The sequence below is a fragment of the Hirundo rustica genome, chromosome 2 (assembly GCF_015227805.2).
Source record: "Hirundo rustica isolate bHirRus1 chromosome 2, bHirRus1.pri.v3, whole genome shotgun sequence".
Taxonomy (NCBI): domain Eukaryota; kingdom Metazoa; phylum Chordata; class Aves; order Passeriformes; family Hirundinidae; genus Hirundo; species Hirundo rustica.
In genome coordinates, this window is record NC_053451.1 from 114,345,725 (window position 1) to 114,448,906 (window position 103,182).

General features: G+C 45.7%; 3 protein-coding genes across 8 annotated transcripts in view; 1 reads left to right on the forward strand and 2 right to left on the reverse strand.

Moving 5' to 3' along the window:
- Window positions 1–34,876, reverse strand: part of PDE9A (phosphodiesterase 9A) — a 48,262-nt gene extending 13,386 nt beyond the window's left edge. The window contains exons 1-8 of the mRNA XM_040055280.2: window positions 34,496–34,876; window positions 20,595–20,665; window positions 18,346–18,423; window positions 17,435–17,478; window positions 10,784–10,838; window positions 9,871–9,941; window positions 5,322–5,406; window positions 1,195–1,276 (exon numbers count right to left, since the gene is read on the reverse strand). Coding sequence (XP_039911214.1) covers window positions 1,195–1,276; window positions 5,322–5,406; window positions 9,871–9,941; window positions 10,784–10,838; window positions 17,435–17,478; window positions 18,346–18,423; window positions 20,595–20,665; window positions 34,496–34,564 — 555 coding nt within the window. The 5' untranslated portion in view covers window positions 34,565–34,876. The remainder of the gene's footprint in view (window positions 1–1,194; window positions 1,277–5,321; window positions 5,407–9,870; window positions 9,942–10,783; window positions 10,839–17,434; window positions 17,479–18,345; window positions 18,424–20,594; window positions 20,666–34,495) is intronic.
- Window positions 34,877–46,677: 11,801 nt separating this feature from the next.
- On the reverse strand, window positions 46,678–82,253 carry SLC37A1 (solute carrier family 37 member 1). Of its 6 annotated transcripts, none has more exons than XM_058419223.1 (22): window positions 81,823–81,980; window positions 81,200–81,296; window positions 77,823–77,868; window positions 77,593–77,746; window positions 75,864–75,945; window positions 74,943–75,048; window positions 73,087–73,165; window positions 72,134–72,269; window positions 70,610–70,686; window positions 68,693–68,859; window positions 67,690–67,727; window positions 63,242–63,325; window positions 59,288–59,419; window positions 57,654–57,744; window positions 56,664–56,726; window positions 55,722–55,807; window positions 55,047–55,095; window positions 54,162–54,235; window positions 53,215–53,293; window positions 51,917–52,014; window positions 49,937–49,989; window positions 46,678–49,275 (listed from the first exon to the last, which is right to left on the reverse strand). In XM_058419223.1, exons 4-22 carry the CDS (start codon window positions 77,646–77,648, stop codon window positions 49,260–49,262), a joined length of 1,566 nt encoding a protein of 521 aa, XP_058275206.1. In that variant the 5' UTR covers window positions 77,649–77,746; window positions 77,823–77,868; window positions 81,200–81,296; window positions 81,823–81,980; the 3' UTR covers window positions 46,678–49,259. The 6 variants fall into 6 exon arrangements, with proteins under 6 accessions (XP_058275206.1, XP_039912158.1, XP_039912155.1 ...); XM_040056224.2 differs by having other exon boundaries at window positions 77,823–77,873; XM_040056221.2 differs by lacking the exon at window positions 81,823–81,980 and adding an exon at window positions 82,126–82,253 and having other exon boundaries at window positions 77,593–77,868.
- Window positions 82,254–91,667: 9,414 nt separating this feature from the next.
- On the forward strand, window positions 91,668–98,566 carry RSPH1 (radial spoke head component 1). Its single transcript, XM_040056095.2, has 9 exons — window positions 91,668–91,790; window positions 92,156–92,269; window positions 92,383–92,488; window positions 93,520–93,610; window positions 93,846–93,981; window positions 94,285–94,356; window positions 95,893–96,031; window positions 96,479–96,598; window positions 98,361–98,566. The coding sequence occupies exons 1-9, from the start codon at window positions 91,731–91,733 to the stop codon at window positions 98,381–98,383; spliced, it is 861 nt and encodes a 286-aa protein (XP_039912029.1). The 5' UTR covers window positions 91,668–91,730; the 3' UTR covers window positions 98,384–98,566.
- Window positions 98,567–103,182: the final 4,616 nt, after the last annotated feature.

Here is a 103,182-nt window from a genome sequence, read left to right on the forward strand (position 1 = left end):
CAACTGACAATAAATTTTGCAAGTCTCCAAAACTCCAGACTCCCCTGACTTTTGGCCAAGGAATAATGCAGAAATACAAACTACCAGTTTACTCTGCAGTGGGTCAGTGCAACTCTTCGTAGCCTTTATTCTTAATTCAAGATCCTAATGCAGCGGTCCATCAAAGTTTAACCTGACATATATATTTATCAAGGGGGAAAAAAGGCTTAGAACTGATGTGTTCTGTGAAATCATGTGTTAGAGTCAGGAGCAAAAGCCTCCTGGGCAAAAGTTAATTAAAAGAAATGGAAGCCCCACAGCCTCTGCTTCAGGGGAGATCACTTTTACCAGGCAGAGCAGAACAAACAGAATTTACTGCTCTGCTGGGCTCTGAAGACAAACGTGCACAGAGCCACATCCACCTGCATCACACAGGACCGTGAGGATTCAGGGTGGCTGAGCCAGCTCTGGTGTGTGCAAGGAGACGCCCATGGTTAAACCACGATTTGCAAATGTGTGAGCTGGTGTTTTGTCAAGGTCTGAGCTGGGCACTGGGCAGGCATAACCAGGCAGCTTTTAATAATTCTTGTGGGCGAAGACTGCCAGTTCTGGGACCACAGACCCTGTGCTCCTCATGGTTTCAGCCTCATTCATCACTGTGGATTTGTGCTTGTACTTGCCCGGGAGATATTTTTCTTCCAGCATTACTGTTTTCTCTAGCAAATACACTAACTCATTTTCACAGGGACAATGAATCATTTTGGAGAGAATCCAATGTCGCATTTTCTCCTTGTTTCCCTAGGTGAAGCATCCCCGTAAATTACTTTTTAAATTAAAAAAAAATAATCTATTAGGAGGAAACAGGCAGCAGCACTACTTTCAATCAGAACCCAGCATTACAGAGTGGTTTTGATTGTTGCTAGGAGCATGGAGAATAAACAAATATAACTCGACAAAAGAGCGTTAAATGTTGATGAATGCACAACGTTCATTAACATTTCAAACACTAATGAGCTTTCAAGCATTAAAGACTACTGAGAATTAAACTTTAAGTCACTGTGGGCAACCGATAGCTTTTCTCCATTGGCTTGCAGGAGTTTTGGATCAGACTTTGGGTTTGGAATAACTAGGAATTAATGGCTAAGGAGTCGCACTGTAAAGCAGCACTGCAGCCACGCAGTAGGAATATGGGAGCAGCAAGGATTTGTGTGGTACCTTTGGGTAGGATGGTACATCCCGCCGGGGAGCTGGCCTCTTGTTTTCATCCAAAAAGCTGTACTTGCAGGGACAGTTAGTCCTGAAATGAAATATTCATCTCTTAGCATTGAGGGAACAGAGGCGCAGTGCCTCAAAAAGTGCCAGAAGTGCTCTGGTCTCCCAGCAGCCACCCCTCAGAGAACCACCCCACTGCACAACCTCTCCCTTTCCAATGCTGTGTTGTTCAAAATGCTTTGAAAGTGTGACCCCCTCCACCCACCCCTTGGGATTTTCTCCCCTTGTGCAACAGCCCTGTTGCCCTTTCTCTTTCTATTTGCATTCAAGAGAGAAGCATCTGAGTTCAGGCATGTATCCATGGATACCCAACCAGTTCTCCTTAAACCAAGTAACGTCCAGCGAGCAGACATCCCTCTCCAGGGCTGCCAGGGACCACGCTGGCTATGGGCACAGCACTCCTGTGCTCATTTACTGCTGAAGGCACCCTCTGAGCCTTGCTGCAGCCCATAAGAACTTCCACGTTGATGGTTTGACCTCCTGCCCCTCTTGTGGGACAACAGCAGAGAGGCACGGACTTGGCAGACACCTCTGCTTGGCTCCCTGATCCTGGAGAAAGGGAGCCACTGCCAGCAATTACAGGTAATTAACACTTGCCTGGTTATTAACAATGTCAGTTATCTACTCTTCTTTCCTCTGCATGTGGAAAAGCCAAGCTGATGCTTTCTTTTCTGAGCAGAGGTCCAGGGGGGACCTTACCACTCTCTACAATTCCCTGATGAGGCTGCAGGCACAGACTGTGCCAGGGCAGGGACAGGCTGGACATCAGGGAGAAGTCCTTCACTGAAAGGGTGGTCAAGCATTGGAAGGGGCTGCCCAGGGAGGTGGTGGAGTCCCAATCCCTGGAGGTGTTTAAGGAAAGCCTGGATGTGGGGCTCCGTGTCCTCGGGCTGGGTGACGATGTGGGGATCAGGTTGGACTCGATGTCCTTGCAGGGCTTTTCCCAGGTAGTTGGCCACATGGAGTTTATTAACTCTCTTGTGAGGCTGATCTCCCTGCATTTTGCATTAATTGAGTCTTGGAATGGGTTGGGTTGGAAGGGACCTTCAAAGTCGTCCATCTCCACCCACCCTGCCGTGGGCAGGGGTGCTGCTCACCAGGTCAGGTTGCTCAGGGCCCCATCCAATCTGGCCTTGAGCACTTCCAGGGATTTATCCCTGGAGTCCTAACATTTGGATTACCCTCTCTCGGTTTTCAAGCCCCCTGCCAAAGGAAGCAAAAGAAACCTCCCAAAAGAAGCCAAGCAAAGCATTCCATTAACTCGCTTTGTGCGTTTTTGATTATTCCATTTTGCATTGTATCTCTTTTGAGTGATTCTCTTCTCTCTTGGGAATAAGGCCTCTTTTCTCCTCTTATCATTGATGTCTGCTGTCATTTCTGGTGGCAGCATCTGAATCCTGTCATTTTACAGCTCATGGTGGCCAGCTGATTTCAACCAGCTGCTTTTTCCTGCCCTGTTTAAGGAGATTCTCAGTTGATGAAAAGCTGTCTTAATAGTTTCTAAAGCTGTTTCCTCAAAACTCCACTGTGTGGGGTATTAGTAGGATAAAAATAGTGAGATTGGGGCATTCCTTGCCCTAATTGGAGCTGACTGCCAGGGTTAGCTGAGGGTCAGCCAGCTATCTCTAATTCCCAGCTGCAATAGGATATTGAAGCCCTCATCCCAGCACGCTGGGGAACACACCAGAGCCAGGATGCATCAGACCTTCACAAATGTAAAATTGTATCTGCAAATGATCACGATTTTAAATGCTATTAGCATCTGCCAGTGGTGAGTGCAGAAAGCAGACAAGCAAAAAAAAAAAAATAAAAATAAAAAGCAATTTGAGGAGGATGCAAATGGAGCTGCTTTGCTCTTCTGAACAGAGATGCACAATTCACTATGCTTTTATAAACCTGGCTGCCCAGCCTTACTCTCCCATTTGGTAATGTAACAGCAAATATAAGAATAGGTAAACACCCACCCAGCTGTGTACACTATGACCTTATTGAAGGAATACAGGCACTCACACATATTCATGTACATTAATTACATTTAGGTGGGATCCCTAATTGCAGCCACGATGCATTATCTAGCAAATGACACTGCACAACGGATGGCAGGTCTAAATGAGAGCAAATACATTTCCACTTCCCTGGGATGCCTCTGTGCCAGCACTTATCTCGTGCCAGCAGGAGAGGGCTTGCTCAGCCTCCCTGGAGTGAAGCATCCCCAGGCTGGGGTCACTTCAGGCTGGTGACCTGGCTGCTGTTGGGCTGTGGTGGCTTGGGAATGAGGAACCTCAGCCCATTCCTCAGCAGCTCCTGATGGGAGCCACGGAGGAGCATCCTCTCCTCAGTCTTGTACCCGCATCTAGCTTTGGGTCCCAAACCCACAGGGTGCAGAGAATCCTGGGCAGAATTCTGCAAACAAGAGGAGCTTTTGAGCAGCTGGAAGGAGGGAGATGTAGCTCAAGGTAACCAAGAGGAGCTGTGACAGAGCCATACGGACGCAGCACCAAAGTGACGCTGAGCAGAGCGGGTCCTGCTCCAGCAAGAGCAGCTGTGAGTGTGAGCTCAGAGCAAGGCAGGGTGGCTGTCTTGAGCCCCACACCCATCTTTACACACAGCTTTCCAGTCCCTGGCTTTTGGAGCCTGTCACATCTCACCACGGGCCCTCGGTGAAGGTGACACCCCAGCTGGAGCTGGCTGCACTGAGCAGATGGAACACCCCGCACTCCGGCTTTTCTCGTTAACAGGTTGCTGTTTAGACCACAAAATATAGACTGGAAGGTGGCAGGATCTGGGATGGGAGTTAGTCATGGCTGCTGGGATGGTCTTGTGCTTCCTGATGTGGTGTGGTGGCAACGGAGCGAACACGAACTTGCCACAGCTTCTTTTTTTGGAGCTAATTCCCTGTCCACCTGTGCACCACTGTTCAGCTCTGCCAGCTCCCTACCACAGCTGAAGGAAGCACACATGGGCACACACGCTCCTCACAGCACACCCAGCACAAACCAGCACACATGCTCCTGCATTTGCTGCCAGCCAGGGCTTGGATTTTTCTAATGAGATTTCTCCCCACACCCCAACAAGAAATGATGCAAGTCACAGGGCGAACGGCATTCCACCCCGCTGGGATAAATCTGAGGCACACATCTGAGGTTAATAATGTTACTCTGTGTTTATGCTAATATGACAGCTGAATTTGGCCTTGGACTTCGTGGGAATGAATTATCTTTGTGCCTCCTGTCGTATCTGGATGGCAACATTTATAAAAGAGAGTGGTTATAAAGCCTGAATCTTTTAGCACATCTCCCATTGCCCTCAGTGGGAAAGAGTTTTGATTAAAGGTCAGACAATTTGACCCCGAGACTGGCAAGACAGCATAGTTACATTTGCTGAGAAAAATCCCCTTCGCCCACATTTTGAGCAGCATGCTATGTTCCTCTCCAGCAACCTTCCCAGAAGTATTCCCAACCTCTCAGTGATGATTTGTTTGTCCTAGTGGGGCACTTCAGTGACACAGGGAACATTTTCCAGCTGAGGCCACGCACTGTACCAAATGCAATTTTTTTCTGATGGTGTTTTAATTACAGCAAAAGTGAGCTCCACCGTCACAATGAGCCCTTGCATTGGGAAGTAAATTCCCAATTTCTCGTTGAATTTGAAACGGATGATTTATAATAGCATGAGATCATAATTAGAGGCGCTGCTACATATTTATTTGGTAATTTCCCAGAATATATTGGAGCTGATTCGAGTGCTAACTTGTTCCCAACCAAAGGCTGCACTGTGCAGAAGTTCTTTCCTCATTGTCTCTCTCTCCCAGTAAATCTGGATGAAGAATTCCCATTCTGTGTGGTGACAAACAGCTCCCAAGACCTTCTTCTCTATTCCCATGGCCCAAGATAATTTAACTGGCGAATGGCTATAAATCTTCAAATGGTAAATTAAAGCCACTGCCCTTGATGGTTATTGGTTTCCTTGCTGTTTTACTTCTCATCCCAGGAGATAATTCTGTGGAAATGTTGCATTAGGGTTTGAAACCAGACACTTACTCCTGTGGTTAGGTCCCAAGCAGAACTTACCTGCTGCTTCTGGCTGCCATCTCCTCCCTCATCTTTTTAATGTCGCGCTTGCATTTCTCAATCTCCACCACTTTCAGGCCTTCCACTGCCAACAAAGGGAAACAACAGGGGCGTTACCATGGCGAAAAGTCGCAGGATCTCATTTCACAACGGCGCAAAATTTCAGGGAGCTGTCGCCAGTGGGGTTATCCGGCGAGGCAGCCAGCTCTCACAGGCGGCCTCGGCTCTCCCGCGTGCAGGTGCTGCCAAAGCGAGAGATCTTGGAAACCCACGGGAATTCTCTGCTGCCAATGCAGATGACAGCCACTTCAATTCACTGCATGGCTACAGCACCTCGGCTTTTCCACAGCAGCAGGGCAGCTCTTCACTCCTTGGCCACGTAGAGCACGAATCGGAGGAAATCCTGAGCAGGAAAAAAAACCCCCCAGTGCCGTGATGGGATGATAAGCGCGGCCGTGCAAACACGTCCCAGTAGGATTAGAATTCCCATTAAGATAAAAGGTTTTAATTTGGAAGTTCCCGCAGAGCGTTAAGGAGCTCTGAGAGGCATTGCTGGATACAGAAAAAAAACAAAATGAGAATGCAGGAGGGAGGGGAAAATGTTGAGAATTCGGGTCTAAATGATAGTTCTTTTTTTTTTTAAACTATCGAAATCCTGTCACTTCTTTCTGCCGATCAATTCTGTAATCCAAAGTTATTTCTCCATGCAGCACAGAAAATCCTATATTTCCCTTCCGCGTGTAATTGTGAGAGCCACCAGGCAAAAAGTTTGATTGCCTTTTTATGCAGCAGGGCACTTTATTCCCCATAGCCAGGAGCGCCCAATGCAGTGAGGGTGTGAGAATAATTCTCCCTTTTCTTTCCCCCTCGTTGAACTGTCAGCCTGATCAAGCTGACACTGCACCATTTATTACCTCCATGTCATTCACATGCAATGATTTCACAGCTCATTTGTTTACCAGACTCGTTGTTTGCGTGGATGAGCCGCGGCTCAAGGGAAGGTGCGATGGGAAAAATCAGCATTCAGCAACTTTCTTGGAAAATCAGTCTGGATCGCACTTATCTGGAGAGCAGCATGTAAGTGATAAAACCCTGCCTCGAAGGGCACAGCCCTGGAGATAAGCAGAGACCTGGGTTTTGTTTTCCTTTATGAGAGTAACAACAAAGATTGCAGCTGGAACTGGGGAAAGGGAAAGAGATGCGTATGAGCCGTGCCCAGAATGCCACGTATTAGGAGAGGAAAGCGAAAGGGGGCTGGTTTATGTTTGTTTACAGGGATGCCCTCCTCTCAAAAATCCCGTTTAAACGTTTATATTATTTTGTCTGTCACTGTTACAGGCAGTTTCTTTGGGTGTTCGCAACGTGGTGACGCAGGCAAGCTGCTGTCCTGCTTACTGGATATCTTTCATTCTGCACACCTGCCTGCACTTTTTTGGCTGCTTTGTTCGACTGCTGATGATCAGCTGTGGCTGACCTGCCGGCCCTGTGCTGCTGTGTACCACCCCGTGCATTCCCCTGGGAGAAATCCCTGGCTAGCCCATTTCCCAGGATGTCTAATTGCTGGCCAGTGCCTATTTGAAGCAGTGGGAGCCAAGCAGAGTTATCAGAGCCACAGGGAAGTGAGGAGGGCAGCTGCAGGGGCAAGAAGAGTTCTGGTACAAAATGGCAGCCCTGAGCTTTGCTTTGTGTTTCCATCCCAAATATCTCTGGGGGAGCAGAGAATTGACGCAATTATTTTCTTAAGGTAGATGCGAAGTGCTTACGAATTGCAAAGGGCATTTTTTTTTTTGCCAGCTTCCTTATTCTTGTGTGGGCTGCTGTGCAGAGTAAGTCAATCCACGGGACAAAGCATTCCCAGGGTTTGCTCTGCATGGACTCATTTTCCAAAGGGAAGTGACAAGCTTTAGCTGGGATTTAAAAATCAGCTAAAAGATTTGGCTCCCTGCAAACACATCTCTGGTGAGGTCTCTAGGCAGGAATGGGAAGGAAGCTGAGAACATTTCATGTGAGGTGCAGATGTAGTGCTGTCACAGGCACTTATCCCCACACACACACGTCCCCTCTGGGGAAGAAATCCTGGAGAGCACATGTGAAAGCGGTGGAAAAGGGATCTCTGAAGGAGGCAGGAGAAAAGGCAAAATAAAAGCACAGTTCTTTCCAGATTTGGCTTGCAAATGATAAATGGCCATGTCATGTGCACTGATTAAGGGCCCATTACATTATTTCTCAGCGAGAAATACCTTCTGAAAAGACCCTGTGCTGTCTAAAGAAATCCTTGGGCTGAATCCAGCAGTGAAACATGGCTCTTAGAGCAACCTCGGGGAGCCCAGCTCGAGCAGGGAGGTTGGACACTCCCTCTCTCCCACGGTTTTGCTTCTGAAACGTGACAGCCCGTGGGGAATTATTTCAGCATGCTGCAGACTGGGCTCTGTTGCAAACTCTGGAACTCCGATTTCCAGCAGTTGGGTGCACAGGCGGCCCAGGGAGCCCCTTCCCACAGATTGCTCCATCAGCTGCTGGGACCCACTCAGGGAGAGGACCCTCCTTTGGGGAGCAGGGAATTCAGCCCACCTGCACGGCACAGCAGCTCTGGGCAGGCTGCCTTCCCCAAATCAGCAATAAAATATTGGAGTGGGCAGGTGCTCAATTTTTTTTCCTGACGGGAATGGCACGGATGCCTTGGTTATCTCCCTCCTGTGCCGTGAGCTGCCAGTGTTGAGAGGCAGAGTGTGTGCCAGGGATGCCAGGGGTTCGCCAGGGGCCAAAAGCAGCCCCTGGCTGGCTGGGATGGTTGCTTGCTTGGGCTGCCAAGGGGATACAACGATCCACAGCTTACCTCATTTGCTCTAATCCACGGCATTTAGCCCTGAGGAGTGGAGTTGGTCAGAAGTTTCACTGAAAATGCAAAGTGACTGAGCTCACTTTTTCTTTTCTCTCTCTCTTTTTGGGGGGTCAAAGAATAAACCGGCAGAGCTCTGGGAGAAGCAGCAGCCAAACAGACAGGGAGGAATTCATACCTGGGTTCCTTTCTGGGGGGTTAGGCAAGCTGCAGGTCACCCCCTCCATGGACATCCCTCAGCACCAGCAGCCTGAGGCTGGGGTGGCCACAGGGAGAGGTTTCCCTGCAGCTGCTCTTCAAATAAAGACATTTCTTCCTCTCCCTGCTGACAAAAGGATCAGTCTCCCCGAGCAGCTGCAGGGTCAAGGTAGCTTCTGGTCAGGGGAAGTTTCAGGGAAACAACTTCTACCATGAACCATGAACCTCTATTCTTTTTTTTCCCAGCCAGCCCTAGTGGGAAAGTTCTTTGTGCGGCTGTAGTGCTGGGAAAGGCTCTCCCTGCTCCTGACTTCAGCGCCGAGCACCCTCAAGGATGTGGCCTTTGGAGTCACAACTGGGTGGCAGCGCCTTGTTCTTGCCCCTTCCCTGCCTCTCTGGGACCTGTGTTCTGCATAATGTACTGGAACAACTCAGAAGCTCCACAAGGGGAAAAAAAACAACCCCAAAAAAAACAGAAAAGGAGCCCATTGACCGGGTGAATTTAAATTGGCTATTGCACTGTAACAATGTCGTTGTGTTATGGTGCAAGGAACGACTGAGGGAGCTGGGGTTGTTTAACCTGGAGGAAAGAAGACTCAGAGGTGACCTTATCACTCTCTACAACCTCCTGAAGGGTGGCTGTGGTCAGGTGGGGTTGGTCTCTTTCTCCAGGCACCACTGACAGAGAGGATACTGTCTGAACCTGAGCCAAGGGGAATACAGGTTGGATATTAGGAGAAAGGGTTTTCTTTATAGGAAGAATAATAAAGTACTGGAATGATCTGCCCAGGGAGGTGGTGGAGTCACCATCCCTGGATGTGTTTAAAGAAAGCCTGGATGTGGCACTCGGTGCCATGGTTTAGTTGAGGTGTTAGGGCTGGGTCAGACTCGATGATCCTGGAGGTCTCATCCAGCCCAGTGATTCTGTGAAATCCTGTGATTCTGTGAATTCTATGATTGTTTCTATGAATTCTATGATTCTGTGATTGATTCTGTGATTGTGTCAAGGATTGCACTGACAGCAGCAGGAGGGGGTCACCCCTGGAATTACAGACCAAACACCCCAGTGAGAGTGGGATCAGGTTCCCCAGTGTTAGAGGATCAGGGAGCTCAGAGGGATGGGGAGGCCACTGCTGGGTGCAGGGAGGTGACAGACACCTGGGCCATGGGCCGGGAGATGGAAAAGGGGAGGTGGGTGCTGGAGACACCCTGCCACATGGGAACAGCAGAACGTGGCCCCAGGCCCCAGAGCTCAGTGGAGCTCCTCAAAGGGAGGACAGGAGGAGCTCTGGATGCTGGCAGCACCAGCCAGCCCTCCCTGGTCCCCACACCAGTGCCACCACAGGCTCCCACCATCCCCACGCCTCACCACGGGCTGACATGTGGCCTTTGGGGCTCAAAGTTGGCCAAATTACAGAGGATTAGAGAAAGTGGAGGGGCTGTGAGGAGCAGGACAGGGCAGAGGTCACAAGGCACCGGTTCCCACTGTGATAGGAATAAATGGACACTCACATTCAACCTTTTTCTCCAGCATTGCCAAGTGATTAGCTACTTCCGTTTTCAGTTCATTGATTTTAAAAACCCTGGAAAGAAAACCCTCATGTATTAATGTTATACATTTCATGCTCTACCTACCCCTAGGTGCTAAGAACAACTGCTAGAAGTGTCCACATTTGTGTCCCTGTGATTTGATCTGCCCAGCTTTTCCGTGGAAAAGCAGATTTTCCACGGAAAAGCTAACACGGGGGCAGAAAATACACCCGGGTTTAATTTTCAGCAAAATTAACAAGTGACATTTTATTTTATGGCCCTGGGAATGTACTATGGCTCTACAACACTTCATCTCCCCCTCTCTCAGCAGTGACTTGCTACTGTACCACCCCCCCCAGGGCAGCAAAGTTAAACTGATAATTGTTAAATAGATAATTCATAATTGTCCAAGAGCAGCGTCTGGGTGTCTGCACGCTCTGAAACCTCCTCCCCTCCTGTCGAGTTTCGCTGGTGATTTGCTGGGCTGTGGTGGGACTGATCTGTCTTATTGAAACCAGCTGGGATTAAATAAGCAGCTACACAGATGTTGAGAAATCCTCTCGGAGGAGAGACGTTTTTGGGTGATAAAGGGGAAAATGAAACAAATCTGATGATTTGACCGTTCAACGAAGAAGCATTTCTTTTGCTTCCTAAGAGGGAAGGAGCGTTTACTACTTGATCTCCTTTTTAGATCAAAGATAATCACTGAAATTGCTTTTGGTTTAAGCTACTGTATTGCTGTCAGCAGGAAAAAAACGTGTCCCGGACCTAAATTTGGCAGACAGAGTGGGATTTGAAAGATGTCTTAAATGCCCCTCTGCCTCCTGTGAAAATTTCACTTCAGGCTGATAAAAGAAATGGCATTTTAAATTAATAATGCTGCGCAGTTTCTTACCTCGAGAACTGCTCAGCAATCTGTCCCAATAAATTCTGGAACAATTCTTCTTTCTCTGGAAAAAAAAAAAAAAAAAAAGATAGAAGGGAGGCATGACAGGAAAAAAAAAAAAAAAAAAAAAAAAAAAGAAAGGAAAGAAGACACCCTCATCCCTTCTGCAAAACTGACTCCCCAGGCTTCCAGTTCTGATAGTGAGGCCAAAAAATTGCATTGAAGACACAATTTGAAGAATGACAGGATTTGGGAATGACTCCTTGCCTTACCTGCCTTCCTCTTCCTGCAGATTACAAGTCAGGGTTTCTCAGAAGTTTTATTTTTGGGAGGCTGGGTCTCTGAGAGGTGGCTTGTTTTAAGGCAGCACTTTCAGGAGAGGACACCCCTTTCGCAGATCTTGGGACACCCAGAATCCCAGCTGGCTTTTGGAAGTTCCTGCTTACCCTCAGTGTCTCTACACCACCAGCACACCGTGACAGAGCGCCCACGAACGACGACCGCAGCTCATGAGCACAGAACAAAACCCAGCTTGCCTTTCAGTTTTATCCTGGACACCAGTTTTCCTGGTGCAATTGCCTAAGGATTGTGCTGCCTGGCACAAACTCCGGGCAAACGTGAGGTGAGGAAGTGCTGTCCCTGCAGAACGAGAGGTCTGCCCTCCCTGGTCTGTGGCATGGACGCAGCAGGGTACAAGTTTCCCAGCCCCTTTTCCTTGGAGAACTCAGCTTGGATGGAGCTGCCACAGGGATCCTGTCAAGACCCCATTGTTCCCTGAGTTCCTGCAGCAGTGGCCACACTGGGAGCCCTCGTGGCGGCAGCTGCCCAGCCCTGGCTCTCGGGATCTTTTCTCAGGAAAGTCAGCCTGATGAAACCCCAGCCTCTTCCCAAGGTAATCACAGGATTGCAATCACCAGCACGGGGAAAAGCAAACAATCCCTCACAACAGGACCATGGCACACTTTGGGAAGGAGGAAGCATGATAGCAATGTTTTCCCGTCTTTTAGCGTGTCCACACAGAAAGGGGAAGCACAAATCACCTTTGCTGACACCGAGATGCTGTTTTGGGATTGTCCCCTCTTTCCCCCACCAGCTAATGCAAACTGCCCCAAAGTGCTGCAGTGATTCCTGCACTGGGGATGTGCTCAAAGGAAAGGAAACATGGAGTGCACTCATAAACACACTGCAGATCACAGAACACCCATTTATACCCCACACGGAAACACCCCGCTGGCATTTTTGCAGATCCTCCTTGTCCTTCCCCCGGAGGAACACGATGCCTCACAAGTGCAATCACCCAGGCAAAACACACCAGATAAGATCCAGCCCAGCATTTACCATTTACTTCTAAATAATAGCTCTTGTACCTGTGGAAAGGATTTGCAATTCCTCGGGTATTAGAGACCTCAGCAATACTTGTCAAGAGAGCATTCACATCGCTGGTCAAAACAATTTGGCTGTTCCCCCCTGTGCCTGAAAACTGGAGCAAGCATTCTGTGCTCTGAAAGTCTCAGATCTAATTCTCTTTTTTCCCCCTTTTTTTTTTTTCCCTACCCGAGCTCCCAGCGGAGCGGCTGGCAGAGAAAACAGATTTGTTCTTCTCACAGAGACCCATTTTCCAGTTTTCTCACAAAACCCAAGCGCCGAAACAAAGCAAAGGCTGCGTCCTATTTAAGAGAGGAGGAAAACTTACCCTGGGCAGCACCTGGGGTGGCACCGAGTCCGACAGTGAAAATAAGCAGAGAAAGCAGAGAAGCCCGTGTCCTCTCCCTTCAGTGCTGCTCAGCCCTCTGACAGTGGCTGGAGCATGCCAGAGCCTGACAAGTTCCCTATAAACACTCTTCCAGTAAAAAAAAAAAAGCAACCCAACAATCTTACTTTCACTCCCTCCCCCTGTCAAAACTCACTCGGAGTACTAGGAAATTCTCATCCAGGGAACAGTCAGCTGCAATCTGATGTTTATGGATGTAATAAAAGACTTTCAAAATGAAGATGTATGTTTTTATAACCCTAGGGTGCAGTAAAGATATATGACTAAGAGTGGCAGCTCGCCTCATCTTAAAGAGACAAAGATCCATTTCTCTGCCCTGTTTCTTTCCAAGGGGAAGACCTCTGGTAACCCCTGTTTCTGAAGAAAATGAGACATTGCTCTGACATCATTCAGTCCTGCTTGTCCCCTCCTTTGTAGAACAAGAGGGTTGAGTGAGCTTTTGCTCCCTTCATTACCCTCTGCCCTATGGGGTTTTTTTATACCTCTGGGCAAGGCTGAAGCCCCAGATGCACACAGGCACCTTTTGCCTGGGATTGCTTCATTCGTTTTGCTGTGATTCCCTCTCTGCAAAGGAAATCCTGCTGCAAACAGCACTGGCAGCAGCTTCGGGCACTTTGCTGAGGGTCCTGTTGCAGCATCCCCTAAAAAAACCCCCTTTCTTCTCCCCTTACCTCCTTCCACCGCGAATGCGCAACGTTTACAAACGCCGGCGTTCAGCGAGTCGGGTTTTTGCACAACACTCTGGGTGTTTCACAGCTGGCAAATGACAATTAGAAGCCCACCCCTCTCCAGAAGACGCTGCAATGGTTAATGCTGGGCAGAGGACAGGCCAGCTCAGGCTTCCCCAGGCTCCCCACGGCTCATTCCCCTGCAGGCTGCGGGCACAGGGACTCCTGCTCTTTGCCCTATGGCCTCTGCCAAGCCCAGCAGGGAGCTTGGCCAGGACACCGTGGAGAAAGGAGCAGTTCTGCCTCATCCCCAGTGGGTTCTGGGAGGAAAGCAGGTGCGGGGGAACATGGCAGCAGCGTTTTTCCCTGCGGCTCCCGCCGCGGCCGGGTGGGAGGCTGGCAGGGAGAGCTCGCCTTCCGTGCCAGACTGGCACCAGGTGCGCGCTGGGCAGCTCAGGTGACCCTGCACTGGCACAGATGGTTTATTACCCGCTGGCAGGCACCCTCTGCCTTGCACCACCCTGCTCAGCAGTGCCTCTTCCTCCACCCTCTGACCCTCTGGGATCAGGGCCAGGGAGCCACCTCCATCCTCTCACTCTCCCTGGCTGCCTTTGCCACCCTGGCAGCCTCAACAGACTGGGAGTCTGTGGGCTTGGGAGGGTGGCTTGGTTTCCCCCTGTCTTTTCTGCTTTGGCCAAGCAAGGCTGGGAGGGCATGGGCATCTCCCCTTCCATGCCAGCATCAGCCTGGTGAATTCCTGCCCTGTTTTCTCACAAATGCTTCCGCCTCTAGCTCAAGCTTCTTGTCTGCATTTCCCTTTCTGTGGTTTGCCTGTATGAAGGCAGTCAGAGTAATTAAAAAAAAAACCCACAAGCAGCCAGGTGGACAAAAGCCTCAGGAAGGGAAGAATTTCAATCCCACGTCCATGAATCTGCCATATTGAGCCCCAGATCCTTGTACTTCACAGCTCAGGGTAATTCGGGTGCTGCATGCAAATTCCCCATCAGGTGAGCAATCCCAAAGTCACTGGCCACGTCCCAATGCACGCATCCATGTGGGATGCACGTAAGGAGCAGCACGTGGGAGGAGGATTTTTCTCTCCCAGCCTGTGCCTCCTCAGTCCTGCCTCAGCTGAGAGCATGAACAAGACCCCGAAAGGAGAAGAGGAAGACGCCAGAATAAGAAGATTTAGATGCAGTGACAAGCTTCTGTCGTTTTACCAACACCAAACCGCACAAGATCTCGGGTATTGAATCATCCAGGGGGAAAAAGCATCTCTGCAGATCTCTAGTGCAACCACTGCTGGGTTTTGCTGCCCTGGCTTTGGAGCAGTAGGAAAGTCCCTGGGAATGTTTTCCTGTCCTTTCAGGACCACAGTGGGTCAGGCTCACTTGACCTCCACAACAGATCCTTTCTCTGCGCTATCAGAAACGTAACAGACTTCAATTTTATCGCTCCAGAGGGTGCTGCTAATGGGGTTTGTTCATTTAATTGTCACCTCTGTCAAATCTATAAGTGCCTGAATCCTGCTAATTAGGGCAACAACAGAGCCATCAATTTGTGAGTTTTGAGCCAGTTTCACCAGGAGGAAACAGACCAGAGCCCTTCTCCTCTTGGGAGGGAGAGGATGCTCACTCAGTGGGCTCACAAATTTAAAAACCACAGAGAAAAGGGTTTGCCACAGGGGGTTTGATGCTCTGCATGGATAGCCATGTGTCTTCTGGTCCAGGGCCATAGGAGGAGGGACAGGCTGTGATCCAGCAGCTTCACAGGCTCAGAGCCAGCCAGCACAGACCTCCCTTAACCCTGACCCTAACCCTGACCCTAACCCTAACCCTAACCCTAACCCTAACCCTGACCCTAACCCACACCCTAATCCCACACTTGAAGAGAGCTGACCCCAACACATCGATTGCTGCTGCATCCAACACTCTCTGGAATAATAATTCTTATATTTCCAACCCTCTCCCCTGACTGTGGCCAGGAAATGAAGAACTGTTTCTTAGCAGGACTCCAGTGGATATCTCCTCTGCTGGATAGAAGCCACTGCTTATATTTTTCCTCCCGAAGGATTGTATTTCCCAGTCCCACCTTCTACAGCCTCTCTTCCCTGTGTCATTCTTCTGCAGCTGCCTGGGAGACTGCTGGAAAGAGGAGCATTACCTCCCAGCACTGTGAAAATTGGGGTGACCCCCTTTTTGGCACATATTTGGATGAGTTGCTTTGGGTAGCAGAATCAGGCAGGCAGAGTTGTCTGAGAAGTGAGGAGTAGAACAGAGCTGCTTTTTTGTTTTGTTTTGTTTTCTTTTCTTTTAATGAAGAGGAACAATTTCCCACTCTGTTTATTCTTCCTACTGTCAGCAAAATGTCAGGAATGCTTAAGATTAATGACAAGCCATGTGAAAGAGAAAAAGATACCAAGGAACATTAGTTCCATCACACCCAGCTCAACTTTCTTCCTCTTTCCATAGCAGACTCTGTCTTATGTTTTGACAATCTATGGCCAGAATTTTTCTTGCCCTTTTCAGCTCAGATCTTTGGAAATCCTTCTTTTATGAAATGCAGGGAGTGAAGAGAGATCTTGCTGACACAGTGAGCTGTGCTCTGCACAAAGCAGAGCCACGTGCTGTCAGCTGGGGATGAAAAATGAGGGCCTTGGGAGAGTGTGAAAAGTCATCCATGGTCCTGTAAAAATATACTGTTAACTTCACGTTAGGGGAATTAAAAAAATACAGTCCAAAAGGAGTATGTTTTCTAGAAAGCCCCTCAGTCAGCTTCCCAGCTGCTGTAACTCAGTGGCATTCCCTGGTGGAGTCACGCTGGTCCCATTTCTCTGTCGTGGGGCAGTTGGAGGCTGCTTACTCACAGCAGCTGGGACACAGAGGCTGGTGCTCCACCCCACCTTTTCTCAGGTGATAATGCAAACAGGGTACTCCCAGACCGGGAGAGTGATGCTGCTGCAGCAGGGTTTGCCACAATAAGGAAATAGCTTGGCAGACAGCTCCTTCCCCTTCGCAGTCACGTGTCCCTTGGCTCTGACTACCTCCTTCTGGAAACCACTGACATGGGACCTGTTTATGGCTTGTTACAAATCTTACTGTTCCCTCCCCTCTGTGTTCTCTTTGCTCCCTGCTCACCTTTGCTCCCTGCATGCACAATCTCCCTGCTGCTGCCTCTCTGTCTTCCCCACATCCTCCTTTCCAGATGTTTCTGCCAATGCAGATGCCTCAGAGAACAGCCTCAGTTCCCTCCTGGAGGAGGACACTGTCAGACACTCTGCTTTTATCCATAATTCAGGACCCTAAGCCAGAAGATGAGGTGGGACCACCAAAACATCATCTCTCCTATCCCAACACACTCACCCACTCCCACACGCTACTTTCTCCAGCCCCAGGCTTTGTGTCTCGCTCCTGCTGTGCCTGTGCACTCTGTGTTGCCTGGACAATCACAGCCTCTTGCCCTTTGTCTCTGCTATCTTCCCATCTGGCTGCTCCAAGGAGTGTCCCCAGCTGATGTCTCCTCTCCCTGTGGCTCCAGAGTGTTCAGGCTTCCCTGAGGTGAGTGGCAGGAGATGCTGCAGCTGCACAGATGAGAGAAACCATGAGCCAGGTGCTCACAGGAGTTGCCCCAAGGCAATGTTCTGCTCTGGTGTCTGAGAGCTAGGGGCCTGAGCATGAGCATGGGACTGGCAGGCAAAGAGGAGTGGGAGGAGTGGCACTCCAGCCCTGCCCGTGGCAGGGGAAAGTGCTCCAGATGTGTTCTCTCACCCAGGCCCTCTCTCACCTTGTCAGGTGAATTTAAATATTTATCACACTTAGAGCTGCCATGCCCACAGCAGAAATGACGTCCTCTCCTCAGCCGTTTGGAAATGACACGAGGCTCGGGCAGGTTTAACAAAACAGGACAGGCTTTCATTTGTCTTGCCTGGAAAACCCCCACTGCTCTGTGCAAGACTTTTCCCAGGGTATCAGGAGTGCTGAGTCGGAGCAGGGCACTGGGAATATCCCCTGGACTCAGCCATTCACCTGATCCTCAAATCCATTGGAATTCAGGCACATTCTTTAAGCTTTCCTACACACTTCTTCTGCTGCAGCTACAATTGGGACACCGACATCTTCGTGGTTTTGCGTCAGGGCCACATAATTTCCAGGTGCCAATGTTTGCAAATTCAGCTGTAGTTAATTCAGCTTTGTTAGGTTCAGTTCAGAAGGGTTGTTTTACCTGAGAGCTGCTCTGTCACAACCGGGATCACTTTGTATGGAGACCTGCAAGAGTCAGAGAGGGTTGATGTGAGCAACACTCCAAGTGCAGTTTGTATTTCACATCCGTACTTCCTGAGAAATTGGAAGAAATATCTGAATATTTTCTAAGCTCTCCTAAACCCTGTGAGTTTGAATAAGCAATGGGCACTTTTTATCAACACACAACCCTGTGATTTACTTAGAAACAGAATCCCAGAACCATAGAATGGTTTGGGTTGGAAAGGACTTTAAAAATCATCCAGTTTCAACCCCTTGCCATGGGTTGGGACAACTTCCACCATCCCAGGCTTCTCAGAGTCCCATCCAACCCAGCCCTGAACACTTCCAGGGATCCAGGGGCAGCCAAAACCTCTTTTTGCCCTGTGTTCATACATTGTCCTGAGCAGGAGCTCCCTCCCAGCCTCTGGGGCTCCACCACACAGCATCAATAAGAGCAATGACAGTGACAAATAATGAAATACAGACCAAAGCCAGTAGTGAAGAAACTTAAACTCATCACAGGCTTTGAGTTTGCTTTTTGAGTGATCTGCTGGTTGTGCCCTAGCAGGGCAATCAGGAGTGGGGGAACAACAGAGCTCAGAGCTTTGACAGCAAACAGGGAGGGATGGGAACAGATGTTCTACATTAAGCACCTAATAGCGGTATATATTTTTTCTTCTTCTCCTCAGAGAATGACACCTGCTTTAAACAAGTAAAAATCTTCCAAGCCAGCGCTGGTGTTCCAGGCCAGCACTCATTTCTTGCTGTCATCCCCCTCCCTCTGGGGAGCTGCTCACCTCCCACTGCACACAAAAGGCTTCTGCAGGCAATCACCTCCCTTGCCCTTGGCCCTGAGCCTGTTGTGGAGGAGCAGGTGGCAGCAGGGCTCACCTCTCTGTGTTTGCGGGCATCGTGGGATCAATGGACACCATGCAGTTGTCAGCTGTCAAAAGGGAGATGGTTGTGTTCCTGAAAAGCAAGTTCCAAAGAGGATTATTTGACCTAGAAATGCCAGCTGGAATTCTGTGCTGCGGCAGCAGAGCCATCTTCTCTCCTGCAGGTGAATCTTTTCTCCATGCTCCTGGCCTGGCACCTCTGTTACCTCAGAGCAGAGAGACAAAGCCCAGGACGGGGTAGGCTTGATGCTTCACTTATGTGAAATATGAAGTGTGATCATTTTTGATCTCAGAGCAGACCCTGCTCCTTGCTAATTAATTTATTCTCTTGACTCATTGAATAATAATTTCTGTTAAAAAGCTGTGTTTTCTGATACATTGACTCAGCAGCTACGTATTGACTCATAACATACAAATGGTTTTTGCTGCTATGAATGTCTTGAAATTATTTGGTTACTCATTTACCAAAACAAACAAAACAAATGTCTTGCTGAATATGGGCTAGGAAAGAAATTCTTCTTTAAATAATGTGATAAGGGCGATCTCATAGGCTCAGATGTAAACCTTGGAGGTTTACTTTGGCTCCAGGATCCTGGCTGAAATGCAATTTTCCTTTGAAAACCTTATGATGGAAATAAAATGCCAAATATGCAGTGAACGACCTGATTGTGCATGATTAAAACTACTAAGCAAAGTTTCCGGGGTGATGGAGTGGAAGTATTTGACATCATAGGAAAATGAGAGTTATTAACCTCTCTAATGTCAGAGGGGAGGAAATAGAACAAACAGCAAAGGGCATGAATTCTGTCCAGCAGCTTATGCAAATTCAGTTTGATTTTTCATTTCCCACAGCTGGTGTCATGCAATAAAACCATGATTAAAAGACTGGCTTTTTTTTTTCTCCTGCACTTCTCTTGTATTGTAAAGTTGTCTGTCCAGAGATAAAGACTTTGCCTGGTTGCATCCAACCTGTGCTGCTCAAGATCCTTATGCAGACAGCAGATTCCCCTTTCTAGAGGCGATTAAGGGTTCTAGAGATTATTTAGGGGCTTCTCTCCCCCTGCTCCACTGCCTGGAGATGTTGCAGAGGTGGATGGATGAATGGATGAAGGGATGGATGGAGGGATGGATGGATGGATGGATGGATGGATGGATGGATGGATGGATGGATGGATGCATGGAGGGGTGGAAGGAGGGATGGAGGGATGCATGGAGGGTGAGTGGATGGATGATGGATGGGTGGATGGAGGGATGGATGGATGATGGATGGATGGATGGATGGATGGGTGGGTGGATGATGGAGGGGTGGAAGGAGGGATGGATGGATGCATGGAGGGTGAGTGGATGGATGATGGATGGATGGATGGATGAAGGATGGGTGGAAGGAGGGATGGAGGGATGGATGGATGGATGGATGAATGGATGAAGGGATGGGTGAATGGATGGAAGGATGGATGGATGGATGATGGAGGGGTGGAAGGAGGGATGGATGGATGGATGTTATACCGTGCCACCCTGCACCACATCCCAGCCTCTCCCACACACCCACCCGTGACCCTGGACCCCTCTCAGCACTGAGATTTCAGCTGGATGCTGCTCTTGAGGTTGGAGGGAACAAATCCTATTTGGATTTCCCCCAAATGGAAAATTACAGCGGGAGGGATACATGGACTTTGCAAGACAACATAAATTAGGAAACACATGGCCTGGGCAACGCATTTGGAGATATTTATGCTCTGTAAAATGGTTCAGCTGGTGTGCTTTGTGTTTGGCTATCCCATACCTGGGATTAGATTTTAAAACACTATTACCTAGTGGCAATACTTCTTGCTGGCCATTTTTTCCCCTAAAAAACCCATTTTTTCCCCTAAAAAAACAAGTTCTAAACATGTGGCTGCATTTCACTCAATATGGGCAAAAGTGTCGTACTGAGATATAAGTGGGAGCTGTGCCCAACTTGTGTGTATTCAGGGTTGGACTTCTTCACTTGCTTTTATTTTAGTTTATTTCTCTTCTGTTCTACTCCATTCCACTCTGTTCCTCACATGCAGCCAACACCGAGGCGGCTCAGTTCCCTGCCTCCACACTTTTCCAGCTCTTGATTGCCCCAGTTTCTTCTTCCAGCAGCCTGCAATGAGAGACAAGCCTGAACAGCAGCTAAATAAATCATTTGGGGCCTGTCTTTAAACTGTCCCCAAAGGAAAGAAACAAAAGTGAAATGAATGTCACAAATGACAGACCTACCTTGGTAACCCTGTTGCGATGCAGAAAAGGTCCATAATATCTTTGGAATTGCAGTATTTACTGAAGATCACCTTCCAAAGGAAACAGCAGCAGCAGAGGGGAAAAAATGAAGGAAAAAAGAAAGGATGGTTAATTCCCAGTGAGATACGAATCCTGTTCAGGCATGCACTGGGCTAATTTTAAGGCACAGTCTGTGATTTCAATTATCTGATTTGATTTGTGAGGTGGAGTATTCCTCTGCTCCTGTGTAATACTTCTGTCTTTGTCGATAAAGCAAGCAAGCTCTGGAGACCTAAGTGCTGTTCAGAAGCAGAGCAAAAACGTGTGTGAGCTGAGAGCATGGGGTTTCTCAAAATGCAGCGTTGCTGCAGGATGATAACAACTGTAAATTTAAGAGTGTAAGAGCTTGGATTTAGGAAAAAAACTGCCTAGATTTGGGCAAGTCCTGGGATTGTATAAAAGGGCACTGCTTTTTGGACTATACCAGCTTATACTAGGTTTAAAGTGAGCAGAGCTTGTGCCGAAATTCCTACTGACTGTCAGATGTTCCTGTTGTTAGGTCAGAAGCCAGACTGAATTACAAACTTTACCACTGTTACCTTCCCATCTCCCCAAACATCTCTTCATTCCCCCACCCTTCCACACCTCACCAGGAATCCCCTGTGCAGAGAAGACTGAGCACCACATCCCCCAATCCCATTTTTCTGTTCCTGATACTCCTGTGCCTTCAGTGACACAATCCCATGCCACAGATTTCCCCAAGACTCCTCTGTCCATCTGGACTTGCAGGTCATGGTCCTCCCAGCTTCTTCTGCAGCTAAAAAACACTTTAATAAGACCATTATAGTACTTCCCATCAGTCTCACTACTCCCCTGTGCAATATTTAAACTCTGTAATCTGAAGATGGTTTGTGTTAAATTACTTGCCCTGTATCTTATCACGGGTGAGTGGCAGGGCAGAAACGGAACCCAGGAGTCCTGATTTGATGTCTTGTTGGATTCAGAGACAGCACACTGCCTCTGAAAGAAAAACACTCCAGAATTCAACAGCATCACCCTGCATGAGGAGTGTCCCATTTCAATAAATGCAGCATTTATGGGATGCCTGTCCTTGTGACTGAGGTCCCTGAGGTTGCTCCCAATCCAAACCCGTCTCCTCTGTTGGGTGAATGTTGCACTGAAAAATCTTCCGGTGCCCTAAATCAAAATCTTATTCCTGATGAACTTATGGGGAAAACACTGCCATTGAAAAGCATCTCCTCTGCCAGTGAAGAAAGCAAGAGTGGGTGGAATAAAAAGAAAGTGTAGGCATGAGAATAAAGGGTTGGGTTTGAATGCTTCTGGCAGTGTTGTGCCCCTTTTCTCAGAGCAACTCTGAGCTCCTTTGAGTGACTATGGTGGAGGCTTTGAGCCTGCTATAGGAATTAAGTGCCTCATTGCAGCCAGACTCTCCTCCTTAAAGCCAGGAGCAGCAACAAGCAGTGGGGATGGTTGGTGCAGAGGCTGCTGGTGTTGATGGGATGGCTGCAGGCTGCAGGGGTGGCACTGGGGGAGCAGTGGTGTGGAGAGGGGCAGCTTCCCAGCACTGCAGCTCTCTCCTCTCACATCCCACAGGGAAGAGCCACAGGGCCTCTGGGTTCAGGATGCAGCAGCGCACAGTCACTTGTGGTGATCAACCTAATGGTGAAACTCAGGAGGAACAAGAAATTGGCATTTTGCAGATGAACAGGGACATCAAGGTCAAAATGCTCTGCTCCTTGTGAGTGTTGGAAATGTGATTTTCCACCCACTACAACCACCCCATATCCTCAGGCAGGGTTTCTGTTGCCACCCATCACAGGCATGAGGGATGTGCATGTCTACAGATCAGCCTCGAGGCTGGTGACCCAGGAAACAAGGAATGTGTCACCTGGGATGACAGCTGGGAGGAGGCAGAGGGGCTGCAGCCTCCCTCCCCGGATTGAGCAGGCCCTGTGTGTTCAGTGAGGTGAGGACCACACTGGAGAAGAATAACAAGTCGCCATCTAATTAAAGTCTCCTATGAAAGGTGTAGGTGGTAGGAGGTAATTAAGCCTGCAGCCTCACTCTGTCAGCCTTGACTTCCAAGTGCTTTAATTCCTGAATTGTCATGGCACTGGTGTGACACCTCCACTGCTGTGACACCTCCATGGTGGCCTTGACTTCCAGGTGCTTTAATTCCTGAATTGTCATGGCACTGGTGTGACACCTCCACTGCTGTGACACCTCCATGGTGGCCTTGACTTCCAGGTGCTTTAATTCCTGAATTGTCATGGCACTGGTGTGACACCTCCACTGCTGTGACACCTCCATGGTGGCCTTTGGAGTGCAGGGGAAATCCCTCCTCACCTGGAGGTGTCACACGGTGCCAACCAGAGCTCTGCCACTGGAAATGGGGGAATCACGAGAGATCCCAGGGTGTGCTCTGCTGCTCCTGCCTGCTCAGAGGTCAGGGCAATGAAGGACCAGGAAGGTCTGGACAGCACAGCAAGGCCTGGCCAGGCTGGTTTGCCCTGGAGGTGCAAGGACTCTTCAGCCAAGCTCCAGCCTTCAGTTCCCACTGGTGGGGAGGAGCCTTCTTACTCTTGAGGGGTTTCGTGGCAGAGAAGAGGATGATGAAGGTCACTTCAGGAGGTGGGTGTGTGACCCACTCCTACACTCACGCCCACCTTCCCTGTGGTCTGCCCCAGTGAAATTACTCCAGGCAATGTCTTCACAAAACCCGATTGCCTCGGCAGGTAGCAACTGCTGCTGGGGAAATGGGTGTGCTTTGAAAGTCTCTGTTGCTCAGTCATTGACCCTTGGTTATTAAAGCACAGAAGCAATCAAAGCAATAAAACGTAGCCAATGGAGCTCAGATAGGGCTGAAATCCTGCTCCTAGCAGAGCCCAGCATCCTGACAGGCTGATAGCTGCTAAAATTGGCTGCCGGAATATTGGAGAGTACAACATGCAGTAATCTGGGCAGACGAGGTTAATTGTGGCTGAACAGAGGCCGAAGGCTTGTGATGTGCCAGAAGTGCTATTTCAGGTATTGAGGTTTCTTATTCTGGAAATCAATTGCTATTGACCAGGGCAGACAAGAGAGGAAAAGATAAAAAAATTATTAGCGAACATTAAAGGTAAGAAACTTGGCCTGACTCATGGAAAGCAGTAGGAGCTTTCAACGCACTGAGGATGAATTTTAATGTTTCCTTTTACTCCATGCAGTAGTGAAAGAGTGGGAAGCGAAACAAAGGCTGTGCTACTAGATCATGAGCCATCTCCATACATGCTTTTCAGTTTCCCATGCTTGGCATTTTTACTTAGGCTTGCTAAAACTGGACTTGTGAATCACCCGCTGCAGTTTCGTACTCAGGATGCTCGTCCTCAGCTGGTTGGGGTTTTTTTTTCATCAGAAAACACATGCTGTTAAAGTTTCCTTCTTTTGCAGCCCGCTGAGCTTTTCTGAGCATCTCCCTTCTGCTCTAAAACCCAGCAGCCAGGCTCAGATGTTCTGCAGCCTCGTGCAATTGTTCCCGTTATTGTCCGCAGGTTCGTGTTCCCAGCAAAGTCGATGCAGTTGTGCTGATGGAATACAATTGGAATGTGCTTTAGAGGATGGGAGGACAGCCCTGGGTACTATTGAAGGCTCCAGCACAGTATAGGAATCCTATTTGCCTGGAGTCCATTGTCCCTGGGGGGACATCAGCAGCAGGAAGGCAATGTGGGGACACTGGGCTTCGGCCGTGTGGGGCACGTGGGCTCTCCCGTGACCTGCAGAGGCTGACCCGCAGCTTTGAGGACAGCTCTGGCACTGGCTGCAGGACAGAACACCTCACCCAGCCCTGTGGAGATGTCCCTGCTTGGGCAGGTGTCCCAAAACCTTTGCTGCACAGCCTGAGTCTCCATGATCATACATTTCTGGCACTGTCTGGGGGTCTGATCCGCAAATTTCATCTCCCTTCAGACCTGTCTCGGCTGTATCTGACCCACAGTAATCTTGCTAAAGTCCCTGTGGGTGAGAAACCACTGCTGAGATGTGTCCCAGCACTTCATTCCCTGCATTAATGCCTGGTGCTGGAAGATATCCCTGCTTAGGAGAAGATCGAGATCTAACAGAGGCCAAAGTCAGGAGACCACAGCAGTTCTGACAGCTGGGGTTTGTGGGTTAAAATAATGCATATATAGGGTTTCCTGCAATGAAATTCCAGGTTTCCTCACAATACATATTTAAAAAGTGCATAGTCATGCAAGTTAGCAAAAAAAATCCAGGGATGAACCTCCAGGGATGAAGAAAAAGAGGATACAGGGACTCTGATATTGCCTGGTGGCACGAGAGTCTCCTGCAAGACCAGTCAACACCAGACAATTTCTGAAATCAGAGGCAGAACTGAAATCATATCTGAGCAGTCCCAGCAGTGAGAAACCACGTGAGAAAGGGAAACAGAGGCCTCTGCTCCAGCTGGCAGATTGATGACTAATTGCCAAGAAGAAAAATCAGCCACATGTGAACCCTGTTAACTGCATTTCCCTTGGATTCGTGCCAGGAGGAAAAGGCCGTATTCCTGAAAAGTCCTGCAGCATCTGCAAACAGGTTTTCTCTTCCTCCTGAGAACTGACTGATTTCCTCCTGAGAAGTGACGTGATTTCATATCTCTGCCCTCGCTGTTGTTATCAAAACCTCTGAGGTGATGGATGGCCCATCCCTGGGAACATCCAGGGCCAGGCTGGATGGGTCTCTGAGGAACCTGATCAATCTGAAAATGTCCCTGCTCATTGCAGGGGGTTCAACCAGACCTTTAAGGGTCCCTTCCAACCCAATTCTAAGATTCTACCACGTGTAGGAAAGAAGTGACAGGAAAAGCAGGTTTCTCTGAACGTTTAACTTGTTTGTGCCGAGGAGTGTCCGTCAGGATCAAGGAGCAGCCGTTCAATTTAAGAGGGCAATGTTCTGTCTGCCTTGGAAAGCAACGTGACGCAAATGGGGGAAAAGCAGAATGAATAATAACTGAGGTTTTTTGGAGTGGAAATAACATTTCGATGAGGCATGCAGGGACTGCAAAGTAGGACAGCGTGGCTCGATGGGGATGCCTGGTTCCTGGCTTGGCCCTCGATTCTGTGGGACTGTATACATAAAATGTATATAAATATATACACATTTCTTTCCTGGAAACAATTCTGCTCCTTTTTTTTTTTTTTTTTTTTTTTTTAATTTAAACATTTTCTTCTGAAATAAGGAGAATTGTCTCTTAATCCACAGTACCCACCTCTGGTCTAGGACAAGGATTTAAAAACCCCTTTTGGGAAGAGCAGGGATTAAGAGCCCTGGTGCCCAGGGCTGGCTTTCCCACTTGCAGAGGAGTTCAGATTAAAGACTGTGATGGAGATTTTACTAAAGGACCATTGTGCACAGGCTCTGCAGCCTATGAGTTTACAACTAATCACATTATATTTTGCTTTCAGATAGGACAGGTAAAAACACAGCTTACAAATCCAATTTCTGTTCTATATTTGATCCTCAGAACAGCTAATCCGCTCTGTAAACAGCAAACTCTGTCGAGAACATTATCCTGTTCTGATCTGCTCTCTGTAATTGGGTATTCTTCCAAGATTTTAACTTCTGTTTGATTATTTTTATTTTACCCTAGTAAAATTCCTAAATAAATAATGTAAAAACATTTTTGAAGCCAGGGTACCCTCAGTTCCCACTTCTACTTCTTTTCTTCTGGTTTCAACCTACCGTCTTCAATACTTTAGCACTTGGTCATGTCTTTCATTCAGCTCAGTGAGCAATGTTCAGAGTCAGGGATGAAACTGCAGAGTTTAAATAATCTAAATTACAATCTCTCACTAATGAGAATAGGGCATACCATGTTAGAAAAGATTCTAGTAAAACTCAGTTATGTATCTTGAATAGGCTGGTAAAAATTGCTGCTGTAAGAGCAGCTTTCATGGAGGATTTCTGAACTATTAAGGCAGAAGGTTCATGTGAAATTTTTCATTGTGATTTTCCCTGTCATTCCAGAGGTGTTTGTCATCCATAACAAAATGAAGAACGATCCAGAAATTTTAGGTATCCCTCTGTAGGAATCACTGGAGGGAATTCATATTTCTCAACACGCAAGCAAACAGGTATTCCTGAAAAAATATCCACAAATGTCCCCTCTGTCGTAGTCCCCAATATCCAAAAGAAGCTTTACTTAAAATCCCATATTTGAAAACATTCCAGCTTTCCCATTCTTTAAACTCAGATCCAAACATAGCATCAGCCCAACTACACCCAAACTCTCCGTCTCCTTTTTTATTTCTCGTACTAATTAACAGCTGATATTCAGAAAACCACTCATTTATCTGAGCTCCGAACGTTAGGCAGCATTAAAAATAGCCTGCCAGATTCGCCATCTGTTTGATACAGAGGGAGCTTCTCTAAGAGAAGAACAGAAAACCAGTGAGTGTGTGCATGTCCATGTGTGGGGGAGGAAACACGAGAGCCCTCAGCCGAGGGTCTGAGCAAAAATGAAAACTCCCCCGAGCTCTTCAAGCACTGGCTCTGATAAGAGGATGAGAAGCGTGGCAGATATTTTATCCCAAAAGCCACAGCTCTGCAATCCTGCTGATTCACAGAGTTTTGGGCAGGGACGTGGCTTGAGAATGTTCATTTCAACACGAAGCACGCGTGCCGGGTTTGTCTGACGTGATTTTAGCCAGCCACGGGCTCAGCATCTCTCGAGTGCGCCTGTGCCAGGTGCCCTCTGTAGCCAGCAGAAAAGGAGGACATTGTCCAAATGAGCCCACACATCTCCAAAACCCCCTTTAGGATGGGATGAATCAGCCCCTGGAGATGCCAGCCGCCTCCCCCGTGACTGCAGGGGAACCTGCATGGCTCTCCTGGAGCAGTCCTCACTCACTCTGGGATGCCTTTAGTCAACTGGGGTGAACCCCAATAATTTCCTGATCATATACATTGCTCTAAATTAAGAATCAGGAGCTGCCAGACAGAGCTGATGTACCAGGATCCTGAGGCATGTGGCATGTGGCAAGTCGCAATTCCCACCCCTGTAACATCCCTGGAAAGAGAGCTGTGGGGAAAAGAGATTTTTCCTATATTTAGGAAAGAAAAAATATCTACTATGTGCTCATGGATGTGTGAGCCCAGGACAGTCTTGCAGGTTGTCCACTGAGAGGGGCAGCATGACAGAGGTGACTCTTTCACTGTGAGCAAAGAAGGATCTCAGTAATTTTTAGAGTCATTAGGGGCTCCTAGAAAATGGGAGATTACACTCGAGAGAGACTAGTGCAACCTGCTGACTATACTAAGGGACATATTGCAAATAATCCAATTGTCAGTACCAATTATTAACGGCAGAACACAACCAGGAACCAGCAAGGCTGATTGTGAGGGACCAGGCTGAAAGTTTCCTATCTTCTTCAGCAGAAATAAAAACATTTCATAATAGTATTCCAACCTTTAACAAAAACCACAAATGTCTATATTCTGGCTTTTCTCAGCACAAGAAGGGCACACATTTGCTGCTAATGAAGTACTAAGTGCAATTAACCCTGCAGCACACGAATGCATGAGGCTTGAAATGTTTTGTAAACTGGATAATAGGGATGCTTTAGCACCAAATGTTCTCGGTAGTTGTGAGTGAAGCCTGTTTCCAGGCTGCTCACACAATTGAAGTCTGACATTGGAACTGCCTTGGTAATAGAAGACTGTTAGAAGGAAAATGTTAATTAATGGAGTGAGGAGAAGCAGGTTTGAGGAGACACCAGAGAAAGGCTGACTTGAATCTACATAAGCAAGTTCACGAGGAAGGTTCTGATGCCTTGAGAGGCTGCCTAGAACAGGGGCTAGACAGTGTTAAAGGAATAAAGTAGATATTTATTTAAAAAGGCCTCCAAAGGATGCACCTTGGGCAGTGCAAGAGCCCGGCCAAGGCTACACCCAAGATGGACAATGGGTCACGAGTTTTCACACTTTTATAGGTTTTGGTTCATTTACATATTGGGGTCAATTGTCCTATTTCAGCTTCAGGTTATGAAGTCCCACCCTCCCAGATTGCTCTCCTCAATTCGCTGTTTATGCTTTTTGGGTGTCCGTGGTTCTGGGGCTGGAAAAGGATTGTTTTGTCTGACTAAACTGTGAGGAGAACTGGCTAACACTTTGTATGAAGTTCAGAGTTACACGCCAATGCAGTACAGAATCTGGAAAATACGAAACCTGAAACTGAAGGCATCAGTTCTAGAAGCAGAATGATTTTGTCTTGTTTGTGAGCAGCCAGAAGAGTTGTATATGAGGAGAATAAGCTATATTTGGCTGGTCTGAACCCGAAGGTAACGCCAGAGTTACCTATGAGGAAAGTGTTAGGCTGAGAGCGTTAAACTTACACTTTGTCTGGACTAGTGTGAATGTAAACTGTAATAAATATAATGCACAGAGCATGACTTCACGAAGATAAACAGCAGTAAACAAGCCTTGCTGGGTGATGGGTATGGAAGAATTTTGGCTGGAATTACAGGGCTGTGCTGGGATTATGGTTTGGTCCCCTAAATGCTCTGAGGAGCCCCCGCTGGGGAGAAAGGAGAAAGGGGAGAGAGATGCCCATGTGTAACATTATCTTTCATGTTTTTAAAAGCATGGGTTTCAGCCATTTTTACTCCTTTAAAATGTTTATGTGCTGCACTGTGACAGAGTTCAAGGAACCTGTGCTGCTTTACAACAAGAACGAGCAGCCACCTCGAGTTCACCGGGGCCAGCTAAAGTGAGTTAGCCAAGGTTAGCCAAGACTCAGGCTGTGCCACCTTTTACCCTCCCACAGCCACAGAGTCTGCCAGCACTAAGAAAATGGCCTTGATCACACAAAAACATTCCTACGCCTCACCGTGCTAAAGCAGGATTTGGCACAGAGCAGCCCCCAGAGGTGTCCGTGTCCTGAGTGCCATGAATACCCGTGCTGTGCACCCCTTTGGTGTTTGGCAGCTGAAAGGGTGTTCCCCTAAATCCTCAGTCCAAACAGACACAGGATGGGGCCCGTGGGCTTGCCTTGCTGCGTTGGAAGAGTCATCGGGATGCAAAAATACTTCATCGCCTCGAAGGGAACATCACGCCATTACTTTTTTTCTGCTGTGTTTTGTTTTTCATCTGAATCCAGTTTTGCAGGTTAAAAATAGCCTGGTGAGCCTTGGAAAAATCTGTTGGCTTTGCTAGAATCAGGGCATTTATACTGCAGATGCTGCTGCTGAAGTTGAAAAGAAAAGCTCACGTGACAGAAGCGACTCCTGCGCGCTGATGTTTTGATGCAACAACCTTGGCACCAAAGCTCATTCTGAGCCTTGTCCTGTTTGTTGGGGACCTCAGGCCAAGGGGAACAATGGCTGTGGATGGCTCAGTGTCCTCCAACACAAGTCAGGTCAGTAGACACCCAGAAAGCTTCAACTCAATGGATTTTGTTGAAGGGAAAAAAAAAAAAATAATTTCTGCTTAACATCCAGAATGAGTCAATAAACAAGGAAAATTACTCAAAATTAATTGCTTTCTGAGGAAAATACCTCTGAGTGATTTCATAGAATCCTTGACAAAGGCAACAGTTCTCTTCTTTATTTCCAGTTATTACTTCAGGCTCTGTAGCTCTCTGATTTTCCATGCTTGCTACAAATATGATGTTGATTAAGACACTGGGAACAGAAATCCTCTTGAAACAAATTTTTTTCTCAGAGGAACTCCTTAAAACTCTGTAAGCAAAGCCACTACCCGGTGACATTTGAAAAGGAGAGCTGTGAAGCCATCCTGCTGGGAATAAGGCCACTGGCTGGTTCTGCTCTGCTACCATTTAAATCTCAAAGGTCAAAAGTAAATGTTCCCAGTAGTTTCTCCACGGGGAAAAAAAAAAAAAAAAAAACTTAGCCAAGAGCTGGGGAACATTTTTTGTTTTGTTTTGTGTTTTGTTTTGTTTTGTTTTGTTTTTTCCTGGTGGATTTTAAATTCAAAACAGACTCAATAGGATTTTTTTCTTCAAAACGCAGCCAAAGGGTTAATGAAAGAAAATGAAGGAAAATAGGACTCGGGATCTTAAGTCTGGCAGGTCTGCACTGATGTTGGGGGTTTGGGTGCTTGACCCCATCTAGTGGCACTCCAGGAACTAGGAGAAATCCCAGTCCATGCTGGTTTGTCGAGATCACCTTACCCTACATGAATCACAGAATCACAGAATCACAGAATCACAGAATGTCTAGGTTGGAAGAGACTTTCAAGACCATCGAGTCCAACCCATGCCCTAACACCTCAACTAGACCATGGCATCGAAACACATGGAACACATCCGGGCTCCTCCTTGCCCTGCTGTCTTCTCCTGTGCCTGGCAGCAGAGCAAGCCGTGGCAGGGCTGGCCCACCGAGGTGTTTCCCTCTGTGCTCAGCCCCAGGTGCTCCTGAGAAGCGCAGAGGGAGGTGTGTGTCCAAGCAAGTGGGTGTTGGGCTGCTGGCTGAGAAGATCCTTCAGAAATGAATAAACTGAGCAGGACTTCTTTCCCCTGGGTGTGCTGGGTAGGGATTTCGCTTTTCACTCAGCTCCAAGAACAAGTGACCTCTTGGAAGCTGGTTTGTGCAGAGCCCTGGATCTGGAAGGTGGCTGTAATCCCACAGCCTTTGATCTTTCCCTTCCCACAGCCCCTGCATGACCATATCTCTGCCAGCCCGGGGTCCCACGGGTGGAGTCTGCTGGTCCCTCAGGTCCCACCTAAAGCTGCCCCGGCTTGGAGAGGAGTTCAGCCAACTCTGCCCACTGGAGGAGAACCCAGCACTGTGGTCAGCTTTGGTGAAGACCATTTTGTGCCTGGCTGTGCATTTGGAAGGTCAGTTTACTTCAGTCCCGTCTTCTTCAGTCCAAATAGACCAAGGGACCTCAGCTGCTCCTCACACAGTTTTTCCTCAAGGCCTTTCACCATCCTCATGGCCCTCCTTGGGACACTCCCTAATAGTTTAATGATTTTTTTATATTTTGGTGTGCAAAGCTGCCCCCAGCACTGGAGGTGAGGCTGTCCCAGCCCAGAACAGAGCAGGACAATCCCCTCCCTTGCCTGGCTGGCCATGCTGGGCCTGATGTCCCTCAGGACAGGGATGCCCCTCCTGGCTGCCAGGGCACTGCTGATACATATTCAGATTTCTATCAACCCAGACTCCCAGGTCCTTTCCTGCATGCTGTTCTTCAGCATCTCTTTCTGCAGCCTATGCACACAGCCAGGGTTACCCCATCCCAGGTGCAGAATCCTTCATTTTCCCTGCTTGAACTTCATACAGTTGGTGATTGCCCGGCCCTCAAATTTGTCAAGGTCTCTCTGCAGGGCCCCTCTGGCCTTGAGGGAGCCAACAGCTCCTCCCAGTTTAGTGTGATCAGCAAACTTAGGTAGTATTCACCTGTGTCCAGGTTGTTGATGAGGGTGTTGAAAAGCACAGGAGCCCTCCAGAACCCCACCAGCGTCCGGCCTGATGTCACCCCAACCACTACAACCCTTTGTGCCCGACCTGTGAGCCAGCCGCTCATCCAGCACTCCACACTGCTGTGGGCTGGACACTTTGTCCAGAAGGAGATTCTGAGAGAGAGATATGGACCTCAGCCCTTCCTCTGGGGCGTGCTGGCACCGCCGTGGTCCCGCTTTCCACCGCGCTGATGGTGCCTCCTTTATTTTAATAACTCCCGGGAAGGATTTCAAAGCCAGCCAGCTCTTCTTTCGTAACCACCAGGTCCCTGTGCCCTCCCTGCTGTGCCCCTCTGGACCTGCCAACACACAAACCTACTTAGTTTAATTCCACTCTCCTGCCGCAGAGCGCTCTGCTCAGCTGCAGGGCGCAGGGTGCCCGGGCAGGGTTCGTCCCTTCCTTCACCCCGAGGTGAAACAACTTCTCCCAAAGTCAACAGCACACCCTGCGGCTGCACCGGTGGAAGCTCAGGATGAGGCCATGGAAACACACAAATTGCCTCGGAACAGCTGCAGCCACGAGGGGTAGAGGTAGGATGCCCCGTTCTCTTGCACGATGCCCAGCAGGGCCAGCTGGAGATGGAGCTGAGCCTTTCAAACTCAACAAGCGCTGGTATAATGAAGCTCTACCTCTTTACTGGCTGACAAGAAGCTTAGCGTTGATTTAATGAGTTCCCTTCTGAAGCCTCCACTGCTGCATTCTTTGAAAGATTAAAGGCTGCTGCTTTTTCCTCCCCCCCCTCCTTTCTGCTTCTTTCTAATGATGTTACTGAGAAAGCAGGAGAATCTGAGATATGCCCTGCTTACCGCTGGGTGAACCCCATTTACACGGCATTTTTTACTTCAGGAATCCTTTCCAAACGTTACACAGGCAGGATTTCACATCTGACAAAAGGAACAGATAACATTTACCGAGATTAAACCCCCTTAACGCTGCCCGAGTTTGCATTTGCTTGCTTATGTGACTGTGCCTCTCCCGTGCCTTTAGTGCTAAAAGTACTCTCCAGAGGCTGGCTGGAGAAACGCTGTATTTTTGTTTTTGATCCAGCACAGATGACAAACACTGTGCATCTTATGGAAACACACACCACCCCTTCGAAATGCCAAAATTTTTGCACTGAACTGTACGGCTACCAGGAGCCTCCATTCGATCCGTGCTTTGGGGGGGGCCACCAGCCAACCAACTTATTAAACCCTGGAAAGGGGAATCGGTGCCTTCATCCCAGCAGAGCCGGCAGGGACACCCTCACAGCAGCAGAGGGACCATCAGCACGACCGAGCTCCGTCTAAGGTGCTTTCTCTGGGGAACCCGGCACAGATCTGGATTCCCCGAGCTCCTGTTCGTGAGGACGCGACTCTGAGCAGGGCAGTGGTGGAGGGGGTTTGGAGGTGGGTGCGGTGGGATGGGACTGAGAGCACCGGCTCTCCCTTCACCCCTGGGCGGTCACTCACACCGCACAGGGCAAGGGACACGGCGTGGTTGCCGTTTCTTCACGAGGAAGCAACAGAAGGCGAGGCTGGGTGAACCCGAAATCGAGAGCTGGAAGACGGGGGAGAGCTGAATTTTCGCAAATCAGAGTTTACTCGCCCTGGAGCCTGGCGGCGGCTCTCTGTTACAGAAAAGGCGCTTGGTTTGCGGCCAAGGAACTGCTGACAAAGAAAAAGGAGGAAAAAAAAAAAAAAAAAAAAAAAAAAAAAAAAAAAAAAAAAAAAAAAAAAAAAGAGACTCGCAGAAAGGCGTCGGCATTGTTTCTGTGTTAAGAGCAGTGGGCTGTCTGCTCGACAGCGTGCGAGCTCTCCCTTTTAGCCAGGACACATCTCTCCCGCAGCTCTCCCTGCGCTGTGAACCGTGCTTAACCCAACAAGGCAGGCGAACGGCACGGGAAGTTTTAATTATCGGCGTTTGCGAGCAGCTTCGGCGGGGGCGGCGGGGTCCCCGCAGCCCCCCGGCGATGCAGCGGCATCGCTGGGAGAGCCGGGCACCTGCCTGACCTTCGGCTCGGCCGGAGGGAGATGCCCACGGCCAGGCAGCCTCCGAGGAGCTCGGCTGAGCTTCCCTGCTCCCTCTGCCCCGCGGGGGGAAACCTCGCCACGGGCTAAACTTTGTAAACACGGCGCGAAGCTGCTCCGGGAGAGGAAACCAAACACGGCTGCGAAACCGAGCATCTCCAAGCCGGCAGGGAGAGCTGGCGGAGACTCAGCGTTGGCAGCGCCCAGCCCTCCCCTCTGCCAGCCTCCCCTTCCCCTTTCCATAAACATCCGTGTACGAAGCAGAAGCACGCAGGATCCCCCCCCGTTTCCCCTCAAAAAGGGACTCGGAGCCCGCTGGATGCGCGTCTGCCGGGCGGTGCGGGGAGACGGCAAACAGCGCCCGCAGCCGCCGCCGCGTCCGGAGACGCCACTTGGCCAAAAACAGCGAAAGTACCTTTTGAATTCTTCCGTCAATGTCCAAATAAATACACTTGGGCCGGTAAGTCGAGGAGGCAGATCCCATCTTGCTACACGCTGGGCTCTCACCGGACTTGTTCCCGGTGTCAATCAGAGCAGAAAATCAGGTTTGTCCTACCCAGCCGAGCCACCGCTGGCTGGCAGTTTGGTGTCCCCGCTCTTCTGCATCCCACTGTACTCTCATTCTGGGAAGGTCCCTCCTCTAACATGCATGCATTTTGCTGTGCCTCTGTCTCTCTCTGCCACCTCCTTTTAGTTTTGCTTCCCTCCAAATCCAGCTGCCTCGGGCTGGGAAAGACACAGGCTCCAGATGCTGCCTGCGAGCCCCCTCTCCATCCCCATAGCAACAACCCCTCTCGGCTTTAAGGCTGAGAGCTGCTGGGCATCCGCATTCGGGCTCTGACCCCGGCGCTGACCAGCTCCCGCTAAGCACAAGATCAAGTGGCATTTGTCCCTCGGGGTGGGGGGGCTGCAGAGGAGAAAAAAACCTCCTTCATTGGGGTGGCGAGAGATATAATTTGATTTTTTTTTCTTTTTTTTTTCTGCTGAAATAGGACCGTAGTTATTAGTCAGTGCCTCTCCTGGTGAGCTGCTTGCACAGTGACAGGCTGGAGGTGCCTTGTGCTGGAAGTGTCCTCTCAGACACCCACTGCCAGCCAGGGCTTGGACCATCTCAATCCAAACTCAGCAGCTCCATCCCCACATCCCTCCCGTTATCATTACAAGAAGGAATAAGCAGAAGCTCTTTTTCCCCCCCCCTGTGAGCTCCAGCAGCACCAAGAAAGCACAAAGCCCACTGTCTCGCCCACCGCCAGCCGTGCCGCCCCCGGAGTGAAGGAATTTGTTATTTAGGGGAGCCAGAAGTCTCCTGGCAAAAGCGTATCCCATGAGGGAGGCAGGAGGGAGCGAAGCCCCGATGGTGTTCCCGGAGCAGATGCCGAATGCCATCGACCCTGCCCGGGCTGTGCCGTGCTCCGGTGCCCGGGCAGCCCAGGAGGAGGCTCGGGCACGGCGGGGATGGAGTTTGTGGGCAGCAGAGAGGCTGCACAGCCAGCACACTGCCCGTCCTGCCAGCGGGAACCCCCTGGGTTTTCTGGGGATTCGATGGACGAGCTGCAGAAGCGTGTCCTGCCCTCTTTGGTGCTGCAGGCTGGGAGAGCTTGGGGCAGCAGGGTCGGTGCTGCTCACCCTGCCCACCCCAAGCCCTCTCTGCAGCCAGAGCGCGACAAAACTGACCCCAGCAGAGGCCCCCGGGCTTGGCTGTGCCTTGTCCTTGGCTCTGGTTCATCCCTGGCTGTGGCTTGTCCTTGAATGTGGTTCGTCCATGGCTCTGGTTCGTGCCTGGCTGTGGTTTGTCCCCAGCTCTGGTTTGTCCCTGGCTGTGGCCTGTCCATGGCTCTGGTTTGTCCCTGGCTGTGTTTCGTCCCTGGCTGTGGTTCATCCCTGGCTCTGGTTTGTCCCTGGCGGTGTTTCGTCCCTGGCTGTGTTTCATCCCTGGCTGTGGTTTGTCCCCAGCTCTGGTTTGTCCCTGGCTGTGTTTCGTGGCTGTGGCTCTGCTGCTCTGCAAAAGGGATCTTTGTAGGAGGGCTGAGTGGGTCCCAGAGCTGCCTGGGGGTCAGAGCCGGGCTGACCTTTCAGGCTGAAGCCAGTGAAGCTTCTAAAGCTCTCAGAGCCAGCAGCAAGGAGGTTCTTTCGGGAAGTGCAAGCCTTTGCTTTACACCCTTCCTCTGCCAGCTTGGAGCAGGCACCGGAAGTGTTTCAGGAGAGCCCTTGGCACTGCAGGGGTATCCTGGGGGTTATCCTGTTATCCTACAGCCTATCCCATATCCCACTACACACCCCACTACCCTCCAGGCTGACTGTAGTCTGTCCCACAGACTATCCTGTAAACTATCCCAGAAGTTAATCCCTCAGATTACTCCACAGGGGATCCCCATGGCTATTCTGAGCTACAGCTTCTTCCCCTTCCACACCAACCCCACTGCTTCTGTACACCAGTCAGGACCTCTGTGACCCATCATTCCACACCCTGCTCTGCTAAGCACTGCCTCGACCCTGTTCTGCTGTGGTTCAGTCCTGAGTGACTTGATTGCCCCAGCAGGTTCCTGAGGAAGACGGCCATGACGACAAAAATGCAGCCATTTGGAAAGGGACAAGAAGAACATTCACTCTGGGGGATGCACATGGGACATTTGGATTGTAGAGGAGGATTCTGAGCTCTCCCAGTGTGATCACCCACTCTAGGAGTCATCAGACAACGTCGCTGGTGCATTTCAGGATTTGATCACACCTCACTGAGATATCTAATGATCAGAGTCTCACACTGATGAGAAACAACTTTTCGATTTTTTTAATGTGGCCAGCTTCTCCAGCCAGCAAAACAACAAGCTCTGAAATCCAGGTGATGATCCTAGTCCTGCCTCTCCGCTACCCTTGTCCTATCTACTCTCCCTGTGTATTTAAAATCGTGTTTCTTAAGCTCCAACACACATCCCCCTCTCCCTAATTACATTAATACTCGTTGGAAAAAACCACTGTGCTGTAAAACTGCTGACTGTTGCTCTTTTCAAGAACTTCATGTGGAAGTGAATCTTCAAAAGCTGAGCACTCAGAAATTACGACAAAAGCCTTGATGCAATCGAAGGCTCAGTTCAAGCCCATGCCTGAAAGGAGAAGAAAGATAACATTCATCAAAGAGAATGTGCAGCTCCAGCAGATCACTGCCTTGAGTTGGTTTAACCTTCCAGAATCTCCTTATTTCAGTATACACTGGGCAATGTGGGGCGAAAATTATTGGGAAGCATTATCCCATCTCATCAAATCCTTCAAATCCAAGACCAAATCCAAGCAGAACAGCACCAGACAATGATTTCTCCATCATTTACCTTAGAGGAATGCACCGGGCTCTCGTACCCCTGACCACAGGGAGAACACCAAGCGTTTCACAGCTCTGCTTTGCCTCCCCTGAGCTGTTCACTGAGCCCCACAGCCTTCACTCTGCACATCCAGACTTGGGATGTGCCTTTTGGAGAGCTCAGGGCTCAAGCCTTGGGCCCAGGGATCTGGCAGTGCCCCAGCCAGATGTCATTTGCCCAGGTTTTTCACTCCTTGCTCCCAAGGAGTGGCTCAGAGGCAGCTCTATTCGCGTTTCCAGGGTGGAACCGGAGGATGCTCGGATCTCACACCGCCCTGCACTGGCTGCTGTGGAGCCACAGCTCAGCCACGCTGGCTTTGCACGGGCTGAGGTCTCCCCCTGCTGCAAACCCTGCTCAGAGGGCCAGGGAAAACCTCCAAGGGTGAAAAGGGCTGCTCAAGTCACTCTCCATGCACGCCTGGGCTGGGGTGGCACCGTTCCGATATCCAGAGGGACTGAGATGGGGGCAAAACAGCCAGAAAATGTAAAACTTGCAGCGGAAGATTTTGTACTTTGGAAAAAGTTCGCCTAGAATTGAAAACAGAGAATAGTATTTCTTTGAAATCAACTTTTTTACCCCCCTTACCTATTCCAAATCTAAGCCTTCAAGTGCTTTCTTTGCCCATTAATCCCTTCTCTTGCAGGTCCCATCCTTCTGCAGCTCTGTCTCCGTGTCCCCACGGGGCCCTGACCTGCTGCTTTACCTCTGCGTGCTCCAACCTGCCAAAATGCCAGATAGCCCCTGGAGCTGGGAAGGTTTCCCTTTCCCTCCCACCGCTCCTCTTCTCCCTGCTTCACTCAGCCTCCTCTCCCTCTTTTCACCCTCTGTGGTGTTTTGCCATTTTTTGCTTCTCTGGGGTGTTTTTTTTCCCCACAGCCCTGAAGTCATGCAGGAATTAACTTTCTGATTTATGCTGTTGACAGCCAAATGATGGCTGTGGCAGCGGGAGCTCCTCCACGCAGAGCACGACTGACCTTTCCAGCCCAGCCCTCACTCCTCTCCACAAACCCACAGAAAGAGCGTGGCACGCTGCACATGGAAATTTTACCTCACTTCTTCCCATGTTTCTTTTACACCCTGCCAGATTTCCCCAGGTCCGGTCCTGGAAGCAATCATATTGAACGTTAGTTAGAGAACGGCTGATTATTAATATTGGAACCTCTATAGGATTTGCCCACACGGGCCTTGAAAACCCTGGAAACACCTGAAAGTGGTGTTTGGCCCCTCCCCACACAGCTCTCCACCTCACTCCTGGCTCCAGTCCTGGTTTTGGGTCCTGCTGCTCACCCCAGCCCCGTTCCCATTCCCAGTCCACGCAGCGCGGCCACGCTCGCTGTCATCCTGGTTTCCACGGCAAACCCCCAGGAACGTGGGCTGGGAGGGAGCTGTGACATCTGACGTGGCTGCTCCAGGGCACTGGGGTGCTCTGTGTGTGGGAGATGTGGGATTACTCACTGGGGAACCAGTTCTGCTCTCAAATCCAGCAGCCTTGGCCACCTCGCTGGTAATACTGCCTTCATTCTCTGGGGAAAATTCTGGTACTTTCCAGGAGTTCTCGCTGTGTCTCAACACTCAGAGCCAGTTAATAGGCTCAAATCTTGTGGAAGTGAAAACAGCCATCCCTGTTACTTCACAAATACCTGTGTCTGCAGTGCTGGCTTGGAGAAGAGCAGACTCAAGCCATGGGCAACCCTTCCATTTTACAAAGCATTTGTCCAATAGAGCATCTGGCACTTCTTGGCTTTTCTCTTTCGTCCATTGAGGAAAAAAATCCAAGAACCACACTTTTTTTTCTCCTGCTCTATGTTAGCAGTTTTTTCAGTGTTTTCTACGACACTTGCAACACCTGGCAGGTCCCAGGCTGGTTTCCTGAAGGACCCATTGCCTTTCCCTGCTGGGGGTGGAAAGAACTCACTCTCATTTCCTTTCACTATAACAGAGGCACCAGGTTCTTGGCACAGCCCTCCCTCCATCCTGATCCTGCTTTCCACCACCTCCAGGAGAGCCACAGGACCCCAGGAATCTCCATGCCCCGTGCCGTGGTGCTCCTACAGAGAGCCTTGGCTGTCCTCCTTTCCACTACAACCTCTCCGCTTGATTTTCAGCCTCCCTTCCCTCTCTGCTTTCCATTTCCTACCTCTTTGTTTCCCACTGCCATCCCCATAGCTGTCTGCTCCTAGGCTTTCATTTAAAGTAGGAGAGAGCCAAGAACCCTGTCCCAGGCATCTCTGGCTGCTAATGACCCTGCTGCATCCCTGGAACAGAGCTGCTGGGAAAGCCCAGCCCTCAGAGCTGTGTTTTCATGAGGTTATGGAAGGAATTAAGAGACCCAACTGGAACTTTCAAGAGCTGATGAAGGGGGGAAAAAAAAAAAAAAAAAAAAGAAATTAAGTGTGCCTGGAGTCACCCACTAGATCATTTAGAGGGGTGATGGCCAAGAAGTGGAAAGATCAATTCCCTCCACTGGGCAAGGCTGGCTCATGCTCTTGGCAGCCAAGTCTGAGCAGGGGCTGCAGCCCAAGATCCCAGACTGGAGGGAAGGGATACATGGCTCGACTTGAGGAAAGCTGCCTGGCATTTTATGTGGTGCAGGAAAAGTGACGTTTCTTCAGATGCCTGTTTTGGGAGGCTGCCATGTGAGCAGTGAGTGACTCACGGTAAATCAGCTCTCCCATCTCCCTGACAAGCAGACATCAGACACCCCGAAATCTTGGCAAACCAAAGATTAACCCGAAGACTGAGAGCTGCTGATCCTGGAGCCAGCTTGATGCAATCTGTCCCACAGTTCACAGAGTGGGGACAGGGGGTGTCTGGCCCAAAGACCCGGCATGGGCTGAGCAGGAGGTGATCATTGCTGCATCCCTGACTCATCCCTGGGAGCCTCCTTGTCTGCAAGCTGCTGATCACCCCCTCCAACAACATCGGGAGGAATATCTGCAAAGTGTTTCACTGCTTGGGGCTGCTTTTCAGTGGGTGGGGGATTGTCCCTCAGCTGCATCACTCCAGAGCGAGTCATGTGGAATTCCTTGGGGTGTCAAGCAGACTTTGCACAGCTCTTTGCAGTACGTTAAAAATTAGACTTTGTATGTCAACATTTAAAAATACCAAAGTCTTCATAAACATCTAGACAAGCTCTCAGGTATATGACATTTTTCCCTGTGATGGAGGTATTTTCTCATATTCGTTCTGTTTGTGCAGTTCTGTTTCCATTAACGGGCAGAAGAACATTTTCTCAATAGAAGAGATTGAAGAGCCTCAGCTTTTAGGGAGGGAGGCCAAAAAACCGCCAGAGAATCCATGTGAAAGCGATGACAAAAGCCTCCAGTAGCACTGAAAGTGTCTGATCTGCTCTGCCAGAACATTTGAAGCCAACATGAAATGGGAACAATTTTAACTAAGTTCCCAAAATTACGAGTTACTTGTGTGTCACTTTTCCTGGGAGTCACACGACTCTCCACAGCGTTCTTACCATCTCCAAAAGTCACAGGTCATAGCCAAAGGAACTCAAAAGACTGGATGACAAATCATTACTGTCTGCCTTCAAATAACACATTTGTGTCTCTCCTTTTTGGTTGTTTCCTCTTTACTGAGCCTGACTGTTCATCCATGTCAGGTACATAAGATTCCCTCTAGAACTTTGAGAGCTGGAAACCCTCGCTGATGAAAATTGAACTGAGATTTTCATGCAATAAGACAATCCAATTTCCTGAGGAAACAGTAAACATCATGGATTAATGGTATGGTTAGGAGAGAGGGCAGCACTGAAATAATGCAGAAAATGAAATGGAAGTCGCTTATGGGGGGAGGGAATGCCTCATACAGAGCTTGAATTTTATTTTAGGATTACTTTTGACTCTTTCTCCTGCCTCCAATTGATTGGACACAGCCCTGGTTTTCACCCCAGTGCTGGATTTCAGCCCCATGTCTCCCCTTCCCTCTTGCACCCTCCTTGTCTGAGAGGTGGCCGCAGGCAAACATTTTCTTGAGAAGCTTCTTCCAGAGGGGCTTTGTTAGAGGCTGGACCCTCTCCAGCCAGACTCCAACACAGCTGAAGCCATGTCTCCTTCTTGGTCCTTCATCCTCCTCTTTCTCCCTTTCCTTCATCTTTGAATGGATTTCACTGAATTCACATTATTACTATTTTTTCCCCCCATAAATCCTATCCTCTCGCCTTCGGCTGCTTCCCCACAACCTGGACACTGGATGTGAAGGCTTTCCTCTCCTTGGACCTTAGCCCCCGCCTAAAAGATTCCAGTAGGCAGGAAGGAGGTTTTCAGACAAGGAACTGAGATCAGGAACAAGAAACTGAGATCAAGGAACGGAGATCAAGGACGTACAGAAATAAACACACGGAAATAAAGTGAAAACCCAGGAGCCCTCCACTAAAAAAGGCACGACGTTGTGCCCAGCTCTTTTCTCCAACCCCACACCTTTTCCCTGCACTTTTACTCATTTGTTTTCCCCTGCTGCTGTTTCATCCTCACCACCATCTCCTCTGGCCAGTGCTCTGTTCCCCCCTCACCTGCCAGGGACGAAGGGGCTCCACACTCTTCCCCCTGCCCCACTTCATCCGAGGGGTGCGATCTCCCTTCAGTTTGCCATCCAGCCCTTCTGCCAGCAGAACCACCAGCTCTCTGCCTCCCTCTGCCCAAGGAATTGTGCCCAGGGGCAGCAGCAAAGCCCCAGAGCCAGAATCACTCAGCAGCCAAACAGGATTCCTGCAGAGGAACCCAAGCCCTGCTTACTTTGGAGCGTGCGAGCGCCTGATCCCGGCGCTAGGGAGGAAGCCAAAGGCAACACATCACTTTGTTTCTCTTAATAAAACGGTGCTTTTGGTCTGTTTTATTTCTCCACACTGCCCTCCCCTCCTCCCTCCTGAGCACATCACTTTCCCAGGGCGAGTGACTGAGGCTGGAGCTGTGTTTGAAGGAGAGGAGCTGCTGCTCAGCGGAATGCCTGGGTTGTGTGCAGGTCTGTGAGCACACCCGTGTCTGGGAGAGTCTCTGCAGAGCTTGAAGGCATAACCTGCACTATGAGCAGGCTTCCTCCTCCCCTCAAACACACACACCCCACGGGGACTGGTGGTGGCTCCGTGAATTAAATATTGCTGGCGTGTTACAGCATCACGTTGCAACAAACATCATCGTTAGCATCGCTGAGTATTAACTTCAGGAATTCCCATGGAGTCCTCTGCAAGGATACACAGACCTCCAACAAGATTACAATGTCCCAACACTACCCAGGAGGAGCCCCACACTCCCCTGCTGTTTTTGGAATCCAGTTTCTCCCCAGTGCTGCCTCTGCTCCTTTGGCCATGATCCCTTGGGAGCCTGCTGGCTTCAGAAAGCAGCTCTGCCTCTCAGTCCAAAGGTGAGGAGGTTTGAACTCGACCAAATCCTCCTGAGACACAAACCCCATCACTCAGGATCACTTTGTAAAAGCATGCTGCCCTTGGCACCCCAGCCCAGCCTCCAGCACAAGCAGGAGCTGCTGCAAGGCAGCTCAGATCCCTGCACAGGCACAGCACAGCAAAGGCTGCTCCAAAACAGCCCAGGATTTGACTCTGGGTGAATCAAACTCTAATTCACAAAGTAATTGCTTGGGCAAACTCGCTTGAAAACAGACTAACACCACAGAATACTAAACTTGCACAGGAGGCACGCAGCACTACTTTTTTTAATACATTTTTTTTCTCTAAAAAGTAAGACCAACAAGGCAGCTTATCATGGGGGTGCTTTTTTGCTGTTGTTCCAAGCAGAACCCCTTTATGTGGACAATTCCAACTGTGCTTGAAAAACAGAGACAGCAAAAACAATGCAGAAGGCAGCTCCTGATGTTTACAGAGATGCATAAGGTGAATGCACCAGAGCTGCTAATCATACCTTTCGACTGCTTTTATGGGTCTGGGAAGAAAACCCAGACACAAAACCCCTGATCTCCTGAAAAAAACCCTGTGCATGGGAACTAGTCTGTGTTTTGGAATAACATTTCCCTTCTGATGACACAGAGGAATGACATTTAGATGCTGCTTTGACAGATGCATTATTTCATTAGAGGATTTCAAAGAAGGAGGACAGGGGAGCTTTGTTTTCTCTGTTACTGTAAGGCTTACATCATCTGCAACCTTTCGAGCGGGAGGTCTCATTTCAAACGACAGTGAATATTGTTCTGAGAAATGCATGTGTTAGTTCTGCTTCAGCTGTTCACAGGATTTCATCCATTCTAGCTCCATTTCTAGGTGCTTTGCTGGTGATGGATTTCACCCTCCTCAAAGGATTATTTGCTGACACCTGGGGTAAGTTTAGAGCTTTGTGATATGCCTGACAGGGATTTGTATGGGAATTTAATCTATCTGATTTAGCTCTAGCACAGGGCTCAGTCCTAAACCAAACCTCCCTGGGCTTCTCTGCCTGCACTCCAGATTTGTCAGTCACCCTGGTTCTGCCTTTTTGGGCTGGTGACATCTATTTTGAGAACTGTCACTGTGAAAATCAGAGCAAGGAAGCCCAAAGGCTTCTATTTTTCTCTGCTTTCAGCAACTGTACAGATTCACAGGCAGATTCACACAAACCAGCTGTGATAGTGGATCTCCCTTGGTGGCAAGCGAGCGAGCAAAATTTGGAAGAAAGAGTATGCTCTTGAGACATTTTTTGACCTCTTTTGTTCTTTTTTATCATATTTTCTTCCCTCCATGTAACTGAAAAGCTGCAGCCAGAGGGAGAGGAGGAGGATTTCATAAAGACTTTTAACAGCAATGGCTAAACTGAATCCCATTATTACCTCTCAATATAAAACTAAACCTGCAGGTTCCGCCACAGAAGGGCACAACATTCAGCTGCTTCCAACCAGATGATGTGAGCAATTTAAGAATAAAATTCAGAACCTGCTGTACTTACTAAGCTGAAGCCTCATGTGGCCTGTGGTGAAATTGGGTGACTCAGACTCGAATATAATACCCTGTCCTTGCAGCAGAAATAACAGGAGTGTGTTTGGTGGGAGATTCAGAGGGAACTCACTCCTTGCAAAGGCTTTGCCTGTGCCATTCAGCTCTGATGGGCTGCCCACACCAACCACTCTTCACAGCACAGGGAAGAGAAGGTGAGAACTCAGAAATTATTGATCACTTTGTTTCACCGTAGGAACTCTGGCTGCTGCTTCCGGTTCTGGCCCCAACGCTGGAAGCAGCTGCTGGTTTGTGAATAACCCATGAAATTCAGACCCTGTTCAGGGTTTAGGTACCAGATAAAATAACTCCAGCCTTGTAACAACATTCCAAAGTTCATTCTTACATGGCAGTACATGTGAAGTCGTTCCAGTGTCCTCCTCTGCTGAAACAAACAACCGGACCAAAGGGAATATTGTGGGGTTTTGTCAGCTGCTTCGTAAGAGAAGGAGGGAGAGAAACCCTACCCCAGTATCATCACGAGGTGAAGAAAACATCCTTGAAATCCTCAGTGTTAAGTGCAGCATCAGGAGACTTGGCACACATTTTTGTAGCTGATCTGACGCAGGAGTCGAGCAGGATCCTGAAATATGCTGAAGAAAGTTTGGCTCTTGTATTCCCCGTGTCTACAGAGCAGTCAGTGTTTCACTGCAGCCAAAGGGTAACTGGTAGAGAGAGGAATTAAAGAGGGGAAAAAAACAAACAAAAAAACCCCCACCCCAGGCATCAACCAATTTTCTCCTTATTCCAAACTGGAAAATAACCAGAAGAAGGGAGACAAAGGAGGAAACAACTAACAAACACTTTCTAACAACCCAGTTTTTATTAAACTCTTAGGCAGTGAGACACATAACCCAGCACTTCAGGTCACTGGACATGAGGCTGAATTACACCAGCAGTTAAACCCTCCCCTTCCCTCTTCCCCAGCCATAAGGATGACAGTCACATTTTTAACTCGGCATGGCAGTAAATGTAGTTCAAGGTCCCCAGGGCAGCAGACACAGCCCCCAGGAGCGTCTGCAGCCCCTGCAGGCGGTGACAGCAGGGCAGGACGTGTCCCCACCATCCCCGGGCTGCTTCAGCAGAGAGCAAAACAAAACCAAACCAGCCTTGCTCCAAGGTGAAACGGCCACAGGTCAGCAATCAGAACATGCTGTCAGAGCTTGGGACAAACCATGGAATAATCTAATCTAATCTAATCTAATCTAATCTAACCACTTACATAATGCACAGGCCAGAAATTTAGTTGAGACCAGAGAAGGCCGCCATTACCCATCCTGGGCCTCATCGTTCGATGGAGTCGTAATCAGCCTTCCCCAAATTAATTCCGTATGAAAACCATCAGCCTCCAACAGCTCTAAACAGCCCCTGATTTAACTGATACCATTTTACACCTGCCTCATCCTGAGCAGCACTTTTTGCACAAACAACCCCGGGCATCAGTCGCTGTGGAAACCTTCCCGGGCCCGAACACGCCGGGTTCAGCCAGAGGCTGAGGCAGCACAGCACTGGCACAAACAGCCGTGGAGGACTCCCACTGTTATCCCAAGGATGTTGTGCCAGAAGCACACGCAATGATCTCCTCAAACAAATGGCAGAATCCCTTCTGGCGTCTCCCTTACCAGCAAAACACACAGCATTAAGTCTCGGTGCACAGGGTGGGTTCACAGAACTTACAGGAAAAAGGGGTCTCAAAGCCACTCGTGATCACCACACTGCTGTCCCTGCTACTTATTTACCTTCTTCCCACCCTAAAATCCCTCCTACACAGAGACAAATCCCCCCTGCAGCGTGTCCAGCAACACCGGGGCTTTCACAAAGATTTTCACAAGGGAAGCTCCTGCTCCCCATCAGGCAAAGCAGAAACTGGGATTTGAGCCTCCCTTCTTTTGTAAACCAGTCCAGCTATTATCTGCCCACTCTCAGGCACATTTTGATCAGAAATTCTGCAACCAGAAGTTGTTTTCCTTTCCAATCAGTTTCTCCCCAGAGCATCTGTGGTTTGGACACTGTATGTCAGGCAGAGGCACAAAAAAACCCCTCAAACATTTTAAAGCTAATCAAGTCAATAAATGTTGGAGATGATCAGAGCTAGAGAGAAAGGATGGCAGCTTTTCCATGCCAATTTCTTATACACTGAAGAGCAAGCAAAGCAGACAACAACAAAATCACCTTAAAAAACAACACAGGAGCCACACTCAGCCCCTGTCTCAGGCAAATGTCCCAGCAGGGTCCTTCCAACCAATAAATGGAGCATTTCTTCATGGAGATGTAAAAGATAAACTACTCAACACTTCTCTGTTTAGAATAAAATCTATTTTTATTCAACACAGGATGGTGAATGGATAAAATTCACAATAATCAGCATTAAAAAAAAAAACCAACAAACCAACCCTGAAGTCACATTTAAATTTGGCTGTACCTACTGGTCACTCACATTTTTACATCCAAAATTTTGGCAGTCTTGCCCATTTCCAGATTAATGGATATAGACACCTGATACTAACGAAACACACAGTTTATTCACTATTTGGGGGACCTTTGGGGTTTTTTTAAACAAAGGAAACCGAATCTTTATCTTTTTGTCTAACCAATTTGTAGCATGGAGGGACTGAAATGTAGTCTGTCATTACCCCGAGTCACTGCAGTGCAAAAACGATTCAAATAAATAAATAAATAGCAGCCCCAACAAGTAAAACCCAAAACACACTTAAATATCTTCAGAAATAAAACCAAAAGCTTTTAAACCTCAGGCTTCAGCCCACAGGGACCAGCTTCTCAAAATCTGAGCGCGGCAGACTTTGAACTGTTTCAGTAAACTAATATAAAGCTCCACATGTATTTTTGGGGAAAGGGATTGGAACCCCCACAGCTCAAGAGGTTCTCCAGCCATCTCTCCCTCCCCACACAGGCACTGAAGTTGTGCCAGGACAGCTGTTTCGGTGTTGCAATGTTATTTCTGCCCTGTCAGAGGCTGTGTCAGCAGTGCCCCAGGTTCAGCCTGGTTGAGTGAGGCGCAGTTTGACATCCCACGAGCAGTTTCCCACTGCAGGAGGATGGAAGTCCTTTCAAGTAACACTGCTGCACAATTCTGTCACATTTAACCACAGCCAAAGCATAGCACGGATTTTTGAGTTCACATGTTGATTATTCCCCCCCTGGTTTACCCAAAATGCACAAGGTCAGGATCCTCCAAGAGCTCCCTGCAAGGACTTGGCACCTTCCCTAAGTCCCTGTGGGTCTGAGGTCATCCCTGCACCTCTGCTCAGCAAAACAGTTAAAAATGAGCCCATTTCTGACACTGCTCAGGTCAAGCATGAAGCACCTGTGCTCCAAAAGTGCTGGATCAAACCAGGGTAGCAACTCAAAGACCGAGCAGGTACAAAACAGCCCTGGAAATTAAGTGTTACCAGCAGCTGATGGGACATTCCTGAATTTTTTGCAGGGCTTTTTGCTGATCAAGTGGAAAGACTCTTGCACTGTCTCACAAAACTTAAGAGCACAGAGCAAAACAAAGGCCTAGAGCTTTAATAAATACAGTTAAGGATAACACACAGTTTAAATTACCTAATCTTTGTGATCCAAGTATAAACATCCCATACAAAAAAAAAAAAAAAAAAAAAGATTTCTTTTCACAGGAAGATTTCATACCCAAAAAAACATTAAAAAAAAATAATCACTGAAACATTCTGTTTGCAAAGCAGACAGCTGTACAAAGAAATGATATGTACTGAAGACATCAAACCCTCTATTTACTGGGTAGCACTAGGTACTCAAATGTTCTCTTACAAACTACCACCCACGCAGGTAATTTTTCTTCCCTGGTATTTTGGCTCCAAATCTGAAACCCAGAGCCACTTGAGAGAGATTTCTGGCTATTAAGGCCCGGATCTGATGATGATTTCCACGTGCACACAGCAGCACTGAAACCCAACGGAGACCCCTGTGCCAGTGGGCACCAAAGCAGCTCCACCTGCCCAGCCCCGAGGTGCTGAGGCACAGGGCAGTTCACAGCTCTCTGCCACCCCAAAGAAACCCCTCTCCTGTCAGCCCAGCCTAGCAGAGCAGCACAACTCCAGTTTATAATGCCCTGAAAAATCATTAGAGCCCTCACTGGAAATTCTGACTCATAAACTGCTTTTTGTTGCTTAGGACTCTTGGTTTTTTGGGGGTTTTTTTTTGCATAATCCTAATAGAGGACTAACATCCATCCAGAGGATCTGTGAAAACTGCAAACTGCAGTACACAGCCAAGAGTAAATTCTGTTTTATAACCAACCAAAAGGCTGGATGCTGTCCTTGGGAAGTAGTACTGTAGCTAAAAACTAATAATACAGCGGGGTGATTATTGTCTGAGCAGCTTCACATACTAATAGCAGCACATCTTAATAACCAGCTGATACTGTCCTCTATGAAGTGATGCTCTCAGTGTACACAAGATGACATCAGAGACACGTACTTTGCTCACTGACACTGCGACAGTCACTCACAGACTGTTAAAAATCTCAACTTCCTCTAACTTTGCCTTGATTTTTGGCAAATACACAGTTCATTGTTTCAATTACAAACATCCTATCAAAAGAAATAAAAAAGGCACTTGGTATTTCTCTTTGGCTCAGTCGAGGCCCGCTGCTGAAACCTTCCCCAAGTCCCCACCTCTAAATCTGATGAACGGTTGCCATCCTGAGGTACTTATTCATGTGCAAAAACCAGAGCTTCAGGGATTCACCAGCTGCATCTCTCACACTGCTCCCAGCACACCTGCAAGGCTCTTCACCATGCAGAGACTCTTCAAATACAGAATAAGGTGTCCCAAGGAGTTTGGTTTTCAGGGAAGAGCCCCATCCACTGGCACATTCCTTATCCCAGCTCTGCTCTCGTAGCTCAGTGCTCTTTGAACCTGGGGAAGAAACAGCAACCAAGCAGGAAAAGCTGAGGTGTGAGGCAGAACAGACACCAGAAGGCAGGATCCAGCCCCTGCTGTGCATTTCTCTGTTCTCTCCATTTTTTACTTCTCCAAAATTCTACAATCAAAGGGCTCAATTTAGATTTCATGTATTGATTCGGTGGATTTTTTTGTTTTGTTCTCTCAATTCAAAATACTGTAAGTTCAGAGTCACCCTTTTCTTAAAGGAGAACTTTTGGGAAAAGTTACATTTCAAACTATCATTAAACACAGGGCAGGCAATTCTCCACCTGCACAATGAAAGCCATGAAGGATTAAATATTTGGGGAAAAAGCCCCCAGAAACAAGAGACTGTGACAGAGGCGTGTTTTCAGATATTTTTCAAAAGAAGATGTTCTAAAGGAAAATGTTCATGATTTGAAAACATCAAATTGAGGTTACTCTTTTGAAGCAGAATTACAACAGACAGAAGAAATGGATATACACAAACCTTAACATGTCCAGTCTATATTTAGGTATTATGACACAAAAATTAGGTATTATGGGACCTTGGAGGCCTTTTCCAACCTCAATAATTATTTATGACCATACAGGAAGGCTTAGAAATGTGTTTTCCCAGTGTCATTAAAGAGCAGCAGCCATACAAAACACTTACAGGGTGTGATCTGCATGACACTGAAGTTCTTTCTGGATAAGACGGAGTAAGAGCTGCAAAAACAATCACAAAGTCTCCTTTATTACCATCCAGATAAACACGAAGCAGAATTATTCATTGCTATTTGGAGAGCTTCTCATTGAAAACATTACCCTGTAATGCTGAACTTTAGAAAAAAAATAAAGATTTACAGGTGCTCAGTAATGTTTGGAAAAGGAGGTTTCACAATAAGCAGGCAAGAGGAAAATAATCTCCTTTTTGTATTTGAGAGGTCAATTTCTTCACAAAAACCACAATGGTTTTCTGGTTACTTTACCAGCAAATGGGTAAAGAAACCAGCAGAGGGACCCCGAGGCTTCAAGAAAACGTGTCAGAAAGAAATTTTGGAGCGTGGAAATATTCTAGCTGCTATTTGCAAAAACAACTCTGTGTGTGAAAAGCTTTAACCCCACAATTAGCCAAGGTGAGTACAGACAGTCACGTTTGCTTCTCTGCACAGCATCAGGGCTTTCAAGAGCACTTTTAAAAGATGATTGAGATAGTAGCAGGAAAGTGATTTTACAAATACAGTTTAGTGGTTCTCATGTACATTGAAGACAGAATTGGAACTTTCAGGGTTCCTCACTCTTTCAGGTTATCCTCAGAATCTCACTATTATAAATATAAGTTTGCTCAGTGTTGTAAGTATGAATGTTTTAAGAAGTTAAACATTTTCAGGGGCACAGAAGTGGCCAAGAGTGACAGAAGTGAACTCCACATAAGAGGCTAAATCCCCCTCCAGGATCCTTGGAGAAATAACATTTGAACACAGGTATCCATACACTGCACTGCAAAAACCAGGAAAAGCAGAACAGTTATGCAAACAAGGATTTATTACAATTGCAGAGTCAAGCCTCTCAAAACCAGAGCATTTTAATCGATTCTGCATTGAAATGTGGCTTTTTTTTTTTCATTTTAACCAATAACTGTAAGAGAAAAACAACGAGAGCTTTCTCTAGGAAAAATATGACAACCTCCCAAGCTTCACTCTGCAGCATGAAATAGCAAATACTGAAACCAGCACAAACCAGGATTTGCTGCTGTGGATAAAGCTGCTGACTACCAGTGGCAACACACTTCAACTATTAATTTATCCAATTTATTGATTGGATTTCTAGAGAATTACTCCTAAACATGAAAAAAAAAAAATTACTTTTAAAGTTGGGGTTTAATTTCAATTTAGAAAAAACCAAAAAACCAAACCAAACCAAAAAAAACCCCAAAACAAACAAACAAAAAAAACACAAACAAACAAAAAAAACCACAACAAAAAACCCCCCCTTAGTTGTAACTCAAAGGCTTTCTGATTTTCTTGTGTCCAGAAGGGAATGGTCTGACACTCTCAGTTCCTCTGCAGGAGCCCAGAGCTCAGTGCTTTGGACCAGACCACCACTTGTGTGCTCTTTTTTATTTTCCCCAACCATCTGCTCCTGGTTACTGTGCAAAGCCAGGATTGCCAGTTATCCATCTCACTTGGTACAGCTGTTTCAGGGCCCATCTGGAATATCTGATGCATTAATTTTCAACAGCTTCATTATCAGGGTGATTTTGGTGATATAGCAACGGAAGAAAACATTTTTTATGGCTTTGACAAACTGGTTTTAAAGACAACAGAAGTGATTCTTCCCTGAGTGGAACTGAGGCAACTTCTAGGTCTAAATATGAAGGTTTACTTGCAATTATGCCTGCCCTTAGCTGCTCAGCCAGCAATTAACAGCTGAGTATTTGCTGAGGAATTGAAGTGCATCAGAACTGCTCTGCACTTTTCATTAAAATTAGATGAGAATTTCAAAACGAGCAAATTTCCTGTTAGACTGAAAACCCCCTGCACCACTGGAAGTCTAATACAACACAGAATATTGAAATGGCAAAAGGGAAATTTGCATTTTTGGGACAGTTTAGCACAGAGGAAATACACATAATCTATATTTTTAGACTTACTAGCAAGGCACATGCATCTGCCACCATGAGCATGTAAAACACGTTGTTCCAACCAGAAGGGGAAATAAGGCCAGCCAGTAGAGGCCCCAAAGCTGCACCTAAAACAAAATATTTGCATTACATTTTGGTATTTTATATTATATACTGACAGCTCTCTGCAATGTAAGATTTACTGCACTGAAATGTAGTTATTCTGAATTAGAGTATCCATTTTTCCACCTAGTTAACTCAGTATCACCTGATGTATTAAAAAGTCCCAAGAAGTGCAAAACATTACTGGTACAGATGGGAAGATGGAAGACTTAGATGTGTGATAAACATCTGCCTGTGGCTCAACAAAATGCTCATCCAGTACTGAATTGAGTTTTACTGTTTTCCCTTCCACATAAAATATCCCTGACCCCAGGACAGCCCAGTGCCATCTCCTGCTGTCCATGCCCAGTGTCACTGATCCCCCTCTTCCCCCCACCCTCAGGTGTGGCATCACTGGAGGTTTCAGGTGAAGTTTGTGCTATTCCCCATTGTCTTGGGTTGCAATGCAAGATGTAACCAAAAGTGTGCATTCTATTGCCAGCTGTTAAACCAGGTGGGGCAGCGTTCTTTATCTCTTTCAGGACCCATCCTCCCTCCAGGGGATATCTGCTGTTAATGGGCCATCGAGGCTCACTGCATGGCTGATACAATTGCATCAACCCATTGGGAGATGCTCCACCCAGGGGGACCAGTCAAGCATTCCCACCTGGATAAAACCTGAGATTTGGAACACCAGGACAGCCTGTTTGCACTGGATTTCCAGAGAAACACCAGACCCATCTCACCACCACTGGACCTTCAGAGGAAAACTACACCCTTCTAACAGGGTCATCTCTGCTCCAACAGAACCACATCTGTGACTCCAGGACCAAATTGGACTGCTGCCAACACCCTGACCAGCATGGTGTCAGGTTGTGCTCTGACTCTGTCAGTGTTTTCCTTTTTGTTTGTTTCCTCTTTTTGTTCTTTTTGTACTACTACATTTTTATTTTTTAATTTTCCTAGTAAAGAACTGTTATTCCTATTCCCATATCTTTGCCTGAGAGCCCCTTAATTTCAAAATTATAGTAATTCAGAGGGAGGGTGTTTACATTCTCCTCTCCAAGGGAGGTTCCGGCTTTCCCTGGCAGACACCTGGCTTTCCAAACCAAGACACACATTTCCGAAACTGTTCTGAGCCCTGGAAAAATGTGACCTGAAGAGCCCAGTTTCTCAAAAAGGCTTTGCTTTAACCTGTTACAGCTGAGGTAGGTGCCTTGGCTTACCCACAGACCCCGTCCCGTCGATGATCGCCGTCACGGTGGACAAGGCTCTGGCATTCCCTTTCAGGCTTTTATGGGTACCCTGGAGGGACAGAGACGGCTCAGACCCATCCTGAGGTGAGCTTTGAGAAAGCCCTGGTAACATCACCCATTCCCCACCCCTCCACATGGCATCTGTGCTGTGGAGGTGCCTCCAGCACCTTGCAGTGTCAGCTCCCTTGCAGTGTGAGCAAGGCTAAGGATGAAATGGGCATTGCCTGGTGGTCACCACGGTCTTGCCAACACCTGCAGGCCAAGGACAGGGCTCCAGGGGATGCTTAGAGATTTCTGCCCTGCTCCTTTTCCTGTATTTAAAACATTCCTGCATCTAAGACAATAAGAGGTCTTTTGCCTCTTGCTTGGTGCCCTAAAGAACCAACACATTACAAAACAAATTTCCAAAGTCTCCCTACTGAGCACTGTTAATGTTTTCACATGGCGTTTGTGACTTGGCTGACCTGATCTTGCTGCAAGTACTGGCAGCTTAAGTACCTGGACTTCTTATTTTCACTTCTGTAAAGGTCTGTGCCAGATACAGCCTTCTGATGGGAATTAAATCACCAGTTCATGTCTCACACAGGCACAGCTCCTCCAATCATTTAAAAATGCAGAATATAAAAGGGGACAAGGCACTTGTACAGAAGCCTGGCTTTGCATGCAACCTTCAGATTTAATCTGGGCTGTCACCCACAGTCTTGTGAGTGGTCAAGAATAACTTAGAAGGCTCTCACAAGCACGGCACTCATTCACACTAGAACACAAACTCTAAAACAGATCTCAGTGGCTGAGTTCAGCACTGCCTTTCCAGCTCCTCACTCCTTTGCTTTGGGACAATCCAATTCCCTGGAGACCCTGCAGAAGTCAAAGGGCTCTCTCTGGAGGCCAAAGGTCACAGGAGAAGCCAAACTCACCAAGTCAGCAGAGACAGCAGTGGTGATCAGGGCATAAGGGCCATTCACCAGGGCACCGCTGATAAGCAGCATCACTGTTCCAAGTTTTTTTTTAAAAAAAGGAAAATATGAGTTGCATGAAAAACTGCTCACCATAACAACAGAAGACATCACAGCCTACGGTTCCCAAGTGGTTTAATCCTTCCTAGGCTCCCCTGACCCAATACAGAATTGGGAAAGGATGAAAACCAACCTCCATTCCTTTCTCTTTGCAATGCTCACTCCACAATGTGAATTCTCAAATGTACCAGAAGATGGGGCTGAGACAAAAAGCACTTCCCAGGGTCTTTACTGATCCTGGTAGGTCACAGAAAGGGGAATATTTGACCAAACTGATCATGAGGGCAGGGGTTGCTCACAAGATAAACCCGTAAGTCCCCTCTGTCCTTGTACAGCACCAGAGGACCCTAAAAGTGACCAGGCCTTCAGGTGAGACACCACTGCCAGCACTCGTGTTTTCATTTCTGGTTTGAGGTAACGGATAGAAAACCACAGGTGAATTCAGCCTATTCAAGTAAAGTTAATGCTGCTGTCAAAAGTACTACAGGCAATATTTAAACATCTCTGACATCTGACACAAGGAATATAAAAAAACCTGTGCTGACACAACAATCTCCAGACTAATGATATGAACTAAATCTGTTCTCTTGCAACCCCTTACTCATTTCCTACCTTCCCACTTCAACCTGTAAATAGCCTGCAAACCCAAATCTAAGGAATTTGATTCCATACTCCCTCCTCTAAGGGAAAGATAAAATAGAAAACAGAGGACAAAAGGAAAGAGCACCAAAGGTCACAAATGCAAAGGTCATAGAAAGCTAGGCAGAATAATTTAAGACTACTCACCTACAGTAGCCTCAAGGCCCATTTTACTGACTGCAGAGAACATGTACAGCTGTAAAGAGAATAAATAACCACTCAGAATACCAACATATGGACTAATACTGGGTTCCCCATCTGCCCAATGTTAATTACAAGATATCTCAGTTGGTATTACATGGAAGTTCCAGGTTTTATTAAGCCCTTTTGGGCCACAGAACAGTGATTGTTTGATTGGACACAGAAAGGAGATAAGGGGTAGAATCCTCTATGTCCTTTCAGAAGGAAGGGCTGTGCTATGAGATCACTCAATTAAAACTCTCCAACTGAAGCTTCAGCACAGCACAGAATACAACCCATGAAAAATCAAATCAAACTGTCTCTCTCACGTCCACCTGCTCATTTTCCAACAGTTACAGCTCAGAAATTTTAGCCTTGAGCAGCTAAAATTCTGCCTAACAACCGAACATCAAATTTTACAAAAGAGTGAAACTTTCCATACAGTCTGTAGCAAAAAAAAAAAATACATTACACTGGTTAGCTTGTTTAGCCCCAATATCTACACTTGCTCAACTTTTCATGTCATGTATTTAATCTGGCCTGGACTCTCTACGTCCAGGCTGGGAGATGCTGCCTGTAGAACTGTCCAGGGCACGGTGTCACAGCCTCAGCCACAGCTGTGAGAGGGGGACAGGCTCTTACTGTGGGTGCTGCAAGCAGCAACATCATTCCGCAGGTGGATGCCCTCTTCTCCAGCCTGTCTGAAATGAGACCTGCCAAAATCCCACCTGAAACAATACACAGGCATGAGGAAAACATTCAGTGTGTGCTTTGAACAAGAGACATCAGTTTCATTTAATGCAACAGAACCCAGGGGCTTTCACTGCATAGTTACACAATTCACTCAGCAACATCCCCATTAACCCAACCAGTTCTGACCTGAAGACAACAGAAGCAGACACTTGTTCCTCCTCATTTTTTATTCCAAATATCCAAGGCAAAAACTTTTTACCAGGTGCCACATGGAACTACTGCTGGAGTTCTGCTATCCACTCACTGATCTCTTAATTCCTCACATGCAACAGAAAACTTGGCTCTCTGTCCATGTCCCACTGCAACCAGGGAAACAAACTAAACTGTCTGCACAGGTGTGAAAATTTATTCAGTGGTCACCTTGAAAATTATAAAGGAACAGCCTAGTCCTTATTATCATTATGATTTCCCAATTTTACCTCATACAGTTATATAAGGCATAAAAAAAAACCCAAAACAAACCACACCACCTATGGCCGTTAACCTTTGTGCCCATGGAATCCACACCACTGAAAAAACAGGGACAGGTCTCTTAAGCTAGACTGACAAAAGGAAGTATTTTGATGGGTGGTGACCAGGACTCATGGGCCAGTGCTGAGAGAGATAAAAGATTCTATGATTTGACTATTCCAATCTGTACTGGACACTATCACTGGCTGTGAAGGTATTATACTAGACTTCCACTTTTCAACACAACTCTCAGCTCAGTGCCTTTACTACTACTCTCCTTCAGTAGAAATAATGCATATGAACTATAAAATACGTAGGCTGTGTCTATCAGAGCCTTTCCTGAACTGGTGTGATCATGAGTGAAGTAACATTAAAACTTACCAAAGATTCCACCCACATCAAAGAGTGTAGAAAGGTCTCCAGCTCTTTTGGCATCAAGATGCTCTGATGAGAGAAGCAAAACATTTGTCTCATTCCTGGGCTACAAAACATGGAAATCTCAGCAGTCTTGTAATGCCGGGGCAAAGGCATCTTAAGGCAGAATTCTTTATTCAGAATAAGCCACAATAAGGTGACGTTGTGTAAAAGAAATAAGAACAAAAGTAGGTATTCAGCAACACAGACTTTTGAATACAACTACTCTCCCTGGAAGAGACATTTTACCACTTTTATAACCACAAAATTACAGGATGGTCTGGGTTGGAAGGGATCTTTAAAGGTCACCCAATCCAACCCCTCTGCCACGAGCAGGGACACCTTTAACTAGATCAGGTTGCTCAGAGCTCCATCCAGCCTGAGCTTGAATGTTCCCAGGGACTGGGCACCAAAAAATTCTATGGGCAGCCTGCTGCAACATTTCACCACCCTCACTGCAAAAAATTTCTTCTTTCTACCTAGTCTAAATTGACCCTCTTTAGTCTAAAATCATTACACCTTCTCCTATCACAACAGACCTTGCTAAAAAGTTACTCGTGGTCCCTCTTGCACTCTACAAGTATAAAAACATCAAAACATCAGTACTGAACAGATAAATAAACTCATTTGTATTATTTTGTATATATTTTAATAGGACACTTCAATCCTGAAAAATATTGTTAAAAAGTAAAACTTTTTGATTTGTTTGCAAGAGCCAAAGACACAGCATTTATGCCTGGAATTACTGAAGACAAGCCAGCCACTTCTGTTTGTCTTGAAAACGCCCTCTCAAAACACTGAATTCATAAACCTGCTCGGTGACTTACAACTCCTCTGCTACTGCAGCAGAGAAAGCTTCTTTCAGAAGCAGTAATGTTTATTTTCTTCTTTATTCCAAGCTCATGTTTGCAGAGACTTTGTAGCCGTAATTCTGTACCCTTTTCCTGTAATACTCACCTACATTTGTGATGTAGAGGGGAAGCCAGAAGAGGAAAGTGTAGCTCACCAGCTTTGCAAACAGGAGACAAAGGGAGAACTCCACGACTCCCTGAGAGAATAATGAAAACAGAGAGTTAGCATCTTGACAGATATTTGCTTTCACAGACCATTGTGAAAATGGTTTCTAGGAAGCATTTAGGCTTTTCTTTTTTCTCTCATGAATTCCCAAGAAGCATTCTTCCCCTGAGAGCACAAAGCTTGCACTCTGAGCAGACTGTGGTGTTTTACTTATATGTTATACTTGTACTGAACTGCCTGAAGAGGGAACATTAAAATGGTACTGAAAAGCCTGAGCAGAGAATGCAGAAATGAACGTGAAGGATTTGATACTGTTTAGGACACCTGCACCACTTATTTCCCTTAAATAAAGTTGTTATACACCATTAGAGCAGGATTGGAGTGTGTTCCAGAGAAAATGGAATCTTTTTGTGCTCTTTTCCCTAATTGTTAAGCTCTATAAAAAGCCAGTGAACCAGTCTGACACGGTTCAGATCAGAATGTGGTAAGAGCACATCACAAACTGAGCAGTGACCTGCTTAAAGTTCTAACTTGCTCCATCCTCTTTCCTGCTGAGCACATAAAAGTGCATTTACTGCACAGAGCTGCAACTAAACTGCCAAATTAACCCATCTTTGTTCCCTTCACCATCTGATAACTTCTTATTTGAAACCAGATTTCTTAAATCTCTGGTATGGAGGGCTGCAGTTACCCTGAGGAACAGCACACACACTCCACATGGAGCTGTGACCCTTCCCAGCAACAGGCAGGACAAATATCATGGGGTTTCAGACCTTCCAGGTGGCAGCAGCAGCAATTTTTTCACCCACTATTTCCACTTTGCCACAGGAAAAACAGCTGAGGAGCAACTGAACATGACAAGAAGATGGAGGAAGATAGACGTTGGGTGCAGGATTTTCTTATTATATTCTACACGTGGTCCAAATCAATCTGCAAATAATTCTACTCCTGCATTCAGGATTCAGGTTGAGAAGACAATCAAAAATGACAGGTTCTGACCTCCAGGACACTTCCTTTCCTTTACCAGCAGTCCAGTTTGGGCTGCCTGAAAGTTCTCAGAAAAGAGGTATTAAGATTAAAGCTTTTTAAAACAATTAAAAAGGGGGAGCCATAGAAGGAAGTTCTGACACACAGAAGTGCTTATGGACTGTTTGCTATTCCACCTTTAACAAGTACATGCCATTAGGTTCAGTCAACTTTTAGAACAGACTTTAGGACAGAATAAACTATTTCAGCCAGAAGGGACCCACAGCAACCACTCTGTCCAACTGCTGAACCCCTTCAGGGCTGACACAAGTTGAAGCACGTTGATGAAGCCATTATCCAAATGCCTCTTGAACATAATCAGAGGGAGATCAGCAGCTCTCTCTGCATCTCTCTTCCTCAGGAAGCTGCAGGGAGCAATGAGGTCCCCTCTCAGCCTCCTTTCCTCCAAATAAGTCAAGCCCAAAGTCCCCCACATTTCAAGGCTGCAATGCAAAGTTAATATCTACTACTGCTCCACCCAGAACTTCAGGGAAATACAAATTCTGAGGCAAAACTGAATTCTTAAGAGGAGCAGCACAGGCACTCACAGGTATCCTCAGGGCACCTAGGAAGCTGATGGCTGATGTCCCATGCCTTCCTTCCCCAGGGGCCACAGAGCTGGAGCTCAGTGACACGCTGCAGTTCTCACTGTCAGTGAGTAAATGCTGCATCTCTGGATCCTGCAACAGATGAGAGAGGGAAAAGAACAAAGAAACAAAGTATGCATCAAGAAATCGAAGTCCCAAAATAATTTTTAAAAACAAAACACCTACTTTACCACAGAAAGTCACAGCTTCTAAAAACGTTTTGGTGTGGATGCCCAGAGAATACAGAGAGAACAGAGACTATACCGAGAATATCAGGTGGTAGCTGGCTGTTTCTGTCTGAGTGCACACAGTCCATAATAGAATCAAGTCCCTGTTCTATTGAAGAACAGTTTCAAGTTGCAAAACCCCCACATATTAACAGTACATTCAGTGGAACAAAAGTTTCCAATCTTCCCTCACTCCACATAAATGTGGTCGAATTAAAGCTGACAAGCTACTGAGTCCTACAACACTGTGTACAAGAAATTTCTACAAGGATACATTTCTCTAGAAAATCATGTATCATCTTCTTTCTGTACAAATACTGAGCCTGTTTTTCAGACTGTAACATCATCTTATTGACCGATCTAAGTACAGGCCATCTTTCCACATGAACTACAGACAGCGAGTGCTTCATGTTAAGCAATAATTTCTTTTTATTTTCGAATCTGTTCCATTTGAGCATTGCAATCCTCAAATTATAAAAGCCTGGAGTTCACCAGCATTGCCTAAGTTGTGAATTCTGAGCTCTTTTCTAGTACTAGGAAGGATTTTATTCCAAGAATTCCACTGGCTGCTAAGAATACTTGTGGAGCAAGCTACCACTCCACAAGAACAAGCCAGCCCAGTGTAGCCAGGAGGGTTCATATTATTTTTAATCCTCTACCAGACTGAAGTGAACTCTCAGAATAGAACTGGAAGTTTGCATCTTACAGATGTACACAGGAAAAAAAAAATAGGTATAAACAGACCTCAGCACTTCTTCTCCAACTTGGAAAAAGGATGGGATGTAGCTATCCTCACCTTCACCTGCTTGCTGAGAGAGGCTTTACCAAGCTGTGTACTCTTCCTAGTTATGTATTCTACACACTGTCTTCCCTCTCCTAATTCTTCAGCATCTGAACAAAGCCTCAGTGAAGAATTAAGCCTCAAATACATATTTGACTGTAGGCTAGAAAGGATATAACAGCAGGCTGTTCCATTTCCAGTGCTTATTGCAAAGAAGAAAACTTTGATTAATATTTGCTAAGCTGATGGGAGAAGGAAAAGAAGTAACTGCAGGAAAAATTCAATTCTGCTATTTTACACTCAATGATTCTAAATAAATTCAGTTTTTAAAGAACATCATTTAGGAGAGGGCGCCAGGGAACCATCTGGACACCTGAGCCCAGACACTCAGCATAGATTCAGAAGCAGCCATGCAGCATCCAGAATTCTAGATGTGATTGTTAGATGGGATGCAGGACTTACAAGAGTCCAGTGTGATAAAGCATTAATCAGAAGACAGAAAAAACATCTAGGGACCTCTGACACGGTCCTGCAAATCTGTGTCATAGCCCAGGAGTCTCTCCATCATCCTAAAAAATATCTTCTGAATAAATATCTTCTGAATAAAAATATCATCTTCTGAATTATTGCAGCAACTTCAAAACTTGAACAATTTTAACAGCACCACTTCAAACCATAAGCTATTAAAAAATTTTAAAAAACGAGAGAGGAGACAAAGAGGGAAAAGCAAAGGGTTCAAGCAGTGAAGCTCCCCACTGGATTCTAGAGGGTGTCTGAGTATCTCCTGCACAATCAGCACAGCAAACTCAGCCAGGACTGTCCAAGGCAATGCTGCTCATTTCTCAGACAAGCAGCTCTAAATCTGTTTTAGAAGAGTGGGTAAATATTGCAGCAGAGGTGACCCAAGTCCAAACAATTTATTTAAACTCATGCTGGAAACTTCTGTCGATGATTTGGGGGTTTTTGTGCTGCACATAGGTAAAGAATAAATAAACCCAGCAGTCTGTGCTTGGCAGAGGTGATGTTGCACAGCCTTGCCAGCTTGTGTCAGAGCATGATTAGGCATATGGCACACTCTTGATCTCTGGTGAAGGATTCATTATCCCACAATTTTATGTCATTTTTAAGAGGCCAACCTAACAGAAGCAGCAACCAAGGCACAGAGGTATTCAGGTCTCGCAGCCAAAAACACATTCTGCTTTCAATCACTGCAGATCCTGAGAATTTGCTTCCTTTCTACAGTAATTGCAGAGGTCAATGAAAACCCAGTAAAAGCTGCCACTCCAGTGTGCTTGGAGACCAACCCAGAAATGCAAAACATCTGCTGTCTGTAGAGGCTCAAAAGCTGACTGTGAAAACCAGCTCCAAATAACTGCAACACAACCCCTGTAAAAAGGGGAAGATGTTCTTCTGTCACTGGCAGAAAATCAGGAAGCCCCAAAGAGCGACAAAGAAAGGGTTTTAATGATTTTATTTGTTTCTTTTTAAACCTTGTTTAAGACTCTGTATTGCAAACATTCCCCAGCTGGCAGGGTGGGATATTCCCAGGACTGCCAGCAATTCCCCCAGGGTCACTGTCCGTGCTGTCCCTCTGTCCTGCTCCCAGGGGACACCAGCCAGTGGGACAGGGGTACATTTTCCTCACCCTTTGCCAGGCAGACCCTTTCAGAGGGTGGCAGCAGAGGCACCAGCAGAGTTAAACAGGAGATCTCTGGCTGCTGATTTGCTGAATCACGTGGCTTTTTTAGCTTTGTCATCATGATTTAGAATCACAGGTCGGTTGGGGTTGGAAAGGACTTGAAGATCATCCAATTCCAACCCCTTCCAGCATCCCAGGTTGCTCAGAGCCCCATCCAGCCTGGCCTTGGACACTTCCAGGGATGGGACAGCCACAGCTTCTCTGGGTCACTTGTTCCAGTGCCCCACCACCCTTTCCTCTGTAAATTTAAAAGTATTTCTTCCATAAATACCACCTTATCTAAAGGCACCTGCTGATATTCTTAAATGTCACCTTCCATCTGGTTGTGAAATAACACTGACAAATGATTTCTGGGCTGGAGACTGTTGTTGGGCAGCTCAAAACAAAAATATTAAACTCAGTACAGAGAGAGTTTAAGCTGTATTGAAGTGTTTCCTTAGCAAAAATTTCAAAACTTTTTTACCAGCACTGATTATTCCACCCTGTGAATGCTCATTATTATTCTATGGGCAAAGGATAAAGAGAACAGGAAGTTTCTATTTTCCTGGGAAAGTCTGAAAGAAGTTAAAAAAAAAAAAAAGAAAAAAAGTTATCCTCTCAGGATACAACGTGCCAAGTGTACTGAATACAAACGCAAAATTTCAAATGGAAATTTTCAGTTCATGTCCATCACAAGATAAAATGGGGGTTTTTTTGCCCACAAAATGGGCAAGTCCAGAATTCATTTTCTAGTGAGAAACAGCAGCCCTTATAGTTACGAATTTTAAGCAAGATTTTTGTGAATAATTGTGTATATTTAGAACTCTCCATCTCCACATATAATCTTGTAAGTACAGAGAGCTTTTGAAAGGAAGAGGGAGAAAAGTGAGACTGCAAGGATGGGACACAATATACATAATTTAAATATTTCAAGTGGGCTGTCTTTAAAGTATTTTGCAGTGCATTATTTTTGATGGAACTGTGTCAAGATCACAAAAATAATAATAAAAAAAGATCAACTGAGCAAGCACTGCCATCTCATACAGCTCAGTTTGCATTATTTATGGCAGGTAATGCTTTGTTCCCTCATCTGAAGTTACATCTGAGTGTGAAGATGGAAGCAGATCGCAGCATCATAAAGAGAGGAGCAATCTTTACAAACAGTAAAGGTTTCACGTGAGCCTTAAGAAGTCTTCTATGCTACTTCACAGCAATATTTTGTATTTTACCTGAGGTTTGCCATTTTCCTTAGCATTTAAGGTCGGCATCTGCATTCTGCACCGAGAGGCGCCGTTCAGGAAGGTTTTAGAACTCTAAAAAAAGAAAACAAATTAACTTTATATTTTTGCTGCTTGTTTTTTTTTGGTTTTTTTTTAAGGATGACATTAGTGTCAATTATGTCTCTAGTACAAGTTTTTGTGCATTGTAACATAAACATAACCCTAGCTGGAGCATCTGTAATTTGATAACCATGTGGTTTGAGATTTTCAAGCTCTTACACAGACCTGTGGCAATGGACATAAAATGAACTCACAGATTGATCTGAAGGCTTATTTCACACTGGTTTTATACAGAAGCAGATGAATTCAGAGCACAGTCACACTCCTCTCAACATCTTTAGCTGCTTTTTCCTCTACTGAACTTACTGACATTGCAAACTAAGTTTTTACTCTTAAGCAGATGACTGCAGCAGCAACTACAGCAGCTGATTTGTTTCATGAAAACCTTGATTTTTCACTTTCCTGATCCCTTTAAGAGAAAAGTTCATCCCTTTAGCTTATATTCTGTAACACTGTGTTCTTTTAGCCCATAAATGCACTGTGCTCTTGTGGACAGGAGTATTGATCAGGAGTCTGAGCACCTCGAGCAAGTTCCAGAAGAAAAAATGAGACAAAAAGCTACATTTCAGGCACCAGATTGACTTGCTTTTTATCCTTATTAACAAGTACATCCCTGTGTCAGTTCACACCAAACTGCATTCACTGGAAAACACCATTCTGAGATCTTTAGTCTGAAAAGATTTACCAGGGACATTCAGATTTGTCTGCTGAATTAAATGTACAGCTCAAAAGCAGGTTTGCAGTCAGGTATGGACAACTTATTGCTAAGTGCAGAAGAAGCACTGTGTATTCCTCAGGGATGAGATGCTGAAGTGTCTAACCACACACTGGATGCCACATTGAAAAAAAAACCAAGTCAGAACAATAAAAAACCCCACAAACTCTGCCCCAAATAAGCCCCTCCTCAAGCTCACCACCACAAATGAAAAAAGAATGCAAATCCTCACTGAACAATCCAGCTCAGAATCAATCACTGGGTAATTCTTCCCCCCCACAAAAAACCCAGAGTATGTATTTCAGTGTTTTTTAGACGAATTGCCCTTCATCAGTCAAATCCTTCTAAGAAGAAAAAATACTTTTGAGGATAAATTGTGGTATTTCTGCAGCTCAGAACAGAGCTGAGAGAGAAGCAGTCTTGGACATGCATTCCTCAAAATAAACCAACAACACTCGAGCCCCCAGGGTCTGGTAAAACAGATTTTTAAGTTTTATCTTACAGAAAATCTGGCTCTTGTCAAAAAAGTGATTTACAAGAATCCACGGGGAAGAAAATCCATCACCTAGAGATAAGTCATCTACATTTTTCATCAGCAGCTCAGCAGAGGAAAAATGAATGACTTTTTCATTTGACTGTCAAAAAATAAGATTTATTGCGGTAAGGAGAAAATGCGTAGGGAAAAGGACTAGACATTTAATACTTACACTTCTTCCTCCTTTTCAGGAGATAAAAATTTCAGCCTGGTAATTTTTAAATGCACAAGCACTTTGCAACAAGATTTTAAGGGAGGGAAGTTTTCTGGGAATGCAAAATCGAGACAAAGGGAGTTCCCAGAGTACCAAGGCAGGTTTTTAAGAACATGATGTAACTAAAAAGACACAGGGAGAAAAGATGAGAAGTAATAAAACCAGTTCTAAATCACATTTCCCAAAGGGGGGTAAAAAAGGTTAAATCTCCTTTTTAACTTTCATAAAGGAAGTGCAGCAATTCTGAATAAAGCCCACTGACTTCTCACTTGCATTTGTCATAGGTACAGCCCTTCAAAAAGTCAAGATTAAGCCTCCAACACCAGCATTTAAAAGCACTTTATTGTCCTCAAGTATTTCTCTGGAAACAAATTTCAGATGGGTAAATCAGAGCCAAGATGAATTCAGGCAAATGAAGCACAGCCCAGGATACCAGAGAATAAAGAGAAAGAACCACACGCTCAAGGCTCTGTGCCTGACTCTCCATCTGTGGGTTTGGACAACTCAATGAAATCAGATTACTCACCACTGCAAACTCTGTGGAAATATTGGGCTCACGACCATGCTGCAAATAAACAGTAGACTAAATTCATCCAAGACAGTGACATCACACAGAGAGGACCCTGAGCTCTGAAATCTTAATATAAACCCTAAGTCCTTCCCTCGTGCTGAGCATTTATTTTAGTGGTGCTTAAATTTAACTGGCCTCATTCTTCCACAACGAGATTTAGTTTTTAGCACCAGGACATCTGGCCAAAATTACCTGCCACAGCCTCATGAGAAAAGCAAGTGTGTACTTTTCATGCCTCAAAAAAAAAGGATTTCTAACTATTTGCAAGAGCACACAAAGTTGTTCAGGTTGTTACTGGAATGACTGAATGAAAAAACAAAGGATGAAAAGTATCTTACAGCTGCCAAATTCTATCCCTCCTACAACACAGATGAAATTTCTTTCCCCTATCTTATTACATGACCCTCCCTTCAACTAGCACTCACTTTTCTTTACAGCCAGAAACGGTCATCAACACACCTACACATCTTGAACTCTTACCTAATTAATTTCCTTAATTTCTAAGGCCAGTTTTCTGTGGTGAACAGAAGCTGTGAGCCCCCTGCACAAGGGGAATCCTCACAGACCACTCAGGACTGAAGTGTTTGAGCACTTCCAATGACACAAAGCTCCCCAGGACAAGGCAAATCTCAACCTGAGCGAGGTCCAAGGCAAGTGGGGAAGCCCTGTTATAAACTCCTCCCAGATATCCAGATGTGGAATGGGAATAGGGAAGGAAGAAGTGATGCCTTTTGCTCTGCAGAGTGAGGTTTCCAGGGAAACAAAAGATCAAATGCATCTCACACAGTGAGAGTGAGCCTGGAGCAGTGACCCTGCTGCTGTACTAGTGAAGACTGAGTCAAATGCTTTCTGCAACTGGGGGAAATAGCTCCTAAAATATGAAATTTTTGTTAAAATACATCATGGTAAATAGATATTCCATGTCAGAATTTTCCATATGAGCAACGCACTGTGCAGAGCTCTTTAGTTATGCTTTCCAGTTAAAGTGCACTTGAAACAAATAAATATTTATTTCCATAAGGCTTAACTGGATATTCTGTAAAAACAATGCTCTGAACTACATAAAAGCTAAGGAAGATAGGGCTCTTAACAGCAGGCAATGAGAGTCACTTAAAATACTCTCCCACTTTACAGAAGTTACTTCTAAGAATTGAATGAGAAATAAATGAAGAATACAGAGCGTAGTGTGAGCTCACCTTGTCTCACAGGAACAAACTAAGAATAAGAGTTTCACAGACCATCAAAAGCATTCAGAAGCTCTATCAGAAGCACTTCATATGAAGATAAAAAAAACATTAAAGAAAAGAGAACACAGACTAGAAAAGTTGCCTTCAGTGCCTATTCAAGAGCATTTAAAATGTAAAATTCCATTGAAAATATTAGGTGGTGAAAAAGAGGAATCAACCCTGTACAATCTGTCTGTGAGTCTGGCAAAGAAAATGCACAGTTCACATGAATCCACATGTACAGACAATTTCCATGGGGGATTCCCTTGGGACCTTCACCAACAGCCCTGATTTGCTCTCAGACATGGGAAACCTCACAGCCTGCTCTGCCAATCCTCTCTAGGACTCAAAAAAATATTTGGAAGTGTGGCAGACCTGATTGCCCAAGGGTTCCTGGGGGCCTGGAGCAAGAACTGCTCCAGATTTTGGCTGCAGTGGAGACAAACACAGAGCAGAGCCTCAGGGAACATGAAACAAGATCAACCTTTGAGCACAATCCTGAACAAAAGTGGGCCAGGAATGACATTCTCTTACGAGAAATTAAACACAGCTGGTCCTCCTAATGCTCTCTTTGTTGCCTTTCCTTGCTTTTTACTTTTCTCCAATTCCATTTGGATTGCCCTCCTCTTCTTGGGTTCACAGCTTCACGAGGCAGAAAAGGAATCATCTCACACAGTAACTCAGGATTTCCCAGGGAAATCTTTCCACCATTGATACAACTTTCTAAAATACTTAATTCTGAGCACACAGAACACCCTAAAGAGATGCTCAGGAAGGCTGAAGAAAGGTAAGAAATCGCAAGGAAAAAAAAAAAAAGGAAAAAAGAGATTAACTATTTTTACTGGTTTACTGTAAGATCAACTAGTTAAAACAAATTAATTCACCTCTTGATTCGTTTGCTTTGAGAGAAAATGAGCTCCTGGTTTACCAGTGAAGCACAGAAGACCAGTCATCACCTCAAGCACAGTTACAACAGCTTGGCACAAAGAACCACACAGACAATCTGATTCACAGAACCATCTTAATAAACGGGCTTTTAGGAGGCAAAAATCAAAAAAGAAAACGGATTTACTTACACTGGATGGTGTGCAGGAGCAACTGACATCTTTAGGATCTGAAATAAAATACCACACACAGCTAATAGTGAAAACAAGCCTAAGAAAGGTCTCTTAAAACACTTTCAAATAGTGTAACTTACAATAAACTGACAGTACAGATAAGAATTGCTACTCTGGCAGTCCAGCTGGTTACAGAATTCTAGTTCTACCTGCCAAAATTTACTTCCTGAGACGGGACAGTTACATTAAAACAAGCACTTGCATCTCTGAGTCTGCAGAGGGACAGGATTCCTCTTTAATTTCTAATTTATAGTGTCAAAACCTGCTCCACCAGCTGCCTCCTGTAACTCATAGCACAGAGGATGGATGGCAGCACAGAATGCACCCTGCAGCCAGGTGAGACCTTCTGCTCAGGTACACTTAAACATTTATCAGCACAGGGAGCTAAGGACAGGACAGGGGGCTGAATTCGGAAGTGTCACTCTGGCAGGGGAGCTGGGGAGGGGTCTGGGGCACAAACCAGATGAGGAACAGCTGAGGGGGCTCAGCCTGGAGAAAAGGAAGCTCAGGGGGTGTTTTATTTCTCTCTATAACTCCCAGAACTGGAGGGGACAGCCAGGGGGTCGGGCTGTGCTCCCAGGGAACAGGGACAAGAGGAGTGGGAATGGCCTCAGGCTGCGCCAGGGGAGGCTCAGCTTGGACGGCAGCAGGAATTTCTTCACTGAAAGGGTTGTTAAAGACTGGAAGGAGCTGCCCAGGGACGTGGTAGAGTCCCCACAGAGGTGTCCAAGGGAGGCCTGGACACAGCACTCAGTGCTCTGGGCTGGGTGACAACATGGGCATGGGTCAAAGCTGGACTTGATGACCTTGGAGGGCTTTCCCAACCTCAGTGATTCTGTGATTCTGACTAGATAAGGTATTGAAGGCACACAGGCTCTTCCCATGAAGTGTTCTGGGCAGAAGCTCTTTGAGCACAGACACAGCTTGAGGAACAGGAGCTGTGTCCCACGGAAGCACTCACGTTCAATAAGGAACAGGAAACAAACAACGCCCATGACAGCCACGATGAGCCCGGGCACCACAAAGGAGAGACCCCAGCACGTGGACACCCAGTAAGCAGCAATCAAGGATCCCAAAATATTCCCCACGGAAGTGTGCGAATTCCAGACTCCCATGATCAAACCCCTCCTGCGTTAAAAAATAACAACAAAACACACAAACATTCATTATAAACATGAATCTCTGGAGAAAAGTGTGTCAAAATGGCTGTGCATCTGTGGTGTCAGTGAAATATTATCTTATGGTTCCTTAACTGATCGTTTATTTATGCTACAATCTCCACCTGGCCATTTCAAGGTACCTAAATATTAATAAAACTGTTGTAAATACTCTGTGCATGACAGAATTCATCCTGCACTTGCTGGCATTTAAGAGCACCACTAGGGCTTGCATGTTTCTGGATAGTTTCTTTGATTAAAACAAATATGCTGACGTTGTACACCACGTAGACACCAAGTTTGGTGTTTTTGGGAATAAAAATCCTCCTGCAAACATATTGCACTGATGCTTGCAGGACATGTCAGACTTGTCATGCAGAAGAAAACAAACTCTACAGGATATGTGGAGCAAATTCAGTATGTTCTGATGCCATTCTGGACTTGCTGGGTTCCAGCCAGTAGAAGATGACACCTGCACAAGCTTGGCTAAAACACACATCAGGTTCCTGTCTGCCTGGAAATCCCAGGTTAGAGCTGCTGCACACCAGCTCCATCTGAGCTAGGGTAAAGCACCAAAAATCCCAATGAAGTCATGACAGCAGGGATTTTTTCCCCTTTTTAAGTCACAGGAAAACTGCCTTGCCCTCAAGCAGGATTTTACGTGGAGCAGCCTAACTTGAACAAACCTGAATCTTTTCCACAGCCTGAAGACAAGATTTAAGTCTGCTGATGCTTCATGGAATTACAGCAGAATGAAAACAAGGAGCAGGTCACTGACATTTAAACCAGAGCCCTACTCACCAGCCCACTGTGTGGCATCCTAAAAGTAAAGGATGTTGCTTTTGCACAAAGCAAAGCCTGAATAAATGTATTTATTTTGCACAGACTCCCCAGTCCTGTTCAATGTTATATGACAGTCACCATCCTCTGCATTTCCTAATGGAAAATTAGTTGGAGGCTACATTTTTTTAACTATCCTGTGGTTTATATAAAAATCAAATACCGAATTTCAGCACATCCTTCTCTGGAACTGATTAACAATAATGCTCTACAGATACAAAGGATGGAACCACAGTAGCATTATTATATGCCACATGCAGCAAGCATTATCAGAACCAGTGGGTTTAGCATGCAGCTCTTGCAAAATGTATGGAAAATTACTGTATGGTATGAAAAAATAAACATCATGAGTGACCTCCGTGCAGGGATTAAGATAAAACCAAAACAAGCAGATGATTTAAAGAAGGTGATAAAAGAAAGGTTAAATCAACCGCCATCTGTATTTTGTCTTCTAAATTTTCAAGTTTATGAAAAAACATTACACAAAGGTATTTATTACAGTTATGCCATGACAACTGTTTTGAAACACAGATGAAAACACAGGAAATTTCACATTAAAATGGCATAATAACAGCCTTTCCTAAGAGCAGTTTTAGACTGTTTATATTTGCAAGAATTATTCTAACATCATTCTGAAATAATTCATCTGAAAAAGAGCTGCCACAGAACACTGTTTTGACACGGGGGAGACAGTTTCAAACCCATCTATAAATTAAGCAGCATAACACAGGAAGCTCCTCTCAAAATTCTAACTGCTTTGTTTCATCTCAAAAAAACCCCAAAAACCCACAGAAGCCTACGAAAGATATTTAAATTGTTAATATCACAGCCCAGAATGAACTGATCTGTACTTCCAAACCTTTGGATTATGTATCATTTACCTTCCTTTTCCAAACCAGTTGCCAATACATGTAACGACACTCGGCCAGCCAGTGGTTTGCACCAACCCATTAGCTATCTGCAAGTAAATAATAAAAACATAAATAGAAACTCCCTGTCATAAACCAGGCTCCTGCACAATTCCTGCACTGGGAAAAGGAAGTCTACACAAATGTTTTGAATTTAGAAATTTAGTTTTGGGGGCGGTTTTGGAAGTGGTTTGTTTTTTTTCTCCTGGGAATAAACAAGTTACAAAGTTTTGCAGAGGTTCTGCCCTCTACCTACATCTCTAAAATTAGTTTATGATTTAAATCACAGAATAGTGTAATTCAGTCACATGTTTACCAAAAATCACACTGCTCTGAGCTGAACAGAGAAGTAAATTCCTCACGCTCAAGCAGCAGCTTAACACTTATCTCAACTTGAGCATATGGCAAAGCGTGTTTGCAATCAAATAAAGCAGAAAAAAAGACAACTTTAGGGCAGACTGGATAACATTAAAATGCTTAACAGACATCTGTAAATAAACTGAGAAGAGGAATTTAATTTAATATATTCAGGGTGAAGTAAGAACTATTTCAGCCTCCACATTGCACAGAAGTTTAACTCATCTCAACTAAGAAGCTCTCTCTCTGCAATTGCACCGTTAACACAAATACCACAACACAAAACCTCACGTGTACAATGAGCATTTGAACATGAAACAAAAACCAACCTCACCCTACCCAACAAAAACCAACGGGGCTGGTGGTGTGGGGCCACCCTTGGAGTTACAGTCACTGACCACATCCCACAGGGCAGAGACAGCTGAAGGAGGAATTTCCTGTCCTGGAAAACACCTGATCCCAGAGGGCTGGGGCAGTGACAGATTGGTGACAAGGTGACAGAAGTGCCACCTTGCTCACTGCCCTGCAGAGGTACCAGAGGTGAGAGCGTCACTGCAACAACACAGAAAGCAGCAGTGCAAGGTGCAGACCTGTCCAGAATGGCCCCAGTGCCAACAGGACCCTGCTCCTGACCTAAATTCCATTTCAGGCCAACGGTAAAAATTCTTGTGACACCTGATCAGAGCTCTGAAAAATCTCCCACGGTGAACCTCGTTACATAAGCTGCCTGTTCCCAGCCACACCAGTGTGGGAGACCGCTCATCATTAGCAGTGTAAATGGAATTCCATTCCAGGATGTGTCACTCAGGTCTTGGCAGACTGACAGGACTAAACTCTTGTTTTAAAACTCACCCAACATTTAAGCTTGCAAAGATTTGATCACTGATTTGACACGGAGTGAAACACATTAATTTGCTTTCAAAGAGTTCTTCCACTAAAAAAAATAAACCACCCCACCACCATTTTTCAAAAATAAAGCCTGGGGGCATCCACTCTATCACTTCTGCCTGTCATCAACAAGATATTCCAGCATTTACATCCTCCCACCCAAGCACTCGTCACTGAGTGCAAGTGAAAAAACCCCAGTATTACCCTGAACAGCACCATGGGAGGAACTGTCTAAATTAACACCGTGCCTACCTGGGCCATTATGTAAAACCAGAGATTATGCACATTATAGAAATAACCCAATCCAAACATGGCAGTGAAGAGTCCACTGGCGAGCATCCCCCCTGCCAGATAGTAGCGGATGGGCAGCCGCTCTCCGATGAGTCCACTTGGGATAGCAGAGGAAATAGAGAGAAAAAGCCATCATTACAAATGAGATCACACCCCAAAAGCCTTCACAAATGAAGAGTATTTTGTGTTGTTTAATTCTGCTTGAGGACAAACTCTACTGGTAACTGCTGGTTGCCTTCGCAGCGGCGAAAGAGCAATTTTTTGCATTTGACAGGGGGGAAAAAAAAAAACCCGACACAACACTTCAAGTTCATTAATTGCTAAGTTCTGACAGCTGCACAACCATCTTTCAGGGAGATACTCATCTGGAGCACATTCAAAGTCATTTACTTACAGAGTCATTTTCCAAATTACGTGTCTCCAGCCATCTGAAGTGAGACTTGTCTCCCCTGCTAACAATTCATGAAGGTTCTGGCTTTAGTCAATAAAAAGAAGCATCTCCAAACAGCAGCTAAGATTCCACACTTTAAGATGGGTTTGGTATTACTTTCACGAGGTGTCTGCTCCCACTCTTTGACTAAAGAAAGCCAGGACAATCATTTGAATCCAATCAGTGCAATTTGGAGACTGATTGGAGATTGACTGACTGCTAGATTTACATTCTAGATGAAAAAAAGACAGGTTAGACTTCACTCTGGAAAATATTCCCGCACAAGGCAGTCAAGAGTGGTGCAGGTAAAAAGCTTTCTGTGTATCAGAGATTGATACCACTGGGGCTCAGAATCATGTCGGGTTTTTTTCCCCCCTCAGCAATCAATTTCTCACTCTCCATCAGAAACTCTGCAGTAGGAAAGCACAATATCACAGAAGTCCCTCAGCTTCATAAATGAACAGTAAAGAGAGCGGGGTTTTACCTTAAATACATTCCAACTGCATATGCACACAAAAATGAGTAATCCAGCGCTCCCAGTAGCTGTTTGTAGTTGCTCTTATCTAAAAATAATTTTCAAAACAAGTGATCACTTTAAATGTACTGATTACTTCCCAACCATTTTTATATATAACAAGAAAAATGTCAGTGAATGTGTACTGACATTCAATTTTCAACAGGCACATTTAGACTCCAGCAAACATTTTGCCAGTGTTTTATTTAACAAAAAAAAAATACCCTTCTGCCTTTAACATACTAGGAAAATATTGGCAGGCCCATCCTAAACTCTACCTTATTTAAAACAGCATTTTGGAAGAGAAGAAACATCAGTTATTAGCAAGGTGCCCTTCTCTTATAAGGCCTTAGGCAAAAGAAAATACAAAATCCAATTTAACAGACTTGATTAAAAGCGGTAAAATTAGTTGCAAAAGCATGAGGTCCTAACAGTCAAAAAATCCATCATCATAGAGGTTTTTAAACAATCAGCTTAGTATGGTTTGTTTTTTTTTTTAATGGGTAAAGCCCTTTGCACTTCATTTTCCAACTATTCACAAAGCACAGAGGAGCTCTGCTGAAAACAACCCTGCAGCTCTGCCCTGAAGAGCAAACAACCATAATCACACCAAAATGGGAACTGCAGACAGGATGGAGGGAGCAAAGGGGCTCCACCCTGATGGAATCACCAACTCCCAAAGGACCTGAGCTCATACCTAGACAAATTCTGTATTTATTCGCAAGAAATTGCCACAATTGGCACTGGCTTTGAGCATAAAGTCACAGGTATGAAAGCAAATTCCTCCCTTCAGTGTCACTCGCAGCTTTGCCAGAAAAACACCTGAAAGAACAAGTCTAGAGTGCCTTTCCAAAGGGGCAGCTTGGCAATAATATCCACAGAAAAAGGGGGACATCTGGGCTGAAAAGCCAATCAATATTTCAGATAAATAAACTCAACCCCCCCTTGCTCAAGGGACAAGAAACACTCCCCAGGTTTAAGTGCATCCCACCAGGGGGGTTGAATTTTTTCAGGAGACCCTGCAGCAAGAGTTAATACACTGGATTTTGTCCACAGAAACCCCAGAGCTCAGATCTTTAATTATCTTTGAAGAGAGCAGGACTTTTTTTTTTAATTGCTAATTAAAAACTAATTAGAATGTATGGCTACACAGACTGGGGTGGACTGGCACGTTGACAGAATGGACTAATCTGTTTCACTGATGTTTCTGGTAGCAATAAAAGTGTCAAGGAATGATTCAAAGTCTCATTTGAAGTCAAGTACTATTAATTTAAAATTTAATTGTTCAGTAGGCAAATATTTCTTTTCTATTCAAGTGAAAGGCCAGGTTCATAAACTATCCAGTAACTTGTCAATCTCTCCTGCAATAAAGTCTCCCCTTTTTCTTCATTAAACTGGAGAGAAAAATATTCCTTCAGGCAGATAAGGACTCTGCAAAGTTCCAATTTAGATAAGCACCACGTAATTTCACTTAAAAGATCACTTGAATTAAACAAGCAGAAAATTATAATGGTTGGTTTTATTCTTCACCCTTTTTTTTCCTAAACAGACATGCTAAAGACAAAACCCATTTTTTGACGGAAAACATCTCTTAAGCTATTAAGAAGTAAAATAACATCACTCATTTAAGTGACTTTAAGCAGCAAAAAATCATAAGGTAAATCACAACTTCACTTCCTGTGGAGAAATCAGTGAGGACATGGAAAAAAAAACCACCCCTTCCATGCACATGTAAAGAAATAGCTAGAAGCAAATAATCTAATTATGAACATCAGCTCATTATTAGGAAAGAAAAATACTAAACCAAAAAAAACCCCAAGCCTTACCAAAAGGCTCCCATCCACATTGAGAGGCATTAAATGGCTTTTTGACAGGCTGGATCTGGGCAGCATGTTCTTCAGCTTGACTCGCACAATGCTTATGCAGCTCTCCCTGAAACAGAAAGGACATTTGACAGTGGAAAATTCACTTGAAAATTTGAGACTGGTAACTCTCCTACAGCAAGAAACTGAACAATTCTAGTTTTATACGTACCTGTGTCAAAACTACCCAAATCAGTAGAATTGTTGGCCCTTATTAATTGCTTGGTATTTCGCTGGGTGAAGCCATCATTACATGAGAGTAATTACATGGTTAGAAAAAACATTCTACAGTGAACTGGTGCTCCTGACAGTGAAAATCTTTGGAATTCTGCAGTAACCATCAAGTACTTTGACTCATCAGCTCTATAAAACGCAGCACTTGCACAAACCAGGGGATTTGGTTTGTGTCTGGCAAGTTATAAACCCTGAAGATTAAAGTAACAAACTTAGAGAATTTGTGTCATCAGCCTCACTGTAACAGTCACAAGGGCACAGACAACGATGACTATGATGCTCAACAGCACTGGGAACACTCCTGGAAATGCCAGTGGAATGCTCAACTCATCACTTATGAGCAACTTTTCTCAACCATCAGAATGCAAACCTCTCAGATATCTCTAATGAGATTAATTCACATTAATTAAGTGTAGGCATAGCTGTTTCCTGCCCAAAACCCAGACTTACACGCAACATTCTAGGTGTGGTCTCACTAAAGTTTATCAAGCAAATATCACTGTGTGCCAGCTTTATCAGTCTTTCATCTTGAAGGCATTTCAAGTTAAAATTTAACCTTGACTTTCACAACAGGAAATATTGAAGAAGACAACGACATCCGTGTCTGAGAGGAGCAGGAGGATGTTTAAACAAGGACACCACCTCTCTTACCTTCACTATACTGATAGGTTTCCTTGAGAGATGGAAGCTGGCATACAGCAGGAAAGTGAGAGAGAAAATGAAAGCTCTATACCTACGACAGAAAAGAAAAATTACATATTATTTTATTTAGATTTTCTTTTAGCACCAAGTTACACAAAAACATTATGCAAGTCACTGATAATATTGGAATAGTGGAAGACAACTTTTTTGTGCTCTCCAGCAGCCTGAGGAACCACCCTCCCAGTCGTGCTGCTTCCCACCTGCTCTGATGTGACCTTGGGAGGGAGCCTGGTGGCACAGGGAACAGGCAGGACAATGTGACAGCGCCCTGAGCCCACAGAGCTGACCTGCCTGGTGTGCAACCCTCCTTTGGGGAGCATTAAATACCAGCTCAAAATTATTAAAGATCAGCCCAACACACTGATAGTCAGGTTCCACACCTCCCTGTTGGGTTTTGTGGTATTGCTAGGACGTAAGTGATGGCTCTCTTATTTGTCAGTTTGGAAAATTCCTTCTTTTCTTACTGCTTTTAGGATTTTACTTCACTTTTGCCTTCCTCTAACAGTAGAAATCAGTCATTTCCAGAGATGGACAGTGACACTGGAGCACATGAACAGAATTGAGCAGCTTTGGGATTGGAATTCTCCTTTGTGTCTCACTGGGATATCTGGGTCTTCCTCTACAGTTCAGCTGAATTAAAAGGGCACCTTAATTTCACTGTCACTGCAAGCATTAAACAAAGATAATAATCTGATCTATTCTATTCCTTATCTGAATTTTCAGTTGTTTAAGGAGAGCATTTTGTGGATTTGTGCTTTTAAAAGTACCCAAAGTGTGTCTACTGGCTCCTTCTAGCCTTGGTATTAAAATTAACATCTGTAAATCTAAGTACATATATCCATAGAAATATCTGATATCACACGGCCTGATTTTTAATTAACCAATCCTTGATTTTTAATTAACCTCTTTCAATAATTTTTTGCCTTATGAACTTTTACATGACCAGGGTCTTGTTTTATAATTCTGGCATATTCACAGGAAAAAGAGTCATCCCACAAACAGTTATTCACCCTCATGACTGAAAACATTCTCACAAGGGATGAAACTGAAATGACTTTGTTCCTGCTGCTCAACAAGGGAAAATGTCATAAAATGGCTCAGATGGAAAGTGCTTGGTCTTTCCTATGTTATTTTTTTGTTATTCACAATTGACTCAGTATTCTATCTCAGGAAGCACATGAACCGACGCTATAAAACTTTCAGGATTAGTTCTCCTAAAGCAAGGAGGATTTTATTTTTGTTGTTGTTGTTTTTCTGGGGGGCTTTATCTTTTTTAATATTGCAGTAGCAAGAACTAAAACTGTAATTGTACAAGTCTGTATCACCCATCAAATTATTAGGGAGAAAATACACTTCTGGCTAAGAAAAGAAAGCTAATCTTGAGCACTCTTCCCACCTAGGATCTTGAAAATGCAATTTATTCTTTCAAATACAAAGCTTGCACAGAAAAGGACAAAAGGCTTTATTCTCTAGCATGCTTGATTAGCAAGGGTTTGTCTGGGTTTCACAGCAAAGCATCTCACTTTTTAAATGTCAGCAATATTTACTTATTAAACAACTGGCTGTATGTTCTTCCTGTATGTATTAAGCAACGAAAAAGCAAAAATTCTAAGCAAGGCAACAGATACAAACTCACGCTGGCCACAGCAAGGATCACCAGCAACAATTCAAGACTTACCACTGATCTCTTGAGAATGAAGTGATGAAACGAATCCCAGGAGGAAGCTGAGCCATCTACACTCCAGCTGGTACCCAGATCTCAGGTGACACAATTATGTACGTGTGACAGCGTTATTTGTTCTTCTGGAAAGGGAATAAAAATCCCCCAAAGCCTTTGGATCCCACAAATGTGGAATATCTGCTTCTGGGCTGATCTCCCTGCAGGTTTGGTTTTTTTTTTCCTTCTACCTTCAGTCACGACGTGGCAAATTCTTCACTCTGCCTTTGTTTACTGCTGTTCTTCAAATAAGAGAAGCTGGTAAGTAAATAGTCTGGTGGAGTTATTGGGATATTTTCTAATCGTAACATTTGAATCAGCTATTATCCATTTCAGAGGCAAGTAATTGACATCATTGATGTTCACATTAAAAATGCGGTGGAGAATTTTAAGCCTATATAAATATCAGCCTTCTCTGATTGTTATAATTTATAATTTATTTTGAGAGCTCGGCATGGTACAAAGCAGTGGAGACACAAAGGAAAGATGCACTCAGAACTTGACCCAAAGCCAGCTTACATCAAAACACTCAGCTTTTGTTCCAGACTGCCTACAAATAGGCAACTCCCCAGTTCACAAAGATCTGTTTGAGCACATCAGAAACGTTCATGAGCTTGCAATTTGTTCAAAAATGCCTGTAGTGTTTCCAGCCTGGAGTGAGAGACTCCTCCAGCTTGAGAGTGGGTGCTGCTAAACAATGCTGCCAGCGAGGCTTGACCAGCACTCTCTCTTCCACCCCACTTCCCTGAGCCACTATCAGTGCTGCACAAAGCTCCACATCGTCAGAAAGCCTTGGGAAAGGAAAAACCAAGTTATTTCACCACTTGAGCTCCCTACACCAGCACAAGGGAGAAGGCAGGATCACCTGTTTCCTCGGTATACAGGGAAGAGCAAGAGTCTGGCAGTTTGGTTTAAACTTTTCACAAAGTCCCTCCTGTTTGTTCCAACATGGGTTGAAGCCCCTTCTCAATAAAAACCTCCACAATGTATTGCAGGTACTGCAACAGGAACTGGCTGCACTGTTACCTGGCAGCTCCTCAGGCACCTGCTGATTCAGGCAAAAGGTGTGACCATAACTCACCAGCAAACCCAGCCACCCCAGCAGGATGCCAGGGGACACTCCAGGGTCTGCAACGACCCCACAACCCTCCTGGCAGCCCTGTTTGATGCTGCACAAGCCACTGCCATACTCCTGATGGGAAGCTGGTAGGATTTAGGATGAGCTCACCTGGTAAACGACAGGAGGTGAGACAAAGCAAGAAAGCACAGCTGCCAAACGCACGGTTGGTGTTCACCTGAGAATTTTAGGAGCTGCCACAGGGCAGGCAAAGGTGTGAGACTCTCCTCTTGTCTTCACTGCCCCATCTTACTACAGAAATCAAAGCTGCTGGTCCTCAGCCAGGTCAGTGACCACAAACAGGATCTGCCGTGTCCAAGCTGCCAACTTGACAGCCTCACCACCTCAACAGCTTTCTCCCCAGGAACAGAGGAACACTACCCTCTCCATACATAATTGAGTATCTCACCAAAAGATCGAGGCTCTGCTCCTTTACACTAGCACATTTTTGTCATACCTCTATTTTTTCTACAGCATCCTGGTTCAGCTTGCCACCTCCCTACCCTAAAAGTGAATTGACTTGCTAATCTCGTTTGTCATGTTCCACCCCCTCCCTGGCCCTGAACCAGATTGTGCAATTAATCAAACCCCATAATCATTCCCACCCAACACGAGCTTCCTACCTCCTCTCTGAGGTTGCAGAGGTTAAAAAAAGTGCAACCTTACCCCCTCCTCCCCTCTCCCTACTCCAGATAAAGAACCCTGCCTCCCTTGTGTCAGACTTTGTCTTCCTACAGCCATGGTTCAGCCTGCTCCATCAGAAATCCTGCCCTGAAATGCATCTGATCCGACAGAGAATATTAACTCATTCTGTGGCCACAAAACTGCCACGTTGGATGAATCCAAGGCAGCAGGAAGATAAAGATGAGGACTAAAAGCTGGGATTGCCCCTAACAGCCACAGCTAGCTGGTTAGGTCAGATTTCAAAATTCCAATTTCAAAACAACTATTTCTCATCAATAATCTGTGTTTGGTTGAAATGAGCTGCAGATAGCTCCAAGTGGGAGAAAAAAGGTAAGAAGAAAAAGAGGTTGGCACAAGCAGCTCACAGCAGGAGTGAATTTTTCCTCTAGCAGTAACAGATTGATTTCAGGGTCATCCCAAACCCCATTTCTCCTCTCTCCAAACACCAACATTATTTCACCAACCACACCAAGTGAGGTGGCAGAAATGCCAAGTGGGAAAAAAAACCTGAGAAGCCATCAAAGAATAACACTGGAGGTCAAACACCTCCTTAAATGGTTCTCTTAAAATATAATAGGACAGGGCAATTATCATTATAGCAAAGCGATTGTTTAGCAGGTTACTATTTAACAGCTCTAGCACAAGCAGGAAAAGACTTCACACATCTTACAAAAGGTTTCAGTGCTCAGTGGTCACGCCAGGTTGCACATCTGTGCACCTGCTGCACAGACGGTACTCACACCACGTCCCAGCAGTGTATCCTGAGGATAAATCCCATCACAAGGATCCCAGTCATTTCCCAGCAAACATAACTGGACTATCAGCAGCACAGACAGAACTGCAGCCTAACTCTGTTTGACAGGGGGTTATTTCATTTTATGTACTGCAGGCAGAAACACCTGAGTTCTCATTTACTTGTCAACAACTTGTTCCTGTCTCCACATATCTGTAAGTTCCTCTGACATTCATGTGCAATTTAATAAACATAAAAATATTCTCTGAATGATGCCTTCACTTTCAGCTTTCATATTTTCCAGATTCTGTACCGCATTAGTATATAACTCTGAACTTCATATAAAGCGTTAGCAGTTTAGTCAGACAGAATAATCCTTTTCCAGCCCCAGAACCAAGGACACCATTGCAGCTTCAGACCCAAAAAGCATAAACAGCAAATTGAGGAGAGCAATCTGGGAGGATGGGACTTCATAACCTGAAGCTGAAATAGGACAATTGACCCCAATACGTAAATGAACCAAAACTTATATAAGTGTGAAAACTCATGACCCATTGTCCATCTTGGGTGTAGCCTCGGCCAGGCTCCTGTACTGCCCAAGGTGCATCCTTTGAAGGCCTTTTTAATAAATATCTACTTTATTCCTTTAACACTGTCTAGCCCCTGTTCTAGGCAGCCTCTCAAGGCATCAAACCTAAGCAAAGAAATTTGTGGCAATAAAACTTGTGATAACATTTTGTTTAGATCACATTTTACTGTAGTGTAAAGCAGATTTTAAAAACCAAGCTATAATTCAGAAATCACACTAACAGGCTACAACACATAACCAGCAGTTTACCCATACAATTTTTAATATTTCAGTTTTATTGATGAAGCCCAAGGACAGTGCCCCACTCAATCACTCAAACTTGTTTTACATTCTTTCATTTCCAGTAACTATTTCTGCCAATAGCGAAACCAACCCTCCACTTCCTCCTTGCTGTACTGCAGCGTACAAAGCGATATTCCCGTATTTACTCTGAAACCATATTTACCTTTCAAACTCGGTATTGCTCCTTCGCTGCAGTGGCTGAAGCATACCTTCTTCTCTATATTTCAGGAAGAGAGTCGCCGGTGAGCGGCTTTTTCCTCCTGCAAACACGGCAAACCCTGGATCAGCTGCGCTGGAGAGGCAGAGGGAAGGTCCCGCCCGGGCACAGCGCAGCTCCCCTGGGGCTGAGATTAATTCAGAGTCTGCAGACACCCGGTAACCAAACCCTCCCCGGGGTGTCCTCAAGGGCTCCAAACGCCTTCGCACACACGCGGATCAAAATGCACATTGTGCTTAACACCCGGCAGCTCTGCACCTGAGCCAGAACCTGCCAAATCCATCACTCTGGGGCCTTAAATAGCCGCGTTCCTTCTATTTAATACATGGGGGGGGGAAGGGTTCACCGCGGCTTAGCCACAGAGGAGCACAGCCCCTGTGAGGAGCTGGCGCCCTGGGACGGGCAGGACCGGCCAGGGCGGCTCCGGCCATCCCAAAGGTCAAGGGCAGCGGGAGCTCAGCCCAGCCGGGGAAGGGGCAGGCACCGCCTTCCCCCGGGACCCACAGGCAGGGCAGGGCCGGGCTCTGTCTCGGATCCCACCGGCAGCCCCGCGTCCCCGGGGCACCAACCTGCGGTGCCACCCCCGAAACAGCGGAGCGCCTTCCAAAGGGCCAGCAGGATGGGGGCTCCTGACAGCGCCCGCCCGTGGAAAAATAAACGGGACAAAAGGAGACAAAAGGTGGCGGAGCGCCGCTGGCCGGCAGGGTGACAGAACACCCCACCCCGCGGTCACCGCTCCCCGGCAGCTCCGGGCAGCCCGGCCCGGCCCGGCCCGGCCGCCGCTCCCGAGCGGCCCCGCGGCCGAGGAGCCGCCCCCGCTCCGCCCCCGCCGCGGGCTCGGCAGGTGCGCGGCCCCCGCCCGCACAGCCTACCCTGGGCTGCTGCTCCCGGCGCCGCCGCTGCTGCTGCTTCCTTCTTCCTCCTCCTCCTCCTCCTGCCAGCCTGCCGAGCCGAGCCGGGCCGGGCCGGGCCGGGCGCGGCTGCGGATCGCCGCCCGCCGCCGGAGCTGCGCGGCGGGACCCGGCGGCCTCGGCCCCTCCCCGCCGCGGAGGAGGAGCCTGCGGAGGGAACCCTTTGCTTCAGGGAGGGCAGTGCCAGCCGGCCAGGGAGGTGATCCTGCTCTTCTGTTTGGAACAGGTGAGGCTCCTCTGGGGTGCTGTGTCCAGGCCTGGGCTCCTCAGGACAAGAGAGATGTGGTGCTCCTGTAGCAGAGGCTGCGAAGGTAAAGGGACTGGAGCGAGCATCTCTATGATGATGAAAGGCTGTGGGAGCTGGGGCTGTTCAACCTCGAAAATGAAGGGACTGGAGCATCTCTGTGATGATGAAAGGCTGTGGGAGCTGGGGCTGTTCAACCTTGAGAGGAGGCAGCTGAGAGGAAGCCTCATTAATGTGTATAAATATTTAAAGAAGCGTGCCAAGAGGATGGATCCAGCATCCTGGATGCTCAGCAACAGGACAAGAGGAATGGGCAGGATCTGATGCCCAGGAATTTCCACCTGAACAGTGACTGAGCACTGGGACAGATTGTCCAGAGAGGGTGCGGAGTCTCCCTTAGTGGAGATATTCCAGAACCATCTGGGGACACAATCCTGTGCCGTGTCCACCAGGGAGGTTGGAGCTGTGACTTACTGTGCTCCCTTCCAGCCTGACCATTCTGTGATTGTGAACGGCTTCCCCTGGCCTCTAGCAGGACCCCAGCTCACCCTGTCCTGCCAGAGAGGGAAAAGATGCTCCCTTGTACCTGCTGTCCCCATCTGTCACCCAGCAGCCTCTTCCACCCCAGGTGCTCCAGAGTGGTGGCCTGACCCCTCTGCACTGCCCAGCACTGCCAGAGGGATCCCCAGGCAGGCAGCCCCCAGCCCGTGGACAGGTGTTTCCCTGCAGCACTGTCAGGCGTACATGCAGGTATTTCTGGTGCCAAATGTTCACAGATCACACAGCAGATCATCTGAAAGCTGACGGCTTCATTAGAGTATAAAGAATGCATTTATTTGAGTTGTCTCCTGGTTTCCTGATCCTGCAGTGTTTCAGAAACCACGTATCAAAGGTCAGTTTATTTATATAAATACACACTTCCTGCGGCAGGTGTATTTCTTCATCATGACCACTTCACCAGAACAAAAATCCCTGTGCTATTTCGTTCATCTGAGACTGAATAGCTGCTAAAGTTACCTCATGCAGGTTTATCTGTGTAAGTCTCCCTTGTAGAGCACCACATGCCTGACGAGCAACCCCCTTAAGGCACTCACCTATGCTGTTCTCGTTTCCCTCTTATCCTGCACTGCTTGTGCTGGGAATACCAATGAAAGAAACTCTGACTCCAGTGTGATGTTCCTTAGGCCCCACGTCAAACACTTAGACACATGCTCAGCTTTGCTCCATGATCCCAGGGCATCTTTCCTTCACCTTTTATCAGGCAGTAAAGGAACCTTTCACCCTTATTTCCACATTTGCAGAATCAGGGTCTCTGAGTTGCATCTGAACCATCGTAAATGCAGGTGGGTGCTGTAAAATCTGCTGCTTTAAAGCCCATTGGTGGCAGATGTTGATTCCCTTTCTTGCTGAGATTTGTAAGTAGTGAATCAGAGATTTAAAAAAAAAAAAAAAAAAAAATCTCCAAATGCTACAAATGTCATACTTGGAAAGTTAATGCACTGCTCTTGATTATCACCAGTCTTACCTTCTGAGGAGATGAGTTGCATGAATCATGTGGCTGCACTTTTGCACCAGCACCAGAAGGAACCCTGTCTATTCAGACTGGTGCACAGACACACACACAAGAAAAAAGATGTCTTTTTACGGCAGAAAAGGTCAGACCCATCACAGTGCATCTGTATACACAGTTAGCCACCCCAAATTATCACAACCACTATTCATCATCATGTAAAATCCTAATTTTTTAAAAAATTGCTGTTGTCTTGGCCCTTTTAAAGTTCCTTAGAGGATTTAACCTTGCTTGGGTATTTTACTATTCTGTTACAAGCAGCTTGCAAAAAAAGCATGAGCCAAACAGCCCCAGAAAATGCTGATATTTTCATACTTAAAGTAGAAACTGCATCTCCCATTCAAATGAATGTTTCCTGTAATCCATTCCCCTGGCATCACTGAAACCTGCTGGCTGCCACACTTGGCACAGCTGCTGTCTCTGCTATGCCAGTGTGGGTCACCAGCAGCTACAATTGCCAGAAGCCATCAAATAAGTAGGAATACAGGGAAAGGCAGCAGGAGGAGCTTGTGCTGCTGGTTGCACAACAGCCTGCTGGTGTGGAGCATCACAGAGGGGCCAGAGGTCGGGCAGAGATAAAAGGAGATCTGCATGGTTAAAAAAACAGAACACACACACACAAGGTTTAAAATAACGTGTGTAATCTAGAGCCTCACAGGAAAACAAACAGAAATCACGCTTTGCCAGCTGCTTCCCAGAAGGAAACACAAATTAAGGGTTTGGTCCAGGAAATTGTTGTGTTGGGTAGAATGCGTGGCAGCGGTTTGGCTTTTTAAGCCCCTGGCAATGTTCATACCAGAGGTAATAGAAAAGGATGAGTTCCTGTCTGCAAAAGCAGACAGAAGTAAAGATGTATGAGTTGGCAGATGCTTTCATTTGCTTATGGTGGTGCTTCTCTCAGAAGAGATAATCTAATTTCCTGGTTAACAGTTAAATTTTACTTTCACAAGTGATGCTCTTAACTCCTCAAGCCCAGACAAAGCAAAACACTTTGAAGTCAGTGGATGTCAGTGTCGTCTTTCCTTCACTGAACAGGTGATGCTGGCTGAGCAGAGGTCTGGATGCCAACTATTGCATCCCTTAGTTGATTAAAATATTTTCTTTCCAGTAAATTGCATAAAAAATATCTTTTATGATTCATAATTGCACAGATGGAAAAGACTAATCTCTTTGGCCACCTAGTGATCACTTTGTCTTAGGGGAACAAGAAAATTCATTACTTATTTACATAATAATGGCTTGTTAAACAGTATTTGACTATCTAAAAATCAGTATTTACTTAGATTTTATTCCCAACAAGTAGCAGGATTCTGAGGACTGATATAATCACTGGTTTTGGTTGTCTTTATTCTTTTTACATGCTTTGTTTTCCCAACAGAGCATCTGGAATATTGTATAAGCAATTGACATCAGCACTGGGTGCAATCCAGATATAACCTGCCATCAAGCTTTGGCAGAAAAATCCAAAAATATCCAAAGGAGCCATAAAAAGAGAGGCTTTGAAGGCTGTGCCTGGATGTTTGGGAGTAGATGGGCACTTGGAGGGGCTGGGAGCTATCGAGCTGAGTTAGCACATTATGTCCTGCCTGTTGAGAAATTTTAGTGCTGGCTCAGCTCCACACTAACATGACGACAGAATTTCCACACTGGTACTTTCATTGCATGTGTCTTGCGAGAAATCCAGTGGGAATTACCAGCTGGTAGCTTTAGGAAAAGACACCAGCAGACAAGACCACCGGGCCAGCATGGGCTTTTCCCCAGGCAGAGCAGGGCAGTACCTGGGTACTAAAGATGACTTCTGAAGAAAACAGCCTGTAACATGTGGAACATGGACAGGGAGGGGCAGTAAAACTGTATAAAGATGCCTACATAAAGATGGATATTGGTCGGTCTGGAGGGGACAATTAGAAATAACAGCATTTATTTGAAGCCTGTGAATTGTCTATTGGGCTCTACCTGCTCTGACTCTTCCAAAGGCTTTCCAGGGGGCTGGGGAGGGGGATGGCTAAACCACCTCATGCTGTCTAAGGAATGATCTGTTCAAAAGTGGCTGTAGCAGCAGTGTTCTTCTTTGGGGATCTGCTGAAGGGAGCCCTGGGCAGAGCTGCTGCACGTGTCTTGTGCTCTTGGGATCGGTGGCTCCTATAGCAGGGATGGAGGTTCCCTGGAGTAGCTCTCACACCTTCAGCCACCTGCTCACAGAAAAATGAACAAGAATGTTCTGAGAATGCAGAATTTACCAAAAAAACAACCAAAGCCAAAACAAAACCAAGTTGTATTATTAGAGATGGCATCTGAAACATCATGTAGACCATTGTCCATTACAAAATGCAATTCTATTTTGAGGAACTTATCTTGAAGACTTTAATTCTGCTTCCTGCAGGAAATGGGATAGTTTTTCTTGCTATTTTGCCCTTATTTCTACTCTTAAATTTCCTGGAGAACCATGTGGAAGTGCAAGATACGGCTACAGAAACAATTACTGAGGAGTAAACAGAGTGAATTAGGCAGGTAGGCTGCTGGCAGATTTCCTTTCTCCTTGCTTTCAGACTTGATCACTAAAGGATGAGGCACTGAGGCATATTGTAGCAGAAATCAAATACTAGAACCATGGTAAAATAGAAAGCAGACCAGAACAGAGCTTACACTAAAGCAATTGCCTTGCAAGTCATGAATAAAAAGAGGAAGTACAAAGCTGACAGGAATGAGGAGACAGCAAATTAGTCCCATCTACCTCAATCATTTCATTATTGACTATTGAATTAATTCTGAATTACCAGATTAGGACTTCAGGGGGTATAGACAAAAAGATTGGGCTGCTTGAGCTTTATGTCATTACAAATTCTTCCTGAATAAAGAAGTTTAGGTTTGGGGTTTTATTTAACAAAAAAAATCAAACCAAAAACACCTCCAGAGTAAAATAAAGAAAATTGTAATATTGGTGGTCCCTTATTCTTATACTGACCATAAGATTTTTTTATCTCATGAATGCCTACTGCTTTCTTGGTATCACTAGTAATATTGACAGTCATCAAAGTCTTGAGAAAAGACTTCAGGAACAATTTCCTAAATGGAACCAAAGTGACCTCTGTATGTCCCCACTGCACTTTAGTGGAAAGGGAGACCCCTTAGGTAAGAGGAAAAACCTGACAATTTTCCCAGATGTCTGAAGAATGGAATGCCGTCTGTACTTCAAATTGAGCAGTGAGGTCAGAGAAATGGGAGACAGGATATAAATACAGCAGAAGACTTTCTCTTGGATAATCTGCAGGAGGGAAATGAAAGGTCATATTTAGCCAAGAGACCAAAAAAGCATTATCTGTATTTCAAGAATGGCTTTCACGCAAACTTGGGTTTTTGAATCGTCCTGCCTTCAGGATATGCAATGTTAATTGTACTTGGAGGAGGCAGTTGTAAACTGAGTGGCTTAGAAAGGTCGTTTGCTTGTTCTTCTGACTTAGTTATAAGCACAAAAAGAGGCTGTCTTTACTTGGCATGGACACAGAGTAGGCAGATTTCATTTTACTAGTAAAGAGCCTAAAAAGAGCTGTATGGAAAGAAGTTCAAATTTTGCAAAGGTTTTTGACATTTCAGAATCTTGCTTAATTCTCAGTTGGATTAAAAAAAAACCCCAGTATATGGAAGTTAGTGACAGTAAATTCCACTTTGTTCACTGTTCGTTCCCATAATCTCAGAAAATATTGAAAGTGTGCCTGATGATATTGCAGAATATTAAAAAGACCTGAACTGTATATTCCCAAAAAAAACTCCCCTTAGGATAATATTTCAATTCCCTAATCCCACATTTTTCCTCCAGAAAGGCTGTTGAAAACAATCTGGTTTATATTTAAGTGTCAGGAAGAACAGATCTGATTTCATTTTTTTCCTGGCAGCTCCTGTTTACACTTTGCTAATGTCTGTTACCAGCCATGCATTACGCTTTTATAAGGAGAAAGATAGAAATTACAATCTTCTGAGAGAGAAAAAAATTGTATTTCTTTGCAGATTACTGTTCTTTAAAGCCTTTTCAAAAGACAATCCAGCCCAGGTCTGCCCTATCAAAAGCAATGAAGGATCACCTGCATCTCCAATTGAGCCCAGAGCAAAATTCAGACTGACTTGAGTGCCAACTTGAGTCACCAACTCTGTCAGGAATGATTGAGTGATGTGAGAAGTGAGGAAACCAACCTGCGAGTCAGGCAAATTATCTCCACTCGTCCTGTTAATTCTGATGGCAGAAGGTGAAAATGCATCTCCCTAGAGCCACGCTGCTGGCAGGGTGGAGAAAAGCTGGCTCACCAAGGCACTGCCCCTGGAGGAAGGATGCGTGGAAGGACAGGGGCAGAGATCAGCGAGCTCCTGGAGGGCAGGAATTCCAAAGTGCGCTGAGTGGGAATTAAGCAGCATGCTGCCTTTACCTCATCAGAGGCCGTGTGTGCACCCTGCTGTATTTTTATCACCCCTTTGAAGCAAGACACATTGAAACGTAGAGGTCAACAAATAGTCCTGTAGTTTCTAATGTTCATTGTGCAATGTGTGTTTTCAGAGCTTGGTCACTGCAGAAAGGAAGTGTTCAGGTTGTTTCACAAGCCTGGCACAGCAGCATTTTCCCTGCAAAATCCCTGAACTGCAAAAGTCTCCCCCTCCTAAGAGAGAGTAAAGTCCAAGGAGAAACAGGAGTATAACTGGTCCTAAAAGTGCTTTTTGGCCATTTCTCTCTGCAGAGGATCTGAAAACCAAAAGAGCTTAAAATCAAAGCAAGCACCTGCAAGGCAGGATAAAAGGACGTCCAGGGCTATTCTCTCCCACAGGAGGCACCTTCTGGCATCTTCATCCCAGCAGCCTTTTCCTTCCCTGTGTTGCTGTCTTTCTGTGTTTCTAAGCACCTCTGGCAGCAAAGGGCTTTGGGTTTTAGTGGAACTCTGCCTCCCTATGGGGCTTCTGTCAAACCAGGAGCATCCTCAGGGCCACTCACCGCTGTGGCAGCTTCTGCTGTCCCTGCCAGGGTGACTGGCAGTCGGTGCTGGCAGCTGCCAGCTCAGCCAGTAGCAAGGGCAGAGCAGGTAATCAACACAAATTACCCTCTCGAGACTTTGGACAAATGAAATTTGTATACCAGATCAGCAGGACCTTAAGAATATTGCTCCTTTGATAGAAAAGGGAAAATAAGGATGATTGCAGACCTCCTTTCAACAGTGACATACCTGAAGCTTAACTTTAATCTGACATTGAAATATATTCAAATTCAACTAGAGGACAAGAAATTATAAAATAAATTCTTCTTGTCATAAATTATACATAAGCTGTAGCTGTCCTCACAAGACAGTTCCTTGGTATAGAAAACCTTAATTGATGTCTCCTCCATTAAGTAAAATGATCCTGTCATAAAGACATTTATTCTGTTTGCCACTTCTGGGTGCTGAGCAGTTTAACTTTTATGAAGAAAGAGTTCTTAGCTGCTTCTCAAGAAAACTGAGCTGCTTCAGACCCTTTTCCTCCTTCAGAACTCAGAAACAATAAGCAAGAACAGTTAATGATCATTATTAGTGGTCATCCAGGGGAGTGACTGATGTCTTGTCACTGCTTCCTGTTTGTGTCACAGCTGTTCCTGGAGCCACGTCACCTTCCAGGCCAAAAGACACGTCTGGTTATTTTTGTCATCGGGTTTAACAGGGAGCACCTCCCTATGCATTCCAAACATTAATTCCCTTGTCACTCTGAGCCTCAGTGTCTGCTTAGGATGAATTTGCCACGTACAGACCAAGTGAGCACTTTTATAGTTAGGGACATTACCCTATCATAGATAAAAGAGTTTAGCCAATCTTAGGTGCAAGGGAGAAACAGAGGCATCATCAAGAGTAAGAAAGAACTGCACAGACTGCTTCAGATAATGTGCACTCATGTCAGCTCTGCAGGATGTGAGCAGAGCAGTAGTTTGCATATTCTGCAATTGCTTATTAACAGTACATTATGCAAATTAGGCTTCCCTAATCAAATGCTGGAAGTGTGCAGGAAACAGAAATAACCATACAGTTTAGAGTCAATAAATGTATAGGTTCTTAATGCTCTGCCAGCTAATGAAATTTAATTTCAGCATTCCTGACTGCTTCAAAGGCAAAGTGCTCTCAAATGAGTAACTGGACATTAACTCAGAAGCCAGAAGGGTTCCTATGAACATGGAAGTATTTAGCAATAGTTTGTTCCTTTTTCATCTTTACCCAGCTGAAGACAAAAAGAGAATTGCCACAGAAGCGACACCTTATTACTATTCATGCATTATTTAAATAGTGCCTATCTAGATTTCTACCTATGAAAAGGGAGAAATCCACCTGAATATGGTGCATCTTTGTGTAGTGATGACCCTGTTCTTCTTCTGGCTTGGATGGTGAAGCTTTGATTTAGGGCATAAGGTGACTTCTAACACATTTTCCAGCAACTTGCCAATCCTTTCTACCTCAGAAGTGTCACCTGCTCTGCCCAGTTCTTATCTTGCTCACAGCTTTTCACCAAGCATATCCTCACCTGGCTCCTCTTGTGGCATCCTTGGCCATTAAATTACTGTGCAAAGTGATGGTGTGGTGATTTGCCTGATTCCTATATGAGAGAAAACAAAAAGTGGACGGGTATTTCTGAACATCAATAAACCCACCCCCCCACCCCCCCCCCCCCCCAAAAAAAAAAAAAAAAAAAAAGAACCCAGGTGGAGGAATGGGTTTAAAATCTAAAATGTTGCTTTCAGGCCAGACCAGCTGAACGACTGGGAGCTCTCAGAAGGCTGAGGGGGTCTCAGGTCACATCCCAGGTGTGACCAGTTTCAACACACAAAAGACACTGGCTGGGAAAAGCTGAGGGGAAGAGGCAGAGGGTTGGAGGGACCTCTGGAGATCACCCAGTCCAACCCCCTGCCAAGGCAGGGCCACCCAGAGCAGTGACACAGAGCACATCCAGGTGGGTCTGGAATGTCTCCAGAGAGGGAACTCTGTGTCCTCCCTGGGCAGATGTTCCAGAGCTCTGCCACATCCACGTAAAGAAATTCTTCCCCCTGTTGAGTTGAAACTCCTTGTGTTTTATTTCATGGCTATTGCTCCTCATCCTGACTCCGGGCACCACTGAAGAGTCTGGCACTGTTCTAAAAGGAGCCTGTGCAGAAGGCAGGGGAAATGTTGAGAAGAGCTCTAACCTGTGAAATAGTTAATAGAAAAAATAGTTAGCTGCCAATAATAATTAACAGTTGATGGGCAAACTCTGGGTGATGTCCATGTGTTAGAAAAACCAATTAAGAGTTTAAGGCTCGACATACTTTAGTGCCCTCACACCTGGAGAAGGAAGTTAGCAGAGCCTGGGAGGGAAATTTATTGTTGAGAACTGAACAGATTTTATAAACCACTTTATAGAAAGCAGAGATGGGAAAAGGATAATAAAAAGACTGTAAAAGGCAGACTAATTAGCATGAGAAGCGAGAAATCAATAACGAACAGAAGACGGAATGCTAATTAATGAGGGGAACTATGTGAATTGTAAGGCAATGAGCACTAATCTCTTTGCCGAAACGTATAAATAGCTAAGCGCTTTGGTGACTGACACGCATGTTGTGGAGAGCCATCCCCACATTCCTTCAGCGCTGAATCGTTAATGCCGACTTTCTAACAAAGAGGCGGGGGAGTTTATTTTTATTTCCCGCTGTTGGGTTCCCGCTGAGGGGAGGCCCCGCCGGGCCCGCTCGGTTGTCACGGCGACGGCGACGCCGCGGCCATGTCGGACCTGGGCTCTGAGGAGGGCTCCGAGACCGGGGAGGCCGCGCAAGGCATCGGGGTCCGAGGGGGCCCGGGAGGAGAGGACGGGCAGCGGGGGAGGGAAAGGGAACGGGGAAGGGAATATCCCTGGGAATATCCCTGGGAATATCCCTGGGATAGCGCTCAGTGCCCGCCGGGGAGAGTTCCCCAGGGACAGCCCCCCGGACACGGGGGTCTCGGCAGTGCGGCTGTGCCATTGCAGCTTTTACCATGGGGTTGAAACAACGCATCCACGCTCTTCAGCTGTGTGCCGAGAAGCCTCGGGGTGCCGGGGAGTGACTGAAGCCGAGCTGGAGCAGCTTTCCTCAAACACCTGTTTCCCTCTGATGAGGTTGGCTGCTGCCAGGCCCGGTCCTTTAACCATGTTCCCTCCGCGTTTGTCAGGAGTATGACGGCGATCGCAACTCCGAAGGGCAGCGGCATGGATTCGGGAAGGCACTGCTCCCCAATGGCGACACCTACGAAGGGGAATACGAGTGTGGTTTGAGGAATGGACCTGTAAGACACCGGCCCTGGTTGTGGTTCTGCTTCTGCAGTTTTGTTATTTGGGCTCTGTATTGAAACAGGGCTGAGAACTGACGGGTATTTCATCTGTACCAAATGTGTTTCAGGGGACCTACAGGTTTAAAAACGGTGCTCTCTACACCGGGAACTACCTTCAAAACAAAAAGCATGGCAAAGGTGTATTTTTTTATCCAGACGGATCAAAATATGCAGGTAAAGCACTAGACACAATTCCAAAGGTATCTGTAGCCAAAAGGACACATTCCCTCCTCACTCCTCTTCCCCCTACAAATGAAAAGAGAGAGTGAATTGGAGAATGTCTTATTTTAAGAAGATACATTTTCTACAAAATATTTTCCTCTTATTCCCTTTTTAGTAATAGTTCTGAGAAATCTGGGGTTTACTTATGCAGATTTATGTTAGGAGATTTATTAGGTCTGTCGTTAAAAAATAGGCTGCTTATTAGAGCCCTTATTTAGGGATTGGTACACCTGAAGTTTGAAGAAGTTGAAATTCAGAGTTTCCTTGCTTGATGGAGAGTACCTGAAGCAATCAGAATCTATCAGTTTATTTTCAAAGGACAATATTTTCCCCCCATCATTTTTAAGATAGGAAAGAAAAGATGTTCACATTGTAAGGGCTAAAAGCTGAGAGCAAAAAGATCATCACAATCTTGCCTTGCAGAAGCAGATGCACTGAGGTTTTTTGTTTGTTTGTTTGTTTGGTTTTTTTTTTTTTTTTTTTTTTAAATAAGTTTAAGTTTGATTAGAAGAATAATTAAGATACCAACCATCTAGCATCATTCTGAATATATGTGCCCCAATACTGACAAGACAACTTAAGCAAATGAGTCAAATTAAAGTAGCTCCTCTTTAAATTGGTGTGGAAATGTCACATTATCTAATGCAACTGTAATACATTTCCCAATTTAAAGGTAGGACTGGTTTGTTTTGTGTTCATAATGGTAATAGAGAGTGATAATGAAGACAGGTAATTATGGAAAAATTGAAAGGGAGGTCAGGCAGCAGCCTAAATACATGTGGAGAGGAACAGACTGATAAAAAAAGAGCAAGGCGCTCTACTTTAGAGTAAGGAGTGTTGTAAGGAACAATGAGAAATCCCAGCAGTGCAGTAGTTTTCTTTTCCTTCTCTCATACTTGTATGATAACGTTACAAACTGGCCACTGTATCACACAGTGGAATAAACCGGGTCTCACACTGCTTTTATCCTTTTGTCCTTGAAGGAGACTGGGTGCACGACCAGAGACAGGGCTATGGAGAATATCTGTATGCAAATGGAGACACCTATACTGGAGAATGGGCTGACAACAAGAGGTTTGTTTCAGTCTCACAGGGATGTTTCAAGTCACCCCATGGCATTAAAATGCAAACATTATTTTCAGAGCATGTCTGACTGCAGCAAATGAAGTCTAGGGGTGACCTTGGCAATTTAGTCCAACCTGAGTAGTTTCAGCTGCTTAATTAATGCAGTTTTAATACCTTAACTATAAAAACAGCCTAAATTCTTAATACTCACTGGTATAAAACAAAATGTTTATTTTCTTCCTAGGCATGGGCAAGGCACGTATGTCTATAAAGACACGGGATCTAAGTATGTTGGTTGTTGGGTAAATGGAATCCAGGATGGATCAGCTGAACTTATCCACCTAAACCACAGATTTAAGGGCAAGTTTTTCAATGGAAAGGTAAATGTGCAGGAACACTTTCTATTCATCTGAACAGTTAGCATGCAATTGCCTTAATATGACCTATTTCCACTTAAAATAAGCTAGGTTTCTGATCTTTTGTAGTATTTCCTGTACCAGAAGTGTAACACATGAAACTGAATTATTCTGTGGGACACAATGCCAAGTTTCTTTGCAACATTGCTTTCAAACTGTAGTGTTACTGACTACTGTTTGGAATTTGTAGTAAAGGATATTTTACATTTCTGTGCTTAGAATGGATTAACTGTGCAGTTCTCCTGATGTCTTTGTGTTTTTATGCAGCCTTTAGGTCGTGGCAAATTCATCTTTGATATTGGATGTGAGCAGCATGGTGAATACATACAACCGGTGCAGGTAAAATAAATAATGCAAGTTGTAGTGATTATCAGAGGACACAGTAAATCAGATCTATTGTTGAGGAATATGTAAAAAATATATTCCTTACAGACAGTGATGTTAAAGTAGATCTTATGAGTCAAAAAGGGTGGAAACTCGTGCATTCTTGAGAACTAAATGAGGTTTATTATTTTTCTTTTTTTATGTTCCCTACTGTGTAAGCTTTGAAAAGTACAAGGTGGGATTTTGCACTGCTTGCAGACATGAATCCTTCCTGCTTGAAAAGAATCAGGACCTTCCCAAAGCATTTGAAAATGTTCTTCCCAGAACATTTCCAGTCACAGAGGAATATAGGTATATTTGTATGCACATTTAGCCTCTGCTGCATTTTCTTCTGAACACCAGAAAACAATGAGCAATATTTTTTGTATTTCTGAACTGCTTGGTGCTATGCATACAAATGGTAATTTCCAGCAGAGTCATGTTTGGGAAATATGTCCTATTGTTGTTCTGATCATGTTAAGAGCTTAATATCCGTGGTTTCTGATAATTGTAGGGAATGGGTGGGATCAAAGTCTATTTTCCCTTCTCTATGCATGAATGTTTTGAAACATCTCTGATTGATATGGTTCAAAAATAGCCATGGAAGTAAGAAATATATTTTAATATTACTGTTTGATTTCAAGAAACTTTGCCACATTTTAGCTTTGAGTTTGCTGCCTCTGTTGTCTCATACATTAGTTCCCATTACACACTCTTTGAAAACTCTGTGATGCATCAGTCATTCCTGAAGGATAAAATAATAATCATCGAAATCCTGTCAGTTGTGATAGAGATTTGCAAAGCTTGGAGATTGTTTTGCTTTTTTCCAGCTATCAGCAGAAGTTCCTCAAATTTACTATCAGATTCATAGGAGTATTCAGATTAATGTGTGTTTCCTTAGTTCAGTTGGGAATTCTTAGATGAGTTTTTAAAGCAAGGGACAGTGGTGTCACTAAAGTAAGAATAAATTTTGCCCTTTTGCTTCAGTTGAAATAATTACAGAATAAAGCCCATTTAAAAAAAAAAAAAAAAAAGAGAGAGAAGAAATTAGCCGATAATACAGACAATGATCTAATTATTGACTCTTTCATATATCTAATTATTTACTCTTTCATATTTGTAGAAAAAAACATGATTTTTTAAATTTAAAAAATATTTTCACACTTCAAAACCATAAGCTCTGTGCACAACCCTATTGCTTCCTAGATCCTTTCAAATGTCCTCCCTAGGCAAAGACTGAGGCAGAAACAGCTGTTTTTTCAGTCTGTTTCTATGTGAGCATCTACCAGACAGATCATCAGGTGTCAATCAGGTGCCAACAGCCAACTGACTCGATCAGGGTTCAAAGTGTAGTTCTTGTCCAAGATCTGCAGCTGTTGAAGTTCCTCCTCCTCTAAAAATTTTAAGGTCATTGCCATTTTGATCCCAGATAGGGAGGTTTTAGTAGATTAACCCATCGTCTTAGTTACTGTCTGTAGGATGAGGTACTGGATTTCATGAATTCTCTTCTAGGAAAAAGAGGAGGAAGAGGAGGAGGAGCCACCATTACCTCTTGAACAGATATGGAAAGCATCAGAAATTACCCAATTAACACCCTGGTCTCCCTATGATGAGGAGCCACCGGCCTCCAGAGAAGCAGCAGAGGCAGCAGGTGCAGTAGCTGAAGAGGAGAAAAATTCCATCAGTTATATGTTTAAATGTTATTCCTGGAAACTACATGCTTTGGCTATGGTGACCATTATTTTACAGATTTAATATCAAGTGATGTGAGAGGGTTTTTGTGTTTTGTTTTTCCTATGATTTTCCATGTATTGATTGTTTGGAACTTCCAAGGACATTCACAAACTGCACAATATGTATGTATCTGTTTTATTTCACACAGCATGAGATACAACTGTCTTGGGAAGCCTGTGAGTTATTTTACTCTGTGTCATGGCTTATTATACAAACTTGATTATAAACAGAAGATTTTGTGGGATTTCTCATGTGAGCATCTGCAGCCTTCAGTAGGAATTAGGAGCTTTTACATTAAAACAAAGCCTGAATGCAAATTTGTAAAATTGGTTTCCTTTGTTGTTTCTAATTTGTTATATTTCAGTCACTGAGGAGGGTGAGGGTCATGAGCCCTCCAGTGATGTTCTTAACCCAGCAGATGATGCAGAAGGGGAAGGTGAGGAAAGAAGGGAGGAAGAAGTAAACCAAGATCAGGAGGATAAAGGTGAGAAGGGGGGTGTGTGAGAAATGGCTCATTCTTTAATTAGCAGTCAGGTTTTGAAGTTGTTAATGTGAATCAGCTGCAGCCATGCTGCTGCTGGGAGACCATGAGACTCTCTACCTTTCACAAGGACATCAGTCCTCTGGAGAGGTAAACTATGAGAAGTTAAATTCATACACTGCAACAGAACAAATTAAAAGTGACAATTCTCTGCATGTACACTTGACAGCACTTTCAGAGCTGAATTCGTAAGAGATTGCATTTCCAAACTCTTTTTTTTTTTTTTTTAACAAAAATGAGAGAAAGGATGTCAGATCCTGAGAAGTTCAGGGAGTTTTGAACACTTCACTTTTCTCTCCTGAATGCAACTGTGTATTCTTAATTCTATCAATTGTAGTTCAAAAGCAGGCAAAACAAATGTGAAGAAAAAGTTTTAGGTGTTGTTATGCATTCTGGTTCGAATAGTCTCTGGTTGGTTTGTTTCTCCTACAAACCAAGGAGATTGGAAATTCAGGTTTTCTTCCAGGCAGTTCAGAAGTCTGTTTCAAATACACAATTAAAAAAAGTAACAAGGATGCATCCATGTTTGCTCATATTTATCTTAAAAGCCTCCAACCAATTGTGTTCTTTGTATTTATTCTTAAAATTTACAAACTTGCCTATTTGATATTAAAATATCAGATAAAATTATCCATTTGTAATCAGTCCATTTTACAATAAATCCAAGCCAACCACCATCTTTAGGGATTATAAGATCTCTTAAGCCATATGAAAATGCCTGGAGGTACACACCAAACATTTAGGTCACCTCTTGTAATTTTCAGTTTATTTGCTTTTAATTTTCACTTCTGAAGGTGCTCTCCAGTTTCAGGGCAGAACAAGCAGCTGGCTGAGCTGCTGTGTAGGACTGATACCTTACAGGATCCCTGGGTTTGGATCAAATCCAGCAGAAATCTCAGCAGATTATAGCTCTGCTTTGGATTTGGCAAAAGTGCATTGAGCCTGGTTTGTCTCAAAGACCCTTGGACTCAAATAACTGTTTGGACTGAACTTGATTCTAATAAGTTTTCTGGCCCACCACAACAAAGCAGTTCTGGTTTTCCCAGTGGCTTTTCTAGGGTGTTTTTGAGAACAAATGAGCCCAGATATCTGTCAGATATGGCACAGAGGCAGATGCCAATGCCTGGAAACATGGCAAAGTGATAGGTGTTCTCAAAGTTCCCTCCAACTCTTTATTTCAAGAATCAAGGAGTTGGACGATTTTAAACATTTTTCAGCATAGGTCTCCATCCATAATTCATGAGGCAACATATTGTTCCCCTTGTCCTTATGTTTAGCAAGATTAAGTTATAGGAAGAGGAAATTATTTGAAGAAAACATGCATCCTGTGAAGAGCAGATATAACAAAATCTGTTTTCTTTGCAGCCTGGTACTCCCTGCCCCTTTATCATTCTTTTTCCACACAGAAAGCCTCTCTTTCTTGTTCTGCATTCCTTATGATATCATCTAACCAGGAGACATTTTTTGGCTGTTCAGAGTTACACATAGGCTGGCAGGCAGTCAGTGTGGGTGTACTGAGTCTGTCTGCCAGCTGACAAACAATGTAAACAATTTCAGTTCAAGTATTGGCGCTGAAAGGCAGCGGGTGAGGAGGACTGAGGTGGACAGCAGAGTGCTAGAGTTATGTTTAAGATTACTGGGATTACTTTCCAGTGTTTTATAATAAAATGCATCTCTATGCCCTGTCTTTCCTTCTACTCCACAGAAATTACTGATTCAGACGGATGAACCAGAGGAAACAGAGGAATAGGGTACAACTAAAGGAAAAGACCCCAAAAAATGACATTTCAAAGTAGATGATCTAGTGTGGTAAGCCTGCAATACTTTTATTTGTAAAAGGGTATGTTAAGATGCTTTGAATAAACATTACTGTCAGTGTTCTGTCTGGAATGTTTTGTCTTTGGACCTTTTATAATCTCAGAGTTTCACAGCAACTTTCTCTATTCCATGTAGCCAGTAATGAGAATTATTCTGGGTTCATGAAGCCATGGAGCTGGGTCCTCACAACTTAATCTTCTACTACTGGTAGTTGCTGTCTTACTTGAACCCTGCCTCTGGGCACAGAGGCATGGAGGTCTTGCTGGTGAAGGCAAAGGCAGCAAAGGACTTCCAGCTCTCTCCATTTTCCCTGTCACTAGGGCACCATTCCAGGCCTATGTTTTCCTTTGTTACCCTGGTTTTTCTGAGTTTTTTAGCCTTTTGAATTTTCATAAAATGGAGTCAGATCTTTAGTTACTGCACAATATTAAGAGCAGTTTCTACCTTTTTCCCACATATGTAACATAAAAAAATCCTTTGTTTTTCATTCTCTGTCCTTTGTTTGCATATTTCTAATCTGAAAACAATTGTAACTGACAGCTGGTCTAGCCACTTGGCTGAAGGGTGAAAAACCCCAAGAAGCCAATCTTCGGCCAGACCCACAAAGGTATAAAAAGTAAGAAATAAACAAGGAGGTCTCTCTCCGCCCTGGACTCAGCTTTGAGCTGGCACGGAGGAACCTCTCTGCCCTGCGAAATTTCTTGTCTACGTGTGATTGCATTGTGTATCACGGTAATATTCCTTGTTTATTTTGCAGTTGTCATCGCATCTGTAGAAGCTCTTCTTGTTGCCCTAAACCTTCCCTTGCCAATTTGAACTCCAACTGAATTTTTTTATCTTAGCACACTGCTGCAGTTTTTAAATTCTTCCTTTTTAGGCTGGTTTTCCTTCTGTGTTCTGTATACTACGGGTTTGGTTTGGTGTTGTAGCTCAAGATTCTTCTTTACCATGTACCTTCCTTAAGCTGTTTCAAGGACACTCAACTGATGGGGGTGAGGAGATGGCTCTGTAACAAATTCCCAGCACTGTGCCACATCTTCAGAATGATCATCCGTGATCCACAAGCTCTTAGCAAAAATGTTGTCCATATACAGAACAGTTTCATGCATTCAAGCAGCTTCTGCGCCTGGAAGAAAAATTTCCTCCATATTTTACCTTTCTGTCTTTGTTAATGAGCCCTTCATTCATTGGAGGGTTCTGGTTATGTGAGCTGTCCCGCTGTGTTTCAGTCTTCCCGAGGATGTTGCCATTCTGCATCTGAAGCAGTTCCTAGTTCCTCCTTTCTTTTCCCAGTTTTATACATAGACTCTAAGGCAGGCTGCCTTTTGAGTTGTTTTGCCCTCATGATGGGTATGGGTATCTTGCTACCATCACCCTGCTCCATTTACATAGCAACCGTGAACTTAATTCTTTAATGTAAGCAGTTCCTGCCATCCTCCAAGATACCAAGTTTCTCCTCATCAGATTCTCAAACCTGTTGGAAAACACTCTTATTTTGTTGCTCAAAAAGGGAGCCATGATGATGAAAGCCAAAGCAGGAGCACTGTGCTCCTATGGCTACTGAGGTAAAGAGGTGGCAAAAGCTGCAACTTCACCTGCCCTGCTCAGCTTCCCACTGCAAATGTGCTGAGGGTGAGCTGGATCCACTGTCTGTGTCATTGGGGAAGCCATGCAAGAGCCCCAGGGCCTCTCTCAGGAGGAAGCAGCTCCTGGGATGTCTCAGTGCTAGAGTACTACAGAGATGGAGCAGGACAAAGTGAACCCCAACTCCGGTCACCCAGTCCCTTGCCCAGCTGGCCGAACACCAGGCACTTGGTGAAGACAGTGGGTGGCTCAGTCCTGCCCCTGTCAGAGACTGAAGAGGAGAGGGCATTTTTCAATGTGGAGGAAGAGTGGGAATCTGACATGGATCACGAGCTTTCCAAGTGGGGAGATGTTAGGAGGTACCAAGAGGTCTCTGACTGGGAAGAATCTCTTCAGCAGGAGCTCTCCCAAGGAGATGGCAGTAGCTGTGAAGAACTCTCCAGCTGGGATGAGTGCAGCAAGCAGGAGCTGTCCCAGGGAGAAGCCCTTCGCCACCAAGAATTTTCTGACTGGGAAGAATGCATGGAGCAAGGGCTGCGCCAAGGAGAAGTCGGTAGTTCTTCAGAACCATCTGACGGGCAGGACTCTGTTGGCCAAGAGCTTTCCAAAGAGGAAGACTCTGTTGGCCAAGAATTGTCCCAAGTGGTAGCAGTGCAGTCCAGTCAGGAAGATGATGGTGACAAAGAGCTTGCTCAGGACATTTGAGAACACGTGTGCATTCACAGCACCCAGGTCAAGCCCTTGCTGTGGGAGAAGGACGTGGGACAAACTGAGCTTCTTTGAGCTGAGTGAAGAAGAAGACGGGGAGCAAGGACGGGGAGTTTTTGCAGAGGACGGGCTCCCGGTGCCTGTCCCTCGGGAGGCCTGGGTTGAGCACGGGGCAGCTGAGCCGTGCCCCAGGGGCCGCTCTGGGCCTCGCCTCCCCGCCTGGCAGCCCAGGGCCTCCTCAGAGCACCGCGGCTCCTCCGCCTTCGAGGAGCAGGGGACGGGGCAGGGCCACAGAGCCCGGTGCCTGCCCCGCTCGGCTGCTGCTTGTGCTTTTCCCAGCCGGGAGCCCAGGCCCTCAGGGAGCAGCCGGCTCCCCCCAAGAAACGCCGGTCCCGCTTCAGGCGGGCGCTGCGGGCGCTGTTCTGCCGCTCCTGCCTGAGGCCGCAGCCGGACAATCGGTGCCCGCTGCCAGCGCCAGGACGGGCCCCGCGGCTGGCGGCTGGCCCCGAGCCTGCCCACAGCCTGCCCGGTGTCACACGGGCTGCCTCCGATGGCCAGGTGTCACGGACAGCAGCTCCTTGTCGGGACAATGGCCTGGCTGAGGTTTAGGGCTTGAGAGGCGCCAGCGATGTCAGAGCCGAGGGCAGGTGCACAAAGCCTGGGGAGAAGGAGCTCCTGCTCAGAGGGGACACCAAGGATGCAGAAGTGACAGCCACAGGGACACTTGGCAGAACTTCCCAGATGAGGATGAAACTCATAAAGCCAACTCAGCAACTGTGCTGAAATCAGCTTCAGCCGGGGAAAAGGAAATTCTGGCACAGGGAGACGGTGACCACCGACTGCTGGCCCAGTGACCCCAGAAACCCAGCAAGAAGATAGAAGAGACAGACTGAGCACAGAGAAAGACTGGTTGACCTAAGAAGCAAGGGAATCTTTAAACCAGTAGAAGAAAAATATTAGGATATTAATGCAAAGATATTAAAATTAATTATTAGGTTATTGAAAAATAATATTATTCAATAATAAGATAAAATATTACATTAATATTTAATACACACTGAAAATTACAATTATAAAATATAAATCTAAATATTGTGTATTATTTAATATTTAATGTTTATAATGTCTATATAGAATAATTATTGGGAAATAATATATTTTGAATAATTTATTATATGTGTAATCTATTATATAGAACATTAGTTGCATCTGTGCTGGCTCTGTGGATTTGCCACCCAGCACCTCCTTCTGTGCAGAACTGTAAATAAAGGAAATACCTGAGCTCTGTGTGGGGATTTCCTTCTTGCACACAAGGTGACAGAATCCATTTTGGGACACCAGCTTTGCCATGGCCACACTGATAAAAGATGCAGCTTTTCCAGCCGTGCTCACCCGTGCCTGGCCCATCTCGGGAGCCAGACGGGCGCAGGCGAAGCAGCAGAGATCTGAAACCCGGCGGCTGCGCGGTCGCTGCGGCCGAGACAATCCCACGTCAGCCACGAGAGCCTCTCTGGGAACAAGCCACAAACACAGAGGCACCTCTCCGAGCCGGCTCCCCAGTGCCTGTACCCAGAAGTTGTCATCCGGTGTTTGGGGAATCTCCTGGGGCTCTTTGGACCAGCTGTGTGGTGTTCCCAGTGCACACCCGGCAAACTGAATTCCCCACAGGAACAAGGGTGGCTGGTTTGGAGGTGCCCCTTGATTCCTTAAAGAGTAATTTGTTGGTGTCATTGTCCTGGCTGAGTGGCCAAGAGCAGCCTCCCACCATGATAATGCACAATATTCTCTAACAGATGCCCAGAAGTATGGTCACTGCAGGTAAAGAAATGTCACTTTTGGATAAAATAATTTTGATGCAACATTCCATGTTGAATTGGCATATGGGAGATGTTATATATTTTACTTTCTCTTCATCATCTCTAGAACATCCATTATTTTAAAGGCTCAGGGTGTCAGATTTGCTACAGACAAAAATCCCAACTGAGAAACCAGGTGGGCTTTCTTCTTCACAACCAGACATGAAGCCAGCTCAGCTAAGGAGAGGGCACAGAGTCCTGTGGCTGGTCTTATTTCTGTGATCCTGAGAGGCAACACCACAGAACACACCTCAACTTCCTCCCTTTCTCCTTTCTATTCCCATCATCCTCCCATCCACTCCTGGGATAGATGATTTTAGATGATATTAGAACCTCTGCTATGTCTGTTGAGGGATGCTCTGAAGTTAAATGCTGATAGGAACACAACATCCATCTACTGGATATGATTACATGGAACAGTTGAACCTTCCAGGGCAGGAGCACCTTTACTTTTCCTGCTTTCTGTACAAGGTCATTGACTTTTTGAAACAACACAAAAACCTGAACTCCTGACCAGAGCAATTGCCACGTCAATATCTGTACTTTGATGCAATTTTCCAG

Bases quoted from the DNA above. Each gene is read 5' to 3' on its own strand.
- SLC37A1 (XM_040056221.2), bottom strand. From the start codon at position 77,648: ATGGCTCAGCTTCCTCCTGGGATTCGTTTCATCACTTCATTCTCAAGA. The intron at 68,860-70,609 runs GTAAATGATACA...TTTTTAACGCAG, and splicing joins AACTGGTTTGGAAAAGGAAG to GAGGGGTTTGATCATGGGAG. The intron at 67,728-68,692 runs GTGAGTGCTTCC...ATTTTATTTCAG, and splicing joins TTTCCTGTTCCTTATTGAAC to ATCCTAAAGATGTCAGTTGC.
- RSPH1 (XM_040056095.2), top strand. From the start codon at position 91,731: ATGTCGGACCTGGGCTCTGAGGAGGGCTCCGAGACCGGGGAGGCCGCG. The intron at 91,791-92,155 runs GTCCGAGGGGGC...CGCGTTTGTCAG, and splicing joins AGGCCGCGCAAGGCATCGGG to GAGTATGACGGCGATCGCAA. The intron at 92,489-93,519 runs GTAAAGCACTAG...TTGTCCTTGAAG, and splicing joins AGACGGATCAAAATATGCAG to GAGACTGGGTGCACGACCAG.